The sequence below is a fragment of the Amphiprion ocellaris genome, chromosome 3, assembly GCF_022539595.1.
Source record: "Amphiprion ocellaris isolate individual 3 ecotype Okinawa chromosome 3, ASM2253959v1, whole genome shotgun sequence".
NCBI lineage: Eukaryota > Metazoa > Chordata > Actinopteri > Pomacentridae > Amphiprion > Amphiprion ocellaris.
The window spans coordinates 35,607,514-35,751,692 of record NC_072768.1 but is presented as its reverse complement, the minus strand read 5'-3'; the positions used below and the strand labels follow the sequence as shown (position 1 = coordinate 35,751,692).

Genomic DNA, 144,179 nt, shown 5'->3' with positions numbered 1-144,179 from the left:
GTGTAAAAGTAGGAAAAACCTGAATATTGAGGCACACAGGTATAAACAGCCTGGAAATTTCTACTGAAAACATCAACAAATCTGCAATATTACTGCAGAATAATATAAAAAAATCTAAATAATGACACACTAAAGAACAAAAAAACTAAATAATAATGCACAAAAAACCCAACACTTGGATATAAATGTACAAAAGTATCAATAACCTGAATATAAATGCATTAAAGTATCAATAACCTTGATGTTACACATATTTTTCACCAACAGTTAAAGCTTCATTTAGATGTTTCAAGTGAAGGCCTGGCCATTAAAATGTAAAATAATCAGATTAAATTACACTCCAAACCTTATTCAAACTAACATTTACAATAATATTTTACAGATCCAAACAAAATATTTCCATGTTCTTTAAAGAAGAGTTTTCTTGTCCTGCACAAACACCTACAATGATTCTAAATATTTAATAAATTTGACTTGTGTAAACTTTTTAAAGAAATAATTAGAACATGAAATCATAAATTTATAAACAGAAATGACAGGAAACCGTTCAGAAGACAGAAAGCGTTGTAATCCTGGATGTTGCACTGCAAAATGTCTGAAAAACCTGAATATTGAGGCGTACAGGTATCAATAACCTGGATAACTCCATTGAAAGTATCAAAAACCTGCAATATTACTGCAGAATAATATAAAAAAAACTAAATAACACACAAAAGAACAAAAAAATCTAAATAATTATGTGCAGAAAACCCCAAAACATGGATATTAATGTACAAAAGTATCAATAATCTGAATATAAATGCATTAAAATATCAATAACCTTGATGTTACACATATTTTTTCCTCATTTTCCTCAACAGTTAAAGCTCCATTTAGACGTTTCAGGCGGAAATGCTAATTCAGCTCGGCCATTAAAAAGTGAAATAATCAGATTAAATTACACTCCAAACCTCATTCAAACTCATATTTACAACATTATACTGATCCAAACTAATTCTGCATTTAAATATTTCCAGCAGCTGACAATTCTGCTCTTCTTAATGTGAACTCTGACTAAATATAAAGAAATAAAAGCTGTAAATGACGCTCAGATACCAGCACATATATCCTGATGCTCTTAACGTGTTTTATTAACCTTAATTTTTCAGACACGATTTTAGGCTGCGATAATTTAATTATCATTAGGAGTTACTGAAACAATGTGGGGTGTTACAGGTGTTTACATTTTGACCAGTTCCATCATGAAGCAGGTATTAAATTGAATTCGCTGCAGTGTTAAAAAGAAAAAAAATCTTAATTTCAACCCAGTAAAACAGCAGAATCTCTGATTTTTACAGATAATTTCAACTCATTCAATTTAGACCTGAAACAGACAAGTACTCAATTAAAAGACAGACGGAAGAAAATCATTATAAATTTAAGATAACATGCTTGGGGGGGTAAATGTTGCATCAACAACTCATACAGCTGTAATGTCGGACAACAATGCCGAATGCAGTTTTAACTTAAAACACCTCTAATCTCTATTTTTATAATAACGACAGATCAAATCAATGTGTAATACGACAGCAGTCACTTGTTGTAATCTGACAGGAAATAATCACCAAATTCTCAGTTCTACAGAGATTTATAGCCTCCCATATATACTGGAGGAGACCAAACACAGAGCAAAAAGCTGTAAAGCTGAACTATAAAAGAATAATTTTACATATTAGGTACGTTTTTGGAAATAACTCTTCAATCAGATATTAATTCCAGCACCAAAAAGGACCTGAGGCAAATATTTCAGTTCCTTATGTTGCGTTTAAGCGGTTTTCATACACAGTGGGTGGAGGAGACCAAAAACAGCGCATAAAACTGTAAAACTGGACTTCAAAATGAACAAATTTTTAATGATTGTACATAGTAGTGAAGTTTTTGTAAATAACTCTGCAATCTAGTTTGATTTGAGATGAATATTTTATTTTTCACATTATGTTTAAGTAGTTTTCATATACAGTAGCTGGAGGAGACCAAAAAGATAGCGTAAAGCTGAAGTCTTGTAGTAATTGGAGAATAAAGACAGAGATCTGAGACAGATGTTTTTAAGGTTGCCATGTTGAGTTTAAGCAGTTTTTCTATACATTAGCTGTATGAGACCTAAAACAGAGCATAAAACTGTATGACTGGACTTCAAAGCAACAAAATTTATCAATAATTTTATAGAATATCTTCGGTGTTTGATGTACATCTCATATTTGGTACTAATTACAGCACAAAAACAGATTGGAGACTGATATTTCATTTTATCATGTACAGTTTAAGTAGTTTTTGTATAAATTAGGTGGAAGAGACCAAAAACAGAGCATAAAGCTGTACAACTGAACTATAAAAGTGAATAATTACCTAATAATTTCACAAAATAGATTTGTTATTGGAAATAACTCTTTTAGTTCCTCATGTTGCGTTTAGGCTGTTTTTGTATACAGTGGGTGGAGGAGACCAAAAACAGAGCAGAACTGGACTTAAAAGTTGAGGAATTTCCTCATAATTTTCTATAATGGTTATGGTTTTGGAAATAAATCTGAAATCTTGTAATAATCTAAGAAAAAAGACAAGTATCTGAGATTCATAAGGTTGTCATGTTGAGTTTAAGCAATTTTCATATACAGTAGGTGGTGGAGACCAAAGACAGAGCATAAAGCTGAATTTCCTAACAATTTCATATAACAGTTATGTTTACGGAAATAACTCTTCAATGTCATAATAATTACAGTGCAGAGACAGGGATCTGAGATTGATTTATTTAAGGCTGTCATGTTGAGTTGAGGCAGTTTTCATTTACAGTGGCTAGAGGAGACCAAAAGCAGAGCAAAAAGATGTACAACTGGACTTTAAAAATCAGATTAATTTCGTACTAATTTAACATAATATGGTAAATGGTCTGTATTTATATAGCGCTTTACTATACCTGAAACGATACCCAAAGCGCTTTACATTATACATCACATTCACACACACATTCACACACTGATAGGTACATTTATGGAAATAACTTTGAAATCGTGTACCAACTACAACACAAAGTCTAGGATCTGAGAAATATTTTATTTGTTAAGTTTAAGCAATTTTAAGATAAGATTTCTTTGAAATAAGTATTGTTTAAATACAATTTCAAGAAAATACAAAAGTACACATTCCTATGAAAAATATATATATAAAAAAACTTTGAACAACTTTTACAGACTTTTTTCATTTGGTTGAAGGATTGTATTCAGTCATGATTGTATTTCTATATGGATATGTTTTAACTTTTACCAGAATTGCTTCCATTTAATGTCAAACAGAAATATGAAACTTCATCAAATTAAGTCATCAGCAGTTACAGTTTAAATCTGCACTGATCTATTTTTTTTAAATGAACCATGGAGGAAATGACTGACATGAAAGGTTTTACTTGTGGAGACAAACTAACTGCAGAATATCAATTGACATTTTAGATCTTCATAGCATTTTAGTGTCTCTCAGCTCCTTGTTTTGGTTTTATAGTTGGTAATTTTACTGTTCTGGTACATGTTATGTGTTTTGATAGCAGTAAAAAGCCTCAGAACAACACTAAATAGCAGAAAGACTCAGTCAGAGACGAGCTGGTGAGCAAAGTGGAGCATTTAGCAGCATAACACTATATAATTATTTATGTTAGAATTTCAAAACTAGCTGATGGAGACCAAAAAGAGAGCTAAAAGAGAGAGGTGGTTCACTGTGTGAAGCACAATCTTGTTTTGAACATTCTGATTTATTTTCATGTCCGTACTGTGTTTTAAACAGATTTGGTGGCAGGTTAGAGAGACCCACGGTTTTTGGTTTTCACCCAAAATTTTGGAGCTCTGACATAATGGGAGTCAATGAGAGTTTCGGTCGACACACTCTGAGCTCTGAGGTGATTTATGAAAAACTATAAATCCTACAGCAATGAGACTCACACCGGGTGAAAGACGATAAAAATATCTACATTTTTATGCATAAATTGTTCATCTTGAGGAGAAACTGTGAGAAGGAGACGAGGTTATCTGCCATTTTTTCATGAACTGTTTCTGGTCAAGGTTTAGACTTGTGATGTCACCACCTCTAGCTGAAGAAAAATTCAGGATTTTCAAACAAAATCACAAAACTTGAACTGCGACTGCATAAAAACCAGAACAGATATCAAAACATAAATTTAGAGGACTCTCATTCAAAGCCTTGTGACTTGTTAAAACTTTGAATGAAGTTTCTACTGTAAAATATTCCAGAGCTACAGGGTTCCAAAGATGGCTGGTTTTGGCAGTTGACTGCTGACTTCCCATTCATTTCAATGGGGATTTTTAATGCATTTTTTTTAACGAATAGTGTAAAAACCATATGACGAATTGCTGCAGGACGAGTTAAGCGGTGAAAACTGCTTCGGAAGAATATTTAACAACAATTACTCCAAGGAATAACAATAAGTGAGCTTCAATGTTTGTTCATTGGCACATTAAAGTATAACAACCATCATGGTACCAGTTATCTTGAGTCTAGTTTTAGGTTTAGTTAAACCGGCTAACTCAAAGAAAGCCTGGATATGTTGAACCTGTTACGTGATTTCAGGCGTTTCTTTTGTGATTTGTGAGTCCGTGGTGTTTTTGTAGCTCCATGAAATCGAGCTGAACGTTTTTTTTTTATCTACATATGGGATGATCTGAGGGGAAACAGCAGCTTCAAGCTTCCAGCAGCGACTCTAAAAACAGGAAGTAAAATCTGGAAGCTGGAAAACGGGTTTAAGCCTCCAGCATTTACAGTTTCTTTGAAGCTCGTCAGCAATTAATTGTGTGGACTTCAGATGTAGTTTTTCCAGGCTTTATATTCACGAGAACGAAGAAGGAAGAAAACATCTGTCAGTGCTTTTTATCAACCATCTAAGTCAAGTTTTTATCCTGATGTGGTTTAAATTTACTCAAATACAGCAATGAAGCTCAAAGAAAGACCTCATTTTTATTTATTCACATGTGAAATAGGCCTCGTCTTCAAATGTATCAAGAGAAAAAAAAGGTAATGTAAATGGTAATTTGTTCTTTTGTAATATTTAACCATAAAACGAAAAGTTCTGCACAATCGGAAGTTTTATTTTGGTTCCCAGAACGTTCTTCTTAAAGGTGGGAGTTTTAAAATGTTTGGTGGGAACATTTTCAAAATGATTTCATAAAAAGTTTTCTGAACATTAACTTTTAAACTAATAGCAACATTACTTGAAATATACTTAAAACATTAAATGTTTTCTGAGACATTAGAACTTGTAGGAAACGTTAGCTAACACTTTGGGAACGTTTGATGCTTCCTGGGAAAAACATAATTAGATGTTTTTCAATGTCTAACCATAAAACGTTCTCAGAAAGTTCCGCAAAGTTCTAAAAGAAGTTTAATTTTAGTTTCCAGAACGTTCTTCTTAAAAGTGGGATAGCTAAAGTCAATTTTAAAATGTTTGGTAGTAGCAATATTCCCCAACATTCATAAAACGTTCTGTCTTTGTTCACTTTTAGCGTCACAGGAACATTACTTGAAATGAGAAATGCTCTTAAAACGTTCTTCGAACATTAGATTAAATGTTTTCTCTGAGACATTACTAGAACTTGTAGGAAATGTTAGCTAACGCTGTGGGAACGTTCGATGGTTCCTGGGAAAAACATAATTAGTTCTTTTTCAACATTAGATCACAAGAACAGCTTCTTCCCTGCTGCCAGAACCCAACGAAACTAAAATTCTGATGACTTTTTATGAACTTCCTGTACAATATTTTTGCATTATGAACAATATTCTTTGCTTTTTGCACTAGATTCTCAGTTAGATGTTGTTTTGCACTAGATGCGTAAATATCTACATTTTCTTCTGTAGTTATTTTATTATTTTCATTTCCTTCTTCCTAGAGTGATGCCAACAGCATGAACCAAATTCCTTGTGTGTTGTAAATGTACTTAACACTATATTATAGATGTTTATTATTTAGAAAGAGGATAATTCTGGGAACTGAAAGATAAATTCACACTGAAAATGTTAGCAGCGCTTTCTCAGAACAGTTCTGGAACATTTGAATTCTAGCCGGGGAGTCAGAAACTTCTTGAGTTCTTTTTTTTGTTTACTTCCATGTTTCCTCCTTCCAGCCTCCTCCAACTTCCAGCTGAGTTTCCTCGGAGCTGAAGCTGCCATTCGGGCCGAGCCGCCCGACCCTCAGGACCGACCGGCAGATGTCGCGCCGTGACGCCACCAAACCCTCCGGCCTGAAAGCCAACCTCAGCCTCGGCAGCAGCAGGAGGCTCCCTGCAGCTCAAACACTCCAAATACTCCAGAGTCCCCAGTGGAGCAGCTACTGGGACCAAACCAGTCTGTCCAGAACCACAAACAAGCCTTTACTGGAGATAAACGCTGGATTAGCACGTATTCATTTCATCTGTCATTTAAAGCTGCCTCCTGTAAGTTCATCTAAATTATTTTCCATTTAGTCGCCTTTAACCTGCTGTTATTATCACTGAATGTTACTTTAATGCAGTTTGTACGCTGCTGCGTTTCTGTTTTTAAATAAAATGAACCAACATTAAACTAACCTGCAACCTTTTGCCACGTTTTAAAGGAAAAATTCATAATACTGCCAATAAAAGACACACAGCAACCGTCAGAGATAGAAAACAGCCACAAAGAGACTCACAACAACCAAAGAGATGCACACAAACCACAATGAGACACAACAACTGCCATAAAAAGACAAAAAAAACATTACAAAGAGACACAAAACAACAACAAAGAAATACAAAACAAATACAAAGAACCTCCATAAGGAAACAAAAAACATCACAAAAAGACACAAAACCACCACAAAAACACAAAAACATACAACAACCACAATAAGACACACAACAACCAGAAAAAAATACACACAACTACAAAGACACATAAAGCAACTAAAAATACAAACACACCAACCAAACACAGACACACAACAGCCACAAAGAGACACAAAACAAACACAGAGACACAAAAACCTGAAGAAACGAACACAAGCCACAATGAGACACAACAACCGCCGTGAAGCGACAAAAAAAATCACATAAGACACAAAACAATAACAAAAGGACACAATAACAACAAAATGACACAAAACAACCAGAAGGAGACACAAAACTACCAATAGCAGACACACAACAACCGCCAGAGATACAAAACGGCCACAAGAGACACACAGCAAAAGCAATAAGATGCACAAAAACCAGAAAAAAATACGAACAACTACAAAGAGACATAAAACTACCACAAATACACACAGAACAGTCAAAAACAGACACACAACAGCCACGAAGAGACATAAAAACCTGAAGAAACGCACACAAACCACAATGAGACACAACTAACACCATAAAGAGACAAAAAAAGTCACAAAAAGGCAAAAATAACCACAAAGAGACACACAACAACTAGACATTATGACAAAATAACCACCAAGTGACACAAAATCACCACAAAGAGACACACAACAACCACAAAGAGACACAAAACAACTACAAAGAGACACAACAGCATCACACAGAGACACACAACAGATAGAAATTTTGACAAAATAACCACAAATACCCACAAAACAACCACAAAGAGACACACGATGACCAATAAAAGACACACAACCAAAGAGATAGAAAACTGTAACAAAGAGACACAGAACTAATGCAAAAAGACACACAACAACCAAAGAAATGCACACAAACCACGAGACACAACTACCATCATAAAGACATCATCACAAAAAGACACAACAACCACAAAGAGAAACACAACAACTGAGTCATTTAAATCTGCCTCCTTTAATTTCTTCTAATCTATTTTCCATTTATTGCATCTTTAATCTGCTGGTTTACATTTTGCAGCAACCATTTAATAATCAGATGATAATTTCAGTCACTTTTTAAAGGAAATGTCCCAAATGTGTTCAAATATGAGAATTTAATGATTTATTTATTTAATTTTCTGTATTTATTGGGCTCTAAGAAGGCAGCAGCTGGAGTTCACACATGTAAACATCACATCTTCTAAAATAAAAAATGCAAACAATTCTTGGTTGTGCATGAAAGAAACTGCATTATTTGACTTTGTTTTTATTGATTAATCCAAAAAAATCTGATTATTTCAGTCAGATCTGTTGTGTTGCATCCACACACACTAATTTACAGAGATTAATACTGGATCGATGTGTAAGTTATTAAAAGCTGATTTCTCCTAAATAAACTTCAATTACTGTCTTATTGCACCTTTAACCTGCTGTTATTATCACAAGCAATTTGAGATCATGCATTGAAGAAACTGCATTATATGACTTTGTTTTTATTGATTAATCATTTAAAAGTCAGATTATTCAATCAGATCTCTTTTCCTGCAGTCCAGCACCAGAGACAAATAAGAGATTAATGTTATTTGAACGCTCATTTAAAGTTGCTTCCTTTGGAATTTATCTGATTTATTGCACCTTTAATCTGCTGTTATGGTCAGTAAATGTTTCATGAAATACAGTTTACATGTCATCAACTTGTTTCCATAATCAAATCATAGTTTTGGTCATTTTTTTAAAGGGAAAAAATGCAAAAATGTTCTCAAATATTAAGGTTTTCTCCATATTCTTGCTTGAGTACGAAAGAAATTGGATACTTTCACTTTATTTGTATTGATTAATCTAAAAAACATCACATTGATCAATTAAATCTGTTCTGCTGCAGATTATTTTAATTATTTTGAGTCTTTTCCAGCCACATCTCTTAAATGAATCCACATTATTGTCCATTTAGTCTCCTGTTAAACCTTCAGCCTGATATTATTTCATGATATTTTCCATTTCCATAATCAAATACTAATTTTAGACACTTTTATGAAAGAAAAAAAGCCAAATATTTTAAAATCTGAGGCTTTAATGACCTTATTTGTTTAGTTTTATGTCAAATCTTCATGCAGAAAAACTACAAACAGGTTCTGCATTAGAGAATCTGGATTTTTTAAACTTCATTTTTATTTATTTATCTAAAAAAAACGTCCATTTAATTGATCTATAATGGGTGTAATTGGTAGTTGTGGCGCTTGGTATTTTGCAGTTTAATTCTAGATGATAATTAAATCACATTCTGGATCATTTTTGATGTTATTGATCGTCTATCGGTTGAGTTTTTACAGCTTGACGGAGCTTTTCTCAGCTGTAACACGTCGTTCCTTCACTGCCTGATGTGAATATTGAACACTGATGTTGATCTACAGCTGGAAAAATTACACTGAACACAGCGTCTTTCCCATTTCAGTCTGAGCTTAAGGAAAAAATCACCTGCAGCAAAATAATAAGATCTGAGAATTTAATGAAATATGGGATTTTTTTTAAAGCAGTTTTACTAATTGGGGGTTCATTTACTCGAGCAAAATAGACATTTCTAGTCAGAAATAACACTAAGAAGCACAGATTTATGTCACATTCTAACACAGACTCATTTTTGTGTTTACTGAATTAAAAATGTCCATTTTGTGAGCAGGAAAAACTGTAAAAACAAACAAAATCACACAAACCACAACTCTAATTAAGAACCATGACAGAAAATATTAATGTTTTAATAAAACTAAACCTCCAAATGATTCTACTTCTGCTCATCCTATCTCTGATTCATCTATTAAGCTGCCAGAAACAACCTTGGATGAAGTTTTTCTGGAGAACAAACTGAACCACCTCCTGTTTCTTCCTCTGCTTTGCTCAGAGCGCCTCCTGCTGGTGGATAATAGAAGTTCAACACCAGATTCATCTCCAAGTTTCATTTTAAATCTTATATCAGCATCTAGAACAGATTCATCAAACTCATTTTAGTTCAGGATCCACATTCAGCTCAGTTTCATCTCAACTGACCAGTAAATAATAACCTATAAATAACCACATCTCAAACTGTTTCCTTTGTTTTAGTGCAAAAAGGCCATTCTAAAAATGTTCACATTTAAGAAATTATCTTTTTACAAAACATCATGAACAACCTGAAATTTCTTAAGAAAAATAAATTCAATTTCAACAATATTATGCCTCAGTTTATCACTTACGCATGACAACTTCCAGATCACAGAGTGTCTACATAGACACAAAACATTTAGTCACAGATATCTGAGTGATATAGTGTTTTACTTTAAAAAAGACAAAAACAACAAAAACAAGACAAAATATTACAAAAATGAGACAAAAAAACGACAAAAGCGAGAAAAAATGACAAAAAATTAGACAAACGAAATGAAACAAAAGAAAAGACAAAAAATTAGCCAAAAAAGTTACAAAGCGACAACAAAATGGACAAACGACACAAATGAGACCAAAAATGACAAAAGCGTGAAACAAAACGACAAAAACGAAACACAAAACAACGAATAAAGCTAAACACAAAATGACAAAAATAAGAGAAACAACACAAGCGAGACAAAAAGGACAAAAATATGAGACAAAAATCAGACAATAAACAACAAAAACAAGACAAAATATTACAAAAGCAAGACACAAAACAACAAAAAATTAGACAAACAACACAAAACAAACTTTAAAAAAGAAAAATTATACAGAAGTTACAAAGCGGTAAAAAATGGACAAATGACACAAACAAAACAAAAAATGACAAAAGCAAGAAACAAAATGACAAAAAGATGACACAACAAAAGTTAGACAAAAAAGACAAAAAACAACAAAAATGAGACACAAAACAATAAAAACGAGACACAAAACGACAAAAAAGAGACAAAAAATTTGACAAAAAAGTTACAAAGTGACAAAAAACGGACAAATGAGACAAAAAATGACAAAAGCAAGAAACAAAACGACAAAAGTCAGACAAAAAAAACAACAAAAACACATTAAATCTATCCAAAATATTCCGTTTAAAATCATGTGGGACAAAGAGAAGCCTCAGATTGTGTCGTACTGAGAACCTGCATGAACACAGTTTGATCGATCACCAGTCTGTCTGATCGGTGTATTGATTAACGTCCTCCACAGCTCAGTGGAGTCAGACTGCAGGTGTAAATAAAAGCCGCCGGAGCTCCTGGCTGCAGCTCGCTAACAGATGGTGCCATTTGCTTGCAGCCGAACCTCCAGTGACCCTTAATGTTGAATATCACACAGCGGGAAGCTGCTCCATGTGTTTGCTGGGTGGCTTCCTGTTAGCCGCCGCTAACGAGCCCCGAACACATCTACAGCGACCAGAGACACGATCCAGCAGCGTGGAGACAAACCTGATCCACTTTATTAACTCAGCTGGAACTGGACTCTGCAGATTTCAGAAAATAATAAACTAAAGCTGCTAAAAAAAAACAGTTCCACGACATAGATAAACTCCACAGCCTCAGATGTATCATCAGGAGTATCTTGCATGATATTTATTACTCCGCCAAGGAAGACGGTGGAGTTATGTAACAATCAACGTTGGTCTGTCTGTCTGTCTGTCTGTCTGTCTGTTAGAAACATTACTCAAAAACAGACTAACAGATTTGGATGAAATTTTCAGGAAAGGTCAGAAATGACACAAGGACCAAGTGATTAGATTTTGGCAGTGATGCAGCTTATAGTCTGGATCCACGGATTTGTTAAAGATTTCTGTATCATTGCCAGATAGCGACACAGCGTCACTGTAACCATGACAAGTGAACACTACATCAGCTGCCTATTGATGATCACATGATTGTGATCCTACTACAAATCCACCGCTGAGGACTTATCAGGACTTATCCATCTGAAATGATACAATGAACAACTGAATAAATTCTGTGGGTGTTTCTGAGTCCCATCAGTTCCCACTACATATTTAGGTCACGCGATTCGGTATCCGTACATAACGTACACATGCCTGTATTCAGCACAAGGTCATTTTGTTTGTGGGTTCATCTATATTAAATGGTCACAGTCTATGTTGCTGTGATTTTTGCCACAATTTTTTTCAAGATTTCAGCCGTCGGAAATGATGCACCGACTGAGCAGCCTTGGAGGAGGACTGTGCTCTCTGAGTGCTTTTCTTGTTATTTTTGCAGCCACTCAGGCAAACAGGAAGTTGAGATATGTTAACTTGGACTCTTGTTTAAAAGACAAAGCAGTATATTGTAGCAAAAGATGGAAAATGCAGCAGCAACTTACATGATGCTCAGTGACGTTGGATGGAGCATTGCTTGGGATTTTAGAGGATTCAACCAGCTCTGGTCATCGCTGAAAAACCTCCAGGAGAAAGTCTGAAGCGAAGAAAAACACACAGAACTTGTTAACTGATTAAACTGATTGATTGATTGGTGTCTTTGTTCTGTCTGTTTGAGTCCGATGTGCTTTTTTTTGGTGAAAATCCAGTTTTTTATTGTGTTTTATGGTTGTTGTATGCGTGGAGGTGTAAAATTCAAGCTTTTTGGAAATGAAATCCTTCATGTTTGTGAGCTAATATAAAGCTCTGTAATGAGCCACTTCTGGAAAAAAAAAATACTTTGGATGGAGTTAATTACACCATATGAGAAAGATTCTAAAATAGGGGTGTCAACCATGCCAAGATATTTTATTATTTACATTCTCTATTTGCTTCCGAAGTCGTTTCCTCTTTTTGTGTTAACACATCCTGCAGTTCATCCAGAAAGTCTATGATTTTTTTTTTTATCACATCACTGTTGGTCACTGCCGAGTCACTAAAGACTTAACAATTCCAACAAGAAGTGCAGAAATTTAGTTTTTTTTTTCTCCCGAATCTGCTTAGAGCAACTGATACATTTCTGGCAATTTTTGAAAGCAAAACATGCAGAATAAAGTGATTTTGGGGAGAAATCACAGTTTCAAGCTTAGATTTGGTTCATTTTCCTGACAATCGATACATCAGACATGATTAACTGCAAAAAATTCAAAGAAAAGTGCATCATAAAAGAGCATTTCCTAATTCAGTGACAGAAGTGTTGCACAAATAATGACCAAACTGTCAAAAATGAGGTCTTTCCTCTCATTACAACCCAGATTCTTCCTCGTCTGACCCACAGAAAACCTCCCAGGAATTAGTTTGATCCTTAAACCCTCTAAAATTAAACTGTTAACCCATTTAATACCAACTTAGACCCAAAAAACAACATAATAAAGTCGTAAATGTCCAAAATATTGTTGTCATTGGTGTAGACTTCTGTATTTTTTTCACAGGAAAACCAAATATCATAGTGTTTTTTGTTAGATTGTGCAGGCTGAGTTTGAACTGGTTGCGTTCTGAACCTAACTGATAATAAAAATAGTTGTTTGCTGCACTCAGAGGCTTCATCAGCTCCACTCGGCCTGCAGCAGTTTGTTTGTGGACATTTGTTTGGTTTCCAGAGTCTCAGGAGTCTGAGCTGCCTGGAGGAAGATGCCCCCTGCAGGCCGAGCCTCCCAGCAGCAGCCGGTCCGGGCCCGGTTCCTCCTGATCCAGTCAGATGCATGCTGGGAGCTCCGGCGCCCTCAGACAGCCTCCCAAGCTTCAGCTGTCGACTCTGCCGGGAGCGACGCCTCCCGCAGGTCGACGAGGATCGACGCTGTCAACACCTCGGCTGGTTACCAAGAGCTGCGTCCTTAAAGCTGCAGCGAACAGACAGAACCAGCTGGACCCACTTTAATGTGGGTTCTGTACCAAGGACAGCAAACTACTAAACCATCAGACCCTACAGAACAACTACACAATACATGTGTTCCTCTGAAACTACAACAAATCAACTGTGATCCAGAAAATATCAGAAAAGTGTTGGAAAAAGAGCTCAAGACTCTGCTGTGAATCAAAGCTCTAAAATCAAAGTTTCTCATTCAGTTCTCATTTTTGTCTGCAGATCCCATCAGTAGAGACACACAACTATCACAAAGAGACACACAGCAACTAGGAATCATGACAAAATAGCCACAAAGAGACACAAAAGTACCAATCAAAGACGCACAAAAACTATAGATAGAAAGATAGATAGAAAATGGCCACAAAGAGACACAACACGCATCGCAGACACAGAATTACCTCAAAGAGAAACAGAACAACCAGAAAGTGACACAACAACCACAGAGATGCACACATACCACAATAAGACACCACAACCACTACAAAGAAATACAACTGCACCACAAAGAGATATGAAACAACCACAAAAAGACACCAAACAACAACAAACAGACACACAACACTACCGCAAGAAGACACAGACAACCACAAAGTGAAACACAACTAGAAATTATGACAAAATAACCATAAGAGACACAAAACTACCACAAAGAGAAACACACCTACCAACAAAAGACACACAAGAACCACCAGAGATAGAAAATGGCCACAGAGAGACTCACAACAACCAAATTAATGGACACAAACCACAATGAGACACCACTACCACTAAAAACGGAAACAAAACTATCACAAAAACACACAAAACAACAACAAAGACTCACAACAACCAAAGAAATGCAAACAAACCACAATCACACACCACAACCACTACAAAGAGACACACAACAACCACAAAGAGACAAGAAATAACCACAAAAAGACATAAAACAACAACAGACACACAACACTACCACAAGAAGACATAGACAACCACATGAGAAACACAACAATTAGAAATTGTGACAAAATACCCATAAGAGACACAAAACTACCAATAAAAGACACACAAGAACCAGCAGAGACAGAAAATGGCCACAGAGACACACAATCAAAGAAATGCACACTTACCACAAAGACACACAACAACCAGAAAAAATACAAACAACTATAAAGAGACAGAAAATTACCACAATGATACACAACAGCATCACAAAGAGACACACAAAAACTAGAAATTATGAAAAAACAACCACAAAGAGAGACACAAAACAACCAATAAAAGACAAACAACAACCGCCAGAGCTACAAAACAGCCACAAAGAGACATAAAAGTACCACAAAGGTACACAACAACGTCACAAAGAGACACAAAACAACCAATAAAAGACACACAACAACCGCCAGAGCTACAAAACAGCCACAAAGAGACATAATAGTACCACAAAGGTACACAACAATGTCACAAAGAGACACAAATCAATCACAGAGACACAAAACAACCAATAAAAGACACACAACAACCGCCAGAGCTACAAAACAGCCACAAAGAGACATAAAAGTACCACAAAGGTACACAACGTCACAAAGAGACACAAATCAACCACAAAGAGACACAAAACAACCAATAAAAGACACACAACAACCGCCAGAGCTACAAAACAGCCACAAAGAGACATAAAAGTACCACAAAGGTACACAACAACATCACAAAGAGACACAAATCAACCACAAAGAGACACAAAACAACCAATAAAAGACACACAACAACCGCCAGAGCTACAAAACAGCCACAAAGAGACATAAAAGTACCACAAAGGTACACAACAACATCACAAAGAGACACAAATCAACCACAAAGAGACACAAAACAACCACAAAGAGATGGACAACAACCAATGACAGACAAACAACAACCAAAGAAATGCACACTTACCACAAAGACACACAACAACCAGAAAAAATATAAACAACTACAAAGAGACAGAAAACTATTACAATGATACACAACAACACTACGAAGAGACACAACTAGAAATTATGAAAAAACAACCACAAAGAGACACAAAACAACCACAAAGAGATGGACAACAACCAATAAAAGACACACAACAACTGCCAGAGACAGAAAACAGCCACAAGGAGACTCACAACAATGTCAGGAACGCACAAAACTACTACAAAGTTACACAACAGCATCACCAAGAGACATACAACAACTAGAAATTATGACAAAATAACCACACACACACACACACACACACACACACACACGACTACCAATAAAAGATACACAACAACCAAAGAGATAGAAAAGGGCCACAAAGACAGATAACAACTGCAAAAGACACACAACAACCAACGAAGTGCACACAAACCACAATGAGACACAACAACCACCATAAAGAGACAAAAAAAATCACAAAAGACAAAACAACCAAAAAGAGACACAGCAACTAGATATTATGACAAAATAAGTACCAAGAGACACACAACAACCAATAAAAGACATACAACAACCGCCAGAAAACAGCCACAAAGAGACACAAAACTACCACAAAAATATACAACAGCATCACAAAAAGATACAGAACTACTAGAAATTTTGATAAATTAACCACAGAGACACAAAACCATTGCAAAACAGGTAGACGACACCCATAAGAGATAAATAAAAAAAAAAAAAAAAAAAAGACACACAACTACCAATAAAAGACACACAACAACCACCACAGATAGAAAAATGCCCACAAGGAAACTCACAACTAGAAATTATGACAAAAAACCACAAAGACACACAAAACCATTGCAAAATAGATACACAACCATAAGAGACACAAAACTACCAACAAAAGACACAACAACCACCAGCAATAGAAGACGAACAAAAACCTGAAGAAACGCACACAAACCACAATGAGACACAACTACCACGACAAAGAGACAAAAAAATCACAAAAACTCAAAATAACCACAGAGAAACACAACTACGAAGACAAAACCACTGGGAAACCTTGTTTTTGTTCACCGTGTCACAAACTCTCACCCGAGACAGAGGAAGAAGGTGAGGCCAATCTTCAGGAGTCCAGAACTTTCTTTAGTTTCTCTGTAACTTCAGCTTAACCTGCATAGATGACTCCTGACTCCTCCTCTTCCTCCTTTTCTTCTTCTGCTTCTTCTTCTTCTTCTTCTTCTTTGATCTGTTTAATGATGGGTGCCAACCAGTAATTGACTTGTTAGAAAAACGAAATATGAATAAAGTTTGATTGATTGACAAATCTCTTTAACATATTAATTCATAAAATGTCTGTAAAAGATAATAAAATGCCCCACAAATATTTTATAAAATGTCCCAAAATTTTTAATAAAACGCAAAAAAAATTCAAACTCTATAAAAAGCCCCCTAAAATAAAAGAAAAATAGTGTCACTAAAATATTTGAAAATATGCTGAAAAAGAATAAAATGTAACAAATTAATTTAATAAATTGTAATTAATTTAAGATAATAAAAAGGTCAAATAACTGTTAAAGAAAACTGCTCGAAATTTTTTAACCAAACATAATTTCATCATTATCCAAAATCTCAGAATGGATCAAAAGTACATTTTTAAAAATCTGTATAATTTCTCATTTTAAAATATAAAATGTATCACATACTTATCTAAATTGACTATAAAAAGATAAAATATAATTAATTATATGTCCTAAACATTTAAATAAAAATAAGGAAGTGTCAATAAAATGCTTCAAAATTGGAAAATAAATAAATATAAATATAAAAGTGCCTCTTATATGTAAATATATGTCAAGAAATAGTAAAAACATGTATGCGTGTATTAAAAAGATATGCAAAACATATTTTCAAATATACTAAAAACATTAATAAAATGAATTAAATGGTCGAAAATACTACTAATGTGTAAAAAAAAACAAAAAAAACATGAACAACGTGTCTGGATGCCAGTAATTCAGTGCTGTGCTTTATTATAAGTACCTTTATGACTGCTATTGATAGTATTTATGCAAATTACAAAATACATTTCGAATAAAGAAAAAAATATGCACAACAACAGCAATAATAATATATTTTTTTAAAATAAATAATAATAATAATAATAATAATAATAATAATCTGTCACGTGGTTATGTAGCTGATACGTCACAAGCAGGCGCTGTAGAGTCCAAGATGGCGGGGGAGGAGGTTCCGTCTCTAAAGGCTCTGCTCTGTTCCGTCCTCCGCCCGAACCCTCCGCCGCTGTTCGGCGGGCAGCTGTTCGAGCTGTACCGGCTCCAGACGGAGCTCCTGAGGCGGAGGAGGGAGCGGGAGATGATGGAGCGGGACCGGCGGCGGAGGCAGTACCTGCGGAGGAGGAGAGCCTTCCTGCTGTCGTCCATCGCCGCCATCCTGAGCCTCATCACCTCCACCAACCGGCCCGTCTGGGTCCGGAACCGAACGGCCGGACAGAACTTCTGGGCGACGGCCGAGTCGTTCGATGACGACCAGTGGAAGGCGCAGTTCCGCGTCTCCAGGGCGACCTTCGACTACCTGGTCGAACTGATCGGTCCGGCGATCAAGCGGCGCCGGACGAACTACCGGGTCCCCATCGAGCCGCGCCGCCGGCTGGCCATCACCCTGTGGTGGTTCGCCCGGTCCGGGGAGTACCGCTCCATCGCCGACATGTTCGGGGTCGGCATCGCCACCGTGTGCATCATCGTGCGGCAGGTCACCGTGGCCATCGTGGAGCGGCTGTACCGGCGCTTCGTGTCGCTGCCGAGCGGACAGCGGCTGGACGACACCATCCGAGGCTTCAGGCAGCGCCGCTACCCGCAGTGCGCCGGAGCCATCGGCGGGACTCACATCCCCATCGCCCCGCCGAGGGACAACCCGGAGCACTACCTCAACCGGCGGGGCTGGCACTCGGTGATCCTGCAGGCGGTGGTGGACCACGACGTCCGGTAGGAGCCGTGGAGCCTGGTACCTCCAGAGCTCAGTATTGATCAGCTCATTGATTAGGTGAAGCACGGGAAACCCATTGATCGTTATTTTTCACCCAACAGTAGTGAAAAAAATGTCAAGTTTTTGGTGCTTTTTCTGTCATGTTTCACTGGAAACTGAATTTTTGAGGCTTATTGATGTTTTATGGATCAAAATATCGAGACATGGACATAGTTGATTTACTGATTTGCAGAAAATTGACCAATTATTGTCTTTCAATTAAAAAAATACTGCAAATTTAAACCTTTTTTTTTTTTTTTTTAAGCTTTTGGTCATCACCAACTGTAAACTCAATATTTGGTACATTTTGATGTTTTGTGGATCAAACAAACTGCAGATTAATTATAATGAAAACACAGATTAATCCAATTAACAACATCTCTAAAATGTGCTGAAAAAGGCTGAAAAATATTGGTTAAAAAAGTCCAAGAAATGATCCCAGTATATTAGTTAATTCAAAAATAAATATTAATAAAATGTGCAACAACTGATCGAATATACAAAAATTGTTTTTAAAAAAAAAAAAAGTCTAAAAAATAATGAATTGTCCCAAAATACAGATGTTTCCAAAATTGTCCCTATAGAGTAACAAATGTCAAAACAATGGCAGATAGCTCCCCAAAGTGTCTAAAATTTGAAAAAAAATTATCTTGACAAAATAAAATATGAATACAGAGTCCTAAAATTGTATTGAAATCAGCAGCGATATTAACAAACTGTAAAATCAAATCAATAAAATAAGCAAAAAATATTGCAATATATAAAATACTAATAAAATGGCACCAAACATTACTAACATGCAAAATAATTAAAATGCTTGAAAAATAGTGTAAAATAATTAAACTCCCAAAAATATTAATACACGTGTCAAAAAATATTTATTATGTGCCAGAAAAATATTATTAATGTGCCAAAAAATGCATAAAAATTCTAAAGTGAAAAAGCCGAATTAATAATTTAAAAAAATATTGATTAATTTATCTACAGGAAAATGATTTACTGCTAGTTTTCGAATAAAACAGCAAAAAAAGAAAAATGTTTGCAAACTTCAGTGCCTCCAAAAAGTTAATTTACTGCTTTTGTTGTTTTATTCAGCAACCAATCAGCAGATTAATCGATAATCAAAGTATCGATGAGCTGAGGTCCTGATTGTTGTGTTTGTGGTTAGTTTCACAGACGTTTACGCCGGTTGGCCTGGAAGCACCAGCAGCGCCACGGTTCTGTCCAGTTCTGATCTTTACCTGAAGGCCGAGGACCGACCCGACGGTTACCTGTTCCCCAGAGAGGTGAGGGGGCGGAGCCTCACATGAAATAATGATTCACCTGGAGGCTTTAACACTGATATTTAATCTGCTCTCACTGATGCAGCAGACACATAGTGACAGTTTTAAAGTCAGGCTTTATTATCTGTTAGTGACTAAAATAGTTGTTATAACAAGACATTTTTATATTATTATGACATAAAACTTACCAAAAATGAAAGATTAAAATACCTGTAAGCAGGAAAAAAACTTAATTTAATAGAAAAGGGATGTCACAGCTTTAGCTGAGAAACTAGTTTTTTTCTGAGAAACTATAATTAACATTACTTAGAGTTAGTTAAGAACAGTTTAAAGTACTCTTTCAGTCTAAAATAGCCATACAATGTCCCAAAAATGCCCTTAAATATGTATAAAATATTCCAAAGTATTAAAAACACCTAAGAAATATTAAGAATGTGTGCCATAAATATTTTTTAAAGTGTGAGACAAGAGTGCCACAAAAAATCATTACACATAATAATAAATTAATTAATTAATTAATACCGTTTTACAAATACTAAAGACAAGTAAACCAATATAAAATCTATTAATAAAATGCCTCCAACTGTTATATGGTAATAATAAAGTGTTTCTATTGAAAAATGTTTTTTATAAAATTACTCAAAATATTATTAAATTCTTAAAATCTGTCCAAACAGTATTCATAAAATGGGCCAATACAGTAAAAAGAAACACCCATCAATGTGTGAATAAAACGTAAAAAATATGAATAAAATGTCCATCAATTTTATTTATTTATTTTTATTTTTTAAGTATAAAACTGGATTAAACTAACTCTATTTCAGGTCTGTGTAGGCTTTATTTTCTATGTGAAAAGAGAAAAATCCCTGATTTTACAGCCTTTTTTCAATTTAGTTTTTATTTTACATTTAGACAGTATGAGACCAGGTCTGGACTAAAAATCTGTTCCCCTTGACCTTTAAAGTCTGGACTAGATTGCTCCAGTGAAATTAAAAGTGTTTTTAATATAGATTTGAACCATGTCTGATGAGGTCCACATCAAAAACCACAAAATCTGAACCTGTCAGACATGAACTGCATGAACAGGGAGAGTTCAAAGACAGTTACAAATACAGTTTACGATGATTAAAACTCCATCAGACTTAGTCTACATTCAAAACCCGACTGGTGGAATTTACAGTTTCATTTAACAGATTTTTAATACAAGGTCCCAAAAATGTTATTTTTTTTTTTTTTTTTTAAAAAGTGTTTCTAAATTTTGAAAATTATTGGAAAGACTATTTATAAAATGTCCTAAAAATGGCCCCAAACTACTAATAAAAATGTTCCAAACTGTACATAAAGGCCCCAAAAATATTAAGAACATGTGCCACAAACATTAAAACATTAATTAACCTAAAAATAATTTGTGATTATTATCAGTGAAAGATGTAAAATGTATTAAATATTTTCATTAAATGTAAAATACCACAATTACCTAAATATTAACAACAAATCATACTTTATCAACCCAAATAAAGCATGAGAAAGTTTGAAGTGCCCCTCAAATAATGCCATGCATGTATGTGCCACAAAATAATGACAAAATGAAACACTGTATTTCTACAATGTTCCTAATCTGTCCAACAGTCCGTCACCAGACTGGTAGAATGTGGACAAGATTATGATGTCCCAAATTTATGAATGAAACTTGATGAGAATTTTTAATAAAAGGCCCTAAAAAGGTTTTTAAAAAACAACAACAAAAAACAATAAAAATTTTCTACATTTTGAAAAAAAAAATCCCAAATTTTTTGAATGAAACTTGAGAATTTTTTTAATAAGTCCCAAAAAAGTCCAAAAAATAAAATGAAAATAAAATAAATTGAAAATTTGTAAAAAGTCTATTTATAAAATGTCCCAGAAATGCCCCAAAATATTAATACAAATGTTCCACAATATTAAAACAATAGTTAAGATAAAAATAATATAATAATACATTTTTTTCAATTGTCAGAGGACAGTGCAAAAATTCATTAATGTTTTCATTAAATGTAAAATACTGTAATTATGTAAATATTAAACACAAATTAGCCCACATAAAGCATGAGAAAAGTATGAAGTGCCCCTAAACAATTTAACAAATAAAGCCATGCATAAATAAGCCACAAAACAATTGTAAAATGAAACACAATATTTATAAAATGTTCATGAACTGCAGTCGGTCACCAGATTGGTAGAATCTGGTCTAGGTTATTGGTTTAACCCTTGTGTCGTATATTTTTATGTCCACATTTTTTGGTGGGAAAAAAAGAAATGTTAAAAAAATGTTTAAGAACATTCACAAAAAAATCAACCAAAATCCAGCAAATTTCGCTGTATTTTTTTGTGAATGTTCTGAAAGAAAATATTAGAAGTTTTACTGATATATATGTAATCAAGATATTTTTGAGGGGTTTTTTTGGAAGATTTTTACTCATTTTTTGAAAATATTTGCAAGAATTTTCTTGCCAAATTTTGAGGTTTTTTTTTTTTTTTTAAATGAAACTTTTAAGGAGTTATTGGATTTTTCTTCCTGAAGGTTTTGCAAATTTTCAGAAATTTTGGGGAATTTTTTTTGCTGAATTTTTGGATTTTTTCAGACAAGGTAACAACATTTTTTGGTGCCAGTAAATGAAGACAACAGGAGCGTTAAAACATCACTAACCAGTGAGGCGTGTCTTCCAGAAGTCGCTGCTGTCGGACGGCGTGGAGATCCCGCTGCATCTGATCGGCGACGCCTCGTTCCCCCTGAAGCCGTGGCTGATGAAGGGCTACGGCGAGCCGCACCAGCTGTCTCCGGAGCAGCGCCGCTTCACCTTCGCGCTGGCGTCGGCCCGGTCGGTGGTGGACGCCGCCTTCACCCGGCTGAAGGGACGCTGGAGGTGTCTGCTGAAGAAGAGCGACATCGACGTCTCCATGATGCCCAGAGTGGTGGCCGCCTGCTGCGTCCTGCACAACGTCTGCCAGCAGCGAGGCGACGGCTTCCTGCCCGAGTGGAGCTTCGAGACGGACCCCTCTGGGAACTACCTGGTCCAGCCGGAGACGGAGGAATACGAAGGAGACGCCTACTGCACTGCAGAGGTGATCCGACATGCCATCACCTACGACCTGCTCGCTGTGCTGCAGAGCTGAAGACACTTTACCGGAAGTTGGCTATCAGACAAAAGACTTCATCTGTTTTATGCTACTTTCTGCTTCCACTCCACGTTTCAAAGATGTTTTTTTGGGGCTTTTAGCTTTTGTTATAGTTGTACATGAAAAGAGGCAGGAAGTGCAAGGAGAAGAGTGGTAGAAGGACATGCAGTAAATGGCCATGGGTCGGACTCGAACCCTCAAGCCTTTGTTTATGGGTCAACCCCTTAACCAGTTGAGCTATTGGGGCACCTTCCACTCCACATTTCAGAAGGAAATATTTTATTTTCTCCTCCTCTGACGGTGTTTTTAACTCACTCAACGGATGAAAAGGAAGCAGAGTATCAGCTAGAAACTGTAAAATTAGAGAGAATCGTTGGATTTTCAACTTTCCCATGGCAAAAAAAAATCTGCTTTGAACAGCATATACAAAAAGTCTTGACTGACTGCAGTGTTTCCTCCAGGATTTTTTGCAGCAGTGGCGACAGGCTCTCCGGGAGCCGTGGCGACGTAAACAAATGACATTTGACTGCAGATTTTACTTTTACAACCTATTTATCGAATGGCCATTTGACAGTAGCTTTTTAAAGGCTGAATGTAAAAATTAAAAAAAAGATATATTTGAACAAGCTCATCTGAAAATGCAGTCAGCAGTTACATCATGGAGTGTAGATATTAGCTTAATGCTATCGATTAGTTTACTCACATTAGCGACACTGAGTTGGCACCAAACTGAAGCTGCAGATATGTTACATAACGTTAGCTGGACATCAATATTTAGTGAATGAGTTATCTTAAGCTAATAACTTTTCTCCAGTAAGTCGCTGCCCTATTTTCCAAAACTACACTCCTCTGACCTGGTGCCTGGATGCTTGACATGACGTCACTTTCAAGGCCGCGCTCTCGAGTAATTAATGTCATATTAACCCGACGTATCAAAGAGTAGCTACTGAGACAGATAGTTATCTGTAGTTTACATTGGTACTCGTGAGAACCCGACACAGTGCAGCACTGCTGTGAAGGTGGAGTCATGCGGCGGTGGTGTATTTGTGACTATAAAAAAAAATAAAAAAAATTGAAGGAGCGGTGGCTAGGATTTAAGAATGGCGGCCGCCGCTCCTAAATGAAGAAACACTGTGACTGAGTTAAGACCAACAGTCATGTGACAACAATCCAGAGACTTTTCAGCTGATGTCAATGTCAGATTTATTTATATAGAACGTTTAAAGACCTATGGCCAACCAAAGTTCTTTACAGTAAAATAAATCATCAACAATATGAGAACAATAAAAGCAAAACAATAAGACAGTAAAATAAAACAGATTAAAGATCTATTAGAGGTGACTGTGCTCAGCTAAAGGCCAGGGTGAACAAGTGGGTCTTAAGACGAGTTTTAAAAGTGGAGAGGCTATTCACAGACTGCACATGGAGGGGCAATGCCTTCCACAGTGTGGGAGCCACAACTGCAAAGGCTCAATCTCCTCTGGTTTTCATGAGAGATGGCAGAACGTCCAGGACCATCTGGTCAGCTGACCTCAGGGCTCTGGAGTGTTGATGAAGCTGAACTGCAGGATGTGTTTTTACTGAGCAAAGAGGAGACGAGGATGGACACAAGCTGTCAAATACTTCAATTTTTATTTGGCACAAAATACTACTTTCTATCCAAATACTTCTGGTTTTAAAGGTTTATTCTACCAAAATACTACTTTTTGTCATTATACATATGGTTAATGACAAAAAGTAGTATCGTGCAAAAAGTAGCACAGCGTGGATGTCTGTCCGTGTTCTGCCCGGACGGTTATTTCTGTTACACAGCATGCTCACTTCCACCTTTAATGCTGTAACGTGCACAAAACGGAGATGATTACTCGATTAATCGATGGCTGCAGCCTTAAAGCAGAGTGGTTGAACCCACATTCTGTAGTTTTTCAGAAAAATTGATACAGTTTTGTGTTTTCAAGAAGAATCCTGGACTCTATGTGAGTTAGTATTTCTCACCAAAACCACTTTATAGATATTCTGAAGTCATTTAACAAAGATGGTTGAGTCTCATCTTTTCTTTTTGCAACATCTTGCAATGTTAATCTTGCAACAATGTTAAAAAAAAAACAACAAACTACAACAGCAAAACGGGGAAAAAAATTTGACATGCAAGTTTCAAGATTTGATTCAGAAAATGTCCCAGAAATGCCCCAAAAACATTAATAAAATGTTCCACACTGTCCATTTAGGTTGATTTTTAAAACACTGAGCTTTTAAAGTTCACATGATGCTGTAATACTATAAGTAAGGAGGAGGTTGGAAGATACTTTTATTAACCACAAGAGTAATAAAACTGTTATAAACTTCTAATTTCACATTTTTGGAGTTTATAAGCTGCTAAAAAGAACAGAAGTTGAAGAAGACTTTTTATCGTGCTCCTCTTGTTTGTTCTGTAGCTGAAGCTTCTCCAGGAGAATTTCTGAGATGTTCTGGACTAACAAGCTGCTGGTGTGTTTATTCAGCTGTGTATTATGAAGGTACCACAACGTTCATGTTCTATTTATTAAGTTCTGTTTGTTCGTCTATACTTGTGTGTTTTTATTTATTTGCTTCAGCATCATATTTATATACAGCAGAAGTCACTTTTGTAATCCTGTTACAATACTTGTAATAAAAGATGTTTAAGTGCCTGGTACCCGCCAATAAAAGGACTTTTTAAAATAATTGAGTCACTTCTGAGTCTTGGACAGATAGATTAATCAAGCCTTTGATAATCAATCAGTTGTGTGTGTGTGTGTGTATATATATATTATATATATATATATATATATATATATATATATATATATATATATATATATATATATATATATATATATATATATATATATATTTTCTAAATAACTAGTAACTAATCCAAAATATGACTGATTAAACTACAGTTAAATATTCATTTGTTGCAGTTGTACATTAAATGCTCCAGTCTGACTTGAAAGTTCTTCTGGTGTTAAAATTAAGTTTTTCTACTTGTTAAATTGATGAAGTTGCTATTTTTGCCATCAGGTTACACCCAACAACCAAAGTTTATTTAAAACTGTGATCAGCTGCATTTTGTTCACTTTAAATACAACTGAGATGATTATATTTGAAATAAATATGAATTAAAGCAAAAATATGTTATATATCTTCAAATATGCCTATAGGAAAGGATATAAAAATTCCATTTTTATTAAGATAACACTTTAATGATATTTTAAATCTAACCATTGTGTGTATATGTACGCAGAACAGGACGACAGAAAAATAATTGCTAAATACTGAGTGTATGTGTCAGAATAAAGTATGGGAAATGTTGCAGAAATTTTAAAAAATTAAATCAAACATTTCATTTATAAAACACATTTACAAAGTGCTTTGAAAGATGAGGCAATAGCAGTATAGCCAGAGGGCAAAATAATAAAAAGAAGCCAGACAGACAGTATGACCAGACAGAGCGACATAAAATAAGACATAGTTTATTGTCCTTTGGCAGTGGTACAAGTTTTTTCCAATCTGTGCAACTACAGATAACACAATAATAAAATAACACAACACACAACTAGGAACAAAATAAAGCCATACATAAATATAATTTACGTGTGTGTATGTGTTATGTTATAAATTACAGTGAAATTCAGGGAAAAGTTGAGAAAAAAGACAATTATCTTTTCAATAGTAATACAGTTACAATAATAAATACATTATTAAAGAGAAAAACACAGTATCACATAAAAACTAACCTTTAAAATTCAAATTATTTTAGTATGTTATTGCAACTTTTACTCAAGTAACTGCTGGCTGCCGGTTTGGTTTAAGTAAACTTCACTAATTTGTCCCTTTTTAATATAGTTTTAGACATCTGTATACGTAAAGTTTGGTGTCTGCTAAGCAAATATTTCGTCTGCAAACGTAATAAAAGAAAGTCGAAGGTTGAAATACAAGCTTAACCTCTTTTCATAAACCTGTACGTGTTGCGTTTTATTGACCGCGGACTTTAAAATTCATTATTCTAAGACCTTTTCACGTGGAGTTTCGTTTAAAGTCCAGCGGACAACAACAACAGGAAGTAGTAGTAGTAGCGGGATTGCCCCGCCCACTCACATTGCGCTGCGGCTGCTGCCATTCGCTAACGCACTTACGCACAGAAGTGACGTCGCGCTCCGCGGTTGGCGGACGTCCTTACGTACGCAGCGTCTCCGCTCCGTCGTACCTGTCAGTAAGAGAACATTTAAATGGCCACGGCGTAGAGCAGAGCAGCTCCGTCGCCGTAATATCGCCGTTATTCTGGCCAACAGCCGCCCGAACAGCGAATCTACCCGCTGTCGGCCGCACTCTCCCTCCGTTAAAGCTGCCTTTTATCCGCTAACTTTCCCCCGCAAAGCTAAAAAGAAAACATGAGCGACGAGGAGGAGTTCTTACAGAAAGCCCGGACCGGGTTTGAGGATCTCTGCCGAGCCCTGAATATGGACGAAGAGGCGAGTACGGAGGCGTGGAAGACCTACGAGAACATCAGCAGGAACTTCACTCTGGAGGTAAAAACTAAACCCAGGCGTCTAACTCAGGTCTGTGTCCGTGTTTCTGCCGTTTGTGATCCAGCCGGACTTAAAATTCACCGCAACACCGCAGCTAGCTAAAGCTCCGATAAGCTAGCTGAGCCGCAACAACAGCTAAGACTGTAGAAAGAAAACAAAATCTAGTCCTCTGGTGTGAATGACTTATTAAGAACAGCTTAAAAACAACATTTCCAAAGTGCAGGAGGAGATAAACGTGATGCTGTTTTCCAACGCTGACACCACATCATGTAAACACACATGTAGCTGGACATGCCTACAGTTAAGGGGAACTTAAATGCTGTTGGACCTCTAAGATAAAACCTTACCGCTGTTTAAAATCCACTTTCTCTGTTTTATGTTCTAATAGAACAAACTAACTTTCCTCTAAACTAAATAAAACCAGGTCTGCGTTGAAATAACACTAAACCTGGACCAGACAAACAGGGAGAGTTTAAAACAGTTTTTAACACAATTTAAGTGATGAAAACATTTATTCTTTTAGTGCAAACTTGAAAATGTATGTTTTAGTATGTTTTTTTTCATCTAGACCACAACAGACCAGGTATACATCAAAAACCGCTAAACAAAGTTGGCGAGATTATCCCACAGAAGCTGTGAACAGTTTAAAACACAGTTTCAGATACTAGAAACTTTTAAATAAATTGATGAAGAACAGTTTTACAGTTTTTTATACATTCAGACCACAATTTAAGGTTCCCTCCATTTTCTCCCTGAACTCCCAAGCAGAAGCCAACTTCAGCCCAAGTTTAGGTTTAAAACTGGTGCATTTAATTGAATCTTAAGAACAATTTACATAGTTTCCGGTATGTGAAACCTTTATTCACATTTTATAAAACATGAAGAAAATAATGAGTTAGCACCTTTTTTATCTTCTTGTTTCTTTCTACTTGTTAAATCCAGGCTAGTTTTCTTTCTAGAGAAGTTACAACCTGTTTTAAATAAGGTTTCACTTTGAGGAAAACAGAAAATGGTGCAATTTTGCAGTTTGTTTTTCTTCTAAATTGTAGTCATGTCAGTTGAAGTCTACAAAAAAAAACACTAATCCTAGACTAGATCAACAGAGAGAGTTTAACCCTGTAGAACCCAAATATAGAAAAAAAATGAGCAAAAATAATAGCTTATCTATCTATCTATCTATCTATCTATCTATCTATCTATCTATCTATCTATCTATCTATCTATCTATCTATCCTGAAGACATCAAAACCATAAAAGAATACATATGGAATTATGTTGTAAACAAACAAGTGTTAATCTTCAATATTAATCTACAATGTAGAAAATAATACAAATAAATAAAAACCATTGAATGAGAAGGCGTGTCCAAACTTTTGTAGTAATGTATGTATAAATAGTAAATATTAAATATATTAAATAATAAATATATATATATAATAAAATATTTTTGCAACAGTGGGTTTTACAGGGTTAAATAGGGTTTAAAACACAGTTTCAGATGATTCAAACCTTTATTCTTGGAGTGACAATACACACAAAAAACATACATATATATGCATGTGTGTGTGTTGTTTTTGTCGTTTTCTTTCACGCTTTTGTTATTTTTTATCTCGTTTGTGTCCTTTTTTTGGTGCTTTGTAACTTTTTTGTAGAATTTTTTTGTCTCTTGTTTTGTTTCATGTCGTTTGTGTCTCATTTTTGTAATATATTGTCTTGTTTTTGTTCTTTTTTTGTCTGACTTTTGTCGCTTGTCTCACATTTTTCTCCTTTTGTTTCTCGTTTTTGTTGTTTTGTATTGCCTTCTTGTCTCGTCTTTTTTGGTCTATTGTTTTGTCATTTTGTTCCTTTTTTGTCATTTTTTTGTCTCGTTTGTGTCTATTTTTTGTCGCTTTGTGACTTTTTTGTCTAATATTTTTTTTCTTTGTTGTATTTCCTTTATTCGCGTCCCGGCTTTCCCGGGATCTTTCTGCATGGAGTTTGCATGTTCTCCCTGTGCATGCGTGGGTTCTCTCCGGGTACTCCGGCTTCCTCCCACAGTCCAAAAATATGCTGAGGTTAATTGATCATTCTAAATTGCCCGTAGGTGTGAATGTGAGAGTGATTGTTTGTCTCTGTATGTAGCCCTGTGACAGACTGGTGACCTGTCTAGGGTGTCCCCTGCCTTCACCTGAGTCAGCTGGGATAGACTCCAGCCCCCCCATGACCCTAGTGAGGATTAAGTGGTGTATAGATAATGGATTGATGGATGTATTTCCTTTAGGGAACTCATAGGTGTCTTGGTGGTCTTTCTGTTTTTTTTTTTTTTGTTTTTTTTTTTAACATCTAGTCCACTTCAGACCAGGTCTACTTCAAAAAACAGTAAACCTGGACCTGTCAAACTTGGACTAAATGAACATGGAGAGTTTAAAGACTATTTCAAACACAGCCTGAAATGTTTATTCTATTTGTGAAAACAGAACCCAGTCAACCTCCTCTGGTCCAGATCAGCTTCAGTTTCTCTTCACTGTGAACCAGAAACTAACTTCACAGATGTGTAACTTAAATAAATAAATGTGGAGGAGCAGGAAGCCACTGGAGGGGAGGATTTCTAACAGCGTAACACAACACTCCTCACCGATGATTAATGACGCTTCCTGCTTATTAAATAAAGTTCAGGTTATTTATAGCCTGAGGTTCTTTAATTACAGACCTGTAAAGTAACTTAGTACAAGTTTGTCAGTGCTGAACTTCAAGCTTGGTTTGATAAGATGAGAATATTAGTTGCAGCACTGATATGACTGAAAACAGAACAAAAAGCTGTATGTCGCAATATTTGTGGATGAGAAATTAACCCTCTGATGCAAAATATGGATAAAAAGTGAGCTCAGTCAAAAAAATAAGTATTTTATGCTCAAAATTTAAAGATTTCCTCAAATAAATTATGCTTAAACAGTCACAAATACTCATTCTAATGTCTTTATTAGTTTTCCTATTAAAAATGTTTTTATCCAACATGGGTTAAAATGATAATTTCATATTCTCACTGTGATTTGACAGAAACCTTTAATTTTTAAAGAATATTTTTATTGTTTTAACCTGTCTAACTTTCTTGCTTTTACTTAATTAATGAATTTATAGCAATCTGTTGACCTGTGATATTCCCCAGTAAATAAAAAATAACATACTATACAATTTGTAAATACATCATTCTATTTAATTTCTTATTGACAGCATCATTTGATCGTGTTTGTCAGGTTTAAAAATGCGTTTGCTGCTGCTTTCCCCCGGTCAAAAATATGACATAAATATTCAGCAGATATGTGTTTTTATGTTCTTTCTGATTTTAAATGTAGCTCAGAGGACGGGAGGATCGTATTCCTGCAAACAAAACAAACCTCTGACTTTGTGCTGTGCAGACATGAAACTGGAATATTGTTTTAATTATTTTAATTTACTGTGCATATTAAAAGCATTGACAGTTCTGCTACATGTTTTTTTTTTATATCTATGGTCCCAGGATCAAATCAGAAAAAAAGACTGGGACTGCAAAGCTGTTAAGATTATTTAAACATGCCTGTGGATTATTATATTTATATGTATCTGTTGCTTATTGTTGTTTACTTTTTTTTTTTTTTTTTTTTTTTTAGATATTTTTCCCTTTTTTTGCTATGTATGTTTTTGCTCATTGGATAGAAACATAAACCAGAGTCTCATGTGCATATAAACGGATATTTAGCTGAATTTGTATGGGATGTTCCATTAAATGAGAAGGTGTGTCCAAACTTTAGACTGGTAGTGTATGTTGCTTTAGTTTAAATTGAGGTGAAGCCTGGATTGTTGACATCTTCCTGTTACATCTGATTTATTTCAGTTACCAGGATTTCTATTGTTTATATGTGTATATGCTAATAAAAGTTCTAATCTAATCCGTGCAGGGCAGTGAGCTGCACTGGCTGGCCTGTTCTCTCTACGTGGCCTGCAGGTCCTCAGTGCCGACGGTGGGAAAAGGAACCGCCGACGGAAACTACGTCTCTCTGACCAGAATCCTCCGATGCTCAGAAATGAGGTCTGTTCGTTCGTTTACTTCATTAGAGATATAACTGCACACAAGATTTTGAAACGTAACATATACTGTAGAGAAACGCTTATTTTATCAGTGCTGGATTATTGGGATATTTTACACGTTACAAGACACTTTATTTGTATTTTACCCCCAACACGACCTCATTACCACCTTTTAATGTGGGCCTTTACCAAACACACTGGAATGATTGGATTATGGTTTAGAAAATCCTCCTTAACTCACTCTGCTCCTGCAACCTGGAAGAACCTGGAGAACAAACTGGACTCATTCTGATGCTTTTGGGAAATTCAGATTTTATTTTCATTTTACTTCCAGCTGGTCTTGTGTTAGTTGAATCAAGTGTCTTAATTCTTAAATTCTCTGATCAATATGTTTTTATTATTAATTTACAAACATTGTCTTTTAATATTTTTTCGTTATCGAAGTTGGTTATTTGTGTGCCAACACCTTTTATTGTCGGTCAACTAAATGAGGCCTTTAAACACTGAGTGACGGAGTCATAGGTGTCTTGGTGGCCTCCCTCACTAGTCTCTTTCTTCTTAATTCCTTCAGGGGAGTCATGGGTGTCTTGGTGGCCTCCTTCACTAGTATCTTTCCTGTAAATTCCTTCAGAGGAATCATGGTGTTCTTGGTGGCCTCCCTCACTAATGTATTTCTTGTAGACTCCTTCAGAGGAGTCATAGGTGTCTTGGTGGCCTCCCTCACTAGGCTGTTTGACATGTAAGAGTCTTTTTTGTAAATTCTTGTCAAAACCATTTCCATTAAACACCTTTGTTTGACGGTGACCAAACTAAAAAAAACTTGGGTGCAAAGGTGTTGTCTGTTTTGATGAATTTGAATTAAACAAATGAGCCAGCTTGGGTTTGATATACGATCAATAAATCAGCGTATAGAGATGTTTCTCCTCTCTGATCAGTCACTGATTGATCTATTGCAGCCTGATCGAGTTCTTCAATAAGATGAAGAAGTGGCAGGACATGGCCAGCCTGCCGCAGGACTTCCGTCAGAGCACCGACAAGCTGGAGAGGAACTTCACCGTGTCGGCCGTCATCTTCAAGAAGTACGTTCCCATCTTCAAGTCCATCTTCAAGGCGCCGTCGGAGGAACCGCCGCGAGTTCACCGCAGCCGCAAACAGAGGTGGGAAAAACCACGACTTTATACTTTTAATATCACTGACAACATGTCAACCTTTGTTTGCATTTTTTCCTTTAATGCAACTTTACATTATTGTAATTAATGTTTATGTAATTTAATTGTTTCCTGCCTCCCTCAGTTGTGTCTGAGTCTGTTTGTCTTTATCCATATATATTTATTTACTGGTGTTTTGGTTCTTAAAAGGAACAAATTTAATATATTTTCAGTGTTTTTATTGTAGACAAGTAAAAAATGTAAACATTTTTGTACTAAATCCATCTACTTTAAACCATAATCCACATCTGCATCATAGTAGCTGCTCTGTTGTCTTTTTAACAGATAAGAAGAGACTATTTCCTTACATTGGTATTTTTATAGTCTGGAAATAATACAAGTGGCACATAGTTTAATTTGTAAAACTAACAAATACAACAACAGACACGTGTTATAGGTACACTTTTCAGGCAAAAGGACTCGCAAAGTCAGGGTCAAAAAACCAAATTAAAAAAATCAATACAACAAAAAGAAGTACTGAGGAAAGTGCAGAGAAAAAAACGTGCAGAAAATAAAGTTTTAATCAAACTTCCAAGATAAAAAATTTAGTTTTTGTCAAGGGATCAGACATTTTTGCTGAACAGACAGCTGTTGCACTACAGTGCTTTCCAGCTAATAATATAATATAATATGATATGATATGATATGATATAATATAATATAATATAATATAATATAATATAATATAATATAATATAATATAATATTATATTATATTATATTATATTATATTATATTATATTATATTATATTATATAATATAATATAATATAATATAATATAATATAATATAATATAATATAATATAATATAATATAATATAATATAATATAATATAATTTCCTTTACAAAAGTAACCTAACCAGTGTAAATATTAGGATTAAGACTCTATAGAGATATTTATGGTATGAATATACCTGCGTAATGTACATAGTAAGAACAGAAACCCTACAAAAATTATATAAAATACTACTTTACCTAGCTATAATACTTAAAAAGGCCTAAGACAGTATTATTAATTATGGAGATTAACCAACCTAATTTAGATAAAAGACTCTAAAGTATTAATATTTATGAAGATTAAACTGATTTGAATTGAACTAATATTGTGACTCAAAAATCTACATGAAAACTCAACAAATCCAAGAATTTCCTGGATGCCCTATAAGCAAGATTTGTTTTTATTCTTACTTTCTCTATATTGTTTTCTGGTTTTTGTGTGTTTTTATTTTGTATAATTGTGCAGCTGTGTTCCCAGGTTGTAACTTTAAAAACTGTCCTTTTTAAACATCACGTCTTTGTTTTGCAGACGCCATCCGTGCACCGTGACCGAGGTCTTCACCTTCTGCTGGGTGTTGTTCGTACATGCTAAAGGTAAAAATCTCCTACTTAATGCTTTGTTTTCTGGGACTTTAACATGAAAACTGAGAGCAGCTCAGCTATCAAACAGGTTTCACTCTTGGTAGTTACTCTGTTTTCTGAATTCTAAGCAGTTTAAGGTTGTTTTTCTTTTTTTGCTGACTGCAGTATAGAGTCCTGCACCTCTATGGAAACAGCACAACCATGACTAGAAGCAGAGAACTCAAGTGTCTTTTTTGCAGTATGTCACAGTTATAATGCCATAAAGCATTAAAAAAAAGTGAAATTATTTTACCTATTTTACAATATTGAAAAAGTACCGTAATCCACATGTACAGCATTTTTCCAAATGTCCATAGATATTACAAATACTGGTAAATAATGGGGACTCTGCATGTTATAGATATTTTTACTACGTTTTTTCAACCTCTGTAAACTACTCTGTTCATCGTCTGTAGAAAGCTGTTTCTCCATGCTGAATGTATCTCCAACAACTTGCTCCTCTGTTCACTGTTTCTGAGCCATGATGCATTTATTTTACTGACCCATTATGTTTTCCCTCTAAGTCAAAACTTGTTCGAAATGAAGTGAAACTTGCCCAAAGTAACATAAAAATTCCAAAAATGAATTAAAAATTTGTCCAAAATAACATGAAACTTCTCCAAAATCACATAAAGTTCTCTAAATGGACTCGAAACCCGTCCAAACTAACTCAAGAACTGTCCAAAATAATTTTAAAAATACCCCAAATTGCTTTAAACTTATTCAAAATGACTCAAAATAAGTTTCAAATGACAACTTTCAAGTAATTTTGGACATATTTTTTTGTCATTTTGGTCAATTTTGAGTTCCACAAGTGTTACAAATACATGTACAAGGTTTGTCAACTATTTTTCACATAAACAACACATTATTAACTATTTTTACTTATACTGAGCAAATAAACACTTTCCCCTCTAATTAGCATCAAGCTGTTCTACATTTCTTGGACATATCAGGAATTTTGCAGCTAATATTTCAGTTTTAATTTGACATTAATACAAGAGTGACTCAAGGTATCATTATTACTGAAAGGAAAAGTGTTGGTGCAAATTTCTTTTCACTTTTCACTCCTTGTTCAGTCTTTCTACTCAGTCTAAAGACTAGTTTGAACCTGCCTGCACAGATTTGGCACTGCCTTGATCTGCTGTGCCAACTTAGCCTGCAGACACAATAATTCACTCATATTTTTATTTCCTCCATTGCTTTTTGTTCAGGGAACTTCCCCATGATCAGCGACGACCTGGTGAACTCGTATCACCTCCTCCTGTGTGCCCTCGACCTCGTCTTCACCAACGCTCTGCTCTGCAACGCCAGGAAAGACCTGCTCAACCCAGATTTCAAAGGTACAGCTCAGTTTTGAAGCACTGCAGCCAGAAAATACACAAAGAAATCAACATTTAAAACTCACTGAATGCTTCACAACATCAGCTGCAACTAGTATTAAGTTCAGAATTGTGACTGTAGAATATCAGAATCAAATACCTGTATGCAAATATTTGTTTAGTCACCAAGAACATGTGTACGGTTAATTTTAGTGCACGTGTCAGATAAGAAAGTTTTTAATACTGAATACATTACAGTACAGTACATAGAATCATGGTCAATTTAATTACTTTATTTGACAAGCATGCACAAAACAAAGACTCTTTAATGTCAAAATGCAAACAGATTCCTACGAAGCCATGGCAAATTAATAAAAATTGCAAAAGTATTTACCCCCTCTAAAATGAGTCACCTGGTTATGTGAAATCTTGGCTAAAGTTCACCTGAAGGCATGACGGCGACTTGGAAGTCAATCGGAAGGAGGTTCTTGAACTGGGAGAAGGTTCTGAAGGAAAATCTAAATTGAGCCTTTTTGCCCGAATGTTCAGTGGACATCAAACACTGTACATCATCAGAAACTCACCATCTCCACTGTGAAGCATGGTGGTGGCAGCATCATGATGTGAAACGTGGTGGCAGCATCATGACTTGAAGCATGGCGGTGGTATCATGATGTGAGGCATGGTGGTGGCAGCATCATAATGTGGTGATGTTTTTTCGACAGTAGGCCTTCAAGGGGGTAAATAACTTTCGTAGGCAGTGTATTTTTAATTTTAATGGTTCTTTCAAGCGGTACTTGATCATTTTTGTTCACAAACACTGCTGTACATTAAAATCAATATATTGTTATGTATCATGTAAGCCTTACAGTATTAATAATTATTACATAAATTGTTGGTGTGATACAGTGTAGTTTTACTGATTCCTGTCAAATCTTTGATGCTGAACCTCTTTAACCACATCCCCCCCACTCATAATTCTGCTCACAGGATTGTGAAACGTGATGGTGAATGGTCATAAAATGAAATAGGAAACCTGCTTATCAGCCACGCACAGCGTTAAATCAAACACGTGAAATAAATCAAAAGTTTCGCTGAACAAATTCCACCCAGAAAAAGCTGCAGCGCCGTCTGTCAGTGCTGGCCTCTCATCCTGTTGACTCCTCATGTTTCCTCCCCTTCCCCTGATCTACACCTCCATCTATAAACATTGTTTATTGTCGAGAAAGGAAGCTGCTCTGCTCTCTGAAAAATGACACCACTGTGAAGCATTTAAACCCTAAAAATTCTCAGATCCCGTCAGTAACAGCTGCACTAATAAGATAAGATAAAATCTGATCAATCCCGAAGGTAATTCTTCTGCCAGATATTGCTCAAAAAAACAAAAAATGACATAAGAAATGCAGTGCATAAAAAGTAGAAAAGGGATAAGATAAAAGTGCAATACGTTACTAAATTTCAATAAGTAAATCAAAATAAGGCTAGAATACAACAGTAAAACATAATGCTGACAATTATACTGAGGTAATGAGTGATATGACACATGATAATGAAAAATTAGATGTACAAATCTCTGGATCTATGGATCAGACACACTTTGAGGGTTTAGAAATCCAACAGATCTTTGTGTCTCCATCAGCAGGTCACAGTGAGATCTGAAATACTGCAGCAGAAGCTAAACAAAACCGTAACTTAGAAAAGGGAAGAGGAGGCTAAATGTGGAGCAAAATGCACAAATACTGGGTGAATTGTGATTGGTTCTCGTGGTTTGTCCTCTGCAGGTCTACCGGAGGACTTCAGCAGTAAAGACTTCAGGCCATCCTCGGGTCCATTCTGCTTCATCGAGCAGCTGTGTGAGCTCCATGACGGACTGGTTCTGGAGGCCAAAGGAGTCAAAGAGCACTTCTGGAAGCCCTTCATCAAGAAACTCTTCCACAAGAGGGTAACAAACACCTCCTGACACCTACACCGATCAGGCATAACATTAAGACCACCTGCCTATTATTGTGTTGGTCCCCTTTTCCTGACCCGTTGATTCATGGACTCCACTAGACCCTTAAAGGTGTATTGTGGTGATTCTTTGGAATATATTTTTTTCAATTCTTTCAAAACTGTAAAAACAAAAAAGAAAAACACCTCTCTTTCATGTGAGGCTTGGAAAACAAATAGCAAAACACTGCAGCTTTTCACACCCCTAACCATATGTGAAGTGGATTAAAATGTCTTGGACTAACAGAGTATGCTTTTTTGACAAAACCGATCAGCCAACATGTTCAATTAGTTCAATAGATAACACTGAAAGGAATGCTTATACTCTCTTAATTGTATCATCAATTTCTAAAATCTGGTCCTTCATTTGGTTCCATTGCTCAGGATTCGGGGAGATACCCTTTTTCCCTGGCTTCATCTCCCCATCTTAGTTTGTCTTGGCACCAAAACGTTAGCAGCAGATTCTTTAAGTCCTGGGATTTGTGAGGTGGGGCTTCCATGGATCAGACTGGTTTGTCCAGCACATCCCACAGATGCTGGACTGGATTGAGATATGGGGAATTTGTAGGCCAAGTCAACACCTCAAACTGGTTGTTGTGCTCCTACCACCATTACTGAACCATTTGTGGTTGGTGGCGCGGCGCATTATCCTGCTGAAAGAGGCCACAGCCATCAGGGAATACTGTTTCCATGAAAGGGTCTACATGGTCTGCAGCAATGCTTAGGTAGGTGGTATGTGTCAAAGTAACATCCACATGGATGGCAGGACCCAAGGTTTCCAGCAGAACATTGCCCAAAGCATCACACTGCCTCCACCGGCTTGCCTTCTTCCCATAGTGCATCCTGGTGCCATGTGTTCACCACCTGGTTATCCACATGATGTAAAAGAAAATGTGTTTCATCAGACCAGGCCACCTTCTTCCTTTGCTTCGTGGTCCAGTTCTGATGTCTATTCTTGGTCTTTCTGCGGTGCACAGGGGTCAGCATGGACACCCTGACTGGTCTACAGCATTGTGTATTCTGACACCTTTCTGTCAGAACCAGCATTAACTTCTTCAGCAGTCGGAGCAACAGCAGCTCATCTGTTGGGTCGGACCACACGGTCCAGCCTTCCTCCCTACCTGCATCAATGTGCCATGGCCGCCCATGACCCTGTATCCAGTTCACCACCGTTCTTTCCTTGGACCCCTTTTGATAGATCCTGACCACTGCAGACCAGGAACATCCCACAAGAGCTGCAGTTTTGAAGATGCTCTGACTTACTCATCTTGTCAAACTCCCTCAAATCCTTACACATTTTTCCTGCTTATAACATCAACTTTGAGGACAAAATATTCACTTGCTGCCTAATATATCCAACCCACGAACAGGAGATAATCGGTGTGATTCACTTCACCTGTCAGTGGTCAAAATGTTATGCCTGATCGTTGTTTACTGCATGTTGTATACATACGCTGGGATTCACAAAAATGTTTAAGACTCGTGAAGTTTGTTAGCCACCAGGATGGACATTTAGCTAATGTCGCGTTCGAGATCTACATCCAAGATCCTTGTTGTCTGACCCACTGACATATTAGCCTGCACATACTGGTGTGAAATCATTTATTTGTTCTCCAAAACAGACTTCAGTCCCAACAAACACACCTTATGCATTGAATTGGTGTTTATCTGAGTTAGCAGCACTGTTTTAAGTGTAGGATGTGTTTTCTAACAGCCCCAGTTGACTTCCATCATGTGTTTTCTGCTTCCTACCAGCACAGTCAAAGTATAATAGTTGTATTGTGTGAAACTTATCTCACTCTCTTGGTTTTTCTTCTCCTCCCACAGATTCTCAGGGGTAAAGAGGACAGTCTGACCGGCTTTCTGGATCCCATGAACTTTGGAGACAGTTTGTGAGTTTTGCACGGCATCACAGTGTTTCAATTTTGCACGTTTGCTTACCTGTATTTTAGTTTTTCACGTTACAGCATCTTTTGTGCCAGAAAGGAAGTTTTATTTATTTTATTTTAAATCTTTCATCTTTGTTAAACCTTAAAGAGCAAATTAGCATCTGTTTTAGCTTCTAGATTTCCCTTCAGATTCAAAAAAGGCCTTCAGGATACAATACTGAATGCAAAAAGGCAAATAAGGATCCATGGATATGTAGTAAAGTGGCTGCCAGGAAAAGCACAAATAATGAAATGAATACAGATGTTATTTCTACTCAAAGTTGCTTATTATTATGCAAAAAAATAAAAAATGACATGTCTATGCTATAGATAGATTCTCATTAGTTTGTTTGATAAATAAGACTTTAAATTCACTAAGTTGCTGTTCTATTTACAGCACAAAATTGAAAAGTGATCCAAGCCACAAGTCATACACACATACACAACCTTGTGGTTGTATCTTTGACTCCTCTTGACAAAACTTTTTAAACAGTTAAACTGTTGACTTTTTAACACAGGCTTGTTTCAGTCCACAGGTTCCTGATGGGATTTAAGTCAGGACTTTGAGGAGACCAGTCTAAAACCTTCATTCTAGCCTGATTGAACCATTTCTTTACCACTTTTGATGTGCGTTTGGGGTCATTGTCTTGTTGAAACACCCATCAAGAACCTGTGGACTCATGAAGAAACAAGTCTGTGTCAGAAAGGCAACAAGTTTAGCTGAACTGCACCAATTCTGTCCAGAGGAGTCAAAGATACAACCACAAGCTTGTGGATGGCTACCAATGAACTCTGAAGACTAGAGTAAAAACAAGTTTTTTCCAGTATTGGTCAGACCTGTGTAACCAAATCTACCATCAAACGAGGTGGTAGCAGTGTCATGCTCTGGGGCTTTACACAAAGTAAATGTAATAATGAAGAAGGAGGATTACCTCCACATTTTTCAGGAAAACCTAAAATTATCTGCTAAAATGTTGGTTCTTGAACACAGTTGAGTGTTTCAACAAGACAATGACCCCAAATACATTAAAAATGGAAAAGAAATGGTTCAATCAGGCTAGAATTAAAGTGTTAGACTGGTCTTCCCAAAGTCCTGATTTAAACCCATCAAGAACCTGTGGACTGACGAAGGAACAAATCTGTGTCAGAAAGACAGCAAGTCTAGTTGAACAGCACCAGTTCTGTCCAGAGGAGTCAAAGATACAACCACAAGCTTGTGGAAGGAAACCAAAAGAGCCTAGTTGAGGTGAAAAGGACATTTTTACCAAATATTAACATTGCTGTGTGTACCGTATATTTTTAACCCAGCAGGTTTTGTCATATTTCTATAGGACCTATAACAAAGAGTCATGGGTTTCAATTATTCCATCATAGAAAGTTCAGACTTATAGGAGTCATTGGAAACTCAAAAGTGCTAGTAAATTCATGGTCTTTAGAAGTGTATGTGAACTTTTTTTTTTTTGACCACTGTATCAACAAAAATGGCTGATTTAGTTTCTTCTGCTTTGGTCTCCCTCAGCTTGTCTCTCAGTCGGCTCTATGAAGAACATGTTTTGGCCACCGGCAGTCTGGATGAGAGGATCTTCACCGGTGAGGGGGCCAACGAGGACATCGGCACCCCGGGGCCCTGCCTATGCGAGGGGATGGAGAACCAGGACAGCGCCGCCTACAGGCTCCACACCAACCTCACAGTGAGACTCTATTCCCATCCCTCTTTCTGTTCGCTGTCTCTGCTGGTGAATCTAACCGAGTCTGTCCTCCTTCAGGCCTCGGCTCTGAAGGTCTCCACCCCTCTGACGGGCAGGAAGTACGTCCAGGAGATCAGCATGGCGTCGCCGCTGTCGTCCGCCATGAAGAGCGTCGGACGACTTCACACTCTGCTGTCAGGAACCAAACAGGGTCCGAGCGCCAAACTAACAGAGACTCTGAGGTACGAGACGATACTACGAAACCACAGTACTCACTACTGCAAGTAGTCTTCTACTTTACACTGAGAGTAGCCCACCGATACTGTACACGAGTCTGAAAGTGCTTGTGTACTTTCACTTACTGCTGTCACTTTACATGAAGCTGAGAGTACTCAGTGTAGTATTAGTGCTGATACTTGATACTTTACCTTAAGCTGAATGTATTCATGTACTTTTACCACTGGCATTTTACATGAAGCTGAGAGTACTTGTGTACTTTTACTGCTGATACTTCACGTTAAGCTGAAAGTACTCGTGTGCATCTACTAATGATACTTTGTATGAAGCTGAGAGTACTCGTGCACTTTTACCGCTGATACTTTCCAAGGAGTTGAGAGTACTTGTGTACGTTTACTCTAAATACTTTACGCAAAGTTGAAAGTACTCGTACTTTTTCAGCTGGTACTTTACGTTAAGCTAAAAGTACTCGTGTACATCTACTAATGACACTTTATATGAAGCTGAGAGTACTTGTATACTTGACTGCTGATGCTTTACATAAAGTTGAGAGTATTCGTTTACTTTAATCACTCATACTTTACAGAAAGTTGAGAGTACTTGTGTACTTTTACTGCTGATTTTTAACAAGAAACTGAGAGTACTTCTGTACTTCAACCTCTGACAATTTACATAAAACTGAGAGTACTGGTGTAATTTTACCACTGATACTTTACATGAAGCTGAGAGTACTTTTACTGCTGATACTTTACGCAAAGTTAAGAGTTCTCGTGTACTTTTACACCAGTTGTTTACATAGTACTTGTGTACTTTTACAGTTGGTACTTTAAATGAAATTGAGGATACTCTTGTGCTTAAACTGCCGATACTAGACATGAAGCTCGGAGGACTCATGTACTTTTAACACTAATACTTTGAAAGCACTTGTGTACTTTTACCACTAATAATATAAACAAACTTTAGAGTACTTGTGTGCTTTCACCGCTGATGTTAAGCTGAGAGTACTCTTGTACGTTTACTAATGAAGGTACGAATACTGATGTGCTTTCACTGCTTATACTTTACGTGAAATTCAGACTACTTGTGTACTTTTCCTAAAAAATACTTTGCATGAAGCTGAGAGTATTTTTACGACTGATACCTTACTTGAAGCTCAGAGTACATCTTTTTTCCACTATATTTTTCATGAAGCAGAGAGAACTCGAGTGCTTTTGCAGCTGATACTTAACCTATAGCTGACAATAGTAGAGTACTGTTCCTGAATTGAGGACTTGTACATGCATTGAAGTATTTTTGGTACTTTTTCCCCTGTGTACTTCAGCAAAAACTGAACCTCGTCTCTTTTGCGTCTCAGGAATTGTGCCAGAGACCCCAGTGATGTCATCAGCCGGCGCCTGAGGGACATGTTTGATTTGTTTTCTCAGCACTACGAGGACGGCAGCGCAGACAGCCGGCCGATGGGGAGAGGTACGCAGTAAAACTCTAGTAAATATTCAACAAATCTGCTCCCTCCACCTGTCTGAGTAAAGTTTGTCCTCGCAGACATGGCGGTGAAGTATTTCCACCTGGCCGAAGCACTGTACTACCGAATCCTGGAGTCCATCATCGAGAGAGAGAAGATGATTCTGGGAGATGCTGATCTGTCGGTGAGTATGAAGTAAAACCACAAAAAACTTGTACTTTCGTCACTGGCTGATATAAAATATGTGAATCCATGTTCGTCTGTGTTTCAGTGTATTCTGGAGCAGGACATCTTCCATCGCTCTCTGCTGGCCTGCTGCCTGGAGATCGTCATCTTCTCCTACAGGCCTCCAGGAGATTTCCCCAACGTCATCGGCATCTTCCAGCTCCCTGCTTACCACTTCTACAAGGTACCAGTATGAGCAAAAACACCAAAATATTTGATGAAGAAAAAACGGGTAAAATCTTGGGTCACAAGTGCTGTAACATTGTGAGTTAAACATTCTTAAAGAAGGTGGGGTCATGTTGATTTTTGCCGAGCACGGTGGTGGCAGTATCATGCTGTGGATCGATATTTGAAGCGTCATAACTTGAGAGAAATTGTAGCTAGAGTCCTGAATTTGTGTAGATTCATTGATTTATACATCTGCTCTTCTATAGCCATGTAGGTTTCACATATGAGGAATCAAACTTGGTGTTTTCGTGCATAACAGTAACCCATAGATTAAAAAAGTGTTGGGTCATTCCACCTCAATTCAACAAATGCCTCACGCCTGACCATCTTCCATCTGACCTTTTTTTTTTAAAGTGGTGAATATTTTTTTAATTGACCATGTGTAAAATATGGGCCCTTATCTAGCCTTAGTTTTTGAGTTAAAAATTCTTAAAGAAGGTGGAGTCATGTCCATTTTTGCCGAGCTCGGTGGTGGCAGTATCATGCTGTGGATCAATGTTTGAAGTGCAATAACTTCAGAAATAATGTAGCTGCAGTTCCGAAATTTTGCAGGCCCATGGAAATCTACATCTGGTTTCCAATGGTGCAAACCAGTTATATGATGGTGCAAAAATGTCCAACTGGACAAGTCATAAAATATTGTTACTGGGCTGAAAGAAAAATCATGGTTTTCCAACTCATAGTGCTTCTAATAATAATAATAATAATAATAATAATAATAATAATAATAATAATAATAATAATAATAATAATAATAATAATAATAATAATAATAATAATAATAATAATAATAATAATAATAAATAATCCACATCACCTAACTCGAAAAGGTTATCTATGATCCTAGAGTTTACACATGGCCACCTCAGTCAGTATTCACCACTTAAAAACAAAATCTGTAAAAATGAAGATGATCAGGCGTGGGGCATTTGGTGAATTGAGCTTGCATGACCCGTAAATCAACAATAACATTTAGTAAGAACTGAGATGGAGGTAACATTTTGACTGAAGCATCCAAGAGGCTTAAAGTTCTAGACCAAGTTCTAGGAAAAGATTTGCTGTATCTGCAGGTGATCGAGGTGTTGGTCCGGTCGGAGCAGGGTCTGTTTCGGGAGGTGGTGAAGCACCTGAACCAGGTGGAGGAGCAGGTTCTGGAGGGTTTGGCCTGGACCAGTGGCTCCCCGCTGTGGGAGAGTCTCCGCAGGGCCAAAGACCACGTCCCTGCCTGCCAGGAGGTCCGTCTTTGAAACCTTACATTCATTTGTAGACATCACAGACTGTTTTTCTTCTACCTGGATGAATATTAATGAAGTTGAACAGCATCCAGAACTTTGGCAACAACCCCCTCTAGTTAAAAACATTGGAAAAACTGACTTTTTATGACATTTTGTTAAAGAAAAACTGTCTCAGGATCCAGTTTTTCCTGTTTATTCAGATATTTTTAATGAAAAAGCGGCAACTCTTTGTGCTCTGATTTTGTATGTGTTTGTTTCAGGTGATGCCACCTCAGTATCTGGAACAAAATGATGAAAGCAGCACCAGCAGCGTTGCCCTCACGCCCATCAACCACGGAGCTGACCTCAGCACCAACAGCACCATCAAAGGCCAGTGTTTGTCACTTCATTTACAGCTGTTCATCCCACTGCCTTTACTTTCACATGTTGAACTGTTAAATCCTGAAATATGGAAGCAAAACAGACCTGCAGAAGAACAGCAGAGATGATAAGAATCATTCAGACACTTAAACTGAGTTATATTCTGCAGTATTTTAATGTTTTATTCCAAATCACCTGATTCACAAAACATTTAGAAAACAAGTTTAAATTATCAAGCTGTTGAATTTTAAAACATCTGATTTCACAGTTTGGTTTCTCTTGAACAGAAATGATTTCTTGACCACATAACACAAACCGACAAATAAACAAAAAAACTACAAAGAGATTAAAAAAATAACTATGAAGAGACACAAAACAATTACAGATACAAAAAACTTCTGCAAACAAACAAAAATTAACGATGAAGAGACACAAAATTAGCACAAAGAGACACGAAACAACTCCAAAAAGATCCAAAGGTATTCTAAAAAGACACAATAAACACACATAGAGACAAAAAAAGTACAAAAAGACACAAAACACCCAAAAAATGCACACAAAATGACTTGAAAGAGACAAATTAAAAAGGCATGAAACTGTAACAGACCCAAAAAACGGCATCCAGACCAGCCAAAGAGTCAAAAACAACGATGAAGAAAAAAAAACTGAGATGCAAAATAACTACAAATGGAAAATAATTCAACAATTTTTAATGTTAATGAATTGCAGCAAGTGACATGAAACAAATATAAATAAAAACAACTACAAAGACACACAAAACCACTGCAAAGAGACAAAAGAGAACATAAACAATCACGGAGATAAAATTTGCAATCGCTTTTTAACATTAATGAACCACATTGAGTGACACAAAACAACAGCAAAGACACAGAAAACTGCTATAAGGAGACAAAATATCATTAATTTTATCAATAATGTTAAAATTGCCAAATAAAGTTACCTGTTCTGTTTAAATGGCAATAAAATCCAGAGATTAAAAACAACAATTCAACACTATGACAGATTGTGCAGATTTTAATGTCAGATTTTATTGTTTAGTTCCAGATTCTGTTATTATTTTGTTCTATAAAATGTCCTCTTGACTATTGTGAATAAAATGTGTGTAGAAGTGTTTAGTTGTTTAGTTTTTTTTTTAGACTAACATAACTCTCCTCCTCCAGCAGGCGTGTCTCCCTCCCCCACCACCCTCCTGGACCGCTACAGCTCCCCCCCCACCGGTCCGGCTCGCCGTCGTCTCTTCGTCGACCCGCCGGGGGACGGTGAGACCGGCGCCGCCTCCACCAGCTCCACCAGCTCCACCAGCACCACCAGCACACCATCCACCGCCGCCGTGACCAAGACCGGCCAGGCCAGCCTCGTCACGGCCATCCCCGCAGGACAGACGGTGGTCACCGTAGCGACCGCCACCGTCACCGCCAACAACGGGCAGACGGTGACCATACCAGTGCAGGGTGAGGGGCTGATCATCTAAAACACTTTAGAACATCATCATCAGATTTTGTGTGATTTACCTGATGTTTTTATGACATAAAATACAGATATTTACAGTAGAATTGTCCAAAATGACTCACAGATGTTCAAAATTACTCAGAATTACCTGTTCAAAATCAGTTAAGAAATTTGTCCAAAGCAGCTCATAAATTAACAGGACTTTATATTGCAGTGAAAAAGGAGCTCTCAGGGCGTAAAAACACCCAGAAAATGAACAGTAGAGCTCTGCATGAAGGATAAAGTCATGGTTGCAACCAGGGAATGTTGAGGAAAACCTAACAAATCTGTCCAAAAACCTGAAAAAACATCTCAAAGCTTGTCCAAAATGAAATGAACATGTCTAATGACAGTCCCAAAACTTCCTGATGTCACCTCAAACATATAAAGATGTTTGTGAATTTTTAGCTTGGTATATATAAAATGCTTTTATTTTGAAACTCCAGAACTCTCTCTCCAGACTGGATCTATTGATATTTTGTTTTTTGTGCTACAACTTGTCAAACCTCAGACCAAGTATTTCATAATAAAGTGTATTCGGTATGTTTAATTTTGTATTATTATAACACGTAGCTACATATGATTCAGAAAATCGCACTAGTTGAATTCTGCAATATCAATTTTTTAGTTAATGTGAGCTCAAAGTTTGCTCAGTCAAAGATGGTTTGATCTACTTGTCCAACAATGCAGTTTCTGAATCAGTGACAAGAAGAAAATTAGCCGTGAAAATCTCAGGTTTGCGTCTTTAATAGTTCCTGAGATATTGTTGTTCAAGCTGCATCAAATTTCAGTGTGAGCCCCAGAGCATGATACTGCCACCACCATGCTTGACGATAGGTTTGGTGTTTTTGGGGTTAAAGGCCTCATCTTCTCTTCTTCAAACACATTTCCTCTCATTGTGGCCAAATAACTCCGTTTTTTTTTACCATCACAGATTCTGAATCAATGACGTGATGAGAAATAACAGTGAAAATTTCAGGATTTTATCTTTTATAGTTCCTGAAATGTTGTTCTCGAAACAGCCTCAGATTTCAGTGCGCAAAAAAAACATGCTAAAAGTGGCTAGACTCTATATATCTTGTATAGTATTTGATAAGTCAATCTGAAATTTCACAATTATTATTCTAATTATTCATATTTTATGATGAAAAAGTTTCAGATGTTTGAGCAGAAGGCCTCTGTTGATTTGAGATGAAATAATTCTAACAACCTCTGACCTCCTGCAGGAATAGCCAACGAGAGCGGAGGCATCACTTTCTTTCCCGTCCAGGTGAGCGTGACCGGGCAGGCCGGCGCCACCCTGCAGCCGCTGTCCGCCCAAACCCTGACTGGCACCATCGCCGTCCAATCAGCCGTCGCCAAACCAGCTGCCAAGGCAGCCAGCAGCCCGTTGAGGAAGGGATCTCTGTCGCTGTTCTTCAGGAAGGTGAGGGTCTCAGATGTCGATTGTCCGGCCTCATGTTCAGCCACACCCTGATTGATCTGTAACGACTTCACTCTGCTGGTTTGGTCTGAATTTGCAGATTTTCTTTGTCATTCTGACAGAAGCAGATGTTTAATTTAGAGGGACGTTTTTATAGTTACACAGCAGAAAAAAGGCTACAATGAGGCACAAATCAACCACAAAATGACTACAAAGGGGTGTAAAATGACCACAAAGAGACAAAAACTGACTAGAAATTGACACAAAACAACTATAGACACAAAACAGACACAAAAAGACACTAAATGATGACAAAGAGATGCCAGTTTATCAGAAATAGACAAAAAACATCCACACAAAAATACACAAAACAACTACAAACACAAAAACTACCACAAACATACACAAAACAACCGCAGAAAAAGTAAAATGATCTCAAAAACACACAAAACAACAACAAACAGGCACAAAATGACCACAGAGACACAAAACAACAATGACAAAGAGACACAAACAACTGTAGATACAAAAAAGCTTCAAAAAGACACCAAATGACAACAAAGAGATGCAAATTTATCAGAAATAGGCAAAAAATAACCACACAGAAAGACAAAAATACAGAAATGTTTACGAACAGATTAAAAACTACCACAGAAAGAGTAGAATGGCCTCAAAAACACACAAAACAACAACAAACAGGCACAAAATGATCACCAACAGACTCAAAATGATCCGAAATAGACAACAAAAACACAACAAAGACACTCAAAACAACCACAGAAAAATGGAAAATGACCTCAAATAGGCACAAAGACAGAGATACAAACAAGTACAGATGCAGAACAGCCACAAAAGACACCAAATGACCACAAACAGATACGTAAAACAACCACAAAGAAACACAAAATGACCATAAAAAGACACAAAATGGCTATCAAAGATATTAAAAAAAAGACTATGAATGCACACAAAACAACCAGACACTCAAAATGATCACAAAGAGATGCAGATTGAACAGAAATAGACAGAAAAACACCATAAACACAAAACGACTACAAACAGACAAAGACTACCACAGAAAAAGGAAAATGACCTCAAAGACACAAAACCACAACAAACAGGCACAAAATGACCACAAAGAGGCAAAAACATCTGTCCTGATTGTGGTCAGCAGTGTGTTAAAGCTTGTTTCCACGTCTTCGTTCTCAGGTTTACCATCTGGCCAGCGTTCGGCTCCGAGACCTTTGTGCCAAACTGGACATCTCGTCGGAGCTGAGGAGGAAGATCTGGACGTGTTTCGAATATTCTCTGGTCCACTGCACCGACATGATGATGGACCGACACCTGGACCAGCTCCTCATGTGTGCTGTTTACGTCATGGCAAAGGTGTGTTTCAAAGAGACAAAAACAACCGCAAGAGACGGTAAATAACACAAAACACCAAGAAAGACACACAAGATGAGGTAGCTTCTTTAATATGACACAACATCAGCAAACAACGACCAAAAGCCAAAAACAAGGAGACACAAAATGACTATAAAGATACAAAAATGATCGCAGTCACAAAACAATTCCAAAAAAGACAGAAATTACCACAGAGACAAAAAACTAGATTCTTCTCCATAACATTGACAATGACAAAAAAAATTACAAGGAGACACAAAAAGAGTACAAAGAGGAAAGAAAATTACCACAAACAGTCACAAAATGTGACACAGCACCTCTAGAAGTGTACATTGTTTACTCCTGCTGCAATAACTCTGTGTTGTTTGTGTTCGTCAGGTGACCAAAGAAGACAAATCCTTCCAGAACATCATGAAGTGTTACCGCACTCAGCCTCAGGCCAGCAGCAACGTAAGAAACTGAAATACTGTAGAAATGTCGCTAGTTGATAACAGAGATTGCTCTATCCATTCAGGGTTACGTATAACCTCCGATCGTGTGTTTTTCAGGTGTACAGGAGTGTGTTGATCTCGGCGAGGAGGAGGCGTCACTCCGGCTCCAACGATAGCAACAAACCAAACTCCTCTGCTGACGGAAGCCAAGATCCAGGTAGAAAAACATTTATCCAGAACATCTTTAACCCCATCTCAACTCTTCAGTGAACATGATTTACTGTGAACTAGGGCTGGGACTTTACCACGTTAATTGCAATTAATTAATTACAAAAACAATGACGTGTTTTAAAAAATAAAGCATTTAATCGCACCCTTCTCAGTTCCCTAATTTCTAGCACACCGGTTACACTGATGAAAACTCCAGCCCAGTAGGTGGCAGTAATGAACCTAAAGTCTGTTTACCAGCCGTGAAGAAGATACACGACACACCGAGTGAATCAGTGCACAGGAAAGTTTGGTGATGGAAGACGAGACCGCATTGAGCTTGTTGGGCAGAAAGTTTTCTTTTAAAAACCTTCCCGATGGCAGCTTGGATAAAAGCCTGGTTGTGTGTAAATTGTTCAACAGTTTTCTTATCACTGCAACACTTCAAGCCGACGGCATCACCTCAATGTAAAACATGTTGCTGCGGCGTAGACAAACTACGTGTCCACAGGATCCGTTTTTCTCGCATCCGAATATCACCTGCTTGGTGGGCGGGGCCACTAGATGGTCACATGACAGCGCTTTCCGCTTCAGTCCAGTAGAAGCCTCAGACCAACATGGCGGCTCGGTCCCAAAGTTTTTCATTTATTACGAAAACACTTAAGCAAAAAGTATTTCTAAAAGTCTTAGAAGCGAGAAATAACCTGCTGAATCTGTTCTCGTTTTAGTTCAACAACGGTTAGTTTAGACGTTTAACGAAAATTTTGCGATGTGTTGGACCTTGCCGCACCGAATTTGTATAAAGTAGAAGTCATATTTACTTTATGCAAATTAGTTGCAGGCAACTCCGGGGAGACACGCCGCAATGCAACCAGCATGCAACGCAATACGTTTCACATAGACAATAAATAGGACAGTCCTGTTATTGGCAAACGGTGTAGCCATCCCATAATAGACCACTTTTCAACTTCTTTTGGAGTTTACAAAAAGTCTTAAAATGTTGAGCATAATCACTATAATTGCACTTGGAAGTTACAGTAATCTGTGAATGTAGTAGACAGATGAAAAATGCAGATAGATAGAAATGAAACAAACATTTTTGTTGTTTAAGTTCGCTTATATGTCTATTTATCAATTCATCTGTCAACCAAAATATACTTGAATTGAGAAACTTTGCTTATTGTGTCAAATATGGCTATTTGACAAAAATGTGATTAATCGTGATTAATTAATTACAAAGCCTCGAAGCAATTAATTTTTTAATCGCATCACACCACTACTGTAAACATAATTCACATCTAGTCAGAATTAGCATGAAGTTGATACAGGTGCTACCTTACAGCTAATTAACCAATAGTTTGACTTTGTGTAACTCCACCTCCTCACTGCTTACTTTCGTTTACCTGACAGTTCATCAGGGGACAGCAGCAGCACAACCATTTAAAACTAGGATAAATCCAGGGGTTATATAGTCCTGATTGAAATAAATTATTTTTGCATTGTTTTGGGCTGAAAATTTAAACACATACTGGGGACGTGAGAGTCTCATTAATTTGCTGCAAAGAGGCCAATATGGGACCTGCAAAACACTTTGATGGAGCCGAAAAAACAAAATGCCATAAAGGGAAAAAGCTTCTTTAGTCTCTGAGAATTGTACAACCTCTTGAGACCTTAATACCACATCTCCATCACCTCCCATCACCAGATGGAGGCGCTCTTTTTCAACGTACAGTGCTGTAGAATAAGTCTCCAACCCGACAAAGGCACCCTGAGTGAACACAAAATACACATTATCCAGTAAGTCGGCAATAAACAGTTCCCCTGATCTCCCAGCAGGTGGCAACATCAGCCCGGTTCCTATTCGCTCCAGCAGCACCTTGCCGGTCCCCCAGCCAGGTAGCACCCCTTCCACGCCCACCAACGCCTCCAACAAGACCTCCTCTTCTTCCACCACCTCCTGCACTGTTGCTGATGGCGAGGAGGAGCGAGGAGACCTGATCCACTTCTACAACAACGTCTACATCAAACAGATGAGACACTTTGCTCTCAGATACTCTCCAAGTTCGCCGTCTGCAGGGGTACGAACACGTGGACACTCACACACTTACTGATCCATGAGGACTTCACTCTGCTGGTTTGGTCTGAATTTACAGATGCAGGTTTTCTTGATCATTCTGACAGCAGAAGATGTTTACTTTAAAAGGGAGGTCTGTACAGTTACACAGCAGAAAAAAACCTACGAACAGGCACAAAACAACCACAAACTGACACAAAACGACTTTAAAGGGGTGCAAATGACCACAAAGAAATGAATTATGACCAGAAACTGACAAAAACAACTCTAAAGAGACACAAATGACTACAAATAGACACAAAACAAACCACAAAGAGGCACAATCAACTTCAAAAACACACAAATAAAAACAGAGAAAAACACCACAAAGAGGCACAAAAAGACCACCAAAAACAACAACAAAACAAGCACAAACAGACACAAAACAACCACAAAATGCAAAATGACTACAGACACAAATCAACAAGAAAATAGCACAAAATGACTGCGGAGAGAAAAAAAACAACCACAGCCGCAAAACAGCCACAAGGACACACCAAATGACAACAAACATACATAAAACAACAACAAAGAGACACAAAACAACCACAAAGAGACACAAAACAACCATAAAGAAACACAAAATGACCACAAAAAGATGCAAAATGACCACAAAGAGACACAAAACAACCACAGAGACACAAAACAACCACAGAGACTCAAAATGACTACAAAGAGACATAGACATAAAGTGACAACAGAGACACAAATTGACCACCAAAGAGACACAAAACAACCACAAAGAGACACGGAACAACTACAGAAACAGAATGACCACAAAGAGCTGCAAAACGACCACAAAGAGACACAAAATGGCCACAAATAGACGTCTGGTGCAATTTCAACATTCAGGTATTTCAGGTCATCACATGAAATCAAACCTTGCACCAGGAGTTGGTTTGTCCTTCTGCCTCTGAAGTGACGTGTATTCTGGTACATTGTTCATACCTGTGCAGGTGGAGTCCCCCCCTCTGTGCCCGTACCCCACCCTGAGGACCGGATCTCCCCGTCGGATGCTTCTGTCCAGCAAACACTCCATTTACATCTCGCCTCACAAGACAGGCTCCGCCCTCACGCCAACAACTCCCCGGGACAAGATTTATTACTACATCTGCAGCAGCCCCCCCAATGTAAGACCAAACACACAACACACATGGCTACAAAATATTCAGTGCTAACTATTTTTGTTGCTTTATTTTTATTGTAAAATAAGTGATTGCATGAGTGTTCACTCCATTTAAAGTGGCTCACCTAATTCAATGCTGGTGCAGGTAGTTACTGCCAGAATCACACAATTAGTGAAATAAAATGATCTGAGTGCAGTGAATGTGTCTCAGAGGTTGTAGTATAAAGACTCCTGTATCTGGGAGGTCCAGTCACTGGTGAATCAGTATTCCTGAATAAACAACTGTTGTTTGAAACCCCTCCCAAGTCAAAGCTTTGTGGAAGAGTGACAAAGAGAAAGCCCCTGTTGAAAAATCTCAAATTAAATCTCAACTAGAGTTCACTAAAAGGTACGTGGAAAACACTAAAGTCAAATGGAAGACAGTTCTTTGGTCTGATGAGGCGAAAATATAAATTATCAGACTAGACACTATGTTTGGCAGACACCAAACACTACACATCATCACAAGCACACCATCCTCACAGTGAAGCATGGTGGTGGCAGCATCATGATGTGATGCATGGTGGTGGCAGCATCATGATGTGAAGCATGGTGGTGGCAGCATCATGATGTGAAGCATGGTGGTGGCAGCATCATGATGTGAAGCACGGTGGTGGCAGCATCATGATGTGAAGCACGGTGGTGGCAGCATCATGATGTGAAGCATGGTGGTGGCAGCATCATGATGTGAAGCATGGTGGTGGCAGCATCATGATGTGATGCATGGTGGTGGCAGCATCATGATGTGAAGCATGGTGGTGGCAGCATCATGATGTGAAGCATGGTGGTGGCAGCATCATGATGTGAAGCATGGTGGTGGCAGCATCATGATGTGAAGCACGGTGGTGGCAGCATCATGATGTGAAGCACGGTGGTGGTAGCATCATGATGTGAAGCACGGTGGTGGTAGCATCATGATGTGAAGCATGGTGGTGGCAGCATCATGATGTGAAGCACGGTGGTGGTAGCATCATGACGTGAAGCACGGTGGTGGTAGCATCATGACGTGAAGCACGGTGGTGGCAGCATCATGACGTGAAGCACGGTGGTGGCAGCATCATGATGTGAAGCACGGTGGTGGCAGCATCATGATGTGAAGCACGGTGGTGGTAGCATCAAGATGTGAAGCACGGTGGTGGCAGCATCATGATGTGAAGCACGGTGGTGGCAGCATCATGATGTGAAGCACGGTGGTGGTAGCATCAAGATGTGAAGCACGGTGGTGGCAGCATCATGATGTGAAGCACGGTGGTGGTAGCATCATGATGTGAAGCACGGTGGTGGCAGCATCATGATGTGAAGCACGGTGGTGGCAGCATCATGATGTGAAGCACGGTGGTGGCAGCATCATGATGTGAAGCACGGTGGTGGCAGCATCATGATGTGAAACATGGTGGTGGCAGCATCATGATGTTTTGTCAGCAGCAGACCCTGGAAAGCTGGCAAAGGTAGAATGGGGTAAAATTTCTTTGTCCAGATGTTCTAAGCAGACTGACATCTGTCCACACAGACTCAAAGCTGTAATTGCAGCCAAAGGTGAATCTGAGTACCGACTTGAAGGGTTGAATAGTTTTTACAGGCACTATACATGACAACATATGTTTAAGAGTCACTGAATGCATGGACAAACAACCCCCTGAAACCAGTGTCCATTCAGTAACCATAGTGATGATTACAAATTCAACAACTGCCCAGCCTCTTCTCCATAGCAGCAGCAGCAGCTGAGGCTCATGGGTATTGTAATATTTATAGACAGAAATAAAACAAGCTAGTTCAGAAAGAGAAATGAACAGAAACCTGGAAATAGCCAGTAGAGGCTGTTACTGACAGATAACCTCTGACCTTTAATGTCTGACCCCTCAGCGTCTGCAGGAGATCAACAGTATGATCCGGACCGGAGAAACTCCCACCAGGAAGCGCAGCATGGCTATGGAGGAGGAAACATCGCCCAAACGGGTCTGTCCAGACAACCATTCAGCTCTGCTGCGCCGCCTGCAGGACGTCGCCAACGACCGAAGCTCCTCCCACTGACGGTAAACACATCGACTCCATGCTAACAAGCGGTCACCATCATATGAGCAGCTTCTGCAGCTTTTTATGTCTGCACTGAGATTTGTCAACAGTTGTTTTATTTGCTGGGAGCAACACACAGCTTCAGTGACTAAAATGAACTTTATTGTTTCCATTAAAAAGAACCGTATTGTCTGTAAAAATCTGATTAATCACTGAAACGTGTCCTCTGAAAACATTGGGCTTACTGTGGATCCTGAAGCAGGTTGTCTCCATTTATTGCCCCTCAAAGTTGCCCTAAAGGTTAGCATTTTACAGTTGAGTGCTGCCTTCACCAAACCCTTTGCTGTTTTCCATGTTTTGTCATTTTAATCACTGTTGCATTTTACAATCTATTGATTATTATTAAACCGAGCAGTCGAGATAAAATGTTCAGTCTCCTCCTAATTGAAATAGTCAGTTTCTTTGCAAATATCACAAAACCAAACAGCGTAGACCGAATTAACTCATACTGTTGTTGTTTGCGTGTAAAAATCTTCATTCCATCCATTTATTCTGATGAATGTTCAGAAGTGTTTAGGAGCCGTGTGATGAAGGAACTTCCTGAACTTCTCGTCCTGCCTTTTAACACTTTATTTTACATTTGCGTGTTTTTATTTCTCGTTTGATTTTCTCTGATGCTCTAAACAAAACTAATTCTACGTGACATTTAACCTTTTAAAGAAGTTTCAATCACGATAAGTGTTGTTTAACCTTTGTGATTTACATGTTCTTACGTCCTCCTGCTACCATGGACTCAAACTCACCGACCGTCACCTTCACAAGTCTGTAAATATCTGTACAAAAGAGAAAAGAAAGCCTATTTAATGGAGGTGATGGAAGTTAAGTGCCTTTATTTTGTACTCCTCTGTTTGTTTACATCCTGCAAACTTTACCTTTTATTAGATTATCCTGATTGTAAAGAAGAAAAACAGCTGAAATAAAATGTTTGAACACACTTGCTGGGCTGTTTGTCATAATACAACACACACTACAAACTACAAGGAGATGCAAGACAAGCACAAAGAGGCAAAATGCAACTACACACAAACTTACAACTGATAAAAAACATACAAAAGAATTACAAAAAGACACAAAATGACATCAAAGACGCAAAAGAATGACTCAAAGAAACACAAAACAACCACATAAAGATGCAAAACAGCTACAGAGACAAAAAATGACCACAAAATGACCAACAAAGAGACAAAAAACAACCGCAAAGTAGTACAAAACAACTACAGACACAAAACAACTGCAAAGATGCGCATATTGGCAACATCAAACTATTGAGCAAAATAACAGAAGTATTATAAGTACAATTGTTTAAAATGAATAAATTGTTCAAAACTACCCATAATTGTATAAAACTAAACAGAATGTCTAACATGTCTAAAACTACTTGAAATTTATCCAAAACAACTCAGAGAAATTTCCAAAGATTACATAAAATCTTGGCATATAATTTAGAATTTGTCCATAATAACAAAACTCTGTTTGAAATGATTAAAGGATTGTCCGGAACTAAATACACTTGACAAAAAATGGCTCAGACTAAACTCTGAGTTTGAGGGGCACTGAGGAGGTCTGGCTTGTTGTCGGGGTGGCATCGTTTTTATTCAGACAGGCTTCTGGTTGACCTGTAGCTGCTCTATTTTATTACTTGGCCAAGGAAAAGGCGGAGTTATGTGACGATCAGCGTACGTTTGTCTGTCTGTCAGCAACATTAATCAAAAATGGACTGACAGGTTTGGATGAAATTTTGACGGAAGGTCAGATATGATACAACGACCAACTCATTAGATTTCGGCAGTGATGCGACTTATAGTAAGGATCCACAGATTAAAGATTTCTGTATCATTGCCAGATAGCGGCACGGCGTCACTGTAACCATGACAACAAGTGAACACTACATCAGCTGCTGCTGCCGTGGTGGATCAGAGGTCGGGTTCTGGTCCAATCACAGCTGCTGCTGGACCTTTGAGAACTAAACTGGATTTCTCTTCAGTTTGTCACCTCAACACGATGTGATGAAAACACAGAAAAATAAACTCTCTCTGGGCACCAAGGCTTCAGCCGACATGTTTCCAGGACACTTTGTTCTCATCAGCTGAATGTGCTGCAGGCAGAGAAGCTCAACAATTTTGACTGCAGCTGGAAATAGAAAATCAACTGAAATATGATCCTGCACTGACACAAACATCCTGAAACTTCCTGCACACTCTGCAAGCTGACATCAACCTCCAACGTTTCATGTCAACATTAACTGCACTTCTCCATCATTCAGTGTGGAGCTGCAACACTAAACTACACAGTGATAACAACACACTTTACACTGGTTCCCAGTCCAGCTCCCAGTAACATGGACCAGTCAGAGTCTCTACACACCAGCAGCAGCAGCAGCAGCAGCAGCAGCAGCTGCTGCTGCTGCTGCTGCTGCTGCTGCTGCTGCTGCTGCTGCTGCTGCTGCTGCTGCTGCTGCTGCTGCTGCTGCTGCTTCTTCTTCTTCAACCTCTGGATCATCAGGACACACTTCATCCTCTCAGCACAAACACCGTCCTGATCAGCATCAATACTTCCATCTGCAGAGAGAAGAAGAAAGAACAGAGGAGATCAATGAGTCCACAGTGGAAACAAACTGCTGACAGTCATCAAGCTTCATTACTGCACAAACTCTTCACTCATGGATTTACTGCTGCTCCATTTAAACCAACAGTCTCTGAGTGTCCATCAACATCTCATCTGCTCTAGAAAAACTAACTCAGAGTCTGGCAGCAAAGAGACACAAAATATGTTCAAATGCTTCTGGAAGCTTCTAAACCTGGATAATTTCTGAGAATCAAACAGGAAATTTCTAAAATAAAGACATTTTTAGCAGATTTAAGTACAGCTAAACAGTCATGTTATGGTCAGACATTGTAAAATAAAACATGTATTAGTAAAAATGCAGTTTTTGATGTGACATTTACAGTTTTGTCCTGTTTTACAGTTTACATAGAAGTATATTTTCTGTGATTTTAATCAATTATATCTGTAATTTGACAAAATGATGAAATGTGTGTAAAATGAGAGGAAATGTTGAGAGAATGACTGAATGTACAGATGCTGCTGTGAAATAAGAGCCGCTGGTTTACAGGCTTCAGTCTCACTGATCTCAGAACTGTGACAAACATCAGACTGATCAGCTGATCACTGTTGAAATGAAACAACAAACACAGAGATCAGATCTGATGGACACTTTGATGAAGGAGGACCACTGTCTCTGCACATCTGGAAGGCTGGCAGCTGGAATCAGCTTTATTTCCTCAACACATCAACACAACAACAACAGTCGGCTTCACATCCACTCAAACACACCATGACAACAAGCTTGTGGCTCCTCTGATTGGCTGACTGCTGTCTCTGTGTTTCTGTCACCGTTCTGCTCTCACAGCTTCACTGAGAAGCTGCAGGTTTACAGGAGACTCTGGATCTTTGCTTTGATACTGAAGAAGAAAGCAGCAGAGACTGATGGAACCTTCTACTGACCTCAGAGTCTTCAGGCTGCAGTCTGGACTCTCCTCAAGATCTAACAGATGTTTCACTGATGAATCCTGCAGGTTGTTCCTGCTCAGGTCCAGATGTTCCAGATGGGAGGGGTTGGACTTCAGAGCTGAGACCAGAGAATCACAGCTGATCTCTGACAACCTGCAGGTCCTCAATCTGAATAAAGAATAAAAGATGTAGATAAAATCATTGATGATCCATCAGATGTGTTCAGGTTCTCAATGTGCAGATCAACATTACTTTGTCCTCATCAGTGAGCTTTTCTCTAAAACCAGCAGAGTGACTTTGTCCTTCTCTTATTGTGGATCATCATCATGTCAGCCTTCTACACACATCATCCACATGTCAGCTCAACATTCATCCACATATTCATGTCCACACATCAATAACATGTTGCAACAACAAACACTGAACATTTTCTACAGTTTCTGCTACAAACACTTACAACCAGAGCAGATTTACAGCTTCATGGATGGAAGTTCTGTTGAACATAAATGAGCTTCAGTTGCCATTAAACATATCAGATCTACAACAGTAACAGACAGACAGTGAACTGACTCCAGAGTCTTCAGGATGCAGTCTGGACTCTCCAGAAAACCACTCAGATGTTTCACTCCTGAATCCTGCAGCTTGTTCCTGCTCAGGTCCAGATGTTCCAGATGGGAGGGGTTGGACTTCAGAGCTGAGACCAGAGAATCACAGCTGATCTCTGACAAACTGCTTTGTCTCATTCAAATCTTCCAGTGTGTCTTCCAACAACAGTCACATGTCATCTGTACATTCCAGAGGGATTCTGATTCCTGCTGTCCACACTGACTGTCCACTGCTCTCTTCCTAACACAACTCCACTGGAAGGAATCACTTCATCAGCTCAGCTCACACTAACATCAAGCTTCAGCTTCTGACTGACACTAATCGACCTCCAGACTGTTGACAACTGAACTCCTCTTTGACTTCCTGAGGCTCCACTGCAGCTCAGCACAAACACTGTGGAAACACAAACATACTGACTGGATCTGTGGAAGTCAGACTGCTGAAGCCTCACATCACTTTCACATCAGCTTCACATTCAGACACACAGCAGGACTGTGGATTCTGTCCTCCATCTTGGAACTCTGCAGTCAGCTGATCAGGGGATTCATTCACACTTCAACAATCTCAAACATCTTCACGTTTTCAGGAAAATCCTAAAAATGTATCAATGAAAACTTCAAACTTCAGTGAAGGATTTAAATTGAAAATATTGATGAATGATCAACAGTGAACTGACCTGAGAGTCTCCAGTTTACAGTTTGGATTCTGCAGTCCATCACAAAGATGCTTCACTCCTGAAATTGGCAGGTTCTCGTTTCTACTCAGGTCCAGTTCTGTCAGATGGGAGGGGTTGGACTTCAGAGCTGAGGCCACGACTTCATAGTGACTCTCTGAGAGTCCACAGTCAGAAAGTCTGTAATGAGACATAAATGACAAAACGTGTTATAATGAAAGAGGACACTTATATTTCCTCCATGCATTTGATAGTGGAACATTTGGACTGGTCCTGTTGGACAATTTAGTTCTTCACATCAGTGGTTCTGCTGATCTTCTCTGTCTGCCAAACTGAATTCTCATCAGCCTCTCTCACACCTGCACACATTGAATGTTTCTTTGGTTTCATCTGCAGATGGAGGACAGAAGACGAGTTCCATTCAGGCTTCCATACTGTCCACGGTCTGTCAGAGTGATCTGATCCCACGTCTGACTTCACAAAGTTCTCAGGAGAACATCTGGATCAGAAGAACATTTTCTGTCCTGTTTTTACTGCGACTCAGGATATTGTGACTGAGTTGTGCTCAGTGAACATTTCCAGTTGAAAGATGATGATGTCTCTGCTGTGAACCTGCTGCTGTCAGATTCACCTCCATCACTCAACATTTACAGTCTGCTGTCAAACGCTACACAAATGAAACTAATCACTGGACAACATCACACCTGAACATCATTAATATAAACATCAGGATATATGCACTGGAAAAACAAGACTTTTACCAATATTTACAAATACATCATTATATAGAAGCAAAAGTAGATACAGTGTCAGAGAGTAACATAGACTTACTGAAATTGTTTAGAAATTCATATGATGGGAAAACGAATAAGAAGCCAATTTCAATTTTGTATAAATGTCTGAGGAATCCTAAGTGTCATTCCACTGAACATGTAAAGACAATGTGGGAAAAAGAAGGAGGGATGACTATATCAGAGGAGGAATGGACTGCAATATGGAAACTCCAGTGGAAATGCACAAAATCACAGAGATGGAAGGAATATGGATGGAAAACCTTGATAAGATACTTCATCACTCCATGTCAAAAAACACACTATGATAGAACTCCTCTTATCTGTTGGATAAAGTGTGGAGACCAACGTGCAAACCATTTTCACATCCTATGGGACTGCCCACTTATTAGACAGTATTGGAAAGATGTTCATGGAGCACTGCAAGACATTTTTAAATGTGTAATTCCATTTGGAATAAAAACTATTTATTTTAGATGTTTACCAGAGGACTGGAGAAAAAAGGATAAATATCTAATGAGTGTTTTGTTGGTTACAAGTAAGAAATCGATAACTAAGAAATGGCTATCGCAGGATATCCCCACCATGTCAGCATGGTGGGATATAACACTGGATATTTATAAAATCGAAGAGATGACAGCGTTTGTAAATCAAAAACAAGATTGGTTTGTAGCATGCTGGGAAAGTGGGTTGCGTACATAAAAATTAAAAAGCCCAATTTAATTTTGAGTCTAAAAACTTAAAGACAATGTAATTGTCACTCCCTAATGTTCAAAAATATGTTCATGTTTCCATTTATTTTATTGTATTTTGTTTTACTTTCTGGATGGGAAATCGTCTTCAGAAAAACGAACGATGACAATACTGTGCACATGCTGGCACATGTGAATTGTACCCATCATTAAAAATTTGATAAAACTGGAAAAAAATAAATATATATATATATATATATATATATATATATATATAAACATCAGGAAATATTTTGATGTGACGGCCAACGACTGAGTCAACTTTTCTCTTCAACGTTCTTTTGTGAGACTCTGAAAAACTTCTTCAGCACAAACACAAAGAGCAAGCAAGTAAAGTTGATTTATTTCCACCATAATGTCTCACAAACTTGTTATCAGGGTTTGTAGGATTAAAAACACAACTCTGAGCTTTGTGTCAATCACATCTCTACAAACAGTCTGACTTCTACATTCTGCTCTGATATATTCACACCTCTGAACATTTCCTGATACGACTCTTCTCTGCAGCATCAAGACAGAAAACACCAGAGTTTCTCTCTGAGGAACTGAATATCAGGAAAGATGTCAAATCTGGACTCTGGAACACGACTTCCCTCTATGAACTCAATGCCTGAGTTCAGATCAGGATTCAGGACTCTAGATGGCTGCATGCATGGGTGCAGCAGCTCTATTCTCTCCAGTCCGGTGCTTATTCTTTTTTCATTATTTGGTTGTTGTTTATAGACTTTTCTAAGGCAACTTTCACCTATAGCCATGGGGGCTTTAATTGACCTTGTCTTCAGGTACAATTTATCCATGAATAGTGAATATCAGCACTCGCACGATATTCCAGAGGACACAGTGAGACCACCGTAGGATCTCCGTGGTTGGTCAGTCTGCTCAGCAAGTGATGAAGATGTTGGAGGGAGAGGAAGCAGAAGCGAGGATGCCGGTCGGGTCTTGATGTTAGGCTACGGAAACAACCACACAGGCCATCGCTACCGAGCATCTTCCTGACCAACGCCAGATCCATCACCCACAAAATGGATGAACTGGAGCTACAGATCGTCACCAACAGCTTTATCTGGAAATCCAATGTTATCTTCATTATGGAGATGTGGCTTCTCCCGAGTATCCCTGACGCTGCAGCTCAGCTAGCTGACAGCACGCTACACCAGCAAGACAGAAGCAAAGGGCTCTGTGTTAACATCCACAATGACTGCTGTCCTAACAGCAGGATCATTGACACACACTGTTCTCTTGATTTAGAGGTTCTGCCAGTCTCATGCAGACCTTTTTTATCTACTGAAGAAGCTAACGGTTGTCATTGTGACAGCTGTTTACATCCCATTTGATGCTAACGTTAGCACAGCACAGTCTTTTGCTCACTATTATAAACAAACAGCAGCTCGCCCACTTCAACGAAGTTTTCAGGACTTCTACCAAGCGTGTTAACAACTGTACTCCATCTCACCCTGGACACCACCTGTTCAACCTGTTGCCCTCTGGCCGGCGCTAGAGATCTCACAAAACCCGAACAAACAGACTCAGAGGAGCTTCTTCACTAAAGCCATCAGAGCTCTGAAGACAATCACTCATTGAACAAAAACTATGCAAACAACTTAATTCATGCAATATTAATGAAATCTGTGCAATAACTAGTTACCCACTGTAAATATTTTCCATGACAACTCCACTAATCTCATATATTTTATTTATTATTATATTTATGTTGACATAGGTGGAGCAGCGCTCCCAATTCGTTGCACTGTCAGACAATGACAATAAAGGCTTAGATTTGATTGATTTGGTTTGAGATCAATAAAATGCTCCATGACTCAGTTCAACACTTTGCAGCGTCAGTCTTTGTATGATCAGTAGTTTACGGAGCCTCATGTCCACGTTAACAAGCTTTAGATAGAAACTGTTGGACAAGTGACTCAATCACTTCACTGATCTCAGGATTATTCTCCACATGAGAAACCAAATCACTGTTACTGCATCAATATCATCTCATCACTGTCAGATAAAGTTATGTTGAAATCTTTGCAATATTTATTTATTGTAACCAGAGGAAATTAAATAAATTGAAAACCACTGAAATTCCTGTTTGTGACTTTTCTGTTGCTTTTCATTTTGGACAGCAGGGGGCGTATTGTTATTGTTGTATTTGTGGTAGTTTTGAGGTCAAAGGGTAAGATACAAGAAGTTGTTCTAACAGAGATGGTCACAGATGGGGATGGAGTGTTGATGATGACAGAACGATAACACACTGCATGTGTGCTGCTGGTGCTAATCGTCCATGTTCTAGGTGCCACAGCCGTATGTTTCTGGTTCTACAACTCTTTCTTATATTTTTACTCATGTGTTGCGCCATAGGTTTTGTGAAACACATTTCATTGTATAAATTCTATTATATGTAAATAAATTGGGAAACAAAGAACCCCCACAAATTTAATTTGAAGTTTTGGTGTCTGATTTAACCCAGCTTCATATGAATCCAGAACATTTTAAAAAAATACTTCTGAGTCTTTTAAAGGCAGAATCACTGAATATTACATAAAACACTGATAACAAAGAACAATATAGTTTAATCAGATAAAACCAAAAATAATGTGAAATAAAAACTAAGGATTCAGACAAATTATAATTCAGTTCACATCAGTGGCAGCACTAATTCCTTAATCATTTCTATCAGACTTCAGAAATGTTTGTTAATGACACAAATCTGATGTTAAACTCTAAAGAGAAGTGAAATAATCTGGTAAAATCTGACGGTCTGATTAGAAAAGATTTCAGAACCTCCTCATGTGAAAATAACTTTACTGCGTCACTGAAAACTGTAAAATGCTTCCACATAAAGAACCTCTACAGTTCTTCATGAGTTTCAGCAGATCTGCATGTTTCCTCCATCAGCCAAAGGAAGAACCTCAGAAGAAAAAAATGTCTGATGGAACAATTATTAGAATTAAATAGAAAAACTGTCTTCATTCATTTATCAGCTTTAAACACAAGAAAATGAAAAATCTACATTTTCACAGCGTTTGAAGCAGCTGAAGAACATCTGAGACTAAACACAGCTGACATGTGGTCTTTGAAATAAACAAGTGGAACATTACAGTTTTTCTCAGTCGCTTTGGTACGTTTCTCGAATCATCCTCCACATTTGCAAAACAGGAAGTGCATCTCGTACAAATAGAAAAACACCATGGATTACTTGCAAAAGCCAGTCTCTTGTTCAAAATCCTTAGTTCATCTCTCAAAAGTAAATATCTGTGTCAATGAACATGTCAGTGGCATCAGAATGACAAGTCCTGGTGTCATTGTGTGGATAAAACAGTCAGATTGCTGAGTCATGTTGTCATTATAACAGTGTTCTCTGGAGGATGTTCTGATGTAAACTATGACTAAAGTTTTGATGACAATTATTGCAAATTGTAAGTTCCACCTTAGTGTATGTGGGAGATCGATTGCAAGAGACTGAACAAGATTCACATTTACCCTTTTACTGTTTGTGTTGTAATTTGTTGACAGACCACGTCATTGTGATACAGAAAGGAAAACAGTGCTGCATAGCATAAAGAAAAAACAAAAAAACTAAAGTAGAAATGTGAACATAGGACAATCTCCTGAGGGAAAACTGTACATGCAGCTGTAGGAATTCCAGTTCAGTCTTCCTACACCTCCTGACGTTCCTGTCTGTTGGGACACAAATTCTCATCCACATCACAAATATCTCCTCTTGCGTCTTTGAGCGATTTCAGAAAACTCTAACCCTTCACACATTTCCCTTCGTAGAGAAAGTCAAGATTCACCTGGGAGCAATTTAACATTTCAGGACAGAATTAGAGAAAAGTCTCATGTTAATGTGTAGAAATATCCTTGACATATTCTGACAACTTGTTCAACCATTTTGCATGTAAAGACTTATGAGATGAACTACTGCCTAAATGTTATGGAGGGTGAGACTATTCAACAGAGACCCATTACAATACATTTAGATCAGCATGACATCAGCAACTGATAAAGTAGGAAACAGCAGAGAATTGTACAGAATCATTTTCATGGATGAACCAAAGCATTTGCAACTTGTTCAAAGAAATGAGAAACTGCTTTTTTGATGTGCACAAGTGACACAATGATGTGAAGATTGAACAAGTAGTTCTGAGAATTTCAATTCTGATCTGAGAAATGAACCAAAGCGACTGAGAAAAACTGTAAGAAGAATGAGATGTTCTAGTGAGAACATCTGAAGAACTGAACTATTGATCTAGACTGACTGATCATGTTCATCACATCTGGACTCACCTGAACTTTCTGCAGTTCCTCACAGCTGGAATCAGTCTCTGTTTTCCCTCCAATCAATCAATCTTTAATCAATCTTTATTGGTCATTGCACATTTTCATATACAACGAAATTTCATTCGAGCTGCCCTGCCAATGACAGCTCCGGCTGCTGCGCAGTGCTGCGCGCACCTTTCTTGAAGAAAAAAGAAAAAGGACATGTTGGGATCTGGGTAGGGATAGCAGAGGGTAAAAGAAAAAAAACAGGCTCGTTGTACCAAATGAAACCTCCAATGTTGGGAAATTCAATTTGAGAAGGAACCTAAAAAAACAAACCCGCAAACAGCCAAAGCATGACGTTAGACAAGGAAAGTTGGGATAAGGATGTGGGGTGGTGGAGGGGGGAGCACCACACAGTTAGCCGGTTCCTGTGCAGGTGCACGGATTCCTGGCTCCTGTGTATAGTGAGGGAAGCTTGTGGAGGCGGGGGGGATGGTGATGGGAATGTGTGTGCGAATGTTTAGCTCAGTCCTCAGTTCATGAGTCCGATGTGTGTGTATGTGTGTAGCCCATCTTCTTCCATCTCAGACCTCCGGTGTCTCAGTTCGCGAGGGTGGGAGCGCGATAACACAGCAAGGTTGCTATGGAGACGTCCTCGGTTGGCCCGGTCCAAAAGTCAACAGGTGTCCTTGGGAAAGTGCGGGGGGTGTAGGAGAGCTATCTCTTGGCCATGAAACTTCCAGAGGAGTTTGTTATTGTTCCAGGGGCGCCAGAATGTAGAGTCCAGGGAGCTCCGTCCTCAGAGGAACTCCTGGATCACCAGCTCCTTCAGGGACCGGCAGCAGGCCTCCCCCCGCTCGGCGTCCCTCAGGGCGGTCAGCTCCTCCTGCATCTGGGCCACCGGTCGGCCCAGCTGGTACCCCAGATCCACCAGCAGCTCCAGCAGCGCCGCCCGGTACTGCTTCAGTCCGTAGCGTCTCACCGGAGGCAGGGCTTTATGGGCGCAGCCGAACGCCTGCTCCGGGTCGTCCAGGTCCCGGTGGCCGACGGCGAGGGCGGCCAGAGTCGGTACGACCAGGGTGGGCTTCTGCCACGGCAACAGCTTCTCCTGGATCTCCAGAACCGTCTGCAGCTGCTCCACGGCCGCCCTGAACTGTCCAGCTCGGATCAGGCTGTGGCCTCGGCGCTGCTCTGGCTCGGTGAAGAAGGCCGGGAAGTGGTGGGAGTGCCGGACGCAGCGGGTGGAGTACAGCTTGGCCAGGTAGTCCTGCAGCGCCAGGCGTCGCTCCTGGATGTTGTCGGGGTTGAAGTTTCCCGTTAGCAGCTTGCGGGGCAGAAGAACCTCCTCCAGCTCCTCACCGAACTCCTGCAGCAGCTGGTGGTGGAAGCGGGAGAAGTCGCTGTAGCGGCGCTCCACCGAAACCCGGCGGGAATCGAAGCTGCCGGAGCGCATCACCACCACCTGGTACACCTGGAGGCAAACAGGAAGTAAAAAGAGAACATTAGAGCACCTTCGTCCTCCTCCAGGGTCCAGGAACACCAGAGACAGAATCAGCTCAGTTTATCATCTCCAGCTGGGAAACGTTACAGAAAGAAAACACAACCAGAAGTCAGATTTCCTCCTCAGTAGCTCCAGTTTCTCAGCCTCAACTTCCAGATGTAGAACATTCATCCACAGTTTCTACAGTGAAACCACTGGATGGAGATCAGGACAGGATAAAAAAGACTGGAAACAGTTAGCTTAGCTTAGCATGAAGGCTGGCAACAGGGGAAAACACCTAGATAAGCTTAGCATTGAGAATGGAAATTGGAAAATAACTACCTTACCTTAGCCCTTAGACTGAAAACAGGGAAACAGCTTAGCTTAGCATAAAGTCTGGCAACAGGGGAAAACACCTAAGCGTAACATTGAGACTGGAAATGGGAAAACAGATTAGTATAAAGACTTGAAATCGGGAAACAGCTAGATTACCTTAGCATTAAGACTGATAAGGCAGAAACAGTTAGCTTAGCTTAGCATGAAGGCTGGCAACAGGGAAAAACACCTAGATAAGCTTAGCATTGAGACTGGAAATTGGAAAATAACTACCTTACTTTAGTGTTAAGACTGAAAACAGGGAAACAGTTAGCTTAGCTTAGCATAAAGGCTGGCAATAGAGGGGAAAACACCTAAGTGTAGCATTAATATTGGAAATGGGAAAACAGTTAGATTAGCAGCATAAAGACTTGAAATCGGGAAACAGCTAGATAACCTTAGCATTAAGACTGATAAGGCAGAAACAGTTAGCTTAGCTTAGCATAATGGTTGGCAAAAAGGGTAAACACCTAGATAAGCTTAGCATTAAGACTAGGAATGGGAAAACAGTTTAGCATGAAGACTTGAAATGGGGAAACAGCTAGTTTAGCTTAGCATAAGGACTGGAAGCAGCTAGCTTAGCTTCGCATAAAGACTGGAAACAAGGAAAATAGCTAGATTACCTTAGCATTAGGACTGATAAGGTGGAAACAGTTAGCTTAGCTTAGCATAAAGACTGGAAACAAGGGGAATAGCTACCTTACCTTAGCATTAAGACTGAAGATGGGGAAACAGTTGGATTAGCATAAAAGCCGGCAACAGGGGTAAACAGCTAGATAAGCTTAGCATTAAGACTGGAAATGAGGAAATAGCAACTTTAGCTGAACATAAAGACTGGAAACAAGGGAAATAGCTACCTTACCTTAGCATTTAGCTTTAAATGGGGAAAGAGCTTAGCTTACCATATAGATTTAAACTGGAGTAACAGCTGGCTTAGCTTAGCATAAAGACTTGAAATGGGGAAACAGCCACCTTAGCTTGGAATAAAAACTAGAAACATCAGCTTAGCATAAAGAGTGGAAACAGGAGTGACAGCTATCTTAGCTTAGCATAAACACTGTAAGCAGGAGGAAATAAGTAGGTTAGCTTAGAATGAGGGCTTGAAACTGGGGTGAGAACGTAGCTTAGCTTGGCTTTTCAGGTCTATGAAGTGAACTATTGCTGAGAGTTTTTGGTTTCGCTGCTTCAGTCCAATAGCATTTCCAGCAGTGGCATTACTGCACACACAAATTATTAGAATCCATCCATCCATCCATCCATTATCTATACACCGCTTAATCCTCACTAGGGTCGCGGGGGGGGGTCTGGAGCCTATCCCAGCTGACTCGGGCGAAGGCAGGGGACACCCTAGACAGGTTGCCAGTCTGTCACAGGGCTACATATATAGACAAACAATCACTCTCACATTCACACCTACGGGCAATTTAGAATGATCAATTAACCTCAGCATATTTTTGGACTGTGGGAGGAAGCCGGAGTACCCGGAGAAAACCCACGCATGCACAGGGAGAACATGCAAACTCCATGCAGAAAGATCCCGGGAAAGCCGGGACGCGAACCAGGGACCTTCTTGCTGCAAGGCGAAAGTGCTAACCACTACGCCACTGTGCAGCCCATTATTAGAATCATTGAAGGAAATAATTCTCAGCTTTTAAGTCACTGTATTTACTTTAGCCGTGTCAGGCCATAGATATGTTGTGTTTGTTTTTATAAACAGCAGGAATGTCAGTGTGACCTGGATTAGTTAAATGATAAGAAGAAGATTGACTCTGAAACAGTGAACAGAGGTGAATGAACTTTACTTTGTGGTGCAGCATGAAAAACTAACATTCAGAAAATCCAGATGTGTTTCAGAGTCTCACCACATATTTGCTCAGCGCCTGCTCAACGATCCGACTTGATGGGATTTCAAACAGCAGCCTGACAGGTCGATCGTTCCTCTTCACCTCCCTCCAGTTCTGCTGCAGCTCCTTAGTGGTTAAACTGGAACCACTGAGGAGGTCATCTAAGACACAAACACAGGTACATCTGTTATATGTCTAATATAGTACAAGGACTGGAAACAGCTAGCTCGGGTTAGCTTAGCATAGCTTAGCATAAAGACTGACAATTTCTAACTTATCTTAGCATAAAGACTGGAAACAAGAGAAACAGCTAGATTAGCTTAGCATAAAGACTGGGACACAAGGACATTGGATAGTGTAAATTAGCATAAAGACTGGAAACAGCTAGCATAGCTTAGTATAAAGACTGGCAATGTCTAGCTTATCATAGCATAAAAACTAGAAACAAAAAAACAGCTAGATTAGCTTAGCATAAAGACTTGGAACAATTAAAACAAGTGGTTTAACTTAACAAAAAAGCTGGAAGAAAATAGAAATGCCTAAATTAGCTTAGCATAAAGACTGGAAACAAAGGAAATGGGTAGCTTAACTTAGGATGAAGACTGAAAAGAAAGGGAATTAGTGTGCTTAGCTTGGTATAATGACTGGACACAGCTAGCTTAGCTTAGGTTAGTTTAGCTTAGTGTAATGACTGGAAACAAGGAAAACAGCTACCTTAGCATAAAGACTGGAAAGGAGGGTAAACAGCTAGCTTAGGTTAGCATAAAGACAAAAAACAGGATTGAAGCCAATTGCTTGACTTAGTGTAATGACTGGAAACAGCTAGCATAGCTTAGCATAAAGACTGGCAGTTTCTAACTTATCTTAGCATAAAGACTGGAAACAAGAGAAACAGCTAGATTAACTTAGCATAAAGACTGGGAACAACTGAAACAGATAGCTTAATTTAGCATAAAGACTGGTGACAGCTCGCTTAGCATAAACACTGGAAATGGGGGCAAACAGCTAGTTTAGCTTAGCATAAAGACAAATAACAGGGTTGAAACCAATAGCTTAGCGTAGTTTGAAAGACTGAAACAAGAGGAAATAGACTTTGCTTAGCATTGTCTGGGAACAATTGAAGCCGGTGGCTTAACTTAGTATAAAAGCTGGATAAAAAAAGTTAACAAAATAGCTTAGCATAAAACTGGAAAATGCTAGCTTAGCTTAGCATAAAGACTGGAAACAAGGAAAATAACTAGCATAAAGACTGGAATGGGGCAAACAGGTAGCATAGCTTGGCAAAAAGACTGAAAAGTTTAGCTTTGTGTAAAGGCTCAAAACAAGAGGAAATACATAGCTTAGCATAAAGATTGGAAACGTGGGCAAACAGCTGGCTAAGCTTACCATAAAGACTGGAAATAGTTAGCTTAGCTGAGCAAAAAATGGGAAAGAAGAGTGAACTGGTAGCTTGGCATAAAGGAATGAAACAAGAGGAAATAAGCAGCTTAAGCAAGGGGTAACAGCTAGCTTAACTTAGCATAGAGACTGGAAAAAGGAGGTAATAGTTTTCTTTGCCTATCATAAAGACCAGAAACAGGGTAAACAGCTAACTTAGGTTAGCGTATAAGCTTGAAACAAAGGAAAAAACTGACCTAGCTTAGCGTTAAGACTGGAAACATGGGCAAATGGTTAGCTTAAGTTAGCATAATGACGGGATACAGGGGTATATTGTTAACTTATCTTAGCATTAAGAGTGTAAACAGGCAATCAACAAGTCTGGCTTTGTACAGAAAAAAGAAACTCCACCTAGCAGCTTGTCTAAAGCTCAGAATTACATGTTCCTGTTTGGTTAATCAACACACAAACCCAAATGTTGAAAGAAGAGTTTGTGGTTTACTCTGGGATTTTGGACTATGACTTTGTTACTGTTGGTCAATGGTCTTTTACCACACTGCGACAACAGTCGTTACATGTCAAAGTGATGGTTCCTCATAACACCCACATGATGAAAGATGAGACACACCTCTTCAGACTGTGATGTTATCAGTTTATCAACTTTGACAATCAGTGGCGTAAAAGTGGCCTAATTTTTAATTTCCATGACGGATGATTTACATAAAATTTAAATGAACAGATGTGAACCTTTGCACCAAACATGAACCTGTTTTTCAGCCTCTCTGTTGGTACATTTGGAGAGCTAAATATGCAGAACTGTCTGTCAGCAGCTCCTGTTTGCAGTGCAAAGATAAAATGAGATAAAACAGTGGGAAAGTAACTGAACCTGGAGTCATGATGTTCGCCTCAGTGTCTCTCTTTGCTTCTGCCATCAGGTCCAACAGCTGATCAGCAACCAGCGAACATCACACGTCCTTCTCCATCCTCTCTGGGTGACGTCCAGTTGCCTTTAGTTCCAGTTACGTTGATATTTATTACCTCACTGTGACTTTATTCCTCTTGCAGTGATGAAAACTGTCTGGATGTGCCTCCTGGAGGGCAGCTGGAGGGTTAAAAGGCTCAAGAAAATCAGAAAAAAATGTTTCAGTGTGTCCCGATGAACAGGTCAGGGAGCTGAAAAACAAATGTAAACACGAGGAAGTTCCTCAGTCCTTTTATTCAAAGATTCAAAGCAATGAAAGACAGAAAGGGAGTGGAGGGAAGTGAAACCAAACACCAGTTGTGCTGGTAATCAGGGGAAAGTGTGAGAGGAGCGCTTGTTTTAAGTCACCAGGAGCAGCAGGCAGGTGGGTGGAGTTTATCAGTCCTCTAACGTAAACTGAGGTCAAACAGGGTAAATAATGTTGTTGCAGCTCCTCACTGCTCCTGCAGGGGCCAAAACTAATCTACAGAAATACTGGGAGTTTATTCACATCTTTTTTTATATATATATATATATATATATATATATATATATATATATATATATATATATATATATATATATATATATATATATATATATATAAAATGTCATATATATTATTAGTTTAATGCTAAGCTCCAGTCTCCAGTGTTTATGCTAAGCTAATTTTGGAGTGTCTCTTTTATCCAGCTTTTATATTAAGTTAAGCCACCTGTTTGAATTGTTCCCAGACTTTATGTTAAGCTAAATCTATTTCCTCTTGTTTCCATCTTCTAAACTAAGCTAAGATATTGGTTCCAACCCTGTTATTTGTCTTTATGCTAAGCTAAACTAGCTGTTTGCCCCCATTTCCAGTGTTTATGCTAAGCGAGCTGTCACCAGTCTTTATGCTAAATTAAGCTATCTGTTTCAGTTGTTCCCAGTCTTTATGCTAAGTTAATCTAGCTGTTTCTCTTGTTTCCAGTTTTTATGCTAAGATAAGCTAGACACTGCCAGTCTTTATGCTAAGCTATGCTAGCTGTTTCCAGTCTTTATACTAAATTAAGCTATTGGTTTCAATCCTAGTGGCTGCACAGTGGTGTAGTGGTTAGCACTTTCGCCTTGCAGCTAGAAGATCCCTGGTTCGCGTCCCGGCTTTCCCGGGATCTTTCTGCATGGAGTTTGCATGTTCTCCCTGTGCATGCGTGGGTTTTCTCCGGGTACTCCAGCTTCCTCCCACAGTCCAAAAATATGCTGAGGTTAATTGATCATTCTAAATTGCCCGTAGGTGTGAATGTGAGAGTGACTGTCTCTGTATGTAGCCCTGTGACAGACTGGCGACCTGTCTAGGGTGTCCCCTGCCTTCACCTGAGTCAGCTGGGATAAACTCCAGCCCCCCCTGCGACCCTAATGAGGATTAAGCAGTGTATAGATAATGGATGGAGATAATGGATGGTTTCAATCCTGTTTTTTTGTATTATTACACAATACTTAGATATTATATAATAATAATACATACACTATGTCTTATTGTATATTATTATTATTGTATAATACGTAGACATTATATAATAATATATCACATGAAGCAACATTTTTCAATCTTTAATATGCTATTTTTCTTTTTCTTAAATATCTGTTAAATAACAATTTTCACACAACAAAAAATTTGCAATTTTAAGGATAAACTTTCTAAAAGAACAAATTAAAATTCTTAAAAATAAAGTAAAAAGTTGTGATGTGGGGCTTTGGCCTGTAACGCACACAGATAGCGTAACTTAGCATAAAGACTGAAAAGAACGGGAATCAGTGTGCTTAGCTTGGTATAATGACTGGAAACAGCTAGCATAGCTTAGCATAAAGACTGGCAGTGTCTAGCTTATCTTAGCATAAAAAAATAGAAACAAGAAAATCCACTAGATTAGCTTAGCATAAATGCTGGGAATAATTGAAACAGGTGGCTTAACTTAGCATAAAAGCTGGAAGAAAATGCCTAGCAAAGAAATGCCTAGATTAGCCTAATATAAAGACTGGAAACAAAGGAAACGGGTAGCTTAACTTGACATGAAGTCTGAAAAGAAAGGGAATCAGTGTGCTAAGCTTACTATAATGACCGGAAACAGCTAGCTTAGCATAGTGTATGGACTGAAAACAAGGAAAACAGCTACCTTAGCATAAAGACTGGAAAGGAGGGTAAACAGCTAGCTTCGCTTAGCATAAAGACTAGAAACAAAGGAAACAGGTAGCTTGACTTAGTATAAAGACTGAAAAGAAAGGGAATCGGCGTGCTTAGCTTGGTATAATGACTGGAAACAGCTAGCATAGCTTAGCATAAAGACTGGAAATAGCATAGCTTAGCATAAAGACTGGGAACAATTGAAACAGATATCTCAATTTAGCATAGAGACTGGAGATGGCTCGCTTAGTGTAAAGACAAGAAATGGGGCAAACTGCTAGTTTAACTTAGCATAAAGACAAAAAACAGGCTTGGAACCAATAGCTTAGCTTAGTTTGGAAGATTAAAATGAGTAGGAAATAGATAGCTTGGCTTAGCATAAAGTCTGGGAACAACTGAAGCAGATGACGAAATTTAGTGTTCTGTAACGCACATGTAAATCACTATTATCAATGCTTTTGTAATTTTACCAGTTATTATCTGGGAAAATGTGAAAAATATCTGTAATAACGTTGCTGTATCATTTAACATTTACTCATTTAGCATCCGGGCTGATCTTTAACTTTAGTTTTTGAGTTAAAAAATCTTGAAGAAGGTGGGGTCATGTCCATTTTTTTTTGAGCACGGTGGTGGCAGTATCATGCTGTGGATCAATGTTTCAAGTACCATAATTTGCACTTTTCCAATGTTTGACCATAAAAATTGTACTGTTTTACTGTATTTAAGTCAACAAAAAAATGTCTTTAAAGATATTTGAAAAATATTGTTGACAATGACACTTTTGTAAAGAAATAATGTGACTTCATTCACTTTTTTTTTTTTTTACAGATATAGCAAATATAGATAGAAGATGAAAAAAATTCTGTACAACAATAAAAATACATGATGGACTACTGTAACATTCAAAAACTGTAAAACTGGAGAAAATGAAGCAAATAGTCATAAAATAATAATATTTAAGCTGATTTAAATACAGTATACAAAAACCTGCATGAATGGATTTTTGCTCTACAGATAAAAACAGGAGGGTCACTGCCTCAATTCACCGAATGCCTCATGTCACTCTTAAATTTGACTGATTTGTTTTTAAATGTGTTGAGTATTGATTAAAGTGACCGTGTGTGAAATCTGGTTTCAGATTTAACTTTAGTTTTTGAGTTAAAACATCTTAAGGATGGTGGAGTCATGTCCATTTTTGCAGAGCATGGAGGTGGCAGTATTATGCCGTGCAGCAATGTTTAAAGAGCCATAACTTCAGAAATAATGTAGCTACAGTCCTGAAATTTTGCAGACTTATTGATATGTACATCTGGTCTTCAATAGCCAAGTAGGTTTCACATACAAGAAATCTAACTTGGGATTTTAGTGCTTAACAGTAACATGTTGATTAAAAAAGTGTTCGGTCATTCCACCTCAAATCACCAAATGCCCCACCCCTGACAATCTTCAATCTGACATTTTTTTTTTTAAGTGGTGAGTATTGATTGACCATGTGTATAATCTGGGCTCAAATTTAACTTTAGTTTTTGAGTTAAAACATCTTAAAGAAGGTGGAGTCATGTCCATTTTTCCTGAGCACGGTGGTGGCAGTATCATGCCATGCAGCAATGTTTGAAGTCCCATAACTTGAGATATAATGTAGCTACAGTCCAGAAATTTAGCAGGTTCATTTATATATACATCCCGTCTTCAATGGTTCAACCCTGCTTTGATAGAATAATACAAACCAGTTACATGATGGTGCGACTTTGGCCAAAAAATCTCAATGTTTCTGTCTACTCTGATATTCCACCAACCATGAAACTTTCATTTTCCACCCTAAGAGGCTGATTATTTTCCCCTGTGATTGGCACCAATAGGAGCTTTAACATGAGAGTATGGTGCCAGTCAGAAAATAAATATTAAAGATGCATTAATGACCAATATTTGAACATACATTGAGCAGGTATAATAGGAGAAACCACTCCAATACAGTTCTATAATATTGTTCCTGGCCTAAAAGAAAAATCATGGTTTTGTAACTCATAGTGCTTCAAATGACTTTAGGAAAATGCTGAATGTTTACCTAATAGTTAATTCATTATTTACTAAATAACACAGGTATGCACAGAAAAAAAAGTGACAAATATGAGATGGTCAAAGGTGTGGATTTTTTTTTTTGTTTTTTTTTTTTTAAATTGGAGGTGGAGTGACTCAGATGTTTGTAAAGAAATGAAGGGAAATGCTGCCAGTTTCTCTTTCATTTTCCCTTCACCACAAAGGAAACGTTTATCTGACTCACTGGCCGTGCCGGTAAGTTTTGTTTTCTCAGAGCTGTGTGTGAGTTTGCATAATAAACCAATCAAGTTTCGTTTCTGCCTCATAAAAAGCAGCCCTTCCCTCTGCAGAGTCACTTCACCAACATGTTTTTGTGGGGAGAGGACCGACATCAGGGCTTCCGCTGGAAGAACGCCTCAAACATCCCAGCTGGAGACAGAGTTCGGTTTTTAAAGCTCAGCTTTCAGGTGTCTGATCTGTCAGCCGGCCAGAGTGTCGTCGCCTTCATTAAAACTACCGGAGAGGCTTCGGTGATCCGCACAGATGCAGCAGGCAGAGTGGGGAAACAGAGTGAGTATCAGGTTCCTGGTAAAAGCTCCAGGGCTTTTTCTGTTTTCTTTATTGTTTAGTTGCTCATACCTGCTGCTGTGTTTGTGGCTTTGCAGAGTTTGTTGGCGGGGAGATGGAGGCTGTGGGTTGTGGAGACGATGCTGTGATCACACTGCTGTCTCAGAGCGGGGAAGTTTTCTGTGTGGACACCATGAAAACTCCTTTTATTCTGAGGTATTATTATTCAGTGTTTAACCCTCAGATGCACCAGTGATTGGACCCTACACTTTATGTGTTTTGTTTAGTTATTTTAGTTGAGAATAATCATTTATGTTATTGTTTGTATTATATTTTTGTCCACACAAGAGTGATTTCATGTTTGAAATATGTTTACTTTTCACTTTATAACAGATTTTGAACATTTTGATAATTGAAAAAGAAGAATATTACACAGACCAGCAATAGAAGAACATCAACATCCATTTTGTTGGCATTTTTCCGCTCTTTTCCTGTTCTCCAACCCTCCAAGTTTGTGTACTGCATCACCTCTTGTGTGATATTATCAGTGATAAAGAGCTTGGGGCAGTAATACAAACATTACAATTTCTTTTAAAGTATAAAAGATAACAAAACAATGTAAATTAAATGATATCAAAAACATCTTTTTTGAGGAAAAGCTGGAAAGTGAAATGATAAAAAACTTTCCATTACAAAGATATTGCAAGTAAACGACCTCATCAGGTTGTTTATGACCCATTTATGCATTTAAGGGTGAAATATTCAACCCATAAAACTCTGCTAATCTCTACTGGTTTGTGCTGTTTCAGACCTCTAGGAGCTTTGAGTAACATCCCAGTAACTCAGGTGGCCTGTGGGAACCAGCACACAGTCGTCCTGACAAAAGGTACAGCCATTTATTATTATTAATATACAATCTAATGCATTAATCTACAGTCTAGAACAGGGATGTCAAACATGTGGCCCACGGGCCAAAACCGGCCCACCAGAGGGTCCAATCTGGCCCACGAGATGAATTTGTAAAGAGTAAAAATTACAGAGAAGACATTAACTGCAGATTGTAAATTTGTAAAACTGTAGATTTAAAATAATTTCGACACCATGACAAGTTGCTTTGATCATAAAGTAAAATACTAGGTTGCTCATTGTTCTTTTGTCGTTTTGCGTCTCATTTTTGTAATATTTTGTCTTGTTTTTGTTGTTTGTTGTCTGACTTTTGATGCTCATCTCATGTTTTTGTCGTTTCATTACTCATTTTTGTCATTTTCTCTTTCCTTTTTTTCTCACGTGTTGTTTGTTTTTTTGTCGTTTTGTTTCTCGCTTTGTCATTTTATATCTCGTTTTTGTCGTTTGTCCATTGTTTTGTTGCTTTGTAATTTTTTGGTCTATTTTTTTGTCTCTCTTGTTTTGTTTCGTGTCGTTTGACTAATTTTTTGTCATTTTGTGTCTCATTTTTCTTGTTTTTTTGTCTTGTTTTGTCTGACTTTTGACGTTCTTCTCATGTTTATGTCGTTTTGTTTCTTATATTTGTTGTTTTGTGTTTGCTTTTTGTCTCACTTGTGTTGTTTGTTTGTTTTTTGTTGTTTTATTTCTAGCTGTTGTCATATTTTGTCTCGTTTGTGTAATTTCTTGTCTCGTTTTTCTCATTTGTCCTTTGTTTTGTCGCTTTGGAACTTAATTGTCTAAGTTTTTCTGTCTTTTTTTGTTTTATTTTGTGCTATTTGACTCATTTTGTTTTGTGTCTTGTTTTTGTCGTTTTGTGTCTCATTTTTGTCATTTTGTGTCTCATTTTTGTTTTGTTTCGTGTAGTTTGTATCCCACGATTGCCTTTTCTAAACATTTCTGTTAATGCTGTGTTGGTAAGAAAAGTGATGAAGTTGACCAGGTGGGAAAACACAGTGGCAAAATCAGACTCAAAGTCCAACAGTGACTCCAGGTGACAGTAAAAGTTAATGTATAATCCATGCAGGTAGGACTGTTAAACCGGCGTTGTTCCTCTACAGGTGGTCAGGTGTACACATGGACCCGGGACAGCTCACCTCGAACCGTCCGGACCCTGGCAGCGATGCCTCTGGTCCAGGTGGCTGCAGGGGGGGACCAGAGCTTCGTCCTCTCGGTGTCCGGAGGTGTGTTCAGCTGGGGCAGGAATGACTGTGGACAGCTGGGTCTGGGAGACAAAACAGGTTCAGTGAAAACGTTTTAAATATCTACCAGTTAACATTGTTATTATTACTATTATTATATAGTGTGTTTTCCTCTCTGGGTCATTGCATATGAACCCAAAAAAATTTGGAAAAGGTCCCACCTGATCTCCTCAGAATCAGCTGATATTTTATGCACATTAACTTTAGTACACTTAATGAATCAATGTGAAATTTCACCTTCATATTAGGATTATTTTCAGAGCTACAGACCCCTGAGGTGCACTTAAATGAAAGACAAATTTGACATCTGTCAAAATAATCTTCTAATATAGTCATATTTTAACAATGTAGCTAATTATTTTTAGCTATTTTGGTTATAAATAATCATGCGAGTGTCAAAATTTGTTAAGGAATTATGACTGGGATCAAAAATCAATTAAAAATGACACCTTTCCTTTATTACATGTAAACTTTAAACTTCAATTTTGAGTTTTTCTGTTGCAGACAGAAACACACCGACTCCTGTTCGCTTCCTGAACATGAAGAAAACTGTTCACATCTCCTGCGGACAGAAGCACACTGCCGTTCTGACAAAGGTTAGTGGCAAAAATGAACTCTAAATACCTCAAACTTTACCACTTTGCCTCAAACCTTTTCAAAATTTGAAAAAAAATCACTCACAATTTGTCCAAAATGCTATGAAACTTTTCCACAATAAAAAACTTTTTCAAAGTAACTTAAAAATTGGTCAAAATTACTTAAGAATTTACTGGAAATTATTCAAAAAAATGACCCCAAAAACACTCAAAACCTGATCAAAATTATATTATATATACAAAAGAGATGCCAGTTGCTTTCCAAAATGACTAAAGTTTGCAAAAATGACTCATAATCTGTCCAAAATGCTTCAAAGATTTTCTGAAATGACTCGTTCAACTCAAATATTTCACAAAATTACTTAGAATTTGCCTGAAATTATTCAAAAAGTGGCCCAAACACACTCAGAATGTGTTTGAAATGAAATGAATTCATCTCAGTTTATCAGAGATGTGACCTGTATGAGTTAAAAATGAACCAAAATTACTTTTTGCTTTAAATTTTATTACGAACTTTAAACATCGACATTATCACAGTTTCATAGGAAAATTGAAGCAGTTTATTGTCAGTGAGACAAAGAGTCGTGGTCATGGTACCCTGCATGTGTTTTCTGTTTGAGTTTTACTGAAATTACTTATAAATTGAACAAAATGACCCCAAAAAATGTCCAGAATGGGTCAAAAAACTTCAAACATATGCTAAATGCTTTAAAACCTTTCCAAAATGACAAAAACTTGACAAAAATGACTCACAATCCATTCAAAATGCTTAATAATTTCACAACATTACTTGAAATTTGACTGAAATTAATCATAAATAGCCCAAAAACACTCAAAACTTGGTCAAAATTCTATTAAAGTCATCTCAATTTATTAGAAACAGGTCCTGAATGAATTTTGCTTTAAATTTTATGATGAACTTTAAAATCAACATTGTCACATTTTTAATTGTCTAAAATGACCAAAAAATTGTCCAAAATGGGCCAAAAATGCCACAAAATACCTTAAACAGATGCTAAATGCTTTAAAAAAAATCTTTCCAAAATGACAAGAGGCTGCAAAAAATGATTTACAATCCATCCAAAATGTTTCAAAACTTTTCTAAAATGACTCAAAAATTTTACAAAATGATGCTGCCACTATGTTTGTCATAAAAATAATACAAATAAAGTTTTTAAAAAATGATGCTGCCACCACCGTGCTTCACATCAATGACTCAGAAATGGTTCTAAAAGTGACTGAATGTATTTTGAAGTTGAAGTCTTCACATCAATAATCTTAAAAACAGAAAAATGGAAAAGATATCAGCTGACTTTTGCACATTTTTTTCCTCACTAATCCAGTTTCCATAGTTAAACTTCCTCACAGAGACAGGTTGTGTAGCAGGAACAACAAAAACAAAGTGGAAAAGAAGAATTAAAACACTGAGAGAAGACATTTATTAGACCAAACATTCCCTGACTCAGACACGTCTTTAGGAACAACTGATTATCTGTTTGTTCGCCAAACTCCTGCCCTTAATTCCCTGTTGGATTCTACAGATTAGTAAATGTCTGGTTTTCAGGACGGCGCCGTGTTTACGTTTGGATCCGGTCGGTTCGGGCAACTCGGACACAACTCTGTTGGAGACGAGCTTCGTCCTCGGCTGGTTGCAGAACTCTGGGGGGTGAAGGTCTGCAGAATCGCATGTGGGAGGTACAGTAGCCTACATTTACAAACAAAACATCTGGAGTTTCTACTGCAGATACGACTGTATAATAGAAATATGCTTTTAAACAGTTGGTTAAAGTAGTGATGAAGTCCCATAATCATTTTAAATTGAGTATTTAGGGATTTTGATCAAATCAAACAGTTTTTAGTTGTCATGGGAAACATTTCTTTACCTTAAAACCGCTCTTGTACTTCATCTAATTCAATTAATCAACTCAGTGCATTTTTGTTTTATGTTTGTTTTATTTTATTTATTTTTATTTTATTTTATTGGGGTTACTGCATCCTTGCTGCTTGCTTTTGCCAATATTGTTAACATGACATTCATGCTAGTGTTAAATTGAACTGATCTGAAATAAATAAAATTTAATTTAATTTAATATAATTTATTATAACTGTATTGGAATGGATTGAACCAAACTGAACCAAATTGAATTTAATTGAATTTAATTGAACAGAATTTAATTGAATTTAATTGAACTAAACTGACTCAGGTTGCTGCATGATTCTGTTGACCAAGTCCAGTTCCAACAACAACTGAGGAGACGTTTAAATCTTTTGAATAAGTATCTCTGAAAAAGATTTGAACCCTCAGGTTGACTGGAGCCTTTCTGAGTGGACTGTGATGCTCTTCTTGTACCCGTCTTTGTTGACATTAAAGTTCTGTTTGTGCTCTATTGTTTCCTCAACCAGGCATCACACTTTAGTGCTGACAGACTCCAGGAAGGTGTTTTCCTTTGGTTGTGGTGAACAAGGGCAGCTGGGACATGGAGAGGAGAGTCATCCGTCTGTGCCGTTACCAGTCCAGCTGCCACAAGGTAAAAACAGCTGTAAAATAACTGAGCATGCACACAGGTTTATTTACAGAGGGGTGTTAATGATGCATCAGTATTTACCATCTTTGAAGTGACTCACCTAACACTTCAAGAAACTCTGTGAAAAGTTTATTGAAAAGCCAAAGGCAGGGAATGGATACAAGAAAATTTCCAGGTCACTGGATATCCCTTGGAGTCCAGTTAAATCCATCATTATGAAATGGAAGGAATATAAACTGAGTGACCAAACAACACAGAGACTAGTGAGGGAGGCCACCAAGACACCTATGACTCCCTCTGAAGGAGTTACAAGCTTCAGTGGAGTCATAGAAATGGGAGAGACTAAAGTGGGAGTGACAAAGACGAAGCCACTGTTGAATAAAATTTATATTAAATCTGGACTAGAGTTCACTAGAAGTTATGTGGCAGACTCTGAAGTCAACTAGAAGAAGATTTTTTGGCCATTAGGAGACCAAAATATAAATTTTGGCCATCAGATTAGACTCTACATTTGGTAGACACCAAACACTGCACATCATCACAAACACACCATCTCCACTGTGAAGCATGGTGGTGGCAGCATCATGATGTGAAACATGGTGGTGGCAGTATCATGATGTGAAACATGGTTGTGGCAGCATCATGATGTGAAGCATGGTGGTGGCAGCATCATGATATGTAGCATGGTGGTGGCAGCATCATGATGTGAAGCATGGTGGTGGCAGCATCATGATGTGAAGCATGGTGGTGGTAGCATCATGATGTGAAGCACGGTGGTAGCAGCATCATGATGTGTAGCATGGTGGTGGCAGCATCATGATGTGAAGCATGGTGGTGGCAGCATCATGACATGAAGCATGGTGGTGGCAGCATCATGATGTGAAGCATGGTGGTGGCAGCATCATGATGTGAAGCACGGTGGTAGCAGCATCATGATGTGTAGCATGGTGGTGGCAGCATCATGATGTGAAGCATGGTGGTGGTAGCATCATGATGTGAAGCACAGTGGTGGCAGCATCATGATGTGAAGCATGGTGGTGGCAGCATCATGATGTGAAGCACGGTGGTGGCAGCATCATGATGTGAAGCATGGTGGTGGCAGCATCATGATGTGAAGCACGGTGGTGGCAGCATCAAGCTGTGAAGCATGGTGGTGGCAGCATCATGATGTGAAGCACAGTGGTGGCAGCATCAAGCTGTGAAGCATGGTGGTGGCAGCATCATGATGTGAAGCACGGTGGTGGCAGCATCATGATGTGAAACATGATGGTGGTGGCAGCATCATGATGTGAAGCACAGTGGTGGCAGCATCATGATGTGAAACATGGTTGTGGCAGCATCATGATGTGAAGCATGGTGGTGGCAGCATCATGATATGTAGCATGGTGGTGGCAGCATCATGATGTGAAACATGGTGGTGGCAGCATCACGATGTGAAGCATGGTGGTGGCAGCATCATGATGTGAAGCATGGTGGTGGCAGCATCATGATATGTAGCATGGTGGTGGCAGCATCATGATGTGAAACATGGTGGTGGCAGCATCATGATGTGAAGCATGGTGGTGGCAGCATCATGATATGTAGCATGGTGGTGGCAGCATCATGATGTGAAACATGGTGGTTGCAGCATCACGATGTGAAGCATGGTGGTGGCAGCATCATGATGTGAAGCATGGTGGTGGCAGCATCATGATGTGAAGCATGGTGGTGGCAGCATCACGATGTGAAGCATGGTGGTGGCAGCATCACGATGTGAAGCATGGTGGTGGCAGCATCATGATGTGAAGCATGGTGGTGGCAGCATCATGATGTGAAGCATGGTGGTGGCAGCATCATGATGATTAATAATCTGTATTTAAAGCCACTTTAGAAGCGTACCACTGGAATAAACAAATAGATTCTACTGTTACTCAGTAAAACCGCATCATACAATACAGCTGACTTATTTAAACTTTCATTCTGTTATTCTTCTAGACACCACTAACGGTTTCATAATTCAGAACATCTACGCTGGAGCAAACTGTTCATTTGCAACCTGCTCGACTCATCAGGTACCAGCACAAATACATGCAGTACGAATCACAACTGTAGGGAGCTGCAATGATACTTTTACTGCAGTTATTTTTTCACAAGAAGTCACTTTTTTTGAACCAAACTCTTTCTTGCTTCTTTCACAGGACAAAGGTTCAAGCTGCACTGAGAACAATGTGACACAGTTCGACTCGATTGAGAATATGACCGATAAATGGGCATCTCAATGCGATTCAAAGTCCTGGGCAAAGATAAAACAGTCAGTATGATACAGTTATTCTCTGGTGTTTCATTAATTTGGCTGTGAGCAATCAGTGGTGTTGAATAAATGAAACCTTCACAGGGACATTCACAGGATGGTTTCCTCTGCAGCGTGGATGAATCGAAGCTTCCTTAACCGAAGGTAAACAGAGTCACTGTGCTAAATTATTATATTTAAATCGAAACTTTTACTCTTCTAAACATTTTTTTCACTGTAATTTTTAAAATTGAATTAAATGTTATTTTAAAGATTTTACCTGTTTTGTTAAATTACACATAATAACCAGCAAAATCAAAGAAAAAATGTTTTAGTTCACATGTTAACCCCGGCCACATCAAAAATCTGTATTTTTACAATCAGCAGTTCATATCTGACAATCTTTGACAGTAAAAATATTTTTACTGCAGTATGAGAAAAATTATAATTATTCTACTGATTTGAAAGAAAAATGTATATAACGGACTCAAAACAGAAATTATTTTTAATTGTTACTTTGCAGATTTTTTCCTAATTTGTGAAATCACAGGAAAAAATAAATTACATATTGACATTAAAATAATTTTTAAAAATGTCTGCATGAAAAATTTTTATTTTTCTGTTGTTTTTTTTTAAATGACAGCTTTTAGTGGATTTAAATCCGCAAAACTCATCATTATTTTATTGGCATTTGCTGTGATTTTCACTTTTTTTTTTTAACAGTTTTGTTACAATATTCTGCTGTTTTTAACATACACTGCCTGTCCAAAAAAAAAGTTACACACTCTATTTCATTGGAGCCTTTAGCTTTGAGTCTGGCATCGTTTCGATAAGCTTCTGCAATGTCACAGGATTTATTTCTGTCCAGAGTTACATTCATTTTTCACCAAGATCTTATACTGATGATGGGAGAGTCGGACAAAGTCTTCTCCAGAACATCCCCAAGATTCTCAGTGGGGCTGAGGTCTGGACTCTGTGGAGGTCAATCCATGTGTGAAAATGACGTCTCATGTTCCCTGATCCACTCATTCACAATGTGAGCCTCATGAATCCTGGTATCGTCATCATGGAACATGTCCATGACATCAGGGAAGAAAAACTTCCCCAGTTCGGGTAGCCAGCTGACCTCATTCTTTGGGAACATAATGTTGTTGAACCTGACCAACCCCAGATCATAACCCTAAACCCCCACAGGCTGGTAGACACTAGACATGATGAGGAAATCACTTCATCCACCTCTCTTCTTACCCTGATGCCCCCATCACTCTGGAACAGGGTAAATCTGGACTCATCAGACCACATGACCTTCTTCCATTGCTCCAGAGTCCAATCTTTATGCTACCTAGCAAACTGAAGCCTTTTTTTTCTGATCATCCTCACTGATCAGTGGTTTTCTTAGAGCTCCAGCTGTTTAGTTCCAGTCCTTTGAGTTCCCTTCACATCGTGTGTGTGGAAATGTTCTTACTTTCACTATTAAACATAGCCATGAGTTCTACTGTTGATTTCCTACGATCATCTAAGAGTTTGTTCCTCAAAGATGATGGTTCTCCACTATCCTTCAGGTTTTAGTTCTGTGTTGGACGGTTCTTAACCGGATTTTAGTAGTTTCAGTTGCAGGCCAATAATTTGATCCTTCTGAGACAGATTAACATCCTTTCTACAACCACAGGATATGTCTTCTCACATGGTTGTTTCAGAATTGAGACGCTGCTCACTGCATCAGCTAGGGTTAAACAAGTTGTTGCAGCTGAAACATATTCATCACTGCAGTAATTATCCAGTGGAAAAGTTCAATCTTTATGCCGTCAGGGAAGAAAAACTCCACTGATGGAAAGACGTGGTCATTCAGTATATTGAGGTAGTCAGCTGACCTCATTCTTTGGGAATATAACAAATAGGATAAGGCTCCTATTTGTTTAGTTAAATCCAAGTGGCGACTTTTCTTGGCCAGGCAGTGTATTTCTTTGGCAAATTTTCATTGTTTTTACATTATACTCATTTGTTATTTTGTCTTCTTAGCAAAGATAAACATTTCCAGACGTCACCGAACTCCTGCGGTTTGGACTTGTCACTCACACAGCGTGTTTTTGAGAAACTGGTGAAAACAGATGCTGTTTCTTCCGAGGTACGAAGCTGAAATGTGGCCGTGTTTGCTTGTTATGAGGCCAGTTGCTGAGTTTCACGTCTGAACAGGTGGAAGCTGCTGTTCTGAAGCTGCTTCAGTCTCTGGACGAGGAACCGGTGGGACTGGAGGGACTCAGGATCTTCCTGATTCTCACTGAGCTTCTATATGCCATCCAGAAACAAAAGGAACAACAGAACATGAAGCTGGCTGAGGCGATGGCTGCTGCTGTACAACGACTCTCTGCTGAAAGCCTCCAGATTATTGGTACTGACTGGGATTATTTTTATGGTTCATTACTATTCCTTGGATTTAATGTTATTATAGATTCTTCTGACATGATTTTAGGCATCTAATTCGTACCTAGCTTTGAGAAAACCCAAACAAATTAGACAGCAAAACATGCAGCTTGATCTGGAATAGTGCGCTATAACTTGTGGTCATGGTTTTCCATACGTTTCTTACAAAATTGCAAAAAATTACATGAAGAATCCCCATTGAAATGAATGTAGAGTTGGCAGGACAACTGACAAAACCAACCATCTCTGGGAACCTTGTAGCTCTGGAATATTTGACACTAGAAACTCCATTCAAAGTTTACATGGGTCACAAGGTTTTAAATGTTATTTATTTAAATCCATGTTTAGATATGTTTTATGGTTTTTATGCAGATATTTCTGTAAGCATCGATGAAATGAAAGTATCAAAAATTCCTCAGGCTTGTTATAGACTCTTCAGACATGATTTTTGGCACCTAACTCGCCCCGCAGCTTTATTTATATATCAAAATGTGTGTCTCGATTTGGAATAGTTCGCTATGACTTTTGGTTTCAATTCATTGTACGGTTTTAACAAAATTCGCAAAAAAACTGCCTTAAAAAATCCCCTTTGAAATGAATGGGAATTTGACAAAACCAGACGTCTTTGGAACCCTGTAGCTCTGGAATATTTTGCAGTAGAAACTTAATGTGAAGTTGAAACGGGTCACAAGGCTTTGAATGTTATTCCCCTAAATCTGTGTTTTGATACCTTTTATGGTTTTTATTCAGTTGCAGTATAAGTTTGAAAAAATTTTTGAAAATCCAGAATTATCTTCAGCTAGAGGTGATGACATCGCAAGTTTAAATTTTGACCAGAAAAATTTCACGAAGACAGTGCAGTTAATGTTGTCTTCTTCTTACAGTTTCTCCTAACATGAACAATTTATACACAAAAATTTTAATATTTTCGTCCTCTTTCACCCAGTGTGAGTCTCATTGCTGTAGGATTTATAGTTTTTTCATAAATCACCTCAGTGAGCTCAGTGTATCGACCAAAACTCTCATTGACTCCCATTATATCTGAGCTCTAAAATCTGAAATGTTGTCTCTTTAACCTGCCACCAAATCTGTACAAAACACAGTACAGACACGAAAATACATCAACTTGTTAACAACAAGATTTTACTAAACACAGTGAAAGTTTTTTTTCGATATGACTTGTAGTTTTTGAGCTGTCACCGTTTGTTTGAGAGTCTAATCCCCTGTCTGCTCACTGCAAGCAACCGGTGACTCACAGTTGATTGGCTGATTGATGCACTTTCAAAGTAAAAGCTCAAAGGTGTTTAAAGGAACTGATCAGAGTTCACGATACATTCAAAATAAAATGTACATATAAATTCTGATGACATTTTCTAGTATATTTTTACAGTCAGTAATTTAAATAATTTATAAAAAAGTAAAAACTGAAAAATGTTGATCCGACTTTGTTTCTTCAAAAACTACTGATCTTTAAACGTCTGGTTTTGTCCCAGCAACAGTACAAAAATCCAAATATTCAGTTCAGTCTGATAGAAAACAGAAAGTTTCCACAGTGGATAAACTGGAACCAGTTTGGTGTTTTCATGGCTCCAACCATGATGGAGTTTTTTTAATTTAAAAATTCCAATTATTTAGTTATTCTGAGCTAAACAACAGGAATTTCAATGACAGCTTAGTTTTTTTTCATATTTCAACTCACCCGTTATCAGTGATTATTTGATCTACTTATCCAATATTGTAGATTCATTATTAATGACGTGATGAGAAATAACAGTGAAAATTTCAGGCTTTTATCTTTAAAAGTTCCTGAGATGTTTGTTCAAACTCTACACTGATTAGTGTTGTCGTCCTCAGGAGACTGGTGGTCCTCACTGCAGCCCTCCACCATGATCAGACATGTCCAAGCGTGGAAAAATGTCCTCTCAAGGCTCCTGTCCGTCGTCCCTGTTCCTTCTGCTGTTTGGCCATCAGTCCAAAACGTGCTGCGAATCCTCCAGAACATGCACAACGTTAGTATCATGAATCTAAAGCAGTAATTCTGCTCACTTTAGCTGCAAAATTATACTTTTTGTTGTTTTTTTAACTTAATATCCAATTAAAATCAAGCTCAGCTAATTTCCGACCGATCTTTCTCTTAATAAACTACATTTGCTTATTCTGAAGGCCAACAAAGACAAGAAGAAAATCCCTGAAGCGACTTTTGGTGCAGAGATTAACCAGCAATTTCTTGTCGAGGATCTGCGGCTTTGGCGTGCAACGATAGTAAACAAGGTGAAAAAAAGTCTTGACAAAAAAGTTGTTTATGTGAACACAGCGGTACAGTCATTCCCTCATGTTCCCTTCTGTTGTTGTGGTCATCATGTAAAAACACCAACTTTTGGTACATTTTGGTAAAACTAAACTGCTTCCTGTTTTTCAGGGTGAGCCTCTTCTCCTCTCCAGTTTCCCGTTTGTGATGGATCTGAAATCAAAGCGAATGGTTTTTGACACCAACGCATCATGGACCATGGTAACTTCAACCTGAACTTTGCTAACTAAACAGTTCAAGCAGGTCTCAAACTTATCAGTTAATCATCTTTTAAGTTCCTCATTGCTTCATTTAATGTAAGAACATGTTCTGTGACAGGAACAACATATTAACCCATAATTACTTCAACAATCAGATGGATGAAAAAACAGTGTGTAATGTGAGAGGGATCACTTGTAATGATAAACCGAGAAAATACAGTCACATAAATCTGAAATTGCCTTCAAAATCCAGAATGTTTAAGATAAAATAAGAAAATGGGAGCAGAGCTGGTCGTAAAATCGGTTAGAATAAATAGGCAACTATTTGCAAAGTTTGCTGCAAGGACTTTTTAAGTCGATAGTGTTGTTGTTGTTTATACAAGTGCTGCCTCCAAGTGGTTAGTGGAAGTCATGCAGCTTTGAATAATAATACTTAAAACGTGTAAAGTCAGTTTGTAAAACCAAATAAAATAGTATAAAATACCAAAAGAGGAAAACAGGATGGGAACTGGTAGAATCGATTTCTACAATACATATACATATAAAATACTAGGATGACTAAGAGCCAGCAGTTATCATAAACTAATCAGTAGCTTTTAACATCTCTGAGCTTTTACTTTGAAAGTGTCTCAATCAGCCAATCAGCTGTGAGTCACTGGTTGCTTGCATTGAGCAGAGAGGGCAGACTAAGGATTAGACACTCAAATAATCAGTCACAGCTCGATAACTATAAGTCGCATTGAAAAAATTCTTTGAGCGTGTGAAGCACAATCTTGTTGTTAACAAGTTGATGTATTTTCATGTCTGTACCATGTTTTGTACAGATTTGGTGGCAGGTTAAAGAGACTCATCATTTTAGATTTTAGAGCTCAGACATAATGGGAGTCAATGAGAGTTTTGGTCGACACTCTGAGCTCTGAGGTGATTTATGAAAAAACTATAAATCCTACAGCAATGAGACTCACACTGGGTGAAAGAGGACAACAATACCTACATTTCTATGTATAAATTGTTCACGTAGAGGAAAAATTGTGAGAAGGAGATTAGGCTAACTGCACTTTTTTCGTGAAATTTTTCTGGTCAAAATTTAGACTTGCGATGTCACCATCCCTAGCTGAAGAAAAATTCTGGACTTTCAAAAATGTTTCAAACTTAAACTGCGACTGAATAAAAACAATAAAACATATCAAAACACAGATTTACAGGAATAACATTTAAAGCCTTCTGACCAATTTAAACTTCACATTAAGTTTCTACTGCAAAATATTCCAGAGCTACAGGGTTCCAAAGACGTCTGGTTTTGTCAACTTCCCATTCATTTCAGTGGGGATTTTTAATGTAGTTTTTTTTGCAAATTTAGTTAAAATCGTACAATGAATCGAAATCAAAAGTCGTAGTGAACTATTCCAAATTGAGACACACATTTTGATATATAATTGGTGAAAGCTGTGGGGCGAGATAGACGGCAAAAATCATGTCTAAAGAGTCTATAATAAGAATAAGCCTGAGGAATAACAATAAGTGTTTTGATGCCTATTCATTGATGCTTACATAAATATCAGTGGAGGAACATTTTAATGAAAACTGTTTAAAAGCTGTTTAAAATCTCCCACCAGCCTTAATCAGGGAGCAATTTATCTTTAAAATCAGTTCTGTACTCAACAGGTTTAATGCTTTCCATTTCCTTGATGCCAGTTTAAAGGTTTGCAACAGAAGCCTGCACACACCCTAAAAAAAATAATGTCTGGGCTGAAATAAATGAATAAACTAGTCTTGACTCGAAATCTTGAACTCAAGGTGAAGAAATAGTAAGTTATTAAGCTGATTTCATTAAGTTACTTGAATTTAAATCTAAATCTTTCAAACAAACACAGAAACTTGAGTTTAAAGCACACACAATTTTAGGTTGATGCATTAACTAACATGATTAAATCAACCCAACCCATTCGGATGGAGTTTGCAAATGAAACTATTTATCTAACCTTATCTGCAAGTGGTAGGATTTCAGTTTAGTTCTGCTGAAGCCTCCTACAGATTTAATGTCTAATGTTTACAATTCTACAGCTTCATTTAGCAGATGTGGAGAGAAAACAACCTGGGTAGGAGCCATAAAACAAGTTCAAGTTTGAATGTCAAAGTGGAGTCAGAGATGACACCAAGACTCCTGGCAGGGGCTTGAAGGTTGGCTTTAATTTTGAATTTTGTCATTTTTAACTGTATTCTAGAGTGAACACCAGGCACCACGTTACATGGCGCCTTATGGATTTGTTCCCGTTCTGAATCCATATTTTGAACTGAACCTGAAGCGAGCGTCTCTTCTGGAGGGAACCTTCATGCAGCTGGGCGCCGCTCAGCACAGCAGCTTCAAGAAGCCACTTGTGGTGAATATTTGACTCTGATCCGATGTTTGAAGTTGAATTTTGAAGCTGCTCTCGTCTAAACAGCTGCTCATGTCTACAGGTATACTTCGATGGAGACACGAAGGTCACTGACGTCTACAAGAGAGACTTTTTCCACCATCTGTTTCCTGACTTGATGTCGGCTGAGTTGGGGATGTTCATGTTTAACGACAACGGAACGCTGGCTTGGTTCTCCTCCAACGTAACGAACTTCATTCTGGATTTCCTGCAATAGTGGAACAACGTGCATCTCCAGAGGTTCAGAGTCTTGAATCTTATCATTACAGGTGACAGAGGAGAGCAGGAAAAGGATCTACCTGTTTGGGGTTCTGTGTGGACTGGCGCTGTACAACCAGAGCATGGTTTACTTACCGTTCCCACTGGTTCTGTTCAAGAAGCTGCTGGGTGTGGAGCCGACGCTGCAGGACATGATGGAGTTCAGCACAGATTATGGACGGTGAGAATGGGTTTCAGTTTACTGGTGCAGATTTTACAGGAACCTTTTAAAAACACCCTTTAGCTGTAATTTCTTGTGCCGTTATTTTACAGGATTTTACAGTTTTTCTTGTCTTTTTACATGACAGATAAAAACTAAGAAAATCACAGAAAATAATATTAATTTGCATGCCAATTCTATAAAAACAAACTAAACTGTGAATAATATCCACATACATTTTTATATTAGTAGTTTTATTTGAAAGAGTATTTTTATGGTATGATATAATTTTTTTCTTTTACGGTGCATTTACTACTATACAGTAATGAAGCTTGCAATTCTTTTATTCTAATTATATTTTTTGTTTGTTTTACTAAGGGTTCTGCAGTCCTATCTGACCTATGAAGACGATGTCCTAGAAAACCTGGAACAGCCTTTTTCAGTCGGTGTTCTGTCTCATTAATTTTTTTTACATTTTTCTTAAAGCATGTGCAGTGAAACCACTAATCTCATCTGCTTTATAACTAACAGTTCCCCTGGGATGGGAAAGAGGTCGACCTGGACCCTCAAAACCCTGCAAAGACAGTGACGGGTCAAAATAAGTAAGGGCATCAAAAATATTTGAAGTGCCTATAAAAAATGTATTCCCTCCTCTTGGAAACTTTCCCCTTGAATTGCTCTTCAACATTGAATCATGATCTACGTAATTCGCAAAAAAAAGGGTTTTTATGTTAAAGGGAAAACCAATTTAGTTATTTCGTAGATTTATTATAGGTTTTCTGGAAATATGACAAAATCTGCTTCATCAAAAATATACATACAGCAACTTGAATTGTCAATTTTGGTGATATTGAAAGTTGTTAATCAAATTTTCTTAGTGCCATGGCCTCTTAACTTCTCATGAGAGATTAGAATTGACTACAGCTGCTGACTCCTCTTAGCCAATTTAAATATTTGATATTTGATTCACTCATGAGACTCAGACACAAACAATACAGTAGGAAAGTCTGAGGAGCTCAGCACAGATCTGAAAAAGCAAATTAGTGACTTTACCAAGTCAATAAAGTCACTTGGAGCCATTTCAAAGCAGCTTCAGATCCATAAATCATCTATTTGTCAGTATAAAGTTCATGGTCCAGTTGTGTTCCAGCCACCATCAGGAAGAAAAGACAAACTATCACCTGCTGCTAAGAGACAGCTGATCAGGATGGTCAAGAGTGGTCCAAGAAACACCAAAAAGCAGATCTGCAATGTTTTACATCAACATGTAAAACTGAGAGGCTCCATGAAGAAGGAAGTTCTTCCTCTAGAAGCAGAACCTTAAAGATCCACTGAAGTTTGCTGCTGATCACATGGACAAAGAAAAGGCCTTCTGGAGGAAAGTTCTGTGGTCAGATGAAACAAAAAGTGACCAGAAATATGTTTGGAAGAAAGAAGGTGAAGCCTTTAACCCCAAGAACACCAAACCTACCATCAAGCATGGTGGTGGCAGCATTATGCTCTTTGGAACTGGAGCTTTACAAGTAAATAGAACAATGAAGAAGGAGGATTATCTTCACATTCTACAGAAAAAAACCTAAAATCATCAGTCAGAAGGTTGATCTTGGACACAGTTGAGTTTTCCAATAAGACAACAAACCCAAACACACATCAAAACTGGTAAAGAAATGGTTAAATCAGTCGAATGAAGGTTTTAGACTGGTCCCCCCAAAGTCCTGACTTAAACTCATCAAGAACCTGTAGACTGATGAAGAAACAAGTCAACAAATGTCACTTCACCTGTCAGTGGTCATAATGTTGTGGCTGATTCTGATCAAGCCCCACTTAACAACTAAGAGTACCCAAAGGATCCACTGACAACATCCTGGTCAAGTCCCTATAGGACGCCCTGTAAGGTCCTCTTGTCCAGGCCCAATGGTTCAGAGCATTTCTGACCACATAACGGGGACAAACAATATTGGGCAGGTTGTCATAATGTTATGCCTGATCGGTGTCTCTATATTTGACACAGCAGAATTAATCATATTTCCAGAAAACCTTTAATAAGTCTATAAAAGAACCAAATTGTATGATTGTGTTTTGTGACAAACGCACGTGTTTCATTGATTCCTTCGTGTAAAATTGCGAGGTATAGGAGTCACTGGAAACTGAAGACTGCAAAAACGAAGCATTAAAAGTGTATTCTCCTTCAGGGGAGTCATAGGTGTCTTGGTGGCCTCTTTGAAACACTTGCTGATTTCAGACTGTTATCTGCTGGACAGGAAGGAGTACGTGGACGCCTGTGTGAATCACGCCTTCAACACGTCGGTGGAGAGTTCGTTTCAGGAGTTCCAGCGAGGCTTCTTCCAGGTGTGTGAGCGACGTCTGGTGCAGCTGTTTCAACCGGAGGAGCTTCAGGGAGTTCTGGCTGGTCGAGACCAGTACGACTGGGCCAAGTTCAAACGGGTACAGTCCACATGTCCTAGTGTTTCTGCCAGAGGACACCTACATCTATGTGATGTCAGTCACTGTCTTGAATTTCCCTCAGGATTAATCCTCGGGATTAATAAAGTATCTATCTATCTATCTATCTATCTATCTATCTATCTATCTATCTATCTATCTATCTATCTATCTATCTATCTATCTATCTATCTATCTATCTCTATCTCTCTCTATCTCTCTCTATCTCTATATCTCTGTCTATATCTCTATATCTCTCTATAACCAGAACACTGTTTATGAACCGGAGTTCCATCTTCACCACCCGACCATACAGATGTTTTGGGAGGTTTTTGATGAACTCACTGAAGACCAGAAGAAGGATTTCCTTTGTAAGTGTCGTCCCAAATTCTGAGAGCATGTCATTGGTGAAACCTATAACCACTTTTCCCTCCTCCTCAGGGTTCCTGACTGGGTTCAGGAGGTTTCCTGTTCGCGGCTCGGACCAGAAAAACATGTTGGTCCGAGTGAAGCTAATCCAGGAAGGCTCCGACGACGAGCATCGCCCCGAATCCCTGACGTGTCACTCTATTCTGGAACTGCCTTTATACTCATCCAAGGAGGTGATGCGGGACCGGCTGACCACCGCCCTGATCCCAGACAGAGGATTCTCAGGTTGATGTGGTTCCTGGGATACACTGTGAAAACAAAACAAAACAAAAAACTGTAAAAATGTCACAGAAAGAGCTGGAAATAATGTGTTTAAAAAAAAACAAAACAGTGAAATAGAGTAACATTCCAAAACAGTGAAAAAAAACAGCAAATGTCTGTTTTATCTGCTTGAATACAGTAAAATAAGTAATTTTCTGGTAATTTTACACCAAAAGAATTGATTAATATATATGTAAAAACTAAAAAATACTGGATTTACAATTTTGTTTTCTAGTCGGTATGTAAATTCATGTTTTTTTTGTTTCAAGATATTATCTGTAATTTAACAACAAAAAATCTGTAAAATACTACTTAAAATATATTTTCTTTAATATATATAATTTTTCTTTTACACATTGGCCAATATCACTAAAAATATCAATAAACAATTACGTTTTTGGCTGATTTAAATATAGTAATGTGGTGTACTTTTACGGTAAATTTACACTTTACAATTTGTAAAAATGCAGATTTTTGATGTGGACATTATTTACAGTTTTCACCTGTTTGTTTGTTTTAAAAGTCAGTATCTAAATAGTAATATCTAAATAATTCTAGATATTATCTGTAATTTAACAGCAAAAAAATGGGAAAAAAAATCAGCAAAATGACCAAATGTGATTTACCATTTTGAGGCTTTAAAATAGATATTTTTTCTTTCACATATCAAGAAACACCTGTAAAATAATTCCATTTCTGGCTGATTTAAATATAGTAAAATGTATATAACATAGTGTAAATTTATACATTGCAAAAGCACAAATTACAATTTTTAAAAATACAGATTTTCAATTCTGGCTTGTTTTTTTGCAGTTAACATGTAATATCATAATTTTTTTTTTCTTTGATTTGACTTAATTTTATCTGTAGTTTATCCAAGAAAATGGGGGGAAAGGAAAAATCAATAAAATACCACAAAAATTATTTATCATTTTGAGTCTTTAATGTAATTTTTCTTTCATGCATTGGTGAATATTGATAAAATATAAAGATGTCTGATTTAAATATAGTAAAAGTTCACAGTGATTTTACACATTACAAAAAAACAAATTGCAATTTTTAAAAATACTGATTTTTGATGTGGACATTATTTGCAATTTTGGCCTTTTAAAAAAAAAAAGTCAACATTTAAATTTATGTATTTATTCCATGATTTTGTGTGATATTATTTGGAATTTAACAAAACAAAATATCTGTAAAGTAACAGTGAATTTTAAAGTTAAAAACCTTTCATTTTTCACACTACACTGAAGGTATGGGACGATAAAGAAACGTAAACAAGTGTGTAGCAGCAGAACTCAGGGCTGTAGAGTTTATTCTAAGGGACTTTTGTTGATGTCAGAATATAATATGCTTCAAGTTAAATGAATATTTAATTTATTTATGTTTATGTGATGAGTTTTCTCAGGAGTAAAGTTGGATTTCAATGTGATAAATGATGTTCAGATCATGATGAAACAGGCAGAAATAATCTATTTTCCTGTTTATTAATGCCACTTTACTACATCTAATGAATCCAACACTACACTCCTGTATTAAGTGGAATCTTCATTATGATTATGAAGGTTTTTTTTTTTAAAATTCTGTCAACTATGTGGTCATTTGAGTTTCCAGTTTGTGGTTTTGCACTATATTATTATTAGATGTGGTTCTTCTAATCAGCCTGTATTTATGTAATTTATTGCCAGCATTACGTCTGACTTTTCAGGTCCTGTTTAAACATATTTATTTTTACATTTAGTAATGTATCATGCTGCATTATTTCTCATGTAATTTTGTTTTCTTATCAATATCCGGTGCAAGTTTTATCATTATTTTTTGCTTAATTCCAGAAGGGTGCCATAATTATACTGCTCAGGGTAAAAACATACATTTAACACGAGTAAAACTTGTTGTTTAAAAATGTTTAAACACTAAAACTGTATATCAGTCTTGTATTTGTCAAATCGTATTTTCATTGAGGTGCAATGAACTTTATATGTTTGATGCTGATGAATCACTGCTATTTAAAAAAAAAAGATGACATTTTTAGCTGTTTTAACTACAGTAAAAAAGAATGAAAGTAATGTAATATTATGGTAATTGTTATTTGTAAAACTACTGATTTTTGATGTTTGCATTATTTGAAATTTTGGCCTTTTTTTTGACAGCATTACCTCTGACTTGTAAATTACCATATTAGGGCCCGAATAGCAGTTTCTGGGCTCCGGATACTCAGCCCCGTTTAATGACGAATATCCGAATATTCGGTTCGGTTCACAACGTCCGACGCGGGGGAATGGGGGGGGGAGTATTTATTTTGAGATCAGAATATTCGGATCTCAAAATAAATATTCAGATACCACCATCACGACCGAATATTCGGATATTTGGATATTCGGGTCCAGCCCTAGTAATTTAACAAAACAGGTAAAATCTGTGAAACAAGGTAAGCACACTGGAAAAAATGTCCCTCTCAAAACAAGAGGGAAAAAAAACTTATTTCAAGGAACTTTTACCATGAAATAAGTGGAAAAAAAACCTGCCAATAGAACAAGTGAAAAATGGCTTGGTAAGATTTCTTGATGATATTTAGAATATTAAGATCTTAAAATTCGCTGGGAAAACTTATTTTAAGCCATATTTTACCAGGATTGTCAAGCTTTGGTGTCTTAAAACAAGTCAGACATGCTAAAAAATAGTAGTATTTCACTCAAAAATAGATTTTTGCTTTCATGTAACCTGCTAATTTGGGATGTATTGAACTTATTTTGAATTGTTTTATAGCGGCACTTCTCTAGATTTAAGACCATCTTGCACTTGAAGTAAGATTAATTGAAGCATTTGGGATATGTCTTCTCACAGTTAGCTAGAAATCCTAATATTTAGTCGTGTTTTGACAGCATTTGTTGTGTTTAAGGGTAAGCCAGCTATGCCCAAAAGAGTGTTTTTAACTTCAAAGTAGACATTTGCTTTTTAAACATTCATGTTGAGTACAAAATTTAAGATGCATTTTGCTTATTTTAGGTTGTATAACAGTAACATGACTCTAGATTTAAGACCACCTTTTCCTTGAAACAAGATTAAAAAGTGTGATTTTAGCATTTTAAGATATCCGTCCGCATACAGTTGGTTGAAAATACATTAGTTGCTAATATGACCCTGGTTCTTACTCCCTCATTTATAAATAACGCTACACCATGTAAACAAATCTAGTATTTAAATCAACAATTTATTTTCAAATTTGCATGCAACACATCAGCAAACTTTACAATATGAACTAATTGGTGATTTTCCAATAAAACGCATTTACTTGAATCGAGTGAAGTTTATTTCTTAAATCAAGATTGTGTAGCTTCTACAAATAACACCTCAGCTTGGACAATGTATGAAAAGTAAAATGAACCTTGTTTCTTGTAAAATACAACTGAAAGTAATTTCAAGATTGTTTGACTTAAGGTATTTAAGATGCATTGTCTTAAAACAAGTCCCTCCATCTTGCTGAAATGTCACTGAAGTGAATATCTTAAATCAAGTGGGATGAGACATTTTGACTAAAAATAAGACAAATAGATTTGGTAAGACTTTAAATTTTTGCTCCGCCAAGGCTGCTCAGTCGTCGTATCATTTCCAGTTGCTGAAATCTTTATCAAATCCATGGATCCAGACTTTAAGCTGCATCACCACCAAAATCTAATCACTTGGTCCTTGTGTCATTTCTGACCTTCCCTGAAAATTTCATGCAAATCTTTTAATCTGTTTTTGAGTAATGTTGCCAACAGACAGACGGACAGACAGACAAACCAACGCTGATCGTCACATAACTCTGCCAAGCCTCCGCCTGTTTCGAGGAGTAAAAACAGCTGAATAATTCTTAGCCGGTTTCCATTCTCAAATATGCATAAATTTCCTTTACCATAAAGGCAAATTTCTGTAAAATAATGATATTTTTAGTTGATTTCAGTACACTAAAACAGTGCGATTTTACAAAATTTTACACATTGCAAAAGAAGAAATTATAGTTTGTAAGAAATGCACATTTTTGCTGTGGACATTATGTATAATTTTGGCCTGTTTGGGGGCTGAAAAATAGTCGCTTTAACCATCGTGTTGTCCTGCGGGTCAAATTGACCTGTTTTAAAGTTTGAAAATGTGGGCAAGAAAATCTATTTTCACAGTGAAACTTCTGATGTCCACATTTTCAACATTTTTGGGAAATTTTTGAACTTTTTGTTGGTGGAAAAAAAAATGTTAAAAATGTTTCTTTAAGAACATTCACAAAAAAGTCTACCAAAATCCAGCGAAATTCGCTGGATTTTGGCTGATTTTTTATAATAATATTCTAATAATATTAGAAGTTTTACTGATATATATGTAATGACTTTAGATATTTGTGGGGGGGGGTTTTGAAGATTTTTACTCATTTTTTGAAATTATTTACAAGAATTTCCTTGCCAAATTTGGGGGATTTTATTAAATAAAACTTTTAAGGAATTATTGGAATTTTCTTCCTCAAGGTTTTGCAAATTTTCAGAAATTTTGAGAATATTTTTGCTGAATTTTTGGATTTTTTTCAGACAAGGAAACAATATTTCTTGGTGCCTGTAAATGAAAACAACAGGAGGGTTAAAGTCACTCAGTGTGATTCTCAGTCCAACCACTAGATGGCATCAATGCCAAACCCAATACCTTTAATATTACAAAACAAAAACACATTCCTTCTGTAGACAAATCAAGCTGTTAACTCTAATTGATCAGATAAGTCTGAACTGAAAGCTGAGGAAACCAAAAAAGACGACAAGAATTTTCTACAAGTTTTATAATCTGTGCAGTAATAATATTTCTCTGTGAGTATTTCTACTCTGGGCAACATTGTTATTTCCACATCCAGAGGAGTTTAGACCATCTGAACGAGGATTTCTGGTTTATTTTATTTTTCCTACTGATATTTCTTCAGTGTTTACCTCGTCCACTTGTCCCCACTGTGGCATTAATAAGTAAATAAATAAAAGAACGTGTCAGGAGACAAAATAGCAGCTTGGCATCACATGAAGAGGGAACAGTGATGAAATTCAACCATGTGATGGAGTCATATGTGGGTCTGGACAGTGTGTGTGTGTGTGTGTGTGTGTGTGTGTGTGTGTGTGTGTGTGTGTGTGTGTGTGTGTGTGTGTGTGTGTGTGTGTGTGTGTGTGTGTGTGTGTGTGTGTGTGTAGGTGTGTGTGTAGGTGTGTGACTGAAACACAAAACTCCATCCTTTGTCTGTTTTGTATGCCGATAAATGGGTAAATATGTGATATATGTGCAGGTAGAAAGAAAGAAAGAAAGAAAGAAAGAAAGAAAGAAGCGAACCACTAGATGGCCCCGTTATTCTGCAGGTTTGGGTGAAACAAAGGGATGAGATCATCTTGCAGAGTGATGCAGCTTCACAGTGAAATCTAAAACCAGCTGATTATAACAGAAACACACCAGATGCAGCCACATGTGACCAAACACATGGATACGAACACATGAACACATCATTTACTACCACGATAAATACCATTTCACACACTACAATTCCACATATAAACAGTCCTGGAGGAAGAAACAGGAACAAACCGAGGGTATAAATGTAAAATCTGAGACCCAGAATGAGTTGAAATAAATATAAATGAAGTGTTGAGCACAACCAAGATGATTACAATGAGATCCAAACTGAGCAAAAACAAGAAGAAAAATCAGCATTAAGAAAAGCAAAATGAGCCAAAAGTCAACCAAAAAAAAAGAGAACGCACAAATCAACTACCTGTAATAGAGAGTTTTTATAAAATCACCACAAACAGATGGAGAACTGACACGTAAACCGGTCAACTAAAGACACAAGGAGCAAAATGAACAAAAAAGAGATGCAAAAAGAGCAAAAAGAGACGTACAACTGACAAACATATCTGCAACATGAGCAGAGAGACAAAAGGAAATGTAGAATGAACAAGATCCGTAAAATTAGGAAAAGGAACAGAAACAAAAATAGACGTAACATTAACAAGGAAAGGAAAAGGAGCAAGAGCATATGTGAAATAATAATAAATGAGAAAATGAGAAAATAGAGGCACAAAAGGAACAAAATGAGATGAAAAAGGAAGAAAAAAGATGAAAAAATGAACCGAAAGAGACGTAAAACGAGTAGAAACAGACAGCTGACGTGTCTCCTCTGTGAGTCATCACATTCCATGTTCTATGTTCCATGTTCTATGTTCCATAAGAAATATTCTATGTTCCATGTTCTATGTTGCAGGTTATATGTTACATGTTACATATTCTGTGGTCCATATTCCATGTTTATTGTTCCGTGTTCCATTTTGTAAGTTTATTGTTCCACGTTCCATGTTAAATGTTGTATGCTCTGTGTTCCTGTTGTGTTCCATTTGACATGTTTTATGGTCCAGGTTTATTGTTCTATGTTCCATGTTCAATGTTTATTGTGCTATGTTCCATGCTGAATGGTCTATGTTCCATGCTTATTGTTCCATGTTCCATGTTCTATGTTCCATGTTCTGTTCTATGTTCTGTGTTCTATGTTCCATACTCACTTTCATGTTCTATGTTCCATGTTCTGTTCCATGTAACATGTTCTGTTTCATATTCTATGTTTCATGTTCTGTGGTGAAAGTTCTATGTTCCGTGTTACAGTCTATGTTCCATTTCTATGTTCCATGTTCTATGTTCTAAGTTCCATGCTCTAAGTTCCATGTTATATGTTTCACATTCTATGTTTTATGTACCATGTTCTGTGTTTCATGTTTATTATACTATGTTCTGTGTTCTGTGTCTCATATTCTGTGTTCTGTGTTCCATGTTCTGTGTGCCATGTTCCATATTCAGTGTTCTAGGTACCATGTTTATTGTTCCATGTTCTATGACTATGGGACATGTTCTGTTCCATGTTTATTGTTCCGTGTTCTATGTCCCATGTCCATCGTTTCATGTTCTATGTCTCATGTTCTATGTCCTATGTTCTATGTTCCATGTTCCTCGCTGAAGTTCTCGGAATGAAACTCTTCTTCTTCTACTTCTTCTTCTTCTTCTTATATAATTTCTTCCACTCAGTTATTTTCCTCTCTGGGCTGCGCGCGGCCGCTGGCTGCCGATGACGCGCCGCGGGAGCGAATCGGAATGCATTGACGTCAGAGGGAGGCCGGACGCACGCGCTGGTTGCACGTGCACGAGAATGTTCCTCCGCTTCTCAGTCGGTGAGGAGGGCAGCGGGCGCGCGGGCACACAGACAGACCGACTGCCGAGCAGCTCGAGACTCCGGTAACATGGAGCGGAGAGGAGCCGCTTCCTGCGTCTGACGCCGCGGCCGTGCAGTGACCGGAGGACCGCCGCCGCCACCGGAGCCGCTCCGGTTCTCCGCTCTGATGATGGTGAGTGTCTGTTTTCTGTGTTCAGCGGCTCCGGCTCTGTCCGGAAACGTTCGGAGGCGTTCGGAGGTGTTCGGAGGTGTCGAGCAGCAGCAGCATGACTAGTATGAGCAAACTCGGGACTGCAGCTGTGGACCTGATACCGGTAGTAGCAGGTGGTTAGCTCGGACTGGCCCGGTCCGGTGGCCCGGTCCGGTGGCCCGGTCCGGTGGCCCGGTCCGGTGGCCCGGTCCGGTGGCCCGGTCCGGTGGCCCAGACAGGCTGCTGTGTGTTTAAGCACAGCTGTGAGCCTGATGGGGCTGTAGGTGGTGAAGTGTTGACATGTTGATGGTGAACAGGATGAAGTGTCGTTTGATGAGACCGTTTCGCTCTGAGTGCAGCCTGAAGGCTCCCCGGGGCTTCTGATTTCAGATGACTGCAACATTTGTTGTTGGAAAGTCTTCGAATGAACACAAACCAACCAGGGAGAGACACAAACTATCTGCAAAGAGACGCAAAATGACTACCACGGTGCACAAACGACTACAAAGAGGCATTGCAAAGACTACAAAAACATGCAGAACAACCCAGGAAAGACAAATTATCCAAAAGATGTTCAGAGTGGTAGCGAAAGAATGTCACGACAATACAAAGGTACACAAAACAATTACGAAGACCGAGAACAGCCACAGAAACTCAACACAACCAAAAGGAGATTCAAAATAGCCACTAAGAGACAAAAAAACCCACAAAGAGACACAAAATGACTACAGAGAGACACAAAATAACCAGAAAAAGAGAAAACAACCACAGAAATACAAAACAACTACAAAGAGACGCAAAACAACCACAAATAGATTCGAAACAACCTTAAAAAGATGCAAAGTGACCACAAAGAGATGCAAAACAACCTCAAAGAGGCTAAAAATAACAACTACTAGACACAAGACAACTACAAGAGACGCAAAACAACCACAAAGAGACACAAAATGACCACAAAGAGACACAAAACAACCTCAGAGGCTAAAATTAGCAACCAATAGACACAAAACAACTACAAAAAAGACACAAAACAACTAGAAAGAGACACAAAAGAACCACAAAGAGACACAAAACAACATCAAAGAAGCTAAAATTAACAACTAATAGACACAAAACAACTACAAAATAGACACAAAACAACCACAGAGACACAAACAATAACAACTAATAGAGACAAAACAACCACAAAAAACAAAACAACTACAAAAAGAAAACAACCACAAAGAGACACAAAACAACCACAAAGAGACTAAAAATAACAATAGACACAAAACAACAACAAATAGAGAAAGCAATCACAAAAAGACTCAACAATGACAAAGAGACACAAACCAACCACTTCCACAGATTTCTAACCCTAACAATCACAAAGGCACTGAAACTAACGAGCAATAGAAAAACAACCATTGATGCTCATATTAGTGGTAAAATTGTGTGTCAGCTCTACACAAAGTGTGCGTTTCGATGTTGTGCTGCAGCTTCTCGCTGACCTGAACCGTTTCCTGCTAGATAAACTAATAAATCAGAGCAGCGGTGGGGGATAATGAGGACGGCGATGGCGTCTGAACTCGTCACCCTGGGGAGGCGTTTGGGCGGTGACATCATCGGGCCTAATGCCACCTTCTGACCCTCTTAACCGAACCGGGTGACGCACGCCCCCACGTGCACGCCCCCACACATACAGCACGGCGTCCGGTTACCGTATTGATCCGACGTGCCATTTGCGCTGTTATCCGAGACTCTGGAGCGTTTCTCCCTCCAGAAGCTGAGCGTGTTCCGCCTCTTTCTGGGTTAAATCATGTGTGGCATCGCTCTATTTCTGGGCCGGCGCCTGGAGGGACGGCGGCTCACTGTGCTGTTGTTTCTTTGTGCTGCCAGGCGACGTCCCAGCACTGAGGACACCTTCCGCCTCCAGCTGCCGTCCCGCCTCTTTGTTTCCAACATCATGGACTCCTCCGGGGATCTGACCTGGACCCAGGACGGACACCTGGAGCCCCGGAGCAGCCCGGGTCGCTCGGACCTCAGCGGACTCTACCACCTGGGTCGGACGCTGGGCAGGGGCCACTTCGCCGTGGTTAAACTGGCCCGACACGTCAACACGGGGCAACTGGTGGCCGTCAAGATGATCGACAAGACCAAGCTGGACGTGATGGCCACGAGTCACCTCCTACAGGAAGTGAGGTAGGAAATGACAACTAGAGATTAGGGTCATTCCACAACTGGAGGACTTTGGGGCTAAACCTTCTCTTTTACAGTTTTCTGCTCCATATTCATCAAAACTAGGTACTAAACTATCAAAGGCTTGATTGGCTCAGCTTACACATCAATGGTAGCATTTTTATTCTGTGTTTTATGTGTTGTTTGCTAACCCTACTCTAATCACAGTAACGGGGGCGGGGATAAGAGAAAAACTGCATTTTAGGGGGAACTCCAGACTTATCTGGTATGTTTAAAAAATGTTTTTAAATATTCTTTTCTCCCAGTGTTTTTTTTCAGATTTGGTCTAAGGACAAGTACATTTACAAAACAACTGCATGTTTTAGTATTTTGTAAACAGATTATTTGAAACTTGATGGGTGGGATGTAAACTGTCCTCCCATTCTGGAATGACCCGTTAACATTCGAAAGACTGAAAAACAAAGCAGCTGTTTTTTTGTAGGTCAGAATTAATGGGATTTGAAGCACTGATTTTAGACCGTTTGATCCATTTGAGCAACAAAAGAAGCACAAGCAGCTTCTGGGTGCTCCTGTTTCATTTTCACTCACTGTGGGCTCATTTTTCACTGGAATATAAAGTCCTGCACCTCTGTGGAAACAGAAAAACCATGAAGAAGAAGAGAGAATTCCTATACAAATAATAAGAATACTTAATAATGCCATAAAAAAAGAAGTAAAGTTACATTTGTTGGATTCATGTCCATGTCCACATGTGTTACTAATACTATAAATAAAATTGTTAGCTCTAAATATATATTTTTTATTAGTTTTTAAATAATTGACTGTTGGTCACATCTGAGTCATTCATGGACTCACGATTTGGCCAAGGAGAGCAAATTTTTTTGTTTTTTACGGATGCTGTTTAGTGCAAACGCTTTCTTTGTTGAGAACTTTTAAATGAGACAAAGTGATTTTTGATTAAATATCATAATTTAAAGCTTAGATTTGCATTAGTTTTCTGACCTAATGGCACTTCTGGTTCTGATAAATGGCCTAAATATCTGAAAAAAAATAAAATAAAATTGCATTTCATTGATTATTCATTTTACAAAAAATGGAAAAGAAAGTGGAATCAACATTTTTGTAGAAGTTCAGCGAGGTTTAGAGAGGACGAGGAGACAGACAGAGAGACACACTGGAGACTCAGATGATTTAGGTTACAAGTAAGTTTTACTGAGAAGTGACACTGACAGAGCAGCAGTGCATGAAGGCAATGACAGCATCAGTGCAACACTTTTCCAAGTGCCTGCAGCTGTTACTAAAGCTAAAAGGAAAAGTTAAATGCTGACTCTACATACTGCAAATATTTTTTTGTTTTACATTTTTTAATTTGATTCTATACTCGTCTTCTGTCTGCTCTGTGGAAACACTGCCTGCAGTTCAGCTGAAATCTCTGAATTTTTGTCACATCATTATTAGTTACTGCTGAGTCACTGATGGCTTCCTGGTTGCAGAGAGGAGCTCAGAATTTTTTGTTTTTTGCAGAATTTGAATAGAGTGAAAAGTTTATTTTTGGCATTTTTTTAAAAATTGGAGACACGTAGAATTAAGTGATTTTGACAGAATATTACATTTTTAAGCCTAGATTTGTTTGATTAGTTTCCTGATTTAGCTAATTTTTGTCAATGAATGAAATAAAAACCGACTAACTGAAAATAAATATATGTAGAATAAAGTGTTTGTTTGAATTGAACAATTTTAAGCTTGGACTTGATTAATTTTCTTGACTAAACCTCACATCTCACATAATTAATTCAGCTACAGTCAGAAAGTTGAAAATCCAACACATTTTTTAGTTTTTGTAGTTTCCGGTTTTAAGGAAAAAAATTACATAGTATAAATCTGAAATAAATAAATGAAAAAATAGTTGTATTTAAATTTTATTTATTTCATGGAAATAAATATGTATAGATGTAAGTGTTTTTTACTTTATTTAACAATTTTAGGCTTGGATTAATTAGTTCAGGTACAGTCAGAAAGGTACAGTCAACAATTTTTTTTAGTTTTTGTAGTTTCGGGTTTTAAGAAAAGATAAAAGCAATTTCATAAATAGTGTAGAAATGTAATAAAAAATGAGTTGCATTTAAATTTGATTTATTTTATGAAACTATATAAATGTAGAAATAAATGTTGATTTGAATTTAACAATTTTAGGCTTGGATTAATTTTCTTGACTAAACCTCACATCACACAGAAATAGTTCAGGAAAAGTCAGAAAGTTGAAAATCCAACAAATTTTTCAGTTTTTACAGTTTCTAGCTCTGATAAATGGTGTCATTTTCGCTATTTTTCAAAAACAATAACTTGTCTTTTGAACTCGTTGGCAGGTTTTGGGTTAGAAGAGTTGCACCACTGGATGCAGCCTTATTGAAGATGTTATTAAAAACTGAAGTCCTCCCTGTATTGTCTGGTAATGATTAATAAGTGTACTATTAATTTCAGGTGCATGCGGCTGGTGCAGCATCCCAACGTGGTGCGGCTCTACGAGGTCATCGACACGCCGACCACCCTCTACCTGGTGATGGAGCTGGCCGAGGGCGGCGACCTCTACGACTACATCCTGCGCCACGAGGGCGGCGTCGCCGAGGGCACCGCCAAGCGCCACTTCGCCCAGATCGTTCGCGCCGTCTCGTACTGCCACCGGCTCCACGTGGTGCACCGCGACCTGAAGCCCGAGAACGTGGTGTTCTTCCCCCAGCAGGGCGCCGTGAAGCTCACGGACTTCGGCTTCAGCAACTTGTTCCAGCCGGGGACGATGCTCGCCACCAGCTGTGGGTCGCTGGCGTATTCGGCTCCAGAGATTCTGCTGGGAGAAGAGTATGATGCTCCAGCTGTGGGTGAGAACCAGAAACCTCTTTTTATTTTACATCCAGGGCTGTTGAAACTGAAATGTTGGTTTGTATCTGGGAGTCATGGCTAGGTGTTGCAGGTTCTTAAGGGCTGATGTTGATGCTGGTTATTGGTCAGCAAGAACGACTGATAAACAATCATTTGAACTGATATACATTAAATGTCTAGCAGCATTTGACACAACCAGGAAATTAGCTTCTCTCACAGTGGCTAACAGCTATGCTAACGGCTAGCAGCTATGCTAACGACTGGCAGCTAAGTTACAAGGCAGCCACAGATTACCTTGAAACAGAGTCTGGGAAACAATAATTAATAAAGCTTTAAGATATAGACCTTTTTGAACTAACAGTTGATAAAATATCAAAAAAATGGTGGCAAATGTCTTGTTTTGTCCACAGCAGCTCAAAGATACTCAGTTTACTGTCACAGAGGAAGAAAGAAACCAGAAAATATTCACGTTTAGGAAGCCAGAATCTGAGAACACAGAGTTTTTTCCACCATTTAATCGAAAATAATTTAATAGTTGAGTACTAACCCATTAATCAATTAATCATTACAGCTCTATTATTAGATTAGATCTTACAACAGAGTTTGTTGTGGAATTTTAAATGTGCAAATTTCCATTTTTTCCATTTAATGTTGGCTTTCGGAGTTTGTTTATTTATATTTATTGCATGGCTTTCAACCGTGCACTAAATTTCATATAAATTTCATAAAAAGTCTCAGATCAGGGTTTATTTAGCTGCTGTTCTGGAGTTTTCTACCACTGAATTGTGTAAAAATGTGCAAAAATATGCAAATTTTCATTTTCTCAGACCACTTTCAGGACTTTTAATGCATGTTGGGTTTCAGAGTTTGACCCTGAATCTCATGTCAGGGTCCATTTAGTAGCTGCTCTGGAGCTTTCTACCATGAATCATAACCTCATTAGAGCTCATATGTGGTGTTTTACATGTGCAAATTTGCATTTTTAGTAGTTCATGTTGGGTTTCAGAGTTTGTTTTTTGATCTTTATTCTAGAGTTTTCTACCGAGGACTTGCAAATGTGCAAATTTCATATAAATTTAGTTTACATTTCGTGACGACAGTCTCACTTCAGGGTTTATTTAGTTTCTCTTTTGGAGCTTTTTACCGGGAATTTATATATGTTTTTTTCTCTGTAATTTCAGGACATTTTTCTTTATTTTAGATAAAGCAGCTGATAAAACTACGTCACTTCAGGGTTTATTTAATAGCAAACAAAGCACAACGTAAGATGGCAAACATCCCACTAGTGGATCTATAACTGCACGTGCTACAAAATCCCCCAAAAAAGAGCCTTTAATACGGGTTAAAGTCATACATTTATGAAGGAAAAATATATATTTAAGTGTCCAGAATTCCAAATCCATTTACAAAACTGCTTTAACTGATCAAAAATATTACAAAACAAACACACACAAGAAATTATCACACTGGAAAAATGAAATGAAAATTAAAAAAAAAGAGAAAATAACAGCAAATATCTGTACTTTTAAATGCACTAAAACAGTCTAATTTTGCAGATTTTTCATGTGGACTTCATTTATTATATTCTTTTGATGGATAATAGACCCAAAAATGCAACTTAACTAGTATTTAATGCGCTAAAGCGTTGCTGGTTAAAAGAATATAGCAGAGGAAATACTGCTAGTAATTAAAAATATATATAAAATAATCCCCAGAAAATAGCCTTTAATGCAGGTTATTTTTATGAAGGAAAAATATCTATATTACAGTGCAGATACACATTTTTAAGTTTCAAAGTAGATAAAAACTGCTTTTACTGATCAAAAATATTCCAAAACAAACACACACAATAAATTATCACACTGGACTGAGTTCCATAATAGAAAAAAAGGTTTAAAAAAAGGTGAAAATAGCAGCAAATATCTGTAAAATAATACTTTTACAGTAAAACAGTCTGATTTTGCACATTGTGAAAGAAGAAATTAGTGCCGATTTTTCATGTGGACATCATTTATTATGTTCTTTTGATGGATAATAGACCCAAAAATGCAACTTCACTAGTATTTAATATGCTAAAGCATTGCTGGTTAAAATAATATACAAGAAGAAATAATAATAATGAGCTGCTGTTCTGGAGCTTTCTGTCGAAAAAACTAACAAAATTCTCTGATTCCGGCTTCATAAATGTGAATGTTTTGTGGTTTCTTTGCTCCTTTGTGACAGAAAACTGAATATCTTTGGGTTGTGGACAAAACAAGACAGTTTTTCTGCAGCAAAAACTAAACAAATGGAGCTGCTGACGTGAGCAGCGGTCCAGATTCCAAGTGTGTTTGCACGTGTTTGACCCTGTGCAGGTGTTTCTGTGTATGTGCTGCTATATTTATATGCTAGTATGTGTTAGCCTCCGTGTCTATGTATGGATCAGTGTGTGTGTCTGCATGTCGGCTCAGGATTAATGTGTGTATCTGGGTCAGTCCCAGTCGGTCATGAGCCAAGCGCTCACGTTCTGCAGTGGAACCAAACGCTGCATAGCGGAGCGTTAGCGTAGCAGGAGGAGCATCAGCCGTAGTGGAGAGGTTTGCTGTGATGTTAGATCAGACGGACGAGGGATTTGTCAGCAGCCGTCTGCTGCAGGACGTCGCTGGTCTTAGCGGCTCAGCTGGACGAGAGGCCGGATTTTGGCTGCAGTTTGGGCACAATTTATTCTGGCGGCTACGAATGAATCTGCACCGAATACAAATGAAACCGCAGTTAGTTTCTGCCGATTTATGTCCGCAGAGCTGCAAACCATTAATCAGTTACAAGATTAGAGGATCGGTTTGAGTCATTTTTGAGGAAGACAATCAGAATTCTCTGATTGCAGCTTCTTAGATGATGAATAAATAAATAAATAAATCCCGTAATGAAAGGATGAACCTCTGTGAAAAATGGTGAAATACTGTAAAATTAAAAAAACTGTAGAAAGAAAAGTGAAAATGTCGACGAATATCTGCAAAATATTTGTCTTTTTAGCTGATTTAAATACAGTAAAACCGTGTAATTTTACAATCACTCATTGTGAAACACATTATTGACAGCTTTGGTCTGTTTTTTTTGTTTTGTTTGTTTTTTTAACAGTATTTCTTTAATTTTGCTAGATATTATGTGTCATTTAATAAAGCAGGACAAATATCTTAATACACAAACTTTTGATTATTATGAAACAACAAATTGCTGCATGTAAAGCAACAGATTTTTGATGTAGATATTATGTATAGTTTTTAAAAAAATATATAAATTTAATTTTTCTGTGATTGTATTATGTTACTCAGCAAAACAGGAAAAATCTAATGTAATTGTAAATAAGTAAAATAATTTAGATTACACCAAAAAAAATGCAAAAATGTCACTAAAAGATGCAAAAAGTCAGAAAATGATGCAAAACGTCAAAAAAGATGCAAAAATGTCACTTAAAGATGCAAAAATGACACAAAAAGATGCCAAAATGTCAGTAAAAGATGATGCGAGATATTACTCTAAAATAATGATCTTATTAGATATTTGAATTCAGTAGAAACTGTAATTTTATGGTCCAACACTGTAGTAGGACAAATTACCAAACAGACATTTTTGATGTAGATATTTTAGGCATGTTTTTATGATCAATATGTAAAACAGGAGAAATTTCTAAAATAACAGTAAATCTTTATATATGTGTGTGTGTGTGTGTGTGTTTTAACAGTTTTTAACTACATACATACATATATATATGTATGTATGTATGTAGCTAAAAACTGTTAAAACATGTATTTCTTCCAGTGTGTGATTATTTTCTGCTTTCCTTCCTCCTCTATGACAGTAAACTGAATATTTTTGGGGTTGTGCTTTTTGGGAAACAGATTCCTGGTTGACAGTTTTCATGATTTTCTGACCAAACAACTAATGGAATAATTGAAAAATAATCCGCGGGTTAATAAATAATGAAAATAAACATTATTGTAGTGCTAAAACATGACCTCCAAATGGGTCAAAACAACTAAAAGTGTCCTTGAAGAAGCTGAAGATGCTGAAGTTTGCGTTGACTTTTGATGATCTGGAGTTTTTCTGCTTCACGTGCACGAAGACTTGTAGCGATGAAGAAACACATGCAGCCAGAAGGTCAGCACAAGTTGCATTAGTTCCTTTATTTTTAGTTCCTGTTTCTAAAAGCGTCCATTTAAATCCATTTATGTATTTATTATTTTATTAGCTCCCTACTGAAGTGCACTGTTATGTTGAACTCCGCCTGTGGACGTTGTGATCGTACCGTCGCCTCGCTAACGCTCTGATCCATTTATGGACGTGTGAGTTATAATCCTGCAGAAGAAGAAGAGACTGACCCTCAGCGATCTCAGATTAGCTGAAGGTGACTCATAAAGCCTTTATTAATTCACCGCCACCGCCTCGCTGCCTGTCCGCGTTGTGTTCGAGGACACGGTGCGTTTGAGGACCGTCATGTGATGCGGAGGAGAGACGGGAAAGTCCACGGGGCCTCCAGCCTCCTCACAAAGATAAACACTGTCTGCGCTTATGTAACATCTGCACGCATGTGTGAGAACGCCGTGTTTGGATTCACACATGAGAAAATGTCAGGAAGGTCGTCGCCCTGCCGACGATAAAATCTGCCACACATTCTAGTCTACATGAGCAAGTTGTGGAGAACAAACCTAAACACGACTAAAGAAAGTGTCAGATGAGATGACAGGAAGGGCTGGACTGAAGCAACTTCTGCTTTTCACAGTTTATTCTGAGTGGCTGCACATTTAAACTCAAGGTTCAAGGGTTCAGAGTTGCTTTATTTGTACCTGTGGGTAGATTTGTTTTGTAGAAAAAAATGATTACACTTGGCATTCCATTACAAAACAAACCTCGAACCTGAGTGACAAGACAAAAAAATGCTCAGTGTTCCGCTGTTCACCAATATAGCAGCAAGGATAAGCAAAAGATAAGATGAATTAAACAAGATAAATAAAAATAAAACACAATGAAAAACCTGAGGGGAATAAAAGCAATCTCTAGGATAAAAAACAAACATAAAATTTAAAAGTCACAATTATGAATAAAGCTAAGAAATAAGAGAAATAGAATAAAATAAAGTGCAATGTAACTGTTTCTTATTGAGCTCAGTGATGGAGACAGGAACAAATCTGTTTTTATAACACTTTGACCTGCACCTTGGGACTAAAAACCTCCGTCCAGAGGGAAGAAGCCGAAACTCACCCCGTAGAGGACGGGAGTCATGATTAAGGACTGATGAAGTCGTCCTCTGTACCTGTTTAGTGTTCAGGGAGGCTGGACAAGACTGTGACTCACCAATCAGGCGACTGGACCATCTCAGTACAGGAGGTCCTCGGTTTACGACGTCCTCGACCTACAGCGTTACGTTGGAACTGGTTATGTGGAGCTAGTTGACAAGCGGAGCGGATGAATATATCGTCACGCGGCACTATAAGACGGCTTTGTTTACGTTCTCTGTTTGTATGCCACCTTGGATTGTTGCCCTTCATTATGGCTCCCAAGCGTCAGTCGGACTCTTCAACAGAACTCAGATGCAAGTCGACCCCCTGTGTTTGGTTCAGTGAGTTTTCTTCCATATCAGAGGTCTGACTGAACCATGTCACTGAGCAAAAAGATAAAACGGAGTCAAGACTGTTCGGTCGATATAGAAATGTGCCAGTTTTCTGAGGCGGTGAAGGCGCTGATGGCCCTTTCTGCAGACAGACTTGTAGTTTTCCTCAAAGTTCAGTTTTTCATCAGTTATGGTCCCAAGGTATTTATTCATGTGATTACACTTACTCTATGTTCTGACCTTTAATTAAAGTCACTCCATGAATGTCTTATTGTTTTCTAAAATCAATAACCGTATCTTTTGTTTTAGATCTGTTCAGTCACAACGAGCCGTAATTAGCATCATGACGTCTGGAAAGATTCACTCAAGTGTGTTAACTTTGTCAAATAACAGCGATGTGTGGCGACAGAAACATCAATCCAAGGCTTTGATTCAGCCCTAAACACCCAGCAGCCCTGATACAAGCTGAATAAAACGTCTGCTGTGGTGTTTTATGAAGCTTTGCTGTTTTAATTCAGATTTGACAAACTTTACACCATTTGAAAGCACTAAAACTCACAATTCAAATATTGCACATGTCTAATATTGTGTAAAAATTCATTCAGTTTAAGCCATTTAAAGATAACTTGCACTTAATTTTTGCTTAATATTAGTATTAATATTAGTAGTAAGTGGTGCTTCTAAATGTCATTTTAGCTACTAACTAAAGATCCTGCTGGAAAAGTCTTTTCAGTGCAGAATAAATGAATAAAATATGATGGAAGAAACAGCTGCTCTTTAATACCAATAAAACATTTTTAATGGTGTAATGTGAATATAAAGTTTGATTTCGAATAAGAAGCAGCGAATGGAAAACCCCCTGTTAAACATCTTATTTTAGATCAAGGAAGAAACCGTCTTTGTGTTTTTTTATATCAACCTGAAGGCTGCAGGACTGTTTTTATCGCCACATACTGGAAGTTAAACAGCGCCGCCAACAAAACAAAACCTCTTAGCAACAAAATCCAAAACAGACGCGTCGCTATGGGGGAACGTTGTGCAACTCTGAGGATAAAAGTCATTCTGGGCACAGCTTGTCCTGATGTGTAAAGAGACTCTAAAGACGCTTAAAATGGACAATTTCATGGTAGTGCTCCAAATATTTGCTTTTAGAAGCACTTTTGGCTGCTTTGTTTCACCCCTGAACATCCAAAAGGCTGGAATACAGGCTGAATAAAACTGTTTTATGGCACCTTAACCTGTTTTAAATTACAATTTGACAAATTCTCCAATGAAAAAAATTGGCAAAAATAAACGGTTCGCTCTAACTGAATTCTGTAAAAAACTAAAAATTCTGAACTTCTCTCTGCAACCAAGAAGCCATGAGTGACTCAGCAGTAACTAACAATGACGTGACAAAAATTCAGAGATTTCAGCTGAACTGCAGGCAGTGTTTCCACAGAGCTGATAGGAGACGAGTATAGAATCAAATTTAACAATGTAAAAAAAATAGACTATCTGCAGTATGTAGAGTCAGTATTTGACTTTTTTAGCTTTAGTAACACCTGCAGGCACTTGGTAAAATATTGTACTGATGCTGTCATTGCTGCATGTACTGCTGCTCTGTTGGTGTCACTTCTTCTGATATCAGTAAAGGGTGTGCAGTGTTGTCCATGTTGATTCCAGCTTTCTTTTTCATGCTTTGTAAACTAAATCGTCAAAATAATTCTCTTTTTTTTTGGTGATTTCTGTCGTCATACCTGTGTCAAACTGCTCAGAGGAGATTTTTAAATCTTATCTCTTTCTATTCATGGTTGTTCTCTTTCCATAGAGGTGCAGGATTTTATATTATGGTGAAAATGAACCCACAGTGAGTTAAGATGTGTCAGGAACAAACAACTCGTGGCTCTGAGGGCTAAAAAGCTAATGAACAGCATTTGAAAATAAACTTCATTACAGTATCTTAAGCAGATTAGATACAGAAGGATTCAGAAATGTGATTTTTTTATTTATTTTTAGTTGAGAACACGTCTAAACACTGCAGTCCATTCACATCCTCCCTGCTCCCATGTGTGATGAAACATTCGGCCATTGTCCCGCATTATTCTCATGATGGTCCAAACAACAGCCCTCAGTTCCCACCGTACAATGTCCTCCCACGTGCACGCTCACGGGCACGCTCTCCACAGACGGCGTTATGCAACCGGGGAGTGTTCTTTTCTCTGCTCGCTGGGGAATATCGCACATTCTCACCACGCGCCGGTGGCCTGCCGGCAGCACAAACAAACTCCAGATGTAGCAGCAGAGTGGAGAGACGGCGATGGAGGAAGCTGCAGGAGCAGAGCCAACGTTCGGGGAGCGAGTACGTCTCTAAAAGGTCGACACAGCAGACACTCCGAGTTCAGGCGGAAAAACATGCAGCCCTCTTATTTCTGCCCACGTTTGGAAGCGGTGAACGGAGCCCTCGGGGTTGTAGCGCATCACACGAACCAATTATGAAGCCACAACTGCAAATCTCATTATTCTGATTCGATTATCAGCTCTGATGTAAGAATCCCGATGAGACGAGACGGCAATGAGGAGATGTAGATGTTCTGTGCTTGCAGAGGTTTTGTTTTAACGGCGACTTTAGGCTGAAACAGTGTGAGAAATGTTAGTAACCCTCTGAACTCTCAGCACTTTGTTTGTTTGCTCCTGTTCAAGATTCAAGATTCAAGACCTTTATTTGTCACCGACACAATTATACATAGTACAATGCACAGTGAAATACATTGTGTGAATAAAAACACAAGAAATATGCATATATATATATATATATATATATATATATATATATATATATATATATATATATATATGTATATGTATATGTATATATATATATATATATATATATATATATATATATATATATATATATATATATATACATATACATATACATATACATATATATATATATATATATATATGCATATGTATATGTATATATATATATATATATATATATATATATATATATATATATATATATATATATACATATACATATACATATATATATATATATATATATATATACAGAAAAATGCAAAATTAATATATAAATCAAAGGGAAATAGTGCAAATAATATGTATACAAGGTGAAAGTGAATGGATGTAAAGCGACGTACATCTGAGGGTAGATATGACACAATAAAGATCTATTCAGGAGAAAACAACCTGGATAAATGGTGCAGGACCGACCGCATCTACTGTAGATATTTTACTATTTACTATTTTTAATCTGTTTCTGTACTCGTCTCCTGTCTGCTCTGTGGAAACACTGCCTGCAGTTCAGCTTTTTTCACATAATTCCTAGTTGCAGCTGAGTAACTGATGGCTTCTCGTTCTTTGAATTTGGTTTTTAGTTTTGTTAAGAGTTTAGTATTGGCTTTTTTTTTTTTTAAAGTGGAGACACGTAGAATAAAGTGATTTTAATTAAGTAAAACACTTTCAAGCTTTTATTTGGTAAAGTGTCCTGATGGAGCTGAATTCTCTCTGAATTTTTGTCACATGACTGTATAATGAAGAATAGTTTTTCAGTTGTGTGAAGGAGTTCAGAATTTTTTTAAAATTATTTTTTACAGAATCCAGTTAGTGAAAACTGCTATCCCTGAATTTTTATCACGATTGTTTATCAGTTGCTTCAAGGAGCTCAGAATTTTTAGTTTTTTGCAGAATCTGGTTAGAGTAAAGAGTTAATTTTTGACGATTTTTCTTCTTCTTTTTTTTATGGGCGACATGTAGAATAAAGTGATTTTAATGAAATATCACAGTTTTAAGCTTAGATTTGGTGAAGTTTCCTGATTTAGCTGAATTTTATGTCACGATTGTTTAATGAATAATGGTTTTTCAGTTGTGTGAAGGAGTTCAGAATTTTTTACTTTTTGGCGAATCTAATTAGTGAAAACACTTCATTTTGGGCAATTTTTTAAGTGAGGCATGTGGAGTGTGAAGAGGTTTTGATGAAATATAAAGATTTTAAGCTTAAGTTTTTGTTTAAACTGAAGTCGTTAGGTGTAATGACCACTGGTAAGTTAAAAGATGGATGATTTTTTTTGTCTTGAGGCAGTTTCCAGCTCTGATAAATGGTGTTATTTTAGTGTTTTTGTTAAAACTTTCACTGCGTTATAAAGTTCTGTGCAACCAAGACTAGGAAAGAGAATTAAAAACCATCTTCTGTTCCGTATGACACATGAATCATAAAATAGAAAGTTGAATTTTTTTATTATTTAATTCACAAAGAATAAACAATAAAACTGGAACCTGGAATTAACATTATTCAAAGCCTCCGCAGGTGTTGCTAATACTGGGAAAGAAATGCTGACTCTACATACTAAAGATGTTTTGCTGCCCACATTTTCTAGACTTATCTTACTTTACATGTTTTATGTAAACATGACCTGCAGTTCAGCCAAAAGGTCTTTCAGTTTTTCTCACCTGAGTGTCAGTTACAGCTGAGTCACTCAAAGCTTCCTGGTTGCACAGACAATCATAGAATTTTTTGTTTTTCACAGAATCTGTTTAGTGCAAACGATTTATTTTTGGCAAATTTTTAACAGAAACGTAGGGAAAAAAGTAATTTTGATGAAATAACCTGAAATTTGGTTATTTTTTTTATGGAACTAGAAGAAGAGAGAACTCTCAAATGTGCAATAGGACACAATTATAATGCCATATATCATAAAAAAAAGAAAAAATGAAGTTACATTTCTTTGATTATTTTGTGCCTGCAGGTGTTACCAACAATGGAAAATAAATTAGTGGCTCTACAAACCATAGATATTTTACTATTTCCATTTTTAATCGGTTTCTATACTTGTTTTCTCTCTGCTCTGTGAAAACACTGCCTGCAATTCAGCTGAAAACAAAGAATTTTTGTCATGTCATTCCTAATTACAGCTGAGTCACTCAAAGCTTCTTGGTTGTGCAGAGGATCATAGAATGTTTTGTTTTTTGCAGAATCTTTTTCGAGAAACTATTGATTTCGGTGATTTTTTATTTTTTTAAAAATTGGAGACATGTAGAATAAAGTGATTTTGATGAAATATCACAGTTTTAAGCTTAGATTTAGCTGAGTTTCATTATAGAGCTGCAGATTATTAGTTCAGGGATGGTTAGAAAGTTCAAAGTCAAACAATTCTTCTTGTTTTTACGGCTTCTATCTCTGATAAATGCTGTATTTTGTTTTTTAAACGATAACTCACCTTTGAAACCCAGCATCAGGCTTCTGGGTTCACAGAGTTCATGTCACTGTGGAATTTAATGAAGCTGCAGATAAACCAGATCTCTGCAAGGCAATAATTGACCTGCATTCTGAAAGCTGGTGGATATTTTACTCATATAAGTGCTGTTTAAAATAATGTAAAGTATTCAGGAAGTTCACTGCATTGTGCTGCATTCCAGCCTTATCTGATGCTACGTGCATAAATTCTCTGAAACAGGATGTTGATGTCAATGGTTTCTAAAAGCAGAGAATGTCAAGGTTCTTGTAACAGGATTTCCACTTTGTCTTAGATAATAAACGTCAGAACGATGAGTTATGCTCGGTCTGTTCTCATAAATGAACTGAAACAGGTCAAAGGGAGCAAAACTGTCCACTGAGACGTTTCTGTGAGTTCAGCTTTCTAACGAGCTGATGTTTAGTTTGTGTAACGTTTAAATGTTTGACATGTTAGAATGCTAATATTTGCTCATTAGCACTAAACACAAAGTCTGTTTTATGTGCATAAATACAGATCATTACATTCCCAACATTTCCCTGACGCACGAAGTTACATAATCTTTTAACCTTTTGAACCCCAAATCCCACTGGCAGGTTTAAAAAGCATGTTATATGTCTAAAAATCACTACAATTACAGCATTTATTGGGGCCAGAAACTGTAAAAACACAAAAAATCCTCCAATTTTCACCTTACCAGCAGTTATTGCACAAAGAAACACAGATTTATTAGGTTTTTTACAGATCTGTTTAGTGCAAACAGTTAATTTTGCTAAATTTTTCAAATGTAGAACAAATTGGTTTAGATGAAATGTCGCTATTTGAAGCTTAGATTTGGTGAATTTTCCCAACTGAACTGTACATCACACAGGATTAGTTCAGGGACTGTCGGAAAGCTGGAAATCTACCAAATATTCTGTTTTTACACTTTCTAGCTCTGCTAAATGGTGTAATTTTGGTGATTTTTTATTTATTTTTTTTTTTAACACTGGCAGGCTTCAGAGTTAATGCCTTTCATCTGCCTGCAGTTCAGCCCAGTTTAATAGATTTTTATATGTATATGTATTTTTTATTTTTTTTGTAATTATTTTATTATGAATATTTCCCATGACTGTTAGTCACAGCTGAGTCAGTAATGATTGACCGGTTGCACAAAGAAACACAGATTTTTAATTATTTAATTTTATTTTTGCAGAATCTGTTGAGTGCAAACAGTGTATTTGTGGCGAATTTTTAACTGAAATATGTAGAACAAAGCATTATTAATTAAATACCACAATTTTAAGCTTAGATTTAGTCATTTTTCCCAACAGAGTGATACTTCACATGGGATTAGTTCATGGTTACACAGTTGCACAAAGAAACACAGATTTTTTTGTTTTTTACAGAATCTGTTTAGTGCAAACGGTTAATTTGGGGTAATTTTTAAAATGTAGAACAAGTTTGTTTTAACGAAATGTCACGATTTTAACCCTAGACTTGGTGAATTTCCCCAACAGAACTGTAAATCACACAGGATTAGTATAGACACTGTCAGAAAGGTTAAAATCTGACAAATATTTTGTTTTTACAGTTTCAAGCTCTGGTAAATGGTGTATTTTGGTGATTTTTTTAAACAGATAACATGCATTTTAAACTTAACAGAAAGATTTGTGTAAGAGGGTGATTTGTGTCCAAACTTAAAGGGAATTCAAGGAATTTAGTTGCATAAAATTGGAAAATTCAAAGAGAAAAACTCAAAAAGATCACAGTAAATGGTGCAATTTTGGTGATTTTATTAAAAAGATAAGATGCTTTTCAAACAGGTTGCAGGTTTAAGAGGTAATAACTCTTTAAATGTGTTTTCTGAAGGATTGAGTATCGTAAAACTGGACATAAAACAAGTAGAAACAACTAGAATAAATGCAGTATCAGCAGACGCAGCGTGTTGTTGCTGCTCATATTTAGTCTGTGGGTTTAAACACATAACGTGCTCCGATTATTCCCAGTGTTTCTGGAGAAACAGAAGCAATAAGATCTTTGTGAGACGCATCACAACAGGCCCAGTGTTTGTTGTGGCCTCCGGCTCTGGTTCAGGCTGTTCTCGGCCCTTTTCTCGGAGCTTCGGATGGGGGAGGACGGGGGAGACGGAGGGGAAGGAAAGGGAGTGGACGGGAAAAGAACACGGAGTCAGCACCGTCGGTCAGAAGCAGGAAGTCTGACTTTGAGTCACACTTTATTCTGTGTACAAACCGGACGTCCAGCTGTCGGTCGTAAACTTTTTTCTGAGTTTTTCACGTCATTGAGGAACAAATTAATGAAGAACCGAGTGGGATCAACGGATATCCAGTTATAAACATCAATATTCAGCATTTCTATGATAACTGGGGCCATTATTAGGCATTTCTGAGATGGTTGAGCCTCATAATTCTGCATAATTTACAGTAATCTGCATTCTTACATTTTTTCAGGGTCATTATTCTGCTTCTTTAATCTGCTTTTTGCATTTTACACAGTGTCTATAAACGCACAAAACATTCAGTCATTTGGAACTGAACAGTATAGTATTTTAGTTTATGATCAAAACCACAAAAGTCAGACACAAAAACAACACAAAATATTATGAAAATGAGATGCAAAATGACAAGAAATGAGACAAGCAACATAAGTCAGGCAAAAAAACAAGACCAAATATTACAAAAATGAGCCACAAAATGACAAAAACGTGAGACAAACAACAAAAGTCAGACAAAAAACAAAAACAAGACAAAATATTACAAAAATGAGATGCAAAACGACAAAAACGTGAGACAAGCAACAAAAGTCACACAATGAAAAGCGAAAAGCAACAAAAACTACAAAATATTACAAAAACAAGACACAAAATAACAAAAGCAAGAAACAAAACGACAAAAAATGAGACAAATGAAGCACGTGAGACAAAAAAGGAAAGACGAAATGACAAAAATGAGAAACAAAATGGCAAAAACAAATCAGACAACAAAAGTCAATAAACAACAAAAACAAGACAAAGTATTACAAAAATGAGACACAAATTGACAAAAGCGAGAAACAAAAAGACAAAAAAATTAGACAAACATGAGATGACAAACATGACATGAGACAAAGCCAGAACGACAAAAATGAGAATCAAAACGACAAAAACATGGGACAAATGACAAGTCAGACAAAAAAAGACAAAAACTACAAAAACAAGACCAAATATTACAAAAATGAGACAAAATGACAAAAACGTGAGACAAACAACAAAAGTCACACAATGAAAAGCGAAAAGCAACAAAAACAAGACAAAATATTACAAAAACGTGAGACAAACAACAAAAGTCACACAATGAAAAGCGAAAAGCAACAAAAACAAGACAAAATATTACAAAAACGAGACACAAAATGACAAAAGCAAGAAACAAAACGACAAAAAATGAGACAAATGACGCGTGAGACAAAAAAGGAAACACGAAACGACAAAAATGACAAACAAAATGGCAAAAACATGAGACAAGCAACAAATCAGACAACAAAAGTCAAACAACAAAAGCAAGACAAAGTATTACAAAAATGAGACACAAATTGACAAAAGTGAGAAACAAAAACAGAAAAAATAGACAAACGACGTGAGACAAAATAAAGACAGAACGACAAAAATGAGAATCAAAATGACAAAAACATGGGACAAATGACAAGTCAGACAAAAAAAGACAAAAACAAGACAAAATATTACAAAAATGAGACAAAAAATGACAAAAGCAAGAAACAAAATGACAAAAAATGAGACAAGCAACAAGTCAAAATGAACAAAAACAAGACAAACCATTATAAGAATGAGACAAAAAAATGACAAAAAGTGAGACTAAACAAAACAAAGAGAAAAAATTGACAAAAAAGTTACAAGGCGACAAAAAAATGGACAAACGACAAAAAATGACAAAAGCGTGAAACAAAATAACAAAAACGAAACACAAAACAGTGAACACAAAATGACAAAGCGAGACAAAAATGAGACGTAAAATGATAAAAACGTGGGACAAATGACAAAAGTCAGACAAAAAAAACCAAAAATAAGACAAAATATTACAAAAATGAGCCACAAAACAACAAAATGCATGAACAATCTAGTATTTTACTTTATAATCAAAACAACTTTTCATGGTCTAGAAATTATTTTAAATGTATAGTTTTACTAATTTACAATTTTCAGTTAATATCTTCTCTGTAATTTTCACACTTTACAAAGTCAGGCCAGCTTGGACCCTCTGGAGGGCCGGTTTTGGCCCTCGGGCCGCATGTTTGACACCCCTGGTCTAAAGCATGTGAGATGAAGCGTCTGAACGTGATCAGACAGCAGAGGCTCTGAGGCCTATTTCAGGGCCTGGTTTTCTATTGGAGGCTGATTTGTGGTGTTTTGTGTTCCAGATATCTGGTCTCTGGGGGTGATTCTCTACATGCTGGTGTGTGGAGTTCCTCCCTTCCAGGAAACCAACGACAGCGAGACTCTGGTCATGATCCTGGACTGTCGCTACTCCGTCCCCGAACACGTTTCAGACGACTGCAGGGAGTAAGTACCGACCAGCATCACGCTAGGAAGCCTCCAACAGCAGGAAGAGATTGTAGCATCTTTGCATGATTTATTCCTTGATTCTGAAGTGATTATTTCATTAAACTCTCACAACACCTGGGCATTTTTAAAAATATGATTCAAAGCAGCACGACAGATTCTTTCTGTTTTTAATTCAATTCAATTTTATTTATATAGCGTCAATTATAGGTCAGATTGTCTCAAGACGCTTTACAGAACCCATATGTCTGAACCCCCAGAGCAGCCCTAAGATTTTACACTTTCTTTCTCTGAGAAACGTTTTATTTGAGGACAAACATCTCTTAGAAACCTGCTGGTGTGTTTTTGGGATTCAAGGAGTAAAAGACGTAAATTCTGCTGGATGTTTTCTGATGTTTAGTGAAGTCGGCAGGTCATTCGGAGCTGTTGACCGTAAAAATCATCTCATTAGTGTCAGTGGATAATTTCTGCGTCCTCGTTCTTGCTTTAAATGTGAACAATATCTCTGTCATCAAGTCCTTTTTTCCCTCTCTAATGCAGAAACACATGAGTCCTTGAACCTTAGACCATATTTCAGTAGAAACTTGTCAGTCTCCTCACTTAACCTTCGCTTCAGCGTCCTCGGCTCAGGAGGATAAAACCTGCTGAGGCTGAACGACGACTTGCTCTCAACCTTTCAGGCATCAATTATTAAACAACCCAGTGAGATTTTTTTATGTCCACATATTTTAGTGCTCTGGAACGGAACTTAAAACACGTTGGAGTGGATTCTTTTCAGTGTTACTTTGAGCAAAATGCAGCTGTTCATTGTAATAGACGCTGAAAATTAAAGGTTTAAAATGCACTAAAATACTTCAGATTAACTAAGAGATGTGACCATGAATCTTCCAAATCTGATCACTTACATGAAAACAGTTATTGTTTTGATTACAAGTCTACGTTTAAACATGCAAATGAGGCATTATTTCATTAAAAATGTTGTAATTTGCATAAACGACTAGATACACTGCCTGCAGTTCAGCAGAAAAATGGTAGAATTTTTGTCATTTGACTTCACAAATATGTTCATGGATGGAGGAGTGCAGAATTTTTTGTTTCTTGTGGAATCTGTTTAGAGCAGATGGTTTATTTTCAGCAAATTTTTAAATGCAGCAAGTAGAATAAAGCGATTATAATGAAATGTCATGAATTTGTGCTTAGATTTTTTATTTTTTGTGAATGAATTCTGTAATTTTGGCAATTTTTTGAACCTGTGAAAAGGTTTTTGGAGTACAGAGAGTTAAAAAAATACTAAAACATCCAACAGTATTATTTAGAGGAAAATACACAACTGTCTACTGTAATAGACACTCTGCATCCATGGTTTAAAATGCACTTTAAGCCAAAATACTTCAGATTAACTAAGAGATGTTGCCACAAATCTTCCAAATCTGATTACCAACTTGAAGACAATAATTTTTTTTGATTGCAAGTTTCCTAAAATTTTACATTTATGCACGCAAATGAGGTGTTATGGCTTTAAAAATGTTGAATTTTGTGTAAACGCTCAGAACAGAAATACACAACCTGCAGTTCAGTCGAAAAGTCATAGAATTTTTGTCTCTTTTCACTATTTGTCACAGCCGAGTTACTAATATCTAAATCTTCATAAAGCAGCACAACTTAAATCTCCTCCAATGAAAGAAACCAATAAACGGTCCTTTTGTCTGTCAGTTTGATCTCCAGGATGCTGCAGAAGGATCCGTCCCGTCGGGCCTCTCTGGACGAGATCGAGGCCCATCTCTGGCTGCAGGGGCTGGACGACGCCCTGCTCAGCCCCGAGGCTCCTCCACACTGGCTGTCGGGGGCGCTGTCGCCCAGCTCTCCCCGCTTAGGGCTGCCTGAGTGCGGGGACCTGCTCGTCGCCAGGCCCCCTACCCAGCTGACGTTCCCCGGACCCTGGCAGCCCAGCCTCAGCTTCAGCCTCCATCCGGCTCCGGCTGACGAGCCTCCGATCGCCAAGAACCTGCCGGCTCTGCAGCAGATCTGTGAGGAGGAAGAGGAGGAGGAAGAGGAGGAGGAAGAGGAGGAGGAGGAAGCTAAAGAGGAGGCATTAATGGAGGAGGATAAAGCTGAGATGGAGGTGGATGATGAAGAAGAGGTGATTTCAGATCAGCCGGTGAGTCACGGCGACCAGCCGCTCAGTCAGACTCCTGAGGTTCCTCCGCCGTCGCCTCCTGGTCTGGGGGTCCGGTGCTGTCAGGGGCAGCCGGACCTCCAGCAGGACGACGGACGAGACGAGGAGACGGAGCCCAACAACAACACCAACAAACCGGCTCCTCTCCTCCCCTCGTCCGACTCCCAGCACTCCTCCGTCTCCTCCGGCGGCTCGGAAAAAACGCCCAAAGAGTTGGAGCAGGACGAGCGGCCGGGAGTCCAGAACGACGTCCAGACGGACCGACCCCAGAACCAGGACAGCGCTCCGAGGGCGGAGAAGCGACACAGCATCAAGCTCCGAGAGAGACTCTTCCAGTTCCCGCTGTGCGAGAAAGCTCTGGCCTTCAACATCCCGGCGCACAACAAGCCCAAGATCCTGCCGCTGGCTCAGTACAACTGCTGCCACGTTCTGTAGGAGGAACCCACCGGAGGCCTTTCAGCCGCAGAGAGAAACCTCTCCATGCTGCTGTGTACAGGAGCTCAACCACACATCTGTAGCTTGAACTCTAAACTGGACCTGCAGAGGAAGTGGAGGAAGATGGAGCAGATTTTATTGAATAAGCTAAATTTTGTTTGAAGGTGCCTCTTATGATCAATGATTACTGCAGCACTGAGTAGATCCTTCCAGGTTTTATTATATATAGAAATAAGAATACACTTTAAACTAAAGCCACAGCTAATGATTATTTTCATCCAGTTAGAGACGTCCCCAGATATTAAACGAGTCATTTAATGTTTAATATCTGCAGATTCCTGCATATTTAAACACTTTACAGTACATTAAAGTTATTGAAATTAATTCAGTGTTCATGCATGGCAACTGAACGCCCTCTGATTTACTCAGCACTTTATTTTTTTATCAGAAAGTATTAATATTTGAAGTGGTATCTGTGAAATTTTAGCTTCATATATCCAGTGCTTTTAAAAAAACTGCCCATCAACTCACGTGTTTTTTTTAGAAATTGAAAATTGAGGCTGTTTGAATGACAATGTTTCAGGAACTATTTATAAAAAAGCCAGAATGTTTCTGTTATTTCTCCAATAAGTAAATGAATTCAGTAAGTTTAATATATAATAGTAATTCACTGTTTCTCCAGCCCAGAAAATGAGGCCAAAATCTGAAAAAAAATATGGCCATTATGAAAAAAAAAAAACAAAAAACTTAGTTATGTAAGGAGAACCATTGTAATAGACTATTTACCAGTGCTTTTGTTTTTGTGGTCAATCAGTTATGAAGAATATAACTTTTTTTTTTCATTTTTGTGACCGGGTTTTCCATATTAAGAGGAAAAATGATCCTTTAGATACTCAAGACAGTTGGAAAAACAGCAAAACCGCTACAAAGAAATGCAAAAAGACCACAAATGTGTGCAAAATGACAGAAAAGAGACATAAAACAGCTACAAATCTTTGCAAAATCATTAAAGAGAGATTTAAAACAACTACAAATAGGTGCAAAATGACAGAAAATAGACATAAAACAACTACAAATAGGTGCAAAATGACAGAAAATAGACATAAAACAACGTCCAATAGAGACACAAATAGGAAAAATTACCCCAAAGATATATAAAATAGTTGCAGAATTGCCATATAGCTACAAACAAATGCAAAAGAACTGGCAAAAGCCTCACAATGACCACAATGCAGTGCGAAGACGTGGACAAAACGTTGACAAAGAGATGCTAAACAGTTGCTTATAGACCAAAAATGACCACAAAGAGATAATAGACATAAAATAACTTATTTTTAAATTTAAAACAACCACAGATGCACAAAACTGCTCCAAAAAGAGACTAAATGATGACAAAGACTTGCAGAAATGACCACTAAGAAGCTCACAACAACCACAGGGAGGAAAAATTATCTTTTAATAGTTCCTGAGATATTGTTGCTCGAACAGCCTCAAATTTCAATGTACAAAAAAAACCATCTGAAAGTGGGTCAACGGGCAGTTTTTTAAAAGAATTGTACATTTCTACCTAAAAATCCAAAGATAACTATTAATATCCATCCAGTTTTATGCTGTAAAGTTTGTGAGGGCAGCTGTAAAGAACGTAAACACGTTAAAAAATTGAACAATTCCTTCAGTATGCACAGTTTCCTGCTCAGTTCTAACAGTTAAAAAGTGCTTTTGCCGCATCGGGACGTCCCTACTGCTGATTATTCTCTCAAATATCAACAAAAAACTGAGAAATTCCGATTAAATATCTCAAATAATCAATTTACCACCATTAATGGCAGAAAATTGTTGCTTTTAGACACTTTCCATCAAATGTTTGGCATTTTTAGCTTGAAATTTTAGCCTTTTATATGAATTCAGTAAGTATAATACGTAATTTAACAGTTCACTCTGTTTCTCCAGCCTACAAATTATGGACAGAATATGAAAAAATATGGCCATAATGGAAAAAAATGTAAATAAATTTTAGTTTTACATGGAGAATCATTGGATTAGACTCCTGAAAGTGAGTCAAGGGGCAGTTTTTTAAAGAAACTGTATGTGATATGTCAAGCTAAAAATTCAAAATAACTATTAACATCCATATTTTATGCTGTAAAGCTTGTGAAAGCAGCTCTACGTCAAAAAATTCAACAATTCCTTCAGTATTTACAGTTTCCAACTGTACTTTTATCAAATCAGGACGTCCCTGCTGCTATTTATTATCTCAAATATCATTAAAAAAATGAGAAATTATGATTAAATGTCCCATTTAGTGCGACTAAAACCCCAAAATATTCCATTTACCACCATTAAAGGCAGAAAATTGTCACTTTTAGACACTTTCTCTCGAATATTTGGCATTTTTAGCTTGACATTTTAGCCTTTTATATCAAATATGTTTGCAAAATTGTGCTTGATATATCAAGCTAAAAATTCAAAGATAACTATTAATATCCATATTGTATGCTGTAAAGTTTGTGAGGGCATCTGTACTGAACGTATTTAAGTAGCTCAGAAAGTTGCAAATCCAACGATTCCTTCAATGTTTACAGCTTCTGGCTCAGTTCAATCAGTTGAAAAGTGCTTTTATCTGATTGGAACGTCCCTACTGCTAATAATTCTCTCAAATATCATTCAAAAAACTGAGAAATTACAATTAAATGTCTAGTTTAGTGTGACTAAAACCCCCAAAATATTCAGTTTACCACCATTAAAGGCAGAAAATTGTCACTTTTAGACACTTTCCATCAAACATTTGGCATTTTTGGCTTGAAAAATAATCAAATAGTTGCTTTTTATTCATTTTTCTGGCTCTATTTTGAGACTTTTCTTTGCACAAGCTGCTTCTCACATCAGTTTGAAAGCTCCTATAAGCTCCTATAAAGAAAGACTGTTATATGATCTGATATATGCTCTGATATGAAGCTGTATGATCTAATTTATCCTCGCTAACAGAAGCGGCTTGTCCTAACATACTGTGTGAAACCGACTGGGATGCAGGTCTTCCGTTGTTCTTTTTAATCATGATTCTTTTTTGTGGGGGTTGGATGTGCAGATAAAAAGCTCCTGATTGATTTTTTTTTTAATGATTGTTATTTTTAAAACGTGACAAAGATATTAATTCTCTGCAGAGATGTGTGACTTTGTGCATGTTGTTATTTATCATCAATATACCTCCATGTGTCTTGGACCTGACGGGACGTTAGTTCTTGTGTAAGTAGCCACTGAATGAAACTACTGCAGCTGGAGGCTTCAAACCAGCACTTTTCTGGGGACTGAAGGGGAGATTTAGATCCGAACACAATGACTTGTTATCGGTGTTACTTTATCACATATCGGCTCCGTGTTGTTCTAGATTTTTCCTCTTTTTTTTGGAAGCTCAGACATCAGGTTTTTGTAGAGCGACAAAAGGCCAAAGCTGTACAATAAGCTCCGTCCTCGCCGCTGCTTCCATAAATCGGCTTTTTTTGTTGTTTTTTTGTTTTTTTTTTAACTCGTGACCTGTGATCGTTTCGCTTCCGGTCTGCGTGAGGAGCGACCGTCACGTGAAATCTGATTATCGCTCGCATCTCATCAGCCGTGGAAGCGTAAAATCTTTGCAAAAGGGGATAAAATGGCTTGTTTTGACTGCAGCCCGTCTGTCCGCTGACCTGCATTGTAACTAGGATCACGTCTGTTTGGAGCCATGAACTTATTTTTCTGTATTTATTTATTAAAAATGGATTAAATTGACCGGCTGGATGTGTGTGGCGTGTTTCTTTCATGGCGACACACATTGGGGAGGAAATATCCCCGTCTGGACAAGGCTTAACCTCCAACAGATTTGATGTTTTGTCATCCACGTAAAGGAGACAATGAAGCTTTTCTGTAATAATCAGAGCTTTCAAAACCATTTAAACTGATTATATCACCTCGCTGACTACCAGGAAGGTAGAACAGATCTACACCACACAGAAAAACAGTTAACAAACTATTATCAGATAAGGAGCCCAAACAAAATACTAACATTTTTCAAGAAATTTTAAATGTGTCAAAGCAGTTTTTAAAGGTTAATATGTCTTGCTATAATCATACAAAACAGAAGGTGTAATTTATATAAGTGCATTTTATCCTTAAAAGCCACCCTGTGTCATAAACTGTGATCAGTACCTTTTAAAATCTTTGAGCTTTTACTTTGAAAGTGCATCAATCAGCCAATCAGCTGTGAGTCACCGGTTCCTTGCAGTGAGCAGAGCAGGCAAACTAAGAATTATACCCTCAAATAAACGCTCACAGCTCAAAAACTACGAGTCATATCGAAAAAATTCTTTCATCGTATGAAGCACAGTTTTGTTCTGAACATTGTGATGTATTTTCATGTCTGTACTGAGTTTTATACAGATTTGGTGGAAGGTTAATATGGAAGCAAATCAGACTCATCAGATTCTGAATTTTAAAAGCTGCTGAATTTCTTACTTTGAATTTTTTTGCATCAAAATTACATATGTGAATTTTTTATGCCTGAATTTAGCTCATCAAAATTCTAAAAACCAGTTAAAAATTCAATGTCTTCAAAATTCACCATCAAAAAATTCAATGTTCAAAATTCGCCATCAAAAAATTCAATGTTCAAAATTCGCTGTCAAAAAATTTGCTGTTCACATCTTGGGGACTCAGGCGTAAACAATCGATCCTGGCCAAAATCGAACCAACGCCCAGCCAATCACGTGACGCTCCTCCGGTCATGTGACGTAGACGGTTCACCTCACAAGACCGGGGTCAACCAGGGCTACCAGCATGAACGACGGCGCTTCAGTGAGTGTATTAATCCTTTTTGTCCTGTATGTGGTTTGTTTTTGTGAGAGTCAGTAAGCTGTAATGCATGCCGTTAGCTGCGCTAGCACAGCGTTAGCCGCGCTAATACAGCGCTAATACAGCGCTAGCCACGCTAATACAGCGCTATCCGCGCTAGCCGCGCTAATACAGCGCTAGCCGCGCTAATACAGCGCTAGCCACGCTAGCACAGTAATAAGGTCACACAGACAGCACGTTCTGCAGCTGGGTATTTGAGTAACAGTTTTATAAACGCACAAATGGGTGGAAGTGTGATTTATGCGCCCGAAAATGCAGTTAAGTCACAGAGCAGTGTAAAGAAACTGGTCACCTAGCAAACTGAATTAGTCTAGGTAACACTTTGTTTAATATGTGTGTTTTCTGCTCAAGTTAATGTCCTGGTTTGATTCATTTTAAATTATTCCTGATCTTGCAAGGTTTTAAACTGTGCAGTCAAAGTAGTTACAACTGTGAGCGAATAGCTTGAAATGAACTGCCCTAGACTCCTCTGTTCATAGCCCACCATTCTTTCACAGCTATATCAAGAGTTATTGTGCAATGATAGTGATAAATGCAGCCCATTTTTTCAACTGTTTCCTGTTTAGTATGCGTACCCTACATTGTTTTTGATCATTTGTTGTAGCCATTTATTTAATCAATTTTAATCCACTCCATAGCAACACCATCTGAACTGACCATTCTGGTGAAATTCTGGACTGGATGGGAGACTCTACCAAGAACTCTCTCTACAGAAGTAGTGAATGGCAGATACCTGACAGCCTCCACCTGCTATGAGACCTTACATTCCCAGGACGTTACAAGGACTACACATCATTTAAGACTGATATCCTGGCCTGTATTTGCACTTGCCAGTCAAGATATGTTAGGTGTTGTTCTCTAGTTAGTTTTACTTGACTGACAAAACTAAGTGCACTTTTGGCTTCCCTCCCCTACCTGTTCTCCCAACTCACCTGACAGGTTATCTGGCTCAAGTATGCGTGTTTCTGCCATACATTTAAAGTATCTGAAGTTAAGAATATTTCTGGTGAACAATACATGCAATCACAGCATTAAAGCAGGAGTTAAAAATGAACTGGACTGTACTGACTTTATTTTCTCACTGGTGAATGGAATGAAAATCCGTTGCAATATTACAAAACAGCAGCCTATAAATATATATATATATATATATATATATATATATATATATATATATATATATATATATATATATATATATATATATATATATATATATATATAGGCTGCTGTTTTGTAATATTGCAACGGATTTTCATATATATATATATATATATATATATATTGTATGCCAAATACTGTCAGAGCAAAAAATATTTTTAAATTGCCCGTCTGTCAACCTACTTCAACAGGCATTTTTTTGCACATTGAAATTTGAGGTTGTTTGAATTACACTATCTCAGAACAATGATGAAAAATCTATAATACTGAACAAGTAGATCAATAATCTCAGATTATGGGTGAGTTGAAATATGAAAAAAATGAAGTGGTCTATGAAAAGTCCAGTCTTCGAAACCTGACATGTTGTTTTGTGTAATTTCTTTGTAAATTAGCCCTGCATCCAGTCATTACCATGACATTGGCATAATGGAACCATGACCACATATATCCTTCTGAATATAGTGGCATTTTTCCAATGGCAAATTTTCATGCTTTGACAGATACAGTGGTGAAAAAAAGTTTTCAGGCACCTTGAAAATTTTCCACAATCTCAAATATTATCGTGAAATATTTGTTGGAAAGTCTTTTGTGTTTCAAAAGGTGTGACTGCATTAGACAGACACAAATGATGCCTTTTTTGTTTATTGTTTACATGACTAACAAAACTAAATTCTACCAAAATGACCCAATACTCAAAATTTCTTATTTTTAAGGAACCAATGAATTTCAAGTTTTTATTGACTTTTTTAGGATTTGTTTCGTATTATGACTGTGACTGAACTAATAGAAATTGCATTTGAAGACCTCAGAGGGATTCTTAATGCAATATTTCACAAATGTATGAGGTGTCCAAAAACTTTTTTCCACCACTGTATTTAATAGCAATCTGATATGCTTATGTTAGCAAGACAAATAAATGAAAATTTCAGGCTTTTATCTTGAATTATTCTTGAGATATTATATATATATTATATATAGCCTCAAATTTGAATGTGAGAAAAAAAATACTGAAACTAGGTCTACGGTCCACTTAAAAAAATCTAAAAGTATTTGACATACTCAGCTAATATTTCACAGATACCATTATCTATACATGGGACAGACATATTAAGTTCCAGTAAGTTGTAAAGGTGCTCTGGGGATGTGACCATTCTTTGTCGCCCAGCTGCTCGTCTCTCTGAGTGCACAGTTGCAATGTACTGATTCCTGTTTTCTTTTTCTGAGCTGATGAGATGGTGTAGCTGTGTCAGTGCATTTAAAATAGCTGGGCAAACTTCTACTTGGTTGGATAAAGCATTTAAAAACACAAGTTCTTGTGTGCAAGTGAACTCTAAGAAGTCCAGATCCAGAGGCGTGCATCCGAGAATATGCTCCAAATGAGAACAAAGTCTCACATAGAGATGATTTAACAATAGTTCCGAGAACAGAGAAAAACAAAGCTATATAATGCAAACCACCAATGGGAAAAATGACTTAACCTGAGTGAAAGACTAGACTGCCTCATTAGACATTTCTTTTAGAACAAATTAAGAGTGTAATATGTTTTGTAAGAAGCTGAGAGGCGTTTGGTGGCGTGAAGATGTTTATTCTCACGAGCAGGCATCAGGTACGTGCATTAGCATTGACAGTCAATAACATTAACATTGCGGCTCCCGTAGCTCTGGGCTTACTCGTGCTACCGTAATAGATATAGGAGATGCGCATACACTTTTTAAAAACTGCGCCAAGTATGAACATTAATGAATGCAAAACCAGACATATATCTGCATATATGACAAAGAGGAGGTTACACATACTAAACAGGAAACGGTTGAAAAATGGGCTGCATTTATCTATCATTGCACAATAACTCTTGATATAGCTGTGAAAGAATGGTGGGCTATGAACAGAGCAGTCTAGGGCAGTTCATTTCAAGCTATTCGCTCACAGTTGTAACTACTTTGACTGCACAGTTTAAAACCTTTCAAGATCAGGAGTAATTTAAAATGAATCAAACCAGGACATTAACTTGAGCAGAAAACACACATATTAAACAAAGTGTTACCTAGACTAATTCAGTTTGCTAGGTGACCAGTTTCTTTACACTGCTCTGTGACTTAACTGCATTTTCGGGCGCATAAATCACACTTCCACCCATTTGTGCGTTTATAAAACTGTTACCCAACAACAAATACCCAGCTGCAGAACGTGCTGTCTGTGTGACCTTATTACTGTGCTAGCGCGGCTAGCGCTGTATTAGCGCGGCTAGCGCGGATAGCGCTGGATTACCGTGGCTAGCGCTGTATTAGCGCTGTATTAGCGCGGCTAACGCTGTGCTAGCGCAGCTAACGGCATGCATTACAGCTAAGTAGCTGTAATGCATGCCGTAGTAAGCTAGTAATTTAAAATGAATCAAACCAGGACATTAACTTGAGCAGAAAACACACATAATAAACAAAGTGTTACCTAGACTAATTCAGGTTGCTAGGTGACCAGTTTCTTTACACTGCTCTGTAGGGTTGCCACCCGTCCCTTAAAATACGGAAACGTCCTTTATTTGACAATTAATTGTTGCGTCCCGTATTGAATCAATACGGGACGCAAGTTGTTCCGTATTTTCATAAATGCCCCGTACACGTCTGTCACACACTCATCAAAACTGCATAATGAATAAAATAAAACACAGGAAATATTAAGGGCAGCCATTTTCCTCTTCGTAGGACCCATGTAGCGAGGACCCGATGCCAGGTCCAGTGGACAGACTTCAGACGTCTCCGTGTGTCCCGTCCTGTCCGGTCCTGTCTCTGGTTGCCTGGTTACAGACGCTGCTGCACCCGCATGTTTAAAAATGTCTACACCTGAAACTCCACCACGTTCAAAGAAGCAAAAACGTTTGCAAATGTACAGACTGGAGTGGGAAGAGTGGAACCCCTGGCAATGGATACAAGGCAAACTGTGTTTTCTGTTGCTCATGGACTGGCTGAAGTAAGGCAGCATCAGGAGACAAACATGGAGGAAATATGAGAACAGAAAGAACCCAACCAGCAGGTCACAGTTTATCATCATCTAATCATCTCCTGAAGTCGACATGGTAAGTGGACATCATGATGAGATCAGCTAGATTTCCTACAGTATATGGCTGTGAATTTACCAGAGGATGCTTATAATAATGCTGATGTGGCCGTAGACTCTACACTATTTTAGTGACTCAGTAAATGCCTAAGTTGGTTATTATTTTTTAATACTTTTTAGTTTTTAATAAACATTTATTTAATAGCCTATATGTAATCAAACATGGCCTTTGCCTAAAAAGAATAATATTTCATTGCACAAGTAAAAGTATAGTAATTTTTAAAACTGTTCAAATTATTATATGTTGCTAAAAAACAAAAAAACACAAACAAAAAACACATCATAGTAATATGTCAATTAAAAAAGCCTATAGTATAGCATGTTGCCCAACAAACGTCATATTATAGCCTTTGGTCTAAAAACATCATAATATAGCATGTCGCTCTAAAAACGTCATAGAAAAGCCTTTAGTCCACAAAACATTGTTGTGTCCCGGCTGTCTGAAGTTGGTGAGGAGCAACACAAAAACAGTCCAAACGCTGGTTTCCAGAGGGTTAGACGAGTATTTATTTGAAAGAGGAAGTTTACAACAACACAACATGTGAGGGGGTTAAAAACAAATGGGTGTTAGTAAAATAAAAATAAATAAACAGAACTAAAAGTGAACTTCATGTTGACATTGATGGGCATTCCAACCAGGAACAAAGTAAAAGATAATCAATACGAAAAAAAACTCTTCCTGTTCACCTCTTAAAACCCAAAAACACACTGCAGTAGCACCCTAAACTAAAACTACCAATGGGTTCCCTGTTTTCCTTTCTGAACAATTCAAAGGTCCCTCTCTATCTCCCCACACATCCACCAACCACTGGAACACATCTCCAAAGTTCTGCTGGGCCAGCTCAGCTTCCCCTCAGAAGAAGTGCTGCCACCTGCCAGATGAAGGAGCCTTTTGAGAGGCAGCTGGCATCATGATTGGACTGTACTTTGGTCTGTTCCAATCCAGCTTCAGCTCCAGAGACGGCAGGCGGGACGAGTCAACGGAGGCCTGGTGGACGAAGGCATGCAGCTGAGTACAATCCAGAAAACAACAGAGGAGGAGAAAACAAACGTAGTAGTATAGTAGAAAATATACATCGTAGATTGTACAAATAACAAGTCAAAGGAAAGAGACATACATTGTAGAATTGTAGTAATTGTGGGCTGACTGATTTACTGATTATCAGTATTTTATTTTTTACTGATTTACGGTAATAAATACATTTAAAAATGGTACTACTTTGGCTCTGAACCTTAATCTACCTGTGGTCGCTCTGTCTTCTGGAGTGATTTGATTGGTTATACGTCACAAATAAAACTCCTTTAACTTAACATCTGTAAACAAAACAAAAACGTATCAACAAAGTTTTCTGTTAGAGTTTGTGTTCTTCTAAGTTTAACTCCAAGATTTTAAATATTTTCATTTACTGCAAATGAATATCTACTCCAAATGTCTCACTAATAATCATTATCAGCCTTAAAAACCCACAAAACACCCCTTTATACTCGACCACACTTAGTACAGTCCAGTTCCCCCTTCTATAAATCTGCTTGGAATCTTCCACTTCCTGTTTGTCAAAGTGGCCTTCTACCTGGACAGGTTTTGTTGGAGCTCATGCAACAAACATTTTGGGTAACTGCACTTTAATATGGATGGATGACACTGAATTAGAGTCTGTTTTAATGAGACTGAGTTAAGATGTGTAGCTCTGTCATTAAATAGTAAATTATTTCTCTGAATTCACAGAGAAAAGTCTGAAATGTTTGCTAGGTTAGCGTCCCACATGTTCTTTGGCTCAGCTAAAGCTAACTCTCTCCAACTTGTGGATCTGTTGAGTTGCTTGTTGTTAAAATATCTTGCTAGAGGTGCTGAAGCTCAGAAAGTCTGAGATGTTTGTTCAGAATAAGCTCATTCTCAAGTCTTATCTGAACTGTCCTCTTTTGTTTGAACTTTCCCTAAACTTAGGAGTTCATGACAGAGCAGCACATCCAGACTCAGTCTCATTTATGTAGAGATTAAACTTCAGTGTCATTCATTGATGTTAAAGTGCAGTTTTTCAAATGTTTGTTGCACATGCTCCCGACCAAACCAGTCCAGGTGGAAGATGATGTGAAGAGAAAGCTCCAGAGGATGAATGTCACACATTTACGTTGGAAATAAATGTCCTTTAATTGGACATTGTCATGCAAAAGTTGGATTTCCCTTTAATGATGTTCAAATCTTTGTTGAGTGTTTTGTTGATGTTGGTTTCTAAATGTTTTTTGACACTCGGCCCCAAAGATTAAAACCTTCTACAGCTCACAAGCTGCAACAATTCACACATTATCAACTATCTTTCTGACTAAACTAAGATAAAAAGTGAAAAACTGCCTGATTCCTGCATCATGAATGTAAATCTTTTTGGTTTTTATGACAGTAAACTGAATATATTTAGGTTTGACATTTTATAAACCAAAACAAGAAATGAATTACTGGAGAAAACAATCAACAGATTAATGGTCAAAGAAAATGTGTTTTCCAACATGTATGGCTGAATTACTCCAACATTACAAGATACATACAATTTTAATTCAATTTTATTTATATAACACCAATTACAGGTCAAATTGTCTCAAGACACTTTATTTTTATATTTTCTGTCACATTTAAAATATGACAAAGTAAGAAATTTAAACCGCTTGACTAATCCAATTTATTATTTTGGTTTTTAAGAGACTAATCGACAACTAAAATAACTTTCTCCATTAAAACTAATAAACATGAGGTCAAATAGAAGGAAGATTTTTAATACTGCAGTCCCACGATGACAAGAATAAAGTCTGTCAACAAAAAGTAAATCTGCTGGTGGATTCCATTAAAGTCCTAATAAATGATAAAGTGTGATACTAAAGGTTTGTGGTGCTAAAAATTTCAAAGTAAAGATATGAAGTTGAACATCTGGATGGAGGTTGATAAAAGTTGACCTCCCTTCATTTCTCTGGAGCGACTCCATGGATTTTATGGATGGTGGTTAAAGACCTGCTCTTCTAGTCGTCTTCCTTCTAGTCGCTGTAAAAAGTCAGTCCATCCTGGCCGACTTCAACACCTCTTCATGACAACTTGTTCTGCCTCCGACCTGGTGGAAACTCCAGAAACTTGGGAAAACCTGTGGAGACTCGAAGAACTCGTGGCGACTCGAAGAACTCGTCGGGCGGGGGAAGGTGTGGTGGGCGGTGGAGGGAGGTGGGGGAGTAGAGGGGGGAGGCCGCCACCCACCTCCCCGCCTACTCTCCGCCCTGACTCCACCCAGACTCCGCCTTGGCTCCACCCATGTGGTCACTTCGGAAACTACGATGCCAAAGGGACGACGAATTTATTTCTTTGTATCTGATCTGTAGCTCAGTGAGTTAAGGATTTGCCTATGGAGCTGCAGGTCGCTGGTTCAAGACCAGACCCTGCTTAGATTTTATCAAAATACTGACAAAGACAAACAAAGAAAAATGCCGGTGGTGGGTCTTGAACCTGCGACCTTCCAGTTGGTAGTCTGTCTTCTTATCCCCTGAGCTATTCGCTCAGATACTAATTCTTCTTTTTTTTGCGCATTTGTCATCTATTTTTTGTCGTGTTCGAGTTTTTTTTTAACTCAAGTCTCGACTCGACCGTTTTTCTCAGGAGGTTGGACTTCAGCCTTTGTGCTGGAGGGTTGAACCCTCAGTTTCAAGACTTTCCAAAGCCTCCACACCTCCCAAGTCCTCAGGACCTGAGCTTTCAGACAGTCTGAGGGCTGAAATTTTCTAAGTCCCACAGTAGTTCTCTGTTAGATTGAACTTTCAGACAGTCCAAGGACTGATATCTTCTAAGTTCCTGAGTAGTTCTCTGTTAGTTTGAACCTTCAGACAGTCTGAGGACTGAAATCCTAAAGTTCCTGAGTAGTTCTCTGTTAGTTTGAACCTTCAGACAGTCTGAGGACTGAAATCCTAAAAGTTTCTCAGTACTTCTCTGTTAGTCTGAACTTTCTGGTTAACAGAAGCCTTAAAACTTGTGACCATGAGTCTTGATTTCACATTTAGATCATCCATCTGAGTTCTTCTCAGACCTTCACCTGTGGGTTTTTTAGAAATCCTCAACAAACTTTGATTCTCTTCACTGAACAGTAAAGTTTGTGGAGATCAGAAGGTAACATTAGTTTGATCAATGCCTTCAACTACTAGTAGACTTTATCTGGAAAGCAGTTTTCTGAAATGAGTTCTTAGTAAATCTGTCCACAATCAAACCAAGAACATAGAAAGAGGAAATGTTTGAAGAAACAACTTGATGTTTTCATTTCAGACTAGAAAATGCTTTAAGACCTTTATCTGTTTTTGCTCTTTTTGATCGTTTTATTGTCTCTTCTGTTTAATTTGATCTTCTAAAGTTTAACTGGTGTCTTTTCAAATGTTTTGTCTTTAGTTTGATTCTTCTTAAATGTTTAGTTTTGCTCTTTTCTCACCTTTTATTCTTTTCTAATGTCTGATTTGATTTCCAAATGTTTTGTCTTTTTAATGTTTAATTGTTTTTTCAAATGTTTTATCGGCTTGTTTGAAAAATGTCCTTTTCTTTCCCCGTGTTTAATTTTTCGATTAAATCTTTAAGGTTTTTCTTTTTAAATGTTTTACCACCTTTTAATGTTTAATTTTCTTTTTAAATGCTTCATTGTATTTTCTGTTTAATTCCTATTTAAAGTTTTATTGTCTTTAAGATTTAATTTTCCAATTAAACATTTAATTTTTAATTCAATGTTTTGTATTTTTAAAGGTTTAATAATCTAATTTAATGTTTTGTATTTTTAAAAAAATGTGTAATATTCTTGTTTAATTTTATTTTTTAAATGTTTAATTATCTAAAATATTTAATCTTCAATGTTTCATATTTTTGTTTAATAAATTTTGTTTAATAAATTTTGTTTAATTTCATAATTACATTTTGTATCTTCTGTTTATTTAATTATTTTGTCTGTTTAATATAATTTAATTGTATTTAATGTTTAATTTTCTTTTTAAAAGTTTTGTTGTATTAAATGTTTTTTCCTTTGATTTAATTGGTTTTTAAAAATGTAGTTTATTTCTTTAATCTTTTTTTTCTGTCAAGATTTTAACCTCAACCTTAGAAATGAAACAAACCCTCAAATCACAATGAAAATACTTCTGTTGTCACAATCATGAGTTAGTCAATTATTCAGTTTATCAATTCAGCTTTATTTGTTTAGCACCTTTCACACAGATGACAAAACTAAACAAAAAGAGAAAAAACTATTCTAAAACTATGATTAAAACAAAAAACATATTTAAAAAAAAGATTTAACATGGTAATAAAATATGTTGTGTCCAGGGGATGGAGGGAGTTTATTGAAGTCTTCTTGGGCTCACATGGCAAATCATTAAAAATATAAACTTTATATTTAGTCTGAGGAAACTAGAAACTGCAGAGTGACAGAAGAACCAACAATATCTCCTGTTTTCTCCTTTAATGAGTCGATTCTTGTGCTTTCAGACCAAAGAACTACAGACTCTTCACAACCTGCTCAAACTCTTGGTACAGGACCTCACCACACGGGTCAAGAAGGTTTCTGTCTCATTTCTACTCTGAAGCTCACCTTCTCCTGCTCAAACTGCTGACAAATGTTTCTGCTGCTCTAAAGTCTGGTCCCCAGAACTTCCTAAAAACTCTCTAAGTCTCTTCTGCTATAGGTTGCTTTGTAGAACTGTTACAGAAAACCTCACTAAACCACATGGAGGGGCCTCAAGATAGTCGTCCAAATGAAACCATACAAAAACCAAACTAGCACAACCCAAACGCTAAAGTCTCCTGCAGCCTACCAGAGAACCTCTGAGAACAGAGAATCAGGACAGGAACTCTTACCTTCTGGACAACCAACGCTGGTTCTCAAACAAGAATACAGAATGTGTCTGACCAGAAACCTCTGAAGACTCACTACAGCCAAGATAAAGACACAACTCAGCTGTACCAAATCCACTAATCACTGCACACAGTAGCACCATGTGCTAACTGTGGCTAAAGAACCACATTTACCAAGACAACTATCCAGTACAAAGCCCTAAAACACACCAAGAAACACATTAAAGACGATTTTACTGCTGGAAGCTGCAAGTCAACGCCTAAAGAACACACTAAAGCAAGGGAGCCAAACCCAGTTCAGTGGTGAAGGAAGCAGAGGAAATGTTTGTCTGCAGCTAAATAAAGCAGGAAGACACTGAGCTGCTCAGGTGTTCCTGATAACACCAAGCAGCCACCTGGACAGCCAATAGGAACACAGCTTACTGGAAGTCCAGAGGGCGGGGTTAGTCAAGGAAATGTAGTTTAAAGTTGAAGCAGAAAGTTAACAAAGAAAGTTGAAAACCACCTTCTGATGCCTGAAATCTCTGAGTTTTCACACAAAGAACACCTGAACATGTCAAACTGGTTCCATAGTAGAACCATCATTGTAGAAACGTCATAGTATGGTGTGTTGCTCAAAAAACATTAGGACCCGGCTGTCTAGGGTCACTGAGGAGCAACACAAAAACAGGTGGTATATTCCACCCAACATCCTTGAACATAAACTTAAAAAGTTCGTTCAAAGGAATATTCCACCCAAAATCCTTCAATGTAGACCGAAAAATCTTGGTGTAAAGGAGTATTCCACCTTAAATGTAGACCTAAAGGATGGTTTGGAGTAATATTCTACTCTAAAATCTTCCAATGTAGACCTAAAAGGTTTATCTGATGGTATATTCTACCCAACATCTTGGAACATTTACCTAAAAGGTTGGTTTAATGGTATATTCCCAGAAGAACCCTTGAACATCAGGCTTAATGGTATATTCCACCCAAAATACTTGTACATATACCAAGAAGTCAGTGTAAAGGAAATGTAGACCTAAAAGGATTGTTTAAAGGAATATTTAAATGATTATTTTCATTATTTAATAATCTGTTATCAGTCAGAACCCTGGCAAACTTATTTTCATCAGTTTTTTTTAGTGGAAGTCACAAATAAAGGAGCTCTTGGTTTTTCCCGGCGTTACTGAGTCCAAAGCTGCTGTTTCAACACAGAAACGTTCACATGCATCCACAAACCTCTCAGCACTCAAACACCCACAGACAGGAGGCCGGCTGGGCCGAGGCTCGGCGGCGTCCTCAGACCCACGAGTCGGGGAGTCGGTGAACTTGTTGGTCCGGTTTGAAGGCCTCCGTGTGGTCCAGTAGAAGTCCACGTAGTCGGTGTTGGCTTTGAACCGCAGCGACTGGCCGCCATCAGGTGGACCGGCTCGTCCTCGTAGGGCTCCTCCTGTAGCCTTGAGGGAACCACAGGAACATTCAGTAGCTGTTGGAGTTCTTCCTGTCAGGCTCGTGGTAGAACGGCTCTGAAGAATCTTTTACTTGTCTTATCTGGAACAATCTAACAGCCTAAACTGTTAACAGCAGTGTAAAGAAGCAAACACACAGGCATAGATTAGGACTCAAACTAGATTTATTTTAGAAAACAAATCAGCTTAGAGGCATTTGTTCACACATGTGGCTGAATAGGAGGGCGTCCAATCAGATTCGAGGTCTTCACTCTGTAGGTTGTTTGTTTGGTGAGACTCTTGGACCTCCATCAGCTGACGTGGATGTTTGATGGTCTTCCTCTCTAGTGCCAGATGATTCATCCATGAATTCAGCAGCTACAGACTGAAATGAAGCTCATGCTGCCGTTATTGAATTCCTGTTCCAGATCAAATGTTCAGAGCTCACCTTGAATGCAGCCGTCTGCTGTCTGATAGTTTTTCTCATTGTAGTCTTCAATAAAGTCTTTTTCCTCATGTCAGGATGTGGTGAGACTCTTTCTCAGTCTCTGCAGACGTCCCTCATTGTGCATCTCCAGAGAAGAAACAGAAAAACTGCTCACTGCTTCAGCATCAAACGTTCTCCAGCACTGTTCCCTCTAAGCTGCGCAATTGCGCACTGCTGACACGGTCTCCGCGCACAGAAAATCTGCGCTGCGCACAAAAAAAAAAAATCCAACCTAAATTGTAAATAAAATAAACACGTAACAATTCATTCTGTGCTATTTTTCAATGTGAGTCAGTGAGTGACTGGTGACTGGCTGCTGCAGCCAATGATGCGATTCACATACGTATTTACCATAGACTGTATATAATGGTATTTACGCAGCTAATCAACGTCAGGCGTCCTTATGTGCAGCTACCGTTGTTCTCATAGATATGAATGAGTAGATAGGACACGCCCCTTTGAGCTGCGGGCTACAGCGAGGCTAAGCTAGTGGGAGCAAAGTTTCACTGCATTCCGTTGATGTAGACGGCGTGAAAACGGAAACAAGTATGCCGTCTCACTGTACTGCATACAGTTACACACTACGTCGTACGATTGAGACAGACAGTCTGAGGACTGAAATCCTCGAAGTTCCTGAGTACTTCTCTGTTAGTTTGAACCTTCAGACAGTCTGAGGACTGAAAACCTAAAAGTTTCTCAGTACTTCTCTGTTAGTTTGAACTTTCTAGTTAACAGAAGCCTTAAAACTTGTGACCATGAGTCTTGATTTCACATTTAGATCATCCATCTGAGTTCTTCTCAGACCTTCACCTGTGGGTTTTTTAGAAATCCTCAACAAACTTTGATTCTCTTCACTGAACAGTAAAGTTTATGGAGATCAGAAGGTAACATTAGTTTGATAAATGCCTTCAACTACTAGTAGACTTTATCTGGAAAGCAGTTTTCTTAAATGAGTTCTTAGTAAATCTGTCCACAATCAAACCAAGAACATAGAAAGAGGAAATGTTTGAAGAAACAACTTGATGTTATCATTTCAGACTAGAAAACGCTTTAAGAACTTTATCTGTTTTTGCTCTTTTTGATCATTTTATTGTCTCTTCTGTTTAATTTGATCTTCTAAAGTCTAACTGGTGTCTTTTGAAATGTTTCGCCTTTAGTTTGATTCTTCTTAAACGTTTAGTTTTGCTCTTTTCTCACCTTTTATTCTTTTCTAATGTCTGATTTGATTTCCAAATGTTTTGTCTTTTTAATGTTTAATTGTTTTTTTAAATGCTTTATCGGCTTGTTTGAGTTTCTTTTTCTTTCCCAATATTTAATGTTTCGATTAAATCTTTAAGGTTTTTCTTTTTAAATGTTTTACCACCTTTTAATGTTTAATTTTCTTTTTAAATGCTTCATTGTATTTTCTGTGTATTTCCTATTTGAAGTTTTATTGTCTTTAAGATGTAATTTTCTAATTAAACATTTAATTTTTTAATTAAATGTTTTGTCTTTTTTTTGGGGCCTTTTTTTTAACTTTTTATTGGATAGGTGTAGTGAGAGACAAACAGGGGAAAAGAGTCGGGGGGAAGACATGCAGCAAAGGGTCGGGAGCAGGATTCGAACCCGAGCCAGCTGCGTCAGAGACCAGCCCCTGTACATTCGTCACCTGCTTAACCCGTTGAGCTATACAAGTACCCATGTCATATGTTTTTAACGGTTTAATGATTCAATTAAATGTTTTGCATTTTTTAAAATGTTTA

The 144,179-nt window shown here is 37.7% G+C and overlaps 5 protein-coding genes and 1 long non-coding RNA gene across 9 annotated transcripts; 5 read left to right on the top strand and 1 right to left on the bottom strand.

The window, feature by feature from the left end:
* The first annotated feature begins 17,776 nt into the window (after positions 1-17,776).
* Positions 17,777-25,739, top strand: LOC111578498 (uncharacterized). 2 transcript variants are annotated; one of them, XM_035955120.2, is made up of 3 exons: positions 17,777-18,557; positions 19,766-19,883; positions 22,590-25,739. In XM_035955120.2, the coding sequence occupies exons 1-3, from the start codon at positions 17,788-17,790 to the stop codon at positions 23,031-23,033; spliced, it is 1,332 nt and encodes a 443-aa protein (XP_035811013.1). In that variant the 5' UTR covers positions 17,777-17,787; the 3' UTR covers positions 23,034-25,739. The 2 variants fall into 2 exon arrangements, with proteins under 2 accessions (XP_035811013.1, XP_023141114.1); XM_023285346.3 differs by having other exon boundaries at positions 22,587-25,739.
* A 1,530-nt stretch (positions 25,740-27,269) lies between these two features.
* Positions 27,270-60,594, top strand: rbl2 (retinoblastoma-like 2 (p130)). Of its 3 annotated transcripts, XM_055007044.1 has the most exons (23): positions 27,270-27,586; positions 31,501-31,631; positions 32,587-32,787; positions 34,148-34,212; positions 35,454-35,582; positions 37,343-37,503; positions 39,378-39,442; positions 40,998-41,169; positions 41,245-41,408; positions 42,758-42,870; positions 42,946-43,049; positions 43,137-43,274; positions 44,389-44,553; positions 44,814-44,922; positions 46,098-46,385; positions 47,649-47,848; positions 49,055-49,231; positions 49,628-49,699; positions 49,798-49,897; positions 51,721-51,965; positions 52,957-53,130; positions 55,029-55,198; positions 60,424-60,594. In XM_055007044.1, the coding sequence occupies exons 1-22, from the start codon at positions 27,449-27,451 to the stop codon at positions 55,194-55,196; spliced, it is 3,279 nt and encodes a 1,092-aa protein (XP_054863019.1). In that variant the 5' UTR covers positions 27,270-27,448; the 3' UTR covers positions 55,197-55,198; positions 60,424-60,594. The 3 variants fall into 3 exon arrangements, with proteins under 3 accessions (XP_054863019.1, XP_054863027.1, XP_054863015.1); XM_055007052.1 differs by lacking the exon at positions 60,424-60,594 and having other exon boundaries at positions 51,724-51,965; positions 55,029-56,172; XM_055007040.1 differs by lacking the exon at positions 60,424-60,594 and having other exon boundaries at positions 27,271-27,586; positions 55,029-56,172.
* Positions 60,595-65,914: 5,320 nt separating this feature from the next.
* snx20 (sorting nexin 20) lies at positions 65,915-72,199 on the bottom strand. Its single transcript, XM_023296431.3, has 3 exons — positions 71,796-72,199; positions 69,551-69,693; positions 65,915-67,304 (listed from the first exon to the last, which is right to left on the bottom strand). The coding sequence occupies exons 1-3, from the start codon at positions 71,839-71,841 to the stop codon at positions 66,633-66,635; spliced, it is 861 nt and encodes a 286-aa protein (XP_023152199.1). The 5' UTR covers positions 71,842-72,199; the 3' UTR covers positions 65,915-66,632.
* Positions 72,200-76,209: 4,010 nt separating this feature from the next.
* On the top strand, positions 76,210-97,128 carry LOC111586659 (probable E3 ubiquitin-protein ligase HERC3). Its single transcript, XM_023296430.3, has 23 exons — positions 76,210-76,635; positions 76,731-76,848; positions 77,442-77,518; positions 78,636-78,815; positions 79,281-79,372; positions 80,937-81,067; positions 81,776-81,900; positions 83,872-83,948; positions 84,075-84,187; positions 84,272-84,331; positions 86,186-86,291; positions 86,360-86,555; positions 88,442-88,596; positions 88,751-88,858; positions 89,007-89,096; positions 91,321-91,476; positions 91,556-91,696; positions 91,782-91,951; positions 92,309-92,372; positions 92,462-92,532; positions 94,192-94,375; positions 94,641-94,743; positions 94,814-97,128. The coding sequence occupies exons 1-23, from the start codon at positions 76,431-76,433 to the stop codon at positions 95,029-95,031; spliced, it is 2,940 nt and encodes a 979-aa protein (XP_023152198.2). The 5' UTR covers positions 76,210-76,430; the 3' UTR covers positions 95,032-97,128.
* Positions 97,129-102,240: 5,112 nt separating this feature from the next.
* On the top strand, positions 102,241-129,275 carry snrkb (SNF related kinase b). The gene is made up of 5 exons (XM_023296429.3): positions 102,241-102,447; positions 104,344-104,646; positions 107,125-107,519; positions 122,761-122,902; positions 124,616-129,275. The coding sequence occupies exons 2-5, from the start codon at positions 104,411-104,413 to the stop codon at positions 125,511-125,513; spliced, it is 1,671 nt and encodes a 556-aa protein (XP_023152197.2). The 5' UTR covers positions 102,241-102,447; positions 104,344-104,410; the 3' UTR covers positions 125,514-129,275.
* A 4,693-nt stretch (positions 129,276-133,968) lies between these two features.
* Positions 133,969-135,881, top strand: LOC129348121 (uncharacterized). Its single transcript, XR_008600573.1, has 2 exons — positions 133,969-134,625; positions 135,441-135,881. It is a non-coding gene; the product is annotated as an uncharacterized LOC129348121 (long non-coding RNA).
* Positions 135,882-144,179: the final 8,298 nt, after the last annotated feature.

Coding starts and splice junctions, on each gene's coding strand:
- LOC111586659 (XM_023296430.3), top strand. CDS start 76,431: ATGTTTTTGTGGGGAGAGGACCGACATCAGGGCTTCCGCTGGAAGAAC. Junction 76,849..77,441: donor AAAACTCCTTTTATTCTGAG/GTATTATTATTC, acceptor GTGCTGTTTCAG/ACCTCTAGGAGCTTTGAGTA. Junction 79,373..80,936: donor ACACTGCCGTTCTGACAAAG/GTTAGTGGCAAA, acceptor TCTGGTTTTCAG/GACGGCGCCGTGTTTACGTT.
- LOC111578498 (XM_023285346.3), top strand. CDS start 17,788: ATGGCGGGGGAGGAGGTTCCGTCTCTAAAGGCTCTGCTCTGTTCCGTC. Junction 18,558..19,765: donor GTGGTGGACCACGACGTCCG/GTAGGAGCCGTG, acceptor GTTTGTGGTTAG/TTTCACAGACGTTTACGCCG. Junction 19,884..22,586: donor GTTACCTGTTCCCCAGAGAG/GTGAGGGGGCGG, acceptor CGTGTCTTCCAG/AAGTCGCTGCTGTCGGACGG.
- snx20 (XM_023296431.3), bottom strand. CDS start 71,841: ATGGCAGAAGCAAAGAGAGACACTGAGGCGAACATCATGACTCCAG. Junction 69,694..71,795: donor GGCGAACATCATGACTCCAG/GTTCAGTTACTT, acceptor TTTGTGTCTTAG/ATGACCTCCTCAGTGGTTCC. Junction 67,305..69,550: donor AGGCGCTGAGCAAATATGTG/GTGAGACTCTGA, acceptor GTTTGCCTCCAG/GTGTACCAGGTGGTGGTGAT.
- snrkb (XM_023296429.3), top strand. CDS start 104,411: ATGGACTCCTCCGGGGATCTGACCTGGACCCAGGACGGACACCTGGAG. Junction 107,520..122,760: donor GTATGATGCTCCAGCTGTGG/GTGAGAACCAGA, acceptor TTTGTGTTCCAG/ATATCTGGTCTCTGGGGGTG. Junction 122,903..124,615: donor GTTTCAGACGACTGCAGGGA/GTAAGTACCGAC, acceptor TTTGTCTGTCAG/TTTGATCTCCAGGATGCTGC.
- rbl2 (XM_055007044.1), top strand. CDS start 27,449: ATGAGCGACGAGGAGGAGTTCTTACAGAAAGCCCGGACCGGGTTTGAG. Junction 34,213..35,453: donor GTTGTTCGTACATGCTAAAG/GTAAAAATCTCC, acceptor CTTTTTGTTCAG/GGAACTTCCCCATGATCAGC. Junction 44,554..44,813: donor ACGTCCCTGCCTGCCAGGAG/GTCCGTCTTTGA, acceptor TGTTTGTTTCAG/GTGATGCCACCTCAGTATCT.